Source organism: Panicum virgatum, chromosome 5N, assembly GCF_016808335.1.
Source record: "Panicum virgatum strain AP13 chromosome 5N, P.virgatum_v5, whole genome shotgun sequence".
NCBI classification, from domain to species: Eukaryota; Viridiplantae; Streptophyta; class Magnoliopsida; order Poales; family Poaceae; genus Panicum; species Panicum virgatum.
The window spans coordinates 26,768,297-26,910,733 of record NC_053149.1 but is presented as its reverse complement, the minus strand read 5'-3'; the positions used below and the strand labels follow the sequence as shown (position 1 = coordinate 26,910,733).

The following is a 142,437-nucleotide window of genomic DNA, read 5'->3' as shown; positions in this document are numbered from 1 at the left end:
ACCGGTGGGACCGGCGCGTCAGCGTCGTTTGGGAAAGGGATGGTGCGGCCGCGGGGGAAACGGGTGCTGTGTCGCTGGCAAGCAGGCCCGGGTTGCTGTGCGTGGGTGAAAGGACGCTGGCGCTGAGGGAGCGCGTCTGCGCGGGCCTCACTCGCTGGCACGCGGGCCCAGGCAAGAACGGCGCTGCGCATCTGCCGCGATGGAGCACAAAGAGTGGCTGCCAGGTGGGATCCCGGGGAAAAGGGAGTCGCGGGCCGGGCGGAAAGAAAACAGGTCGGCTGGGGTTGGGCTGCTGGGCTGGTTTCTCTGTTCTTTTTCTTTCTCCTTTTCTTTTTCTTTTGTTTTTCAAACTAACACAACTCTATTTGAATTCAAATAAAATTTGAATTCAAACCCTAAGCACTCAACCAAATAAAACTTACGCACCAGCATGAATGCACAAACAAGTTTAAACCTAGAAAAATTTTAATTACTTGTGAAAGAAAATTAGATTAAATGCAAGGCTAAGCGAATAAACCTTAGAAATTTAAATAAAGCCAATTAAATTTATTATTAAATGCTGAAATTTAAATTAGGGTCTTACACCCAAGTATGAGGTCGACTCCGAGGTCGCCCTCCATATCCATTACCACAAAGTCGGCAAGGATGAAGGAGTCTCGTACTCGTACAAAAACGTGTTCGGCTATCCCTTCGGGATACCGAATGGTTGAATCTTCAAGCTGTACGAGCATAGTTGTTGGGGAAAGAGCAGAATATTGAAGTGCTTCATATATTACCTTGGGCATTATATTCACGCTTGCCCCCAGATCGCATAGGCATCGCTCGAAGTGTTTGATGTAGATCGAGCAGCTGATCATGGGGACCCCTGGATCCACTTGCACCGCTGCCACCATGCCATCCCAAACATCATTCCTTGGGGGATAGTACCTACCTGCATTGTTATTGCGTGGTGGCCTCCGGGACGAGTTATCCCGTTCGGTAGACACCATGCTGACATTTTCAATGGGAGACTCGGGTTGCTCCGGGATCTTCTCGCTCTCAACATCAGGTAATGAAGCAGCAATTTGTGCAAGCTGGGTTTCGATCATTTTGTTGAAACTTAACTGGTTTTTAAGAGTTGAAGACAAAGTTTCAAGTTTGACATTTAAACTTTCCAGGGATTTGTCATTGGCCAAAAGCTTTTTATTTATATTTTCGTTGATTTTAACTTGGCCAAGAACAAGTTCTCTCAAGGGAGGTTGGTTTGAATTGAAATTTGAATTATAAGAAGGGTTGTAGTTATTACCTCCCTGAAAAGGTGGACGTGGCTGGTTCCACCCCTGGTCTCCTTGTTGTGGACGGTACTCGTTGTTTTTGTTGTTGAGGTAGGCGCAATCTTCACGGGTTTCGGGGCAATCGTTCCCTGAATGTACATCATTACCGCAGACTTCGCACGTGAAGTGCGAACCCATGGCGTAAACGGGAGCATGGATTGGTTGTTTGCTCCCTTCCTCCATCTTCTTGATTAGGAGATCCAGCTTCACGGCAATCATATCCATCTCTTTGACGGTATGCATGCCTTTGGTGCAGGGTTGGAGTCGTTCATCACTCCACCCCTGATTGGAGACCATATTCTCGACCAATGCTTTGGATTTGGCTATGGATAGGTCGAGGAAGGCTCCTCCAGCAGCGGCATCAATGTTGGTTCGAGATGTCATTGTGAGCCCGTTGTAGAAGCCTTGCAGGATGAGCCACTCGTCCATGCCATGATGAGGACAGGCCAGGATGTATTCCTGGAGCCTCTCCCAAGCTTCTGGGATGGATTCCATCCCTGTCTGCTGGAAACTTGAAATTCTCCCGCGCAGGGCATTTGTGTTGCCCAGCGGAAAGAATTTTGCGAGGAACGCCTTGGAGCATTTGGCCCAGGTGTCGATGTCCTTTTCTTTATAAAACCACTATTTCACCTTCCCCAAGAGGGAGAAGGCAAATAGACGAAGCTTGACAACGTCGACGGTGACACCTCGTATGACAACAGTGTCGCAGAGCTCCAGAAAATTCTGCAAATGTGCTTTTGCGTCCTCGTTCGGCTTGCCACAGAATGGGCTAGCCTGCACCATGTTTATGAGGCTTGATTTGAGCTCGAAGTTCACGTCCCCGACATTGATGTTGGGGCCAGTGGCCACATTGTTGGTGGAGGGGATGGAGAACTCACGGAGAGTCTTTTCAGCCATAGCCTCAAGAACGAGTGGTGCTTACGAAATGGGTTTCTGTGCCGGGAGGATAGCGAGAGGAGGAACGACACGAGGTCGTACCCTTCTCACGAGCCTTTCTGGATTGTCTATGTAGTTTTCCGGCAGGGAGAAACTGGTCATACACTACCCCTGTCTTCTTTCAAATCAAAAATAAAAGAAGACATAAAGTGACATTAGCCTGAAAGAGTAAAGACTATATCCTGAGTACAAGGTCTAAGTTAATATCAGCACAATATCTTTGTTCACATGCCGTCCCCAGCAACGACTCCAGAAATTCTTGTTGACATTTCTTAGCGCAATCACTAGGAAAGTTAATCCTTAGCAACAGTGCCAGAAATTCATGTTGGCAGTCCTTAGTGCAATCACTAGAAATGAGGATGCCGAACCCATCCTAGCAACTGCACCCAAGGGGTGCCACTCTCGTGGTATAATCTCGTGGTATAATCAATACGATTACAGATGGATCCGCAAGCGCACGGATATACCATTGTAGCATTTCACCTGGAGAGTAAGGGTATCGTCATTTATTTGTGTCCCAAAGGACGGCAGTGGCAAAGGTATTGTACTCAACATTAACCATGACATTGTGCCTCAAGCAATAGGCAATACTCTAACAGGGGTAAGTATATATAAAGAATAAGCAAGGGTAATGCGACACAGCACACATCCACACTCCAAGAGGAAGGAATAAAGGAGAGAAACTATAAAACAAAGAACTACTCTATCCTACGTCGAGTTAGCTGGAGATTAGGCTAGGTTAGTTGTCCTAGTGCTTCTATCCAAAGCTGGGGTTATGTTAGATCATAGTTAGGACTGCAGGTGCCAGGAAAATGGGATAGCGGGGAGAAGGTCCCGCACCGGAGTACATCCAGTCCCGTTACCTCTTTGCATGAACTCCTACACAGAACCTGAACGTCGAGGAGTACACTAAACGCAACACCGCTGTTACACCGGACGGACAGGGCAGTCACCACCTGCCGTCTACCCCAGTGACACCGTGGAGCACGGTCATATCCGAAGGATCCCGCATACTCGAGCACCACGCTCGTGTATGAAGTCACTACTCTAGTGCCCCCAGGTCTCCCACCCTTCGGATGGACGAGTAAAACACTAGAGCAAGCCCGAAAGCACAACAAACCTCTATCCGTACCCGGATCATCTGGCCTAACCAAGACCGTAGCATAACTTATGAACGATCTAAGCATGGATTGATAAACTATCAAGATAGTAAAGCAACCATGGCAGAACTCTATATTATGAATAGAAGTCTGACAAGGCGGATACAAAGCCATACCAGGAGCCGAGGATTGCTCAACGACCCCGAGGACAACTTGCTCGCTAAAGAGAACTAGCCTAGCTCCACTACCTAGCTAAGAGAGCAAGAGAGAGGAGAGCCTTCTTGGAGAGAATGGAATGAAGTGTGTGTGTGTGTGTGTGTGTGTGTGTGTGTGTGTGTGTGTGTGTGTGTGTGTGTGTGTGTGTGTGTGTGTGTGTGTGTGTGAGGGGTGAGAGGGGGCCCTATTAATACAAGTGGAGGTCGGTTCCCACCAAATGCACGTATGGAAGGTAATCAGGAGACTTGGAGCCGACTCCTCCTTGAAATGCACCTGGACAGGAGGCCAGCTAGGTTCGGCCGAACCAGGGGGTCGTGCGGCCCCACTTGGCCGCCTCTCGTCCTTATCCTTCTCTGGCAGGCTGACATGTGGGCTCTGATATCTTTCCTTGTATGCATTATGCGTGGCGCGCCCATTTGCTCTGCCAGATGGACCCTCTTTGTAAGTGGGTGATGCCGGACGCGATATTCTGCGTAGTTGTATGGCGTCTGCTGTGTGTTTTCATCTTATTCCGCTCCTGCTCATCTGAAATGTACAAAACTCGAAAACAACTGTGGAGCGAGGTTAGTGATACAAATATGTGAGTAAGGCATGTGGTTTTCCTTTAATATTGAGTATAGTTGACGGGTGAAAATAGCACTTAAGCACCGTCAACAGGAGCTTACAAGCTGGTTAAGCAGTGTCGAACCCATGAGAGTCCAACCCTTTCCTATGTGAGGGGCCTTTCCTTTTATAGTCCAAGGTGGGGCCCCCATTATAGATATCTAGCGTTGTGTCATCGCACCGTCGGGGTGCGATTCGTCCTTGTCAGCTGTCGGGACCCACTCGGTCGGTCGGGAGTGGGCTGGCTCGATTCTGATGATCTTCTGAGTAGGGGATGATCCTGGCAGCGCGACCACTCACGTTCCTTACCCGCAGGGCTACCTTACGTAGCTCCTGCCACCGGACGACACGCCCGGTGAGGGGTGTCTTACCGAGGACTGGCCGGGGGCGTCCGGTCACGTTCGCTGGCATAATGAGATGGTGCGCAGAGGCAACCATCATTACAGCGGGGACGAGGTAGCGTCTCTGGACGCCTCCTCCCATTGTGTCGCGGGGCCCGCACGAGCGGCGCTGTCCCCTTGTCAGGGAGTGCAGCTGCCCAAGCCCTCGCCCGCAAGATAAGGGAAGCTGGTGTCCCGAGGCCTGCACGAGGCTTGTCTTGGCCAGCACGCCTGTCAGGAGGCGCAGCATTCTTGGAGCGCACATCCCAGATCGCCGGCATGGCTCTAACCCGGTGCGCTAGGTCGGGGGGCTGCCACGTGTCCCAGGAGGTCCACCCCCGGGCTCGTTCGCTTAGCGGTGAAGGCCCAGTAAGTTTATTGGGCCTCCCTTTACACGAGTCGGGCCCGTCAGGGACCCCGGGTTTACTCCCCCGCCAGAGGCCCCCGAGCGGCTCTGCGAATTTGGTAATTGTGGAGCTGCTGGATCCAGTCTTGATGACCCCTGACCTGGGCGTCCCATCTAACTGCCCGCACCCTCAGCTTTCGGCACGTGCCAGTAATGGCGTGACGGGGTAAGGCCCGTCTTGATGGCCGTCTGAAGAGCCGTGGAATCTCGAGGCCGGTCGTCGCATCTTATCGCCGGACTGCGGACGCCTCATTTTCCCCCGCTCGGGACCACCTCCCATTGGTGGGTCGTGCGGCGATCGTGCCCCGAGTGGCGCGGCGGTTGCTGGGCACGCTGGCGCCGTCTCGTCGTCATTCAAGAGGGGGTTTGAGTAGGTGATGGCTTTTGGTGTGCCCCGTTTCGGTTGGCCCTCTGACCGCTGGGGCCATCAGTGCCCACGTTTGTCTATAAATAGGGGTATTGTGGACACATGGTTCCATACAAGTAGACGGATCATGGAAATCCCTTTAGTAGTCTTCTTCCACACACCCCACACCCGTCCTCCAGATGAGAGTGGGCATGGCTCTTTTTTCCGGTGCTAGAAGAATGCTTGCGAACGGCGGGGGATCTTCCTCAGGCATTAACTCACCAGCGAGTTCATCACGCCAACCGCTGCCCAACGCCGAGGAGTCCGAGGGCTCGCTGCTGGAGTTAGGCAAGCCAGGCCACTGGTCGGCCTGCTCCCTTGCCAATCAGCGAGGGGGGCTCCCAGCTTCTGGTGGCCTCCTTGGACTCCTCTCGGCTCCGGCCCAGAGACTTGGTGGTCTTGCGGACCTTTCCTGCCATGGGGGTCGCCCTTCTGCGTCCTTCTTGCAGCTGCCGCTCCCCCGAGATCTCGGGTGGGCACCTCACGCGTCGTCGACGCGGAGCCGCGGATCCGCTGCCTCGTCTTCCAGCTACAGCTGGAAGGCTGCACAGCTCAGTGCTATGCTTCGTGGCAGCGGGAGACGGTCATGGGCTCCTCTCTCATCAGGCAGGGTGGTCTTGCAGCCAGGATGGGTCTCCACGCCTCCCTCCGGAGGCGGGCGGTTAGAGTGGCACGACTGGAAGGCGTCGTGGCCAATGGAAGGAGATTATGGCCCGTCTTCCAGTACTTGAGGAAGATACCCAGAAACAGGCGCCGGCGGGGGTTTTTGGGCTAACCTCAGCTCCATTAAACTCCCCGTCGTCGGCATCGTCTGCTTCCACCTCCGCCAAGGGGTTTTCTGGCGTGGCTGGTGCTGGAAGAAGGCTTGCGAGGTGCTACAAGAAGTCTTGCGATGTTCTTTGGCCATGTCCTCCAGCTTGCCAGGTAGCAGCCGCTGCCTTAGCCTCTTTTTGTTGCTCCCTTAGTGGGAGTAAATTGATTTGATCCATTGTATCTGTTGTTTCCCCGAGTCGAAGGCAGCTAGTTTTTGTTTGATGTAACGGCTTTGAGCCGATTGTTGTAAGGAGATGTTTGATGAAATAAAGTTAGCCCCGGGGCATTTTTATTTGTTAGTTTTCCACACTGTTTTTTCATTTTCATGTCTCAACGATGAATGACTCCACTGCGATCGGTGGCGATCGGAGGAGGTGAACCCTGCCACTTGACCTAGATGGTCCGGAATGGCGGGTTCGGTGAGCTCGATAACGGGTACGCCCATTTAAGGACAATCCGAGTGAAGTCCGGCCCTGCCGCGGACGATCGGGTCGACGGAGCCCCATTGGGAGCACTCCACTGCCCTACAGCCCGCATCCCTGTCAGATACCCGAGCCATCAGCCAGCTCGGGGGGGGCCTAGTTGGCCTTCCCCACGGAGGGGATTCCGTGGAATGCTAGAGGCCGGACCGGACAAGAAAATTTGAGGCGACCCGACTGCAGCCGGGGCAGGTCGGGCTTGGGCCGCTTGGTGCTCGTCTCAGTTTTTCGTCCATGGCTCCTTGAGTCAAGGCGGCACGGAGCCCTCAACGGACTGGCCGTGAGGGTCTCGGTGCGGAAGTTGGCTTTGCTGCCAAACGTGACCGACAAGTCGATGTTGCCGACCGGGTACGCCTTCATGCCCGGCAGGATGCCGTAGAAGGGGAAGAGGGATTCCAGCAAGCAGGCTCGCGGGATTCCCATGGCTTCCAAGGTGTCAACGTAGAGGATGTTGAGGTTGCTGCCCCCATCCATCAGTACCTTGGACAGACGCATGTTGCTGACGACGGGGACGATGACGAGAGGGTAGCTTCCAGGTCGAGGAATGCTGACCGGATGGTCATCCTGATCGAAAATGATGGGCGTGGACACCCACTTCAACTTTCTAGGAATGGAACTTGCGGCAGCACATACCTCGCGGAGCATTCGTCCTCCAGGCCGCCGATGATCACCAAGCACCGATCCACGTCCGAGAACTCTCCTTCCGCCAGCTTCCCTTTGTCCTGGTCGGCGTCGGGCCGCTTGTCGCGGCTGTCGCCGTCGGTCTTGGCTATCCTACGGAGAAGGCGCTTCATCATATCACAATCTTTGAACTCGTGGTTCACCAGATAGCCATGGTTGGTGCACGGCTTTTCCAGGAGCTGGTTGAAGTGGTCGTTTCTCGGCGGACGCTTGTGTTGGTGCTCGGTCGCAGCGACCTCACCGGCAGCGGGAGGTCGACGGTTCTTCTTGTTCTTCCTGTCCTCGCGTCTCGAGGAAGGCTTGTCGCGGTCACGCCACTTTTCTTTCACCGTGTGCTGATCGTGTTCAAAGACGGCCCCGACCGCCTCCTTGCCGGAGGCGTGGTTGGTGGCGATCTCCAGGAGCTCGTGCGTGGTGCGTCGCTTTTGGCACCCCAGCTTGTGAACAAGGGTCTTGCAGTGCGTTCCGCTGAGGAATGCGCCGATGACGTCGGCGTCGGTGATGCCCGGCAGTGAGTTGCACTGCTTGGACAAGCGCCGGATGTAGTCACGCAAGGACTCGCCGGGCTCCTGCTTGCAGTTCTTGTGGTCCGAGGAGTTGCCAGGGTGTACGTACGTGCCTTGAAAGTTGCCGATAAACACTTTTCAGAGATCCACCCAGCTGCCAATGGACTCGGCGGGCAAGAAATCCAGCCAGGCACGGACGTTCTCTCCCAAGCATATGGGGAGGTACTGGATAATGAAGTGGTCGTCGCTTGCTCCTCTGGCCCGGCATGCGAGCCGGTAGTCCTCTAGCCGCATGCCGGGGTTCGCGTCCCCAGTGTACTTCACGACGTTCGCCGGCGGTTGGAAACGTTGAGGGAAAGGCGCCCCCCGGATCGCTCTGGAGAAAGCGTTTGGACCGGTGGGGTCCCGGCTCGGGCTCCGGTTGCGATCCTCATCACACGCCGGAGCGGCGAACGCTCCGAGTTGGGCGCGTATGCCCACGCGTCTTCTGCTCGTGCGGCTGCGCGGCTGACATCGGCGTGGTGCCTCGCCTGCTGCCGGCCTCAGATCACGCTGTGCGCGTCGTAGTTGGGACCGACGCGGTCGTGAATCGGTGGCCTTGGTGGGAGAGGAGCGGATGCCGCCGCTGGGGCTGGCGCGCCGCCCACGTCGGCCTGTCGCGCAGGTGGGATGCGCTGCACTTCGGATGGCTCACGCCCACCGTGACTCGCGCCGCCAGAGGGACACGAGGAAGTTGCCTGCCGGCGGTGTAGCAAGGAGCTCTCCGTCTACTGGACGGCGGCAAGCTCCACCAAATTTCTCACCTGGCGGTGAAGGTCCCTTTGGGCCGGATCCTCCGGCTCTGGCAGCATCTGCAGGAGGATCGCGGCCGCTGCAATGTTCTGGCCCGCACGAAACTCCTGCGGGAGTTGCATGCGGGCGTCGTTGATGATGTCGCGGTTGACCCCGCGCGCGCTGGCACATGGAGCCCGCGGGGTTTATCCTTTTTGACCCGAAGGGGGCCCGCGGAGGCTGTTCCACGGGCGGAGGCGTCTGTTGGCGATTGAGGAGGTCTTCGCCGTGAGCCCGCGCGTTGACGAGCGCGTGCTCACGGTGGTCCGCTGGGGTGTGTGTCTGCTCGGACGGCACCACCTCCGGCGGCGGGTCGCCGTCGGCCATGGCGCACATGCGCGGCGGCGCAGATGTCCCACCCCCCCTAGGCGACTATCCCCCGTGCTGGTGGAATCACTCAAGGGATCCTCGAAGCATAGAAGGTCGTGGACTGAGTCTGGGTAGCTCTCTGTCATGCCCACAAACTGTGATGCGGGCTGGAACCCTTGAGCGGCCTTGCGCACCTCCCGAGCGTAGATGCTCGCGGTGTTACGTAGGCCGAACGGTAGTCGCTCTGAGAAAGAGTGGGGCGTTGGGAGCGGAGGCCCGCCCGCGAGCTGCCGAGAGACGTTGGCTAGAGAGAAGAGGACCAAGTTGACGTCCTCGGCGGCGGGTTTGGAAGCCATCTTGAGTGCGATGCGGCGGAGCACCGCACGGGTTGGCTGTGATGGCCTGTGCTTCTTGATGCGCCAGCGAACTGATCGCCGATGCCTCATATTGCGAGGCTTGGGAGGAGGAGCGGGCCACCGAGCTGGTCGGTGACGAACTCCAGACCTCCGAACTGGAAGGTCTAGGAAGGCGCGAATGGTGGAGGCGCCCATAATCTGTCGCGGGGGATCGCGGGGAACTCCAAGGAGCCGAAGCGGATCGTCTCGCCGCGGCTCGCCGCCGGAGCGGTGAATGGGGTGATCGAAACCATCCGATCGCTGAAGCAGTGAACGCACAAAGCGCTCCCCCACGGACGGCGCAAAAACTGTCGCTGCGGGAAATGGGCGACTACTAAACTAATCGATTGCTCGTTGGTTGTGCGCTTGATCGGATATGGTCTAGCACGCAAGGACTCGGGATTTAGACTGGTTCAGGCCGAAAATGCCCTACGTCCAGTATGGGGGGTGGTGTTCTCGCTCTATTGCTCTTGAGCCCGAGTGCTCAAAGTGTCGAACCCGTGAGAGCCCAACCCTTTCCTACGTGGGGGGCCTTTCCTTTTATAGTCCAAGGTGGGGCCCCCATTACAGATATCTAGCGCTGTGTCATCGCACCGTCGGGGTGCGATTCGTCCTTGTCAGTCATCAGGACCCACTCGGTCGGTCGGGAGTGGGCTGGCTCGATTCTGGTGATCTTCTGAGCAGGGGATGATCCTAGCGATCTTCTTGGGCGGCACGTTCCCCCGGTGCTGTCCCATCCTGGCTCAGTCGGGGCGGCGCGACCACTCGGAGGTCCCCTCCGGTCTTGTCCGCCGGAGCCTATGTTCCTTATCCGCGAGGTTACCTTATGTAGCTCCTGCTACCGGACGGCACACCCGGTGAGGGGTGTCTTACCGAGGACTGGCCGGGGGCGTCCGGTCACGTTCGCTGGCGTAATGAGATGGTGTGCAGAGGCAACCATCATTACAGCGGGGAGGAGGCAGCGTCTGTGGACGCCTCCTCCCGTTGTGTCGCGGGGCCCGCGCGAGCGGCGCTGTTCCCTTGTCAGGGAGTGCAGCTGCCCAAGCCGTCGCCGCAAGATAAGGGAAGCTGGCGTCTCGGGGCCTGCACGAGGCTTGTCTTGGCCGTCACGCCTGTCATGAGGCGCGGCGTTCTTGGAGCGCACGTCCCGGATCGTCGGCATGGCTCTGACCCGGGGCGCTAGGTCGGGGGGCTGCCACGTGTCCCAGGAGCCCCCGGGCTCGTTCGCTTAGCGGTGAAGGCTGCTCTCCGCGCCGGTTAGCGGGCTATCCCGTTCTAGGCCCAGTAAGTTTATTGGGCCTCCCTTTACACGAGCCAGGCCCATCAGGGACCCCGGGTTTACTCCCCCGTCAGGGACGGTTCTGAATTTTGGAAACTCTGTATGGAAAGGGAGACATAAACCACATTTTCTCCCAATGGCAGTCTGGGTGTGGTGCTGGGTTAGGGATAGTTTGGGGTGGAGTGGTAACCCACAGGGGTTGACGACTTTACGGAGAAGATGCTGACGGGCCTGGGGAAAATAGGAGAACAAGTTTATTATCTTTTTGGATGGATTCGGATCGGATACGGATGAAATCAGATCCGAATGTCACGTTTTAGCACATTTTAATCCGGATACGAATATGAATGCGGATCTCATCGGATACGAATACCAAACGGATAGTTCGAATCCGAATTCGAATCCGGATACCTTCTTGATTTGAAACATAGAGCTATCACGAGTATCAATTTATTTTGTCAATAATTTTATATTAGATCAAAATTATTAAACAAGTTGGGAGTAAAGGATTAGAAGATAGCTAATAAAAAAGAATATAATTATCTATGTATAGCTTTTATATTAAATATATAATACTAATTTTAAAGGTAAAATAAATAAATATTTAAATACTTAATAATTAAGATATATAAAAAAAGATTTTATCATTAAATAAATAATTAATTTGACACTTAAAAATTAATTTTAATCATGAAATAAATATATTAAATAGTTAAAGTTAATTTTTATATCATTACTACTTTTAATAAATATATTATTAGTTATCTAGCTTTCTAAATAATTTAAATAGTGTACATCGTTAATTAATTAGGTATAAAGATAAGTTTAAGATTGTCTCACTAGTCACTTTTTTTTTGCGAATACGGACGGATACGGATGTGATCGGATATTCCTCGAATACGGATATGGAATCGGATAGAGAAAAGTTCTCAAAATCGGATTCGGATACATCCATATGACATCCATATTAAAATTAAATACGAATATAGATATTCATATTTACATTTTAAACGGATACGAATACGGATTATTCAGATGTTCAGCCATCCGAATCCATCTTTAATTATCTTTGTGGAGTGGCATGGTCACTCTAGAAAACCCGCAATGATTGGGTATTTAATAACGCTCTTATTTCTTCCCCTATGGCTATTATTTACAAAACGGTTGGTTTCTTACATACTGGCGAAAGATGTAGAGGGACGAGGACCAGGTTTCGTTGGAGGGGATATTGCTCAAGCTACGAGAAGGAACAAGCGGGAGAAGAAGACGTGGATGTGTGTGTTCTGCGCGGTACCTGTGTTCTTTCTGTGCGCGCGGCGTCTTTTCTTTCTTTTGGTGCCTCAGACCTAGTTGTTGGTAGTGGAGTGCGATTTTTCCTCTTTTCATACTTTTGATGGCCTTCGTGCCTTAAACTTCATATAAGCTGCGGCTCCGTTTTTTCTTTATCCTGATGGCATGTGTGCCTAAAACTTCATATAAGCTGCTGCCATGTGTGGTGGCAAAACTGTTTATCTGGCTTTCAGTAAAAGTCGAGCCCGTTGGGCCTGTGGTCTAAAAAAATACGGACTTATTGCTATAACTTTCAGTACTTTTGACATGTTAATTAATAATAGGTCTACATGGATTTTATTTGACATTTATGAAAAATTTTTCTTATTTTAGATTTATTAATCTTTTATTTGAAGGTTGTACAACTTGTTTCACGAGCTCTATTTTTTTTTGTGAGATTCATTGTGCTCTAAAATATCTCTAGGAATTTGTTTCTAAATTCTCTGGAGGTGTTTGAGTTTTTCCTCATTGAAATTAAAAAATTGCTACCACAGGAATCCTTTTTTTTTGGGGGGGGTGGGGGGGGGGGGGGGGGGGGGGAGGGTGTGGGGATTCGGATTCCATTAAGGCCCCGTGATATCACTGATCACAAGGTTCTCAATGCCTAGAGGTATGCCTTCCCAAAACTGATCGGCATCCCGAGAACACATACAACTTTGCGCCGCCAACGCGTGCGCCATCTTATTACATTCTCTAGGACAAGAACTTAAAACACAAGAAGTGAGTGACATGTTCATCCTCATGTTGGTGCTAGAGCAAAAGAATTTGTCTCCAGCGCCGACCCTGCACATGCCTTTTTTAGCTGCCTTTCTGATTCCCGCCTGGCAAGCTAAAAGCTCCGCATGAAGTGCATCCTAAAATGCTTACTGTGCCAAAACTAAAAAGGGTGAATGTTGGATTGTCCAAACCAAAAGGTAATCCAATTTTTTTACACTAAAGAGCTTTAAAGTACTAGAGATAGGTTTAATTGGACAAACTGAAGAATTGAGAGACCAAATAGACTTATTCCAAAATCCAAAGTAATATAAAGATTGATCTATTCCATATTCTGTATATAAAGAACATTTCATTTTTCTCTTTACCAGCTTATATAAGTTTCTAAAGACACTCCCAACTTGTTAACTTCAACTTTCCCAAAGCTCTGTGAAGCCACGGTCAAATAACAAATCCAACATGGAAGATGGAATGAGTCACAAGACATTGATCATGATAAGGAGATTAGTCACTTTCCAAGATACAAATAATGACAGTTCTGATCGTTCACTATTGTCATTCAGAACCACCTTTGTTCCCTTACCCCACCAAACCCAGTAGCGGACCCACATGACGAAACTGTCAGACATGGGTTCAGTTCACTGCAGTGCAAGACAAGGTTCAAGCATTGCCAACACAACGAAAGATGTCACACTATCAGAATGGTAATCGCATAAGAATTGAAAATTACTTATACACCTGAGACATCCATAGGTTACACATGATGTGACAAGTAAATTGAGCATCATCCTGTCTTGCCTCTATGAGCAAAGATTATCCCTGACTGGCCAATGATTCGATCAGAAGCTGGTAGCCCTCAGGCACCCTGCTCTGAGTTTTTACACATGCAGCTAGGGGAGGCACATCGGCCTTTACATCTAAGAAAGTAGCAACCTTGAGCAGCAAATGGAAGTCGGAGATCCGCTTCACAAATGTCAGATGCTTTGTGCGGTCCAGGTGGCTTCTCAGCGCACTCATTCCTACAGTACTGCCACGGTTCTCTATAGGAAAGCCTACTGAGAGTGGACCCTGCACACACCATGTGAACTAAGGTTAGAACATTATAATATGTGAAACAAAAATTTGTAAGCAGCTACCACGCAGAGTGCAGTGAACCCATTTCCTCCCTGTCCTGTGTCAAATTGCTACACCCCAACATAGAACAGTACGATATTATATCCACTGATGGTAGAAGATTTTAATATATCAAGAGCATCATCAGTCGTATTTATGGGATCTCAATTATTTTTTGAAGGAAAAACTGTGGGGGAGATCCCCACAGTATCAAAAAACCTTTGACCATGAGTTTATTAAAATCATAATCAAGAATCACTCCCAAATTTAAATCAACCTGCAATGAAGCAGATAACAATAAATCAATAGAACTCAAAGGAACCAACACTACTACCATGCACCTTAGCACTCTTGCAATCATTCAGCTTCAGTGCACGAACTAGGACCAATCAACAATTTCTGCTGGATTTAAAGCTAAGCATCCCTTGAAAAGAAACACATGCAGTCTAACATAATTTTAACATCTAAATATATGTGATTTATTTAACATAATTTTTGTAGTTGACCATGCCATATATGTAGGAACTGTTATGTCCTGAGCATGAGCAGGTGCTCGATTGGAATATACAGCAATCAGCAAATCCTGTTTCCAGCTTGATTGAAGCACCAGAGTTATTCAAGACTTCAGGTTTGTTAGCATGTAAAAAAAAATACAAATTATCTACCTTACCAAGTTTAATATGATTTTCTAACCCCAAAGTTCAATATAATTTGTCATCTTAAACCATGCCAAGTAGAGAAAACCAAATACTCTGAGTATTCTAGAACTAATCTGAGAAAACCAAACGAAAATAAATATAAAGGAGCAACCGAGCAGCCAAACATCACATTTATGTCATAACTGCAACCTATGGATGACCTTTTCCATTTCTTTGCACCGAAAGTAGAGAATCATGCATTGGATAAAAAGTTGGAATTTTTAGAACCTGAGATCCCTTATGATGAAGATTCCGATAATTTCTTCTAAAGTTAGATCCATAGAATATTTGAGGAAAAGCAATTTTAGAGCCCTATATTATCCCTGAAGATGAAGATTCCAATAATTCTTTTAAAGGTTAGATCCATAGAATATCTAGGTAAAAGCAAAGGTACATAGTCATAAATGTCAATTTCCTTTTCTTCTACAAGTTCATTTCAAATATTCTGGCAGACCCACTAATCTCAAGAATTTTACCATTACAATAATTCTTTTAAATGTAGATCCATAGAATATTTGGGTAAAAGCAAAAGTAGATAGTCATAAATGTCAATTTCTTCTTCTGCAAGTTTGTTTCAAATATTCTGGCAGACCCACTAATCTCAAAATCGGTACTAGAGGAAGTACATGTCAAAAACAATTATCTTATTGACAGTTAATTGATACACTCCCGGACCTTCTGCCTCAGGACACCAATATTTTTCAACAAAAGCACCCCAAATTCAAGTAAATCACAGATTTTTATGACCTATAGATTCCAATATTATGCCCTGTGTTACCGGGACACGGGTGCAGGTGTCGGAATCCGACTCGGGTGCGGGTGTCCGATTCGGCAAATCCTAAAAAACAGGATTCGGGGATTCGTCCATACAAATTAAATAAGGGGAAAGAGAAATAGAGCATGCGATGGGCTGCCCTGCTCTTTGGCCCATGTTGACATCCAGCCCACCACGTCCTTACCTAAGCCCAATCCCGCCAGCCCAACTCGTCCGCTGGCCCAACTCCTCCCCCACTCCCTCACCCAGTCACCCCCCTCCCGGTGCTCTGTTCCCATCCCGGCTCTGCTCTATTCCCATCCCCTCCCTCTCCCGAACTCCAACCCTAGCGGCGGCTGTGCGGACGGCCGGCGAGGCAGTGACGGAAGCTCGGCTTGGGGGGCGGCCCGGCGGACAGCGGGCGGACGGCAAGCACGGCGCGGCTCCGACGCTCAGCTCGCAGGTGCCTGGTGCGAGGCGGCAGCCGGCGGGGGAGCGGGCGGTGTCTGCGGCTCGGAGAGCGCAACTGCAGAGCGCCGGGCGGACGACGGGTGGACGGCGGCTGCACCAGACACGGCTGCGGCGTGTCCGATACGAGTCGAATCGAATCCGACGCGAATCAACGCGCTGATATGCGTCGACGCGCCAAAAAAATTTCGGACGCGCGTGTCCAGGTAACACAGATTATGTCTCATACAACTTCTATGCAGTATGGCAGACCGCTCTCAACAGAATGAATGTTCCTTACAGGGCCAGTGTTTTTACACTTACGGGTCCTAAGGCCCACATATGTGCTATATCGTCTTATAAAGAAAAATGCCAAAGCTTTTGTTTAAAAGTAACAATATGGTGTAATGGAACTACAAATCTATGTATAACCAACCCCAATCCATGCATCATACCTACTCTAAGCACATCTTCATGTCAACAACGCAGGTAAGTCCTTACATCTCTCTCTAGTCATCTAGATGTGATTCACAGAGAAGCATGGATTATTGATCGACTGCTCCCTAGCACAAACACATAGATCCTTTTTTATGTTTTACAATTGAAATGTTTGATTTTTCAACCCAGCTATGATGCCTTTCATAATGCATATTGTACTGACAATTTTAAATAAACGAATAGCTCATGAACTAGCCAGCTGCAACTGAAGCAGCAACCCTTCCTGTCAACATAAAAAGTCCTGATGCTGCCTTTAAATTATAATATTTATGGCAAATTAATTATATTTGCTTACAATTGTGCCCAATTAAAGTATGACTTGGTTCACTACAAAGGTCAGTATTGCTACTAACTGAACAACATTGGATCAAAATAAGCTATAGATACATTCAGACAAGACAAAGAGATAAAACGCAGTACTGCCTAATTATACTAGATTCCTATATATCAAATTTATATATCCCCAACCATCCTTCTTATTTATAAATTTCAAACTACAAAATGAATAGCAGAAGTGAGTAAAGAAGTATACCTGGTGATCAGAGATCTTGACAGGGACAAGGAAGAAGTCATTGTCCACCTCCATAGTATCCTTACCCCCTGCAACCACCTCCTTCCGCATCTTGGACAAGCGGGGATCATCGGTGTCCCCAACCTCAGTTTCCAGTACCCCATCCTTGAAGAGCTTTACACAGATCTCACTCATCTGGAAGGCCTCAAAGTGCACATCTCCAGTACCGTCATCCCCCACCTCCAATTTCACTATGGCGGTGATCCACTCCGGGATCCCACCCTCGGCCTGCAGCTGGGCGGCCTGCACAACCTCCCTATTGGACATGGTGTACTCGCCTGTCTCGCTGGCCTTCCTCCCCACGGCCTGCGTGAACACGAGGCCGACCCGGCGCATCCCGAGCCCCTCGGCGATGGCGTCGACGCGGGCCTCCTCGTCGGGATCCCTCATGAGGTGGACCACGTCCTCGGCGCCCTGCTGCGGCGGCTCGTAGATGAAGTCCACGAAGACCTCCTTGGTCTCTGCGTCGACGCGGCCGTAGAGGAAGCCCGCCCGCTTGACGGCGAACGCGAGGGACTCGGCGACGTAGAGCTGGAACGCGTTGGCGGCGTCGCGGTCGAAGGAGGCGGCGGCGCAGAGCGCGTTCTCCTGGCGGGTGACGCGGATCTGGCGCGCGATGAGGTCGTCCATGGTCATCTTCTTGCCGAAGGAGCCGGCGGCGGAGAGCGCCTTGGGCGGCGGCGGGCGGGCGGAGCGCGCGTCGGGCGGGTAGGCGAGGTAGATGAAGGCTCCGTTGGCGAGGCGGAGCGAGGTGAGCGTGGCGGCCGGGTTGGCGAGGAGGGGGACGGCGGCGGAGGGGCTGGGGAGGAGGAGGGCCGGGTCGAGGGAGAGGCGCTGGAGCGGGACGGGCACGGTGAGGTGCGACTCGATGAGGCGCTGCAGGTCAGCGACGGTGGCGGAAGCCTGGTCCGGGACCGTGATGCGATCCGTGCCGTCGCGGCTGCGGATGCGGAGGATCATCGCGGCGGTGGCGGCGGCGGCGTTGCTGCTCGCGCTTAGCTTCGGCGATGGGTTTTGCGGGGATTCGGGGTTGCGCTGGTGCGATTTATAGGCCGAGCCGGGGTGGGCAGCGGAATCTGTGCGCGAGGAGGAAACGGAGCAGGGTGTAGGGAGGAGGAAGCCGAGACGGCGGGGGGATGGATAGCCGGAGATGGAGCGGGATGGGTTCGGAGGGGAGATTCCGGAAGGCTTGGGCGGGTGGTTGCGTGCTACCCGGAGCCGGAGGTACTACACCTGGCCTCTACCAACTGTAAGCCTGTGTTTAATTTGTGAAAAATGTTGGATTTGGTTCCTGTAACACTTTTGTTGTTAATTAGTAATTAATATCTAAATATAGACTAATTTAAAAGATTCATTTCGTCATTTATAGTTGAACTGTGTAATTAATTAATTTTTTTCAACTGTATTTAATACTCCATGTATATGTCCGAATGTGACGGATACTGTAGGAAAAATTTTGGGAACTAAACAGTGCCTAAGAGCATCTCTGAGAGTGCTCAAAATAATCTCCTAAAAATTAGTTTAGGGATAAATGAGAAAAAGATAGCTCCAACAGTGCTCAAAATTGGTTGCTATTTATTCGTTTTGCCCAATCTTGGTGGCAACCGAGGTCAAATTTCCACCGCTGTCTCGCGCTCTCAATATCATATCTCCGTCTATTTTTTTCCTTTATGTAGCCTATCAGCATCTCAGCCCTCTCCGCTCTCACACCAAGCTGACGCCCCATCTCGCCGGCGGCCGGCGGCCATTCCCGGCAGGCATCGCTCCCGGACAGCCTGCTAGAGACCCAAGGTACATGGCTCATGCGTAAGCATCACAGGAGCCAGGAGAGGAAATTTATTTCCCCAAATGCATCTAGCTCTTGTGCAAGTCTGGCACCAAGGACCCGATAGAGATGTAGCTCGAGGAGTCAGGGTCACTCGGTCGGAAAGAAAAACGCCGAGATGCACTTGAGTAGGCAGGGATGGTTGGTATGGTAGACCCATGTTGTATGATAAGTCGGCAATAAAAGTTTTGCGAACAAATTTTTGGGAACTGTTGGCTTGGGTGGTTTTTTTTACCTCCCAATAGTTTTTGGCGTAGTCCCAAAATCAATTTTTTTTGGACTCTAATTTTTGGGTACTCTTGGAGATGCTCTAAAGAGATTCAGGGATTGCTCGGGCAAATCTAGGTGAATGGACGCAAAATTTCAACAAAATTCTTGGCAGGTCGAAGGGATTAGGACGTTTCAACTTTCAAACATGCTAGGGTTTTAAGATTTTTCCTCAATTTTTTGAGAAAAATAAATTAGGTTTTTAAATGAAGTGGTAATTTGAAACGATGTAAGACCTTATTTAGATGCGAAAACTTTGGGTGTAAAGTACTGTAGCACTTTCGTTTGTATTTAGTAATTATTATCCCGCCATGGGTTAACTAGGCTCAAAAGATTCGTCTCGCAAATTATAGTCAAACTGTGTAATTAGTTATTTTATTTAGCTACATTTAATACTTCATGCATGCGTTTAAAGATTCGATGTGATGAGGAATCTTATAAAATTTTGGAATTTTGAGTGCATCTAAATAAGGCCGAAAACAAATTAAATACAACAAAACGGATCAAGGGAGGTGCCAGGTTCGAGTTATCAATTTTGTAAAGGTAATCGTATTTTTTTAGATATATTATAAAATTTAACCGGCAATATTCTTTTCGTGATATGCGACGTGGGCTTAACGGTGATTCTGTCAATCTCGAGATCTATCGCCTCGTTCTTTCAAAGATGCTCATTTTGCTTCATTCTTTCAAAGAATCAAAAATGCTCATAGAGGTAGATTGCATGTTTGTATTATTAGAGGTGAGTGTATCTATGTATACGTGAGCGTTTGCGTCTATACTATTTTGTTGTAAGAAAATACCTCAATGCAGACACTGCACCAAACTAAGAAAAAAGCAAACAGAAATAGTGGTAATAATAAAAATGAGTTATATGTGTAGGCGAGACAACGCAAAATGTTCATCCATATCCTCATTTGTTTTTACACACTACATTATGAGCTATCTCAAAGAGAGTTTTGAAAAATTCTCATATTTTCTTTCCACATATTTTATAGTATGTAGATGATCACTCATTTACATTCAGCCAAAGGGTGCTAGCTCAGCTGGTCTAGCTACTCTGGTGGCACCCTCCAGGTCCCGATTCAATCGTTATAGCATGGAACTTCGAGACCAGAGAAAGAGATCATTGTTAAGCAACTCCCTTTTCACTCCTAAGAAAATGGATTCTCTAAATATAACAAAAGATGAATCCAAATGATTCTCAAATTCTTGTTCCTTAGCTTTTTATTTTCTATTTGAATTGTGATGAAGGGATGCGGTGATAGTTTATGATGGCATCACTCATCTAGCCAACAATTGTGCCAAAAAAAGATCTTTCTTGTTGTTGCATATTGTGATAATGGTGAAAGTGTTCAAGAGGAATTGCTAAATGGCGAGGGACTTAGTACATGACCAGCTCTGTTTGGATACATTGGATAACTTTTATCTCTACCTTTTAGCTATAAATTAGCCTTCATGGATCCAAACTGATGGGCTAATTTTGGGCTAAAGTGAATTATCCTCCCCAAATTCTTAGGCCCTCCGAGTGCTAATGGAGTTAATTTACATAGGCCACACCTAATCATGGGAATAGAAGAAAGAGAGTAGGCATTAGCCCATGGATCCAAACAACTCACCTTTGACTAATCTTTAGCATACTAATTCAAGGCTAAACATTAGCCTTTAAAGTTAGCCCTGATCTAATGTTCCAAACGGAGCCTTGAACCTGTTTAGGTCTAACACCCAACCTGCCTAAATCTTTTTGGCTAGGTCACTTTTGGCCTATTCACTAATCAATGGCCATCGTTTGAATTTTCTTTCCCCTTCTCTAAGAAAGGATCTTTGCAACGAGGTGTACCTTTCCCCGAGCTCAAACCACCAAAGGAAAGACCGTTAAGTGGCAAGTGAGGATTGAAGATAAATAAAAATCGACATAGCGAAGGTCAATGCCTTGGCTTGATTCAGCAAAGTCTTTCCGACCAGAGGACCTATATACCCAATCCTGGAAGAGGTGTTACATCTCTTTTAACAGCTTGCAACTCATTGTCCACTGGGACTAATAATATTTCAGCATCCTCAAAATTGAAAAATGAACTACCGTTTTTAAATCCTACTAATGAGAGGGAGGAAGAACACGCAGGGGCGTAGCCAGGAATTCCAAATGAGAGGGCCAAGCCCCCATTTGGGTGGGTGGGGGGGGGCTAAAAATCTAATTAGAGGAATGTCGGGTGCCACAATTAGGGACACCCTAATTGGAGTACTAAAACCACTTTCGAAAACACAAACACATGTTAAGGCAACTGGGCCCACAAAGGCCCCCGGCCTCCTTCCAAATCTGGAAGAGAGGAAAGGACTCAAAGAAGCCCAGCATGTGGCCCATTCGCACCCCTCTCAGGCCCACCGAACAATCTCCGCCCCGCTCGAGGGTAGCGGATCTACCCTCGGGCGGGTCACTCATCTCCGCCTCGCTCGAGGGCTCCCCTCGGGACCCTCGACCGCGCAATCGCATTTCTGCCTCGCTCGAGGACAGCGGACCTGCCCTCGAGCGGGTGGCCAGTCTCCGCCTCGCTCGAGGACAGCGGACCTGCCCTCGAGCGGGTGGCCAGTCTCCGCCTCGCTCGAGGACAGCGGACCTGCCCTCGAGCGGGTGGCCAGTCTCCGCCTCGCTCGAGGACATCTCTCGGCACGAGGGACAAGTGGCCCCGCCGCCCAACCAACCGCCGTACAAAGGCATTAAAGGCCAGCTACTCCGCCACGGCTCAAAGGACGGGCGGCATCAGACTGCCACTCCCGCAGTGGATGTGACCGGCGTCCCGTCCACTGACCCCGGTCACCGCTCTGCCACCCCAGCCGCTATAGCAGCACTGTGGAGCATTCAACGCGGTACAAGACAAGTTGGCGCCGCCCCCGTTACTGTCACGCCGACATCAACCATCCGAACACACCTCCCCCTGGGGAAGGGGTCTGGCAATGTCACGTGCCCTTCCGAGAGGGGCACTCCGCATGCGCGGGCGGGACCCCGGACCTCCCTCTTGTGGGGTCCGGGACTTCCACGCGCCCCCGGACCTTCTAGTGCGCACGCTCGCACCCCGACCAGGGGGTGCGGGACCGTCCCACGCCATTACAACCGCTGGGACTCTGCAGGACGGCCGCCGCCATCTCCACGAGACCAAGGACGGAGCCAGGATGACGGCGACGTGCGTCGCCTTCCCACAGTACACTTCCTACAGTGTTCGACCACTGTACCCGCGATTCAGGGGAAAACGACGACTTCCGCACCCCTACACTCATGTACGCCGCCCCTCCTTACAACTATAAAAGGAGAGGGTGGGCTTCCTTTTGGGCAGGCTGATCGACTCCCTCCAATCAAAGGTTGGAAGTAAGTTCTCTGAACTCCCCCTCAGAGGACTCTCTGCACTACTGAGCACTCATCTCAACCAACTCCACCTCTAGCAGAGACTTGGGAGCTTCTCTCCCTCTCTCGCCTCGCTTGTATCCCCTACTACGAGCACTTCGGGTGCAAGATAATACAGTGCCCTCGCACACCCCCTTTGCTGGACGTACGGCCCCGCGGCCGGAACCAAGATAAAATCGTGCGTTACTGTGTTGCCTCTTGCATCATCATCTGGGACGAGGAAACACGCAGCATTTACTAGTTGGGATTCAGGCCCCACGGGTCGGAACGCCGACAGTTCGCGCCCCAGGTAGGGGCGGCTGCGTGACTTTTTCTCTCTTTTTCCCACCTGATCTCCAGGAATGGCGAGCAGATCGAACCCATACCCTATGGGTGTTTCGGATCCGTTTCCAGCGGGACGCGCGATCTCGTTCGGGAGTCTCGAGTTCAGGACAACCGGCAACGGTTACCTCATGCAGCTCCTCTCCTCCGAACGCAACCTCATCACTCCGACTTCGCCAGCTCGGCGCAACAGGCGCTCGGGTCAGCGTTCGCGACAAGCACGCGCGGAGCGGCGTCGTGCGGCACGCCACAGCTCCCCCACGTGGGTCGAGGCTGGCGTGTCGCAACTCAGCATCACGACCAATGGGGCAACCGTTTCGCCATCGCGTGCCTCGGCGTCATCTGCGCCGGCACCATCACCTGCGGCAACACTAGTGCCTCCCAGGGGGGACTCGACTTCGGCGTCGCCCTTCCCCTTCGGGATGCGCAACGCTGCCGCCCACGCCTCGTCAACCGTCGCTGACTTCATCGAGCGTGGGGATCTGCCGGGTCATCATCTTCGGTCGATTCGCAGCCCCATCGCGTCATCTCCTGACGAATCCTACCCCGAGACGGCGAGCTCGATCGCCGACGACATCGACTTCTTCATGACCAACTTCGTAGCCGAGGAGGCCGAGGACTACTCCGGGGCCCACGACCCCGACGCTCTCCGTGCGTTCCAGCTGGCGACGGCCTATTGCCTCACCTGCTCCGAAGACTCCAGCGAGGGGGATTTCGATCCTTCCCGGGAGTGCTTCATGGTGGACCTTGCGGACGAGCAAAATGACAACGCCCCAGGCAACGACGGGGAAGCCGGGGCGGACGCGCGAGCAAAGCAACCAGCGAACCCGCCTGCAGCGCCTTCCTCGTCAAGCTCGGCGGCGCGACAGGCCCAGCTGGCGCAGCTCAAAGAGCTTCAAGCCAAGCTCGACGAGCAGCGTCAACAAACCCAGGAGCTACGCGCCGCACTCGAGCAGCAGAGTGTCGTGCCTGGTGCACACGCCCAGGCGGCGGGACGTGTTGCCCGGGAGCGCATCCTGGCCGACGACAACGTCGACAAATCTCCGGAACTGAAGACGGCGGGCGAGAAGCTCATCGCTGCGGCTTACCTACTCCAAGCTATGCCCGAGCCATCGACACCTTCGGGCCGCAACCTGCGCCGCGAGGCACAGGAGCTCTTCGAGCAAGCTGTCGTGCAGCAGGCCGAGAGTTCTGCGTCTCGCATGCGCTCGAAGGCCCCGGAGCAGTGTGATGGGACTGCGCACCAGGACCGTGAGGTCTCCGTGCACACACCCCCAGCGGCGAAGGGCAAAGCAGCCGTAGCACCCGGCGCGAGGGCACCCTCGGAGCACGAGCGCATCGGGAGAGTTCCCGTAAGGGAGCGAATCCGTGACACTCGCGGGCACACTGGCGACGGCGACGCCCGCAACGTCATCAATGGCAGGAGGTACACCCCCTCGACGGGGTGGACGCTTCGACCCCGAGCACGACAGGGGTGAGTCACCAGAGCCTCCGGGCACCCGGGTGTTCAGCCGGGAGATTCGAACCGCGCCTTTTCCCCCGCGCTTCCGACAACCCAACACCCTCGTCAAATACTCGGGCGAGACTGATCCTGCAGTCTGGCTTAACGACTACTGCCTAGCATGCCAGCTAGACGGCGCGATGGAGGACGCGGCCATCATCCGTAACCTTCCTCTCCATCTTGCTAACGCCACACGAACGTGGCTCGAGCACCTGCCTGCGGATCAGATCCACAACTGGGTCGATTTGGTCCACATCTTCGTGGGCAATTTCCAGGGCACGTATGTTCGCCCTGGGAACTCTTGGGACCTCAAAGGGTGTCGCCAAAAGCCCCGCGAGTCCCTGCGTGACTACGTGCGACGCTTCTCCAAGCAGTGCACCGAGCTCCCCAGCGTCACCCACGTCAAGGTCATTAACGCTTTCCTCGAGGGTACGACGTGCAGGAACTTGGTGCATGAGCTTGCGAGAAGCCGACCCGTTAACACCAATGAGTTGTTCGACGCTGCCACCAACTACGCCGCCGGCGAGGAAGCGGTTGGTGCCATCTTCGACGACAAATCGAGCAAGCACAAAGACGATGCGCCCGCGGAGGGCGCCAGCGTCAAACCCAATGCCCCCGCCAAGAAACTGAAGCGGGGGAAGAAGGGAAAGAAGCCGGTCCCAGCAAGCCAGCGCGGGTCGAGACAGGCAGAGGACTCCGAGGAGGCCTTTGCAGCTGTCCCAGACTGCAAGGGACCTCGAGGCCCCCCTCGAGGCGGTGGTGGCCAGTTCGACGACATGCTTAAGAAGCCGTGTCCTTACCACAAGGGCCCGGTCAACCATACCCTCGAGCAGTGCGAGATGCTCAAGAAATACTACAACCGCGTCGCGCATCGCGACGAGGACAAGAAGAAGGATGCTGGCGACAAAGGTGGAGATGACGAGTTCCCCCCAGTGGAGAACGCCTTCTTCATCTTTGGAGGAACAACGACGAATATGACTTCTCGGCAGCGCAAGCGTGAGCGCCGCGAAGTCTTTTCCGTTACCAAAGCCACGCCATCCTACCTCGACTGGTCGAAGGATACCATCGCCTTTGGCCGCGAGGACCACCCCGACTACGTCCCGCATCCGGGACGGTATCCGCTCGTTGTCGATCCCATCATCGGCAACACTCGCTTCTCCAAGGTGCTCATGGACGGAGGCAGCAGCCTCAACATCATGTACGCCCCTACCTTGGAGCTCATGGGGATCGGACTGGACAAGCTTCGCCCCAGCAAGTCGCCATTCCATGGCGTTGCGCCGGGGAAGCGAGTCCAACCCCTCGGCCAGATCGATCTGTCTGTATGCTTCGGCACAGCCGCCAACTTCCGCAAGGAGGTTCTTACTTTCGAGGTGGTGGGATTTCGAGGGTCCTATCATGCCATCCTTGGTCGTCCTTGCTACGCCAAGTTTATGGCTGTCCCCAACTACACCTACCTCAAGCTCAAAATGCCGGGTCCGAAGGGCGTCATCACCATCGGCTCTTCGTTCGAGCACGCCTACGAGTGCGACGTCGAGTGCGTTGAGCGTGCGGAAGCTCAAGCGGAGGACGAGGCCCTCGCAGCCACCCTCGACAAAATGGCGAGCGAGGCCTTAGACTCCACGCACCGACACGCCGGGAGCTTCGAGCCCGCCGAGGGTATCAAGAAAGTACCCCTCGACCCAAGCCACTCCGACGACAAGGTGTTGCAGATCAGCGCCACCCTCGACGACAAATAGGAAGTGGTGCTCGTCGATTTCCTCCGCGCCAACGCAGATATCTTTGCGTGGAGCCCCTCGAACATGCCTGGCATACCGAGGGAGGTCGCCGAGCACTCTCTTGATGTCCGACCCAACTCCAAGCCGGTGAAGCAGCGCCTAAGACGCTTCGACGAGCTCAAGCGCCGGGCGATCGGCGAGGAGTTGCAGAAACTTCTGGCGGCCGGATTCATCAAAGAGGTATTCCATCCCGAGTGGCTAGCTAATCCAGTATTAGTGAAGAAAAAGAGTGGAAACTGGAGGATGTGTGTGGACTACACTAGTCTAAATAAGACATGTCCGAAGGTTCCCTTTCCCTTGCCACGAATTGATCAGATTGTAGATACTACTGCGGGATGTGAGCTCTTATCCTTTCTTGATGCTTACTCCGGTTACCACCAAATCAAGATGAAAGAGTCCGACCAGCTCGCGACTTCTTTTATCACACCTTTTGGCATGTACTGCTACGTTACGATGCCCTTTGGCCTCAGAAACGCCGGAGCTACCTATCAACGGTGTATGCTCCACGTTTTCGGAGACCATCTCGGGCGGAGCGTAGAGGCATATATCGATGACATCGTTGTAAAATCCAGGAAGGCGGACGACCTGGTTTCCGATCTCAGGATCGCATTCGATTGCCTACGGGCCAAAGGGGTAAAACTTAACCCCGAGAAGTGCGTATTCGGGGTGCCTCGAGGCATGCTTTTGGGTTTCATTGTCTCCCAGCGGGGCATCGAACCCAACCCTGACAAAGTCTCGGCCATCACTCGGATGGGACCGATCCGAGATTTGAAGGGGGTACAGAGGGTCATGGGATGCCTAGCGTCCCTTAGCCGTTTCATCTCGCGTCTCGGCGAGAAAGGCTTACCCCTGTATCGACTCTTGAGGAAAACCAAGCACTTCACGTGGACCCCCGAAGCTCAAGAAGCCCTCGAAAGGCTGAAGGCATCGCTCACTCATGCTCCCATTCTTACGCCACCTACGGACGGCGAGCCCCTCTATCTGTACGTAGCTGCGACGACCCAAGTGGTCAGCGCGGTGATCGTGGTTGAAAGACAAGAGGAGGGTCAGGCTCTGCCCGTCCAGCGGCCGGTGTACTATATCAGCGAGGTGTTGTCCGAAACCAAGACACGCTATCCGCAGATTCAGAAGCTGCTCTACGCAGTAGTGCTAGCTCGACGCAAGTTGCGCCACTACTTCGAGGCTCACCCCGTCACCGTTGTCTCGTCTTTCCCCTTGGGAGAGATAGCCCGCAACCGGGAAGCCGAGGGTAGAATTGCCAAATGGTCTGTGGAGCTGATGGGAGAGACCCTCGCCTACACCCCCCGCAGAGCGATCAAGTCCCAAATCTTGGCTGACTTCGTGGCTGAGTGGACGGACACTCAGCTACCCCCATCACAAATCCAGGGCGAATGCTGGATTATGTACTTCGACGGGTCGGTGATGAAAACTGGCGCCGGTGCCGGCATCCTATTCATCTCACCCCTCGGAGAACACATACGGTACGTGATCCGCTTGCATTTACCTGCTTCGAACAATATGGCGGAGTATGAGGCCCTCCTCGGCGGCCTCCGCATCGCCATCGAGCTCAGCGTCAAACACCTCGACGCGCGCGGTGACTCTCAGCTTGTCGTCGACCAAGTAATGAAAGAGTCCAGCTGTCACGACCCGAAGATGGAGGCATACTGCAACGTGGTGCGCCACCTCGAAGACAAATTCGACGGTCTCGAGCTCAATCATGTCCCACGCAAGTACAACGAGGATGCCGACGAACTGGCCTAGATAGCCTCGGGGCGGACCACTGTCCCCCCGAATATCTTCGCCCGCGACATCGCCAAGCCCTCCGCCGAATTCAAGGACCCGCCGGAGCCGGGCCCCTCGTCCACCGGGTCCCCCGGCGGGAACCCCCCGGTGGACGGGGTCGAGCCCATGGACGTTGACTTTGGGACCACCTCCGCGGACGAGGCCGAAGCAATGGAAGTCGACGAGGCCCCCACCTCGCGAGACTGGCGCGTCCAGTACCTTGACTGGATGATTCGAGGGATCTTACCCTCGAACCGTGCTCAGGCACGGCGCCTCGCCAGGAGGGCCAAGTCCTTCGCTCTAATCGACAATGAGCTACACAAGCGCAGTCCCTCGGGCGTCTTGCAGCGATGCATCCCCCTCCCCGAGGGCAAGGAGCTGATCCGCGACATCCACGCTGGCATCTGCGGCCATCACGCCGCGCCACGTACCCTCGTGGGCAACGCGTTTCGGCAAGGATTTTACTGGCCCACCGCGGTCGCCGACGCCACCGACGTCGTGCGGACCTGCGAGGGTTGCCAGTTCTATGCTCGAAAAACACATCTTCCGGCCCATGCTCTGCAGACCATCCCCATCACGTGGCCGTTCGCCGTGTGGGGGCTGGACCTCGTCGGTCCGCTGAAAAAGGCGCCCGGGGGCTTCACCCACTTGCTGGTGGCGGTCGACAAGTTCTCCAAATGGATCGAGGCTCGACCCATCGGCAAGATCAAATCCGAGCAAGCAGTCCAATTCTTCACCGACATCGTCTTCAGGTTCGGGGTCCCGAACTCGATCATCACCGACAACGGCACCCAGTTCACAGGCAAGAAGTTCTTGGCGTTCTGTGACAGCTTCCACATACGTGTGGACTGGTCGGCTGTGGCACACCCATAGACGAACGGGCAAGTGGAGCGTGCCAACGGCATGATCCTCCAAGGACTAAAGCCAAGAATCTTCAACAAGCTGAACAAGTTCGGCCGGAGGTGGCTCACGGAGCTACCCTCGGTCATCTGGAGCCTGAGGACGACCCCGAGCAGAGCCACGGGCTTTTCTCCGTTCTTCCTGGTCTATGGTGCCGAGGCTATCCTCCCCACTGACTTGGAGTACGGATCGCCGAGGCTCAAGGCATATCAAGAGCAACGAAACCAGCGAGCTCGCGAAGACTCGCTGGACCAAGTGGACGAGGCTCGAGACATGGCGCTCCTCCACTCTGCACGCTACCAGTAGTCCTTGCGAAGGTATCAAGCGCAGAGGGTCCGGCGCCGAGACCTCAACGAAGGGGACTTGGTGCTAAGGCTTCGACAAGACAACAGGGGCCGCCACAAGCTCTCACCTCCATGGGAAGGACCGTACATAATCGCCAAGGTGCTCAAGCCCGGCACGTACAAGCTGGCCAACGAAAAAGGCGAAGTCCTCACCAACGCTTGGAATATACAACAGCTACGTCGCTTTTATCCTTAGCATTTCAAGCTATTTGTATATTGTTCGTACTCGCATTTTCAATTTCCCGAAATAATAAGGAAGTACGCTTTACTTATTGCTTTTTTGGGAACATTCCCGACCCTCGAGGGCTCGGGCACGCACGAACATCGAGGTACGCTCGGCTTTACCCTCGGCAAAACCGAGCCTCCCTCGGGGGCTACTACGGGAGGAACCCCCGAACGTCCCCAAAAAGTCGCCAATGTTTTTTCGAAATATCTCCGTCTCGACCCTAAGCTTCTCGTATCCTTGGAAAAAACGGACGCAAGGCATAAGCAACTACGGTACGGGGCTGGCCGAGTCGTGGGGCCGCCTACGCCTCCGGGATACGGCACCCCCCTCACCACCCTACGCCTACGTTGCTTATGAACGCGAACTTCCTTGCAGATGTTTATCTAAGTCGCATACGAAGAACACGGAAGTAAAGTAAAGAAACACAGGCTCGAACACACAAGGCCTCGACGGGCCACACATTCAAATTACGAAAACAAATCTCTTATATTCATAAAGTGCGATTACAAGGCGCGACTATGATAAACACTAATCTATTTACAATGGGCTTCAAGGCCCAACTTTCCTACAGGCATCCATCCCCCCCTGCGGGTCTTCAGGGGCGTCGAATTTAGCGATGGGAGGGATGTCTGCCTCGAGCTTCTCGGCGAGGACGGTGGCGAATTCCTCTACGGCTGTGTCAGCTTCATCCATGATGACCGACGCGGCGTCCGCATCCGAATCATCGGGAACGACGTACCCCGACGACACCCTCTGGAGATCCATGAGGTAATGCGTCGAGGCCACGGCGAGAGCCCGCAGGACACCGAGGCGGAAGGTACTCTTGGCGTGTTCGGCAATCCGGCCGCCTAGCGCGCGCAGGCGGCTGATCACCGAACTGCCCGAGACGGCGCCCTCCCCCTCGAGCTCTTGACACACGCTCACGGCGGTCTGCTCCAGCTCAGCAAACTCCATCTGTGCCGCCGTGAGCGCGGTGTGGACCGCTTCCTTCGCCGCGGTCTCATCCGCCACCTTTTGCCTCAGCTCTGAGCAAAGGAAATCAACATTAGCCACGAAAGAAAGCAAAACGACGGAAAATCGAAGGTACTCACCCGCCATGTTCTTTTGCGCCTCCTCCCTCTGGGTACGGGCGGCCTCCTCGAGCGAGGACATGGAGGCTTCCTTTTCCTTAAGGCTAGCCCCCATGTTCTGGAGGGCCACCTCCCTCTCTTCAAGGGCCACACCCTGTTCCTGGAGGGTCCCGGCGAGCGCAACCACGGCCACCTCTTTGTGGAGGAGCTCGGCTTTCTGCTGCTCAAGAGTGGCGCCGAGGCGTTGCAGCTCGGCGCTCTACGCCTCCGCCTCCCGAGCTCTCTCCTCGAGCGCCGTCCGAAGGCGCTGCAGCTCGGCAGCTTGTGCCTCGGCCTCCTGGGCCTTCTCCTCCGCTGCAGCCCTCTGGACGTCCCACTCACCAGCAACCCGCGCCAGCTCCTCCTCCAGCGCCCGCTGACGCGCTCCCAGATCGGCCATTTTGGTGTTGGCGCCGATGTTTTTGAGCACCAGCTCGGCGTTGTGTTGCCCGAGCTGGCTCATCTAGGAGTACAGCCAGTTCATCTCGACGCTCTTTTGGCGCGAGATTTCCCTCAGCTGCTGCAAAGGGGGAGGGCATGGGTGAGGACGCGTAAAAGCTAAAACCGAATCCGAGCAATTTTCGGGGGGGAAATATTTACCTGGCTGACCTGGTAATCCGCGTTCTGATGAAGCTGATAAGCGCGGTTGAGGGCCTGCAAGATCTCGCGCCCAACGCCCATCTGCTTGTTCCAGGCCTCCTCCTCCTCCTCCTGCTCCTTGCGAAGGAACTCTGAGGGGACACCGGACGGGACGATAACCCCGAGGTGGCTCCCCTCCGACGCCCCCGCTTCGAGCATGCCCGCGCTGGCCGACGCGAACTCGGCAATATGTGCGGCGGCGCTCGCCGCAGCAGCGGGGTCGATATCCATCGAGTCCCCGTACTCCTCGCTGCTGTCTGGCAGCTCCACCACCGCCGTTGCGCCCCCCTGCGCCGTGGGCACGGGCACTATCGCGGCGGTACCCTCGTCTCGGGCCTCGGTGGGCTCCGAGATGGGGGCTCCTTCTACCGCTGGCGCCTCTTGCGCCATTTCTTCTGCGAGACCCTCGCCCTCGGCCCTCGAAGGCTCGAAGACGGGGGTCTCCTCCGCAGTTTGGCCGGCAGGGTGCTCCTGCGCGCCCCCGCCAGTTTCTCCTCCTATGTCCGGCCGGGCGGCAATATCTGCGTCGCCCTGACCGGCCTCAACATCAATGACCGCTTGGGCGGCGCCACCAGCACCGCCCTGGCCGGTCTCCTCGGCGTCGGCCGCTTGAGCAGCCGCCTCGCCGCCACGGTGGCCGGCGTCACTCTGACCAGCGTCACCCTTCTTCTCCCGGGCTTGCTGCGCCGCCTGGGCCCCTCGGGCCACTGCCTCCCGTAGCCTAGCGGCCGCCGCCTCGAGATCCAAGGCGGGCGGGGGCGGCGGCGCCGTGTGCGGAGTGCTGCGAGCCCCGGTCTTGAGAGCCTTGGCCGGGGCAAGCCGCACTGCATCCTTGGGAACGGCCCCGGGGCTGGAAGTCAAGAGGCACGAGTTGAGCGGGATCGAGAAATTTACCAAATACATAACAAAAAACGAAATCCAAAATGCTTACCCAGATCGAGCACTCATGCTCCTCTTCCTCGTGGCGCTCTTTCGAGCCTGGGGCATCGAGCTGTCCCTCGACGACTGCCCCGAGGGCGCCCACCTCGTGTCAGCCCGATGGCTCGAGGCTGCCAACACGGACGACTCCTCTCCCGCCGCGGCCTCGTGGCCGCGGATCAGCACCTGGGGCGCAGGCGACCCCTCGCCGGCCGCCGGCGAGGATGACCCCCGTACCGCACCCTCGAGGGTGGGATTCGCCGATGACCCCGCTACGGCCCCCGGCTCCTCTGGCGCCACGGTTGCTCCCTCTTCCTCGTCCCACAGGTAGAACGGTAGGGGGCTCGCGCCCTCCCCGTCCCCCCTCGGCACGCGGTCCTCGGCATCCGAGGCCTCCTCCGAGTCCTCCTCCTCGTCCTCCTCCGAGGACTCAGGTGTGGCGGGTCGCGGTTTCCCCTCCGCCCGAGTGAGCTGGCGCGCCTTGTCGTGCGCCGCCTTCCTTTTCCTCTTCCTCTCGGCCTTGGCCTCCACCGCGTCCTTCCGCCTCTTCATCTTCTCCGCGTGGAGGCGATTGATCAGGCGCTGTTCTGAGACCGGAGGCCTCGAGGTGCCGCATCTCAAACCCTGTACAATACACACAGATGGGGTCAGGAAAGGGGAACTACACGATGCACGACGAGTTCGAAGCCAAAACTCACCAGCGAAATATACCCCGGCTCAGGGCGCATCTTGATCCTCCAAAGATCCGCGGGATCTTGGGGAAACTCCGCCACCGCATGCTTCGCCCTTCGGGCGGCGTTGGTACGGGAGAGAAGCTTGCTCGACGTCCTCGAGCCCTCGACCTTGCTCCCGGGGATGAGCCGGTAAATCGGCAGGGCCCTCTCCACAAGAGGGATCACCCTCTGCCGGTGAAAGTTCGCGATGACGTCCGCCGCTGTCAATGCCTTCCTCGCCAAACACGCCAGCGCATCGGTGAGGCCCTCGAGCCTGGCTTGTTGGGCTGGGGGCGACACCCCCCAGTCCCACTTCGCCGGACGCTCCCGAAGAACCTTGTTAGTAAACGCCGGGAGCGCGCCGCTGAAGTTTCGAAGGTAGAACCACCCTCGCCTCCACCCGGAGTTGTTTGTCGTCATCTTGCTTGTGATGTAAAGGTTCTGCCGGTTCGGGCGGACGTGGAGCGTCAAGCCACCGGCGCGCGCGAACCGCCTTGGCTGGTTTCGCGCGTTCTCGACGAAGAGCTCGCCGCGGAACAGGTGGATCCAGAGATCCCAGTGGACGTCGATGCCGAGGTACCCTTCGCAGACGGCGACGAAGACCGCCGCCTGCGAGATGGAGTTGGGGCTGAAATTGTGCAGCTCCACTCCGTAGTACTCGCACAGCGCCCTCATAAACTTGCTGGCGGGGACGCCGAAGCCCCGTTCGTGGAGGCGCACGAAGCTCACAACATAGCCCTGCGGGGGCTCCGGCTCAGACTCGTCCGAGCGCGGGGAAATCCACGCCGGCGCCCCCGCGTCGGGGTTCCGCGGCAGCAGCCGATCGGCGACCAGCTGCTCCAGCACCGCGACGGTGGCGGAGGACTTCCCCCATGGCAAGGGCTCCTGGATATCCGACATCTCCGAGACTCGAGGGGGGGATGGAAAAAGGAAGGCTCCGAAATGGCTAAGTCTCTTCCTCTCTCTTTCTCTTTCTCCTTTCTCCTTCTCGCTCTAGGCTATGGGTTCAGGAGGCGACGGAGGCGGAGAAGGCGAAACAGGATGAAGGCAAATGGCCAGGTGAACCCAAAACATCCCCTTCTTCTCCATATATATGTACCATGGGGGGCGCACCCACAGCCACAGCCCAAATCTACCGCATTCAATGCGGTAGATTTTGCTATCACTGACGGGTGGGCCCCACGACCGCGGAGTTCCCCACGCGCGCACGCGGCGATAAATGCGGCACGGTAACCGGCGGGCGCGACGTGACTGTTGTGTTATCCCATCCGTCAGCCGCCGCCCACGCCGCTCCGTCTGCCCGAGGCCGACGCCTGAAAAGGCGCGCCCACGCCGCACCGCACGAATTGGGCCACGTTCGCCCACCACCAGCGGAAGACCCGCGCGCACGACTTGCGACTCTGCGTCATTTCAAACCAAGATGGAATATTCCTTCAGGGGTCTCTTTACCCTCGAAGGAATCGCATTTCGAGGCCTTACTGATCAAGGGATCGAAGCCTGGCCCTTCAGGGGGTTCGACAGGCGCCCCAGATCACCGGGGTCAGGGACTGCAGGGATGTGCCATACAAGCTACCCTCGAATGCGGAGTTCGAGACATCCTACGCAGTGTTCAAGGCCAGTCGAGGGTGCCTAGAAGGGGGATCCCATCGAGGGAGAGCGTCGAGCCCTCGGACCCTATCGAATGGGTCCGAGCCCCGCCTAGTGAACCCTCGCAAGCGCTTTATGAGACGTGTCTATGGACCACGAGCCAACCCCTATCGAATGGGGCACGGACGTCCACTTGAACAACCCGCTAATAGCTCGCTGAAGCAGCCATAGCTCGCGGCCCGGGCATGGTGTAAGGATCGATGGACCAAGAGGGGGGGTGAATTGGGCCTTTTTCAAAATTCTAAGATAGATAAAACAACCTTAACCTATGCAATGCTAGTAAGGCTCAATTCACCAACCGGCTAAACAAAGCTAACTACACAAGCTAACAAAGATAAGAAACTAAGCAAGGTAGAGCTAAGCTATGATCTCTAAGGTCAAGCACATGAAAGAAAGCATGAAAGTAAGTGCTTGAAATGAAAGAGAGTGCAAGAGACAACCGGATTTTTCCCGTGGTGTCGATGTGTTGGCACACACCCCTAATCCACGTTGTGACACTCACTAAGAGTCTTGTCACCTCCCATGTCACCGAGACTTGGGCGCTCACTAAGAGTCTCCGTTCACCATCCCGGCGTGGTGGAGCTCAAGCCACGTACAATCTTCTTCTCCGGGCTCCCACAATCCTTGGCAAGCTCCGCGAGAAACACTTCGATCACCAAGATCGTCTAGGTGCTGCCAAACACCAAGAGTAACAAGCTCCTAAGCCTTCACTTGACCTACACTCAGTTGGCCCTAGCTCAAGCACACTTGCTACACTTGCAAAGGATGAGTTCTTCAAAGTTGAAACACAAACTAAGCACTAGATCTTCTCACTTTTGCTCAAAGCTCTTTCTCTTCTTCTCAAGGGTGGCCTCAGGTTTTCAAGATGTCAAAGGCAACTAAAATGAACCAGGGGGTACCCTTATATAGAGTGGAGGAGGTCACATAGCCGTTGGAGGTTTTCTGCAGAAAAACCGTGACCACCGGAAGAACCGACGGTATAGAAAATATAGGCATCGGTTCAACCGGTCTCTCTGTGTCAAAGAAGTAGCCGTTGAAGTTCTGACACAGTATCTACGCTTGCGTCATTACACCGGTGCATGCTCCGTAGGGGCATCGGTTCAACCGGTGCTGAAGAGGTTCGCTAATCAACTCAAACAAGCGTTCTGGAACAAAGTACATCCAATGCACCGGTGCTTTGATTCTGAACCGTCGGTTCAACCGGTGCTGAAGAGAAGTTGGAGTCCACCAAACATGCTCTCTGGAACAAAGGACTTTCATTGCACCGGTGCTTTGATTCTGAACCGTCGGTTCAACCGGTGCTTAACTTGATTTCTGCCTTCATCCAGAGAAGATGGACCGACAGGGCATCGGTCCTTCCGCCATGCATCGGATGCTCCGATGCTAGAGCACCGGTTCAACCGGTGCTGTTGATTTTCTTTGTTTTCAGCTGTTTTGACTTGGATTCGAATGTGACTTTGATTGTTTCTTCTTCCAAGAGTTGTGCTGACTTCTATTGACCATCTTTTGCTGTTTTTGAGTGAGTGTGTAATATTTCTAGGGCCAACTTAAGTTTGATCAAGCTACTAACTCATGAACCCCTCTTAATAGTGCGATCACTACAAAACTATAAAACCTATACTAACCTAAGTGTCCTTCTCAACCTTGTGACACTTAGGACTAGAAAGATCCTTAGCCTTGACAAAAGTAAGTTAAAAGCCGAGATCGCCTTTTTGAATAACCGAAATTGAGGGGCCTCTTTTGACATATGACCAAATGAGCGATAATGATTTATTAAGCTGCACAAACTCATTAGTCACAATAATGGTTGTCATTAATCACCGAAACATACCTTGAGGGCCTAGATGCTTACAATCTCCCCCTTTTTAGTGATTGATGACAACACAAACATAAATAACGAGAGAGCGAGAAAGATACAACAGGATAAACACGAGAAAACTCGAAAGCAGGACCAAAGAGCTCAACGGCTCAAACGAAATCCATAGATATGTCTCAAAGAACGGCAAACTCAAGCGACAAATGTACATATCCATGAATTAACACCAAATGTGATACAAAGAATAAAAAAAACTGAAAACTGATAACTATGAGCTCTCTCTCTAGCTCTACCCTCCCCCTAACTCTCTACCCTCCCCCCTAACACCTCTCCCCCTTTGGCAACAAGGCACCAAAAAGGAAGGCGATCTAATCCTGAGCTGGAGAAGGCGGGGTCTTCCGGCTGGGTCTGGTGGAGAAACGAGCGGCGGAGTCGTCGACGTCGTCGTCCGTCCAGTCGTCGTCGACCGAAGAAGACTTCTGCTCGACCGGAGTCGTCGGAGCAGCAGAAGTAGCTGGTGTAGCGGTAGAAGCTGGCGCGGCGACGATCGTGGAGTCCCTCGGAGGAGCAGACGTGACGGGAGTCAGGTCTGGCTGAGTGGGGCTCACGACGGACGGACGGAGCACCTCGTGCTGAGAAGGAGAGTCGAACGTGAGTGACTGAGCCGAGGGGTGCTGGAGCTGGTGTAGGATCTGCTGCTGTCTATGAAACTCTGCACGCTGCTCGGCAGTCCAAACACTAGGCTGAGGAGCAGGAGCCGGAGCAGCAGTAGGAACAGGACTGGCAAACAACCCGGTCTGAAGAAGTGGTGATATCGGGAAAGATGACAAGGGTGTCTGCATAAATCCACCAGCAGGTGGAGGAGGAGCAGTGGGGTCGAACTGGAGCTGCTGGGGTGTAGGGAGCTAAGGCTCAGGCAGTCCAGTGTGACGATACAGCTGACCGAAGCATCCCGAAAAGAATGTGAACATCTGCTGCTGAATCTGGGACTGCTGCTGTAGCTGTAGCCTCATGGCCTCCTGCTGCTGTCGAATCCCCTCAAGCACTAGAGTCTGGGCCTCCTGCTGGCGAGCCTGCTCGGCTTGCATACTCAGCTGAGCTGCAGCAAACCGATCCTGCTGATCTGATAGCCGAGTAAGAATGGCAGCAAGAGCATCAGGCTGGGTAACCTGAGCAGTGGTGACTGGAGGAGCAGGGGCTCGTGCTGCACCAGAGGATCCTGCCTCATCATCATGAGCTCCTCGAGGGACTGTAACAGTGGGAATGAAGTCCTCGTCATCCTCCGAGTCCTCTGAGTCAGTGATCAGGTAGTGTGGGAGCTGAGCCTCTGCTGCTGCTAGTGAAGCGTCCTCGGCTGCTGTCGGATCGTCTGCAATTCTGCCCTCAGCCAAGACACGCTCATCAAGAAACCGCTGTGCTCGGCGCTGGCCTCTCGAGCCACGACGACCGTCTCGAGGAGTAGCTGGTGAGTAAAAACTGAACTGTGTCCTCGAGTGCTCCAGCTCATCCATATGCTCATTCTGACTTAGCTGAGCCAGAATCCAACAGATCCAATGAGCAAACGGATGACGACGGTGAACTGTCATGCCATCCAGAATCACATCCTCTAGCTCGTAGACAAAGAAGTCGACTAGGTCAAAGTCACGACCTGTCATGATATAAAGTAGAAGCCACTGCTGCAGAGCTGTAATCCCCTCATTGTATCCAATCCGAAATAACAGACTCTTCCTCAAAGCTAGATGGATAGAGTGTGCCATGGGAGTCAGCCTGTCCGGAGTCCTCGGTGTGCCAGGCAGGAAGGGCTGCTGGAAAAGAACACTGATCTCCTCGTCAGATGGTACGTGAGACTCATGAGGACGTCGAGGAGGTACCGTGCTGCCATAAGCCTGATAGTGTAAGAAGTGTGGCTCCTCAGCAATCTGAACTCCAAGAAAGGTAGCCAGTCATGCTCGGGTCAAACGATAGTGCCTCTCCTGGAACATGAAGTCAATAAATTGCCGGTCCTCCTCAATGAATAGAGTGGCGTAGAAGACACGAACCCACTCTCGAATGTACCTGGACCTCTCACTGAGTAGAGTAGGCAATCCAACATATCTCTCAAAGAGAGGAAGCACTGGAGTCCCACCTGCTGCTACACGCATAGCTACCCAGTGGAGCATCTTGTGCTCACTAATCTTGATGTCCAACTGGCAGTAGGTGTGGTAAAAAGACTCCTGAAGCAGAGTGTAAAAGCGATGATCAACTCCAACATCCCTCTGCTCGGGAAACCACTGCTCCGGGGTCACATAACGCAGTCTCTTGACCCTAGGTCCTGGAATACCCCTGAGATCGAACAACTCAACCTCGGGCAGCTCCTCACCACTGTCCTGACCCCCTGACTGTGTCTGACTGATGGTGTGCTGCTGCGGTGCATGACCTGCTCCCCTCTGTGTGCCACCACCTCGAGTCCGTGGACGTGAGCGGGACTCTGGTGTGGCCTGAGCCGTCTGAGTATGTCCTGAGCGTCGTAACTACTGTTGTGGCTCCCCCTGAGCCTGAGGATCCCTGATCCTACGCGAGCCCTGCCTGTCAGCTGCGTCTGCCACTGCCTCAGCCTGCTCTCGCTCGCGGTCCCCACGGGTGCGCTTCTTCTTCTTCTGCACAACCATCTTGCTCTTGCCCTTCTTGTCACCAGCCATCTGACAGAGAGCCAAAACATGGATTCGATTTGAGCTTATGACAAGAAATCTAGTGGATTAACCTTTAAAAGAACAAACTAATATAGATCATATCGAGTCAAAGGCCAAGATGTGTGAGTGAGAGGCAAGGGTCATATGTGAACATGTGTGTCAAGGATGAGAAAGCTAAGATACAACACATGCTTAAGAGTGTGTAGGCATACCCTTGCAAAACAGGGACGAAAATGACGAAAACGGCCTAAGTGGCAATTCCTCGAACACTTGGCGTGCACTCAGACAAAGGGTGGAAGGAACTTCAAATTTGGCTTGTAAGCTTGTGCAAGGGAGAAGGAGTGGAGCAGTACTGTGGAGAAGGCTTGCTGGCGCTTGGAGAGAGGCCGACGGCGGTGGTGAGCGGTGGCGCGTGGGCGGCGGCGGAGCGGCGTACGGGCGCGGGGTGCAGGGCGGCGGTTTCGCGAGAAGGAAGAAAAACAGGGAGACTGACGCGTGGGGCCCGTGGAGGGGTTAAGTGAAAACAAAACGGGCGGGCCCGCCAACCCTAAGCACCGGAAGATCCGATGGTGCTGAGAAAATTGCGTCGGAGTAAACATCGGTGTAATGTTGACCAGATCTGAAAGAGAGGAAAACGTGGTCAAAAGGGCACCGGAAGAACCGTTACTTGGTCATCGGAACATCCGATGGGTGTCGGTGCAACAGCAGGAGTAAGGTCCAGAGACACTGCACGGGCCAAAACTCTACACAGTAGCACCGGTTGAACCGATGATTGACCGTCGGTTCATCCGCCAACCATCGGAAGCACCGGTGAACACCGGTGTAATGGTCGGAGGTTGTTCCAGAGGCTATGCAGAAACCGTGCCACGAAGACTTAAGCACCGGTTGAACCGATGAGGAGAAAAACAAAGCGTCGGTTTAACCGGTGGTTAAGGAAATTTTCTGCTGAACTATAAACTCTACTTCTGATCCAAAAACTCAAAGCCAAAGCCATAAACACTCAGTTTTGGACCATTTTCGAGAGACAACCTCACCCCTCAAACACTCAAACTAAATGCTCGCAAGCTTTTATATTAACATAGGCAAAATAAGATCCAAGCGAGGTTTAAACACAAAAACCAAATGTATGAGCCACTTTGCCTATGAACTTAGAGATTGAAACTTTAAGTTCGATAGGACGTGACTCAATAGGCATGAAAGCACAACATTGATCTTATCACTCTTGTGGAGATGATATATCATATTTAGCATGAATATCTTTCTCGAAGTGTGATTTGCTCCCTTGTGATGCTACTAACGTGATGCAATGCCAATGCAAAGCGTGAAATTAAATATGGATGCATTCTATATTGACAAGCACATGCATTGCAAAATTTAAATCTATCTTGTCAAGTTTGAACCCTCGTCAAGCTTCTTCATGATGAACCATTCTTCATGCCATGAGCGAAACCAAGACCACCGGCTCATGCAAGACCCATGTTCATCACTATCTTGACAAGGTTAGACAAGCCCCTAGCACATGTACATGTGAAATGCATCTATATGACAAGGCAATTATATGACGTTAGAAGCATCTAGAACGTTAAGCTCACTCCTTAGCCTAACAAAAGTACTCTCGTCTAGAGGTTTTGTGAAAATATCCGCCAATTGCTCCTCGGATCTCACACCTTGAAGAGATATATCTCCTTTGGCTTCGTGATCACGCAAGAAGTGATGGCCAATATCAATGTGCTTTGTGCGAGAGTGTTGAACCGGATTTTTGGCAATTTTTACGGCACTTTCATTGTCACAAAGGAGCGGGATCCTATCTAGTTTCACACCAAAGTCCAAAAGGGTTTGCTTCATATATAGGATTTGGGCACAACATGCACCGGCCGCTATATATTCCGCTTCCGCGGTGGACAAAGCCACGGAATTTTGCTTCTTACTCGACCAAGAAACTAGAGAACGCCCAAGCAAGTGGCAACCCCCGGAGGTACTCTTGCGATCGACACGGCTTCCGGCAAAATTCGAATCCGAGTATCCCAAGAGATCTAAGCTAGCGCCTTTGGGGTACCACAAGCCTATGCTTGGGGTGTGCTTGAGATACCGAAGGATCCTATTCACAGCCGAGAGGTGTGATTCCTTTGGGTTTGCTTGAAAGCGGGCACACAAGCACACACTAAACATTATATCGGGCCTAGATGCGGTAAGGTAAAGCAAAGACCCTATCATAGAACGATAGAGGGATTGATCAACCGATTTACCGTCCACATCCAAGTCGAGATGCCCATTGGTTGCCATGGGTGTCTTGATTGGCTTGCACTCATCCATCTTGAACTTCTTCAAGATATCTTTAGTATATTTTTCTTGATGGATGAATGTCCCTTCCTTCATTTGTTTGACTTGAAAACCAAGGAAGAAGGTCAATTCGCCAATCATGGACATCTCGAATTCCCTAGACATCATGGTAGCAAACTCATGGCTTAGTGAATCATTAGTTGAGCCAAAGATAATATCGTCAACATAAATTTGACAAATGAAAAGATCCCCGTTGACGTCTTTTGTGAACAACGTGGTGTCCACCCTCCCGATCTTGAAGCCTTGCATGATTAGGAAGTCACGAAGCCTCTCATACCAAGCCCTTGGAGCTTGTTTGAGCCCATAGAGTGCCTTGTGCAACCTATAAACATGGTTAGGATTCCTCGGATCTTCAAACCCGGGAGGTTGCTCAACATAAACAAGTTCGTTAATAACGCCATTTAAGAAAGCACTTTTCACATCCATTTGATACAACTTAATGTTATGATGTGAAGAGTAAGCAAGAAGAATGCGGATAGCTTCAAGTCTTGCGACCGGAGCAAAGGTTTCACCAAAATTCAAACCTTCGACTTGAGAAAACCCTTTTGCCACAAGTCTTGCTTTGTTGCGTATCACCACCCCATGTTCATCTTGCTTGTTTCGAAAGACCCACTTGGTGCCGATGATGTTCTTGTCTTTCGGAGGAGCTTCGAGGACCCAAACTTCATTGCGGGTGAAGTTGTTCAATTCTTCTTGCATGGCCATCACCCAATCCGAGTCCTCAAGTGCTTCCTCTATGCTAGTGGGTTCAATACAAGAAACAAACGAGTGATGTTCACAAAATGAAGCATGCTTAGAGCGAGTTCTTACTCCCTTTGAAGGACTACCAATGATTTGACCAATTGGATGATTCTTGGAGATGCGACCATGCTTCACTAGCGGTATTTGCGTGGATGCTTGTTGGGGTGGATCTTGTGTGACTTGTGCTTGTTGTGGAACACTTTGCTCTTCTTGTTCTTGGACTTGGGGTGTTGGTGTTGGCACATCTTCTTGAGATAGTGGATCATCTTTTTCTTGATCTTCATCCACTTGGGGCGCCGTGGAGGTGCTTGGTGTAGATGAGGAAGGTCCTCCCCCTTGATCATTGCCTTCATACACCTCTTCCGGCTTGATATCCCCAATGGACATCTTCTTTAAAGCTTCATCAATCTCCTCATCACCTACATTTTCATAGCCAACAACCTCCTCTTGGGAGCCATTAGATTCATCAAACTCCACATCACATGTTTCTTCAACTAACCCGGAGGTTTGATTGAATACTCTATATGCTTTGGAGTTTGATGCATAACCAAGAAAGAAACCTTCATCACATCTACTCTCAAACTTACCGAGCCTTTTCTTCTTATAGATGAAGCATTTGCAACCAAAGACTCGAAAGTAGGATATATTTGGTTTCTTTCCGGTGATGAGCTCATATGGAGTTTTCTTGAGGAGTCGGTGAGGATACACTCGTTTGGATGCATGACACGCCGTGTTGATTGCTTCCGCCCAAAATTTCTCGGACGTGCCATAATCATCCAACATTGTTCTTGCTAGGGTGATGAGTGTCTTGTTCTTTCTTTCCACCACCCCATTTTGTTGAGGCGTGTAGGTGGCGGAGAACTCATGCTTGATGCCCTCTTCATCGCACCATTCTTCAATCTTCATGTTCTTGAACTCGGTGTCGTTGTCACTCTGGATCTTCACAATTGGGGAGTTGTACTCCCTTTGAGCTCTTCTTGCAAATGTCTTGAAGAGTTCCGGAGTTTCACCCTTATCGCCTAGAAACATGACCCAAGTGTAACGTGAAAAATCATCAACAATTACTAGGCAATAGAGGTTACCACCAATGCTCTTGTATGTAGTTGGACCAAAGAGATCCATGTGAAGTAGCTCGAGCGGCTTGGAGGTTGACAACATCGTCTTGATGGGATGATGTGTTGCAACTTGCTTCCCGGCTTGACATGCTTTGCATAACTTGTTCTTGTCAAAAGTGACGTCCTTCAAGCCGGTGATCATCCCTCTCTTGTGGGCTTTCTTGAGGTTGCTCATGCCAATATGAGCAATTCTTCTTTGCCAAAGCCACCCAAGAGAAGACTTGGTGAAGAGGCATGTCATGGTGCTTGTTTGCTTTGAAGAGAAGTCCACTAAATAGATGTTGCCATGCCTAAACCCCGTGAATACCATTGACTTGTCTTCTTCAAGAGTTACTACAACACAATTCTTGTCAAAGGTACACGTTAGTCCAAGATCACACAATTAAGCAATAGAAATGAGATTAAAACTAAGTGCTTCTACAAACAAGACATTAGAGATGGATAAATCTTTAGAGATTGCTATTCTACCCAAACCTAAGACTTTCCCCCTTGAGTTATCACCATAGGTGACATGTTCATGATCGCCGGGGTCTTCAAGAGAGGTGAACATGCTATCATTGCCGGTCATGTGTTGAGAGCAACCGCTATCAAGTACCCAATGTTTTCCACCGGCTTTGTAGTTCACCTACACACATGAGAATTCACTTTTGAATTTTAGGAACCCAAACAAGCTTTGGGCCTTGCACATGTGTGACAAGAGCTTTTGGAACCCAAAGTTGCTTGGGGAGCTTTTTCTTTGACTCCTTAGTGAGTTTGCCAATGAACTTGGCCTTCACCTTGCCCTTCACTTTACTCAAGCGAAAATGGTTATTTTGAAACATTGAAGAGTAATTCTTGGGTAAATTAGGAAGAGGACGTGATGGTAAAGTGCACTCCCTAGTGTGGTGCCCGGTGACTTGGCAATGTTGGCAATATGATCCAACTTCCTTGATGAAACTAATCTTGATCTCCGGAGAAGGAGTAGTGCCTTGATTTGGCTCCGGAAATGAACCAAGACCTCTCTTGCCATAGTCACGTGCATTGTTGAAGAGAATTTCCTTGTGGATGTATTCTCCTCTTGAGAGCTTCTCCACACTACTCTTGAGGCTTCCCACTTGATCCATCAATTCCTTTTCCCTAGAAGGTACAAGCTTGGGCAAAGCATTAGTGGCATTTGCATTAATGAGTAGGTCATCACATGAAGTAGAAGCATTGACCTTCTCAATAGTTTCATGAGCAAAGTTCTCAAGACTTGGGTCAATTGCTTCATAGGCAAATTCAAGTTCTTGATATTTGTGAGCCAACTCCCTATGCTCTTGTTTAAGCTTTTTGTGGCTCTCTTCAACTTGCTTAGCAAGTACAAGTGACTCATTGTGCTTTTTGAGCAAGTCATTGTACTTGCCAAGCAAGTCGGAGTGGGCAAGCTCTAACTTGGCATGAGTGCTCTCAAGAATCTTGACTTTGCCCTTTTCCCTCTTGATGACGGATGTGTACTCATTAATGAGATTAGTGAATTCATAAGGATCAAGCTCTTCATCACTTTCATCTTCACTATCTACCTCACATACCTTGGTGTTACCTTTTGCCATAAGGCACATTGGAGGTGGAGGTAGTGATGGTTCTTCATTTGTGAGGGCGATGGTGACTATGTCTTCTTCATCACTTGAATCTTCGCTTGATGAGACATCGGTCACCCATTCTTGTTTTTCCACCAAGGCGATGGTGACTATGTCTTCTTCATCACTTGAATCTTCGTTTGATGAGACATCGGTCACCCATTCTTGTTTTTCCACCAAGAAGCTTCTCTTGGTGTTCCCTTTCTTCTTTGGGAAGAGCTTGGTCTTCTTGTCATGGCTCTTCTTCTTCCCAAGCTTCTTGTTCTTGTTCTTCTTCTCATCTTCTTCATCATCACTTGAATCATGGCGATGTTTGCCTTTGTTGTCCTTCTTTCTTTTGTCCGGCTTGGGCAATCGGGAGAGATGTGGCCTTTTTCTCCACAATTATAGCAAGTTTTGTTCTTGACATCTCCCCATGGCCGGAACATTCTTCTTTTGGGGTCAAAGTTGAAACCCTTCTTGTTGATCTTGTCATTCAAGCGTGTGAACTTCCTCATCATGAGAGAAAGTTCTCCATCATCTTCTTCATCGGATGAGCTCTCATGATGATCCTCTTCTTCATTGCTTGAGCTTGATTCTTGCTTGACCATCTTGAGCTTGCGGGATTTGTTAGCCTTGGTTTTGAGAGCAATTGATTTGCTTGTTGTTGGCTCTTCGGACATACCAAGGATACCCATTTCATGAGCGCGAATTTCGCCCACAAGCTCTCCCACTTCCATTGCATCAAGATTCTCTTTTTGAAGCATAGCATTGATAATGTTGTACTTGGGCTTCGGAAGGAGCATGAGAATCTTGCGGTTGATGGAGGCACTGTCAATTTTAGAAACTTCAAGAGCATTAATGTCCTTGACAATGACATTCAAGCGAGAATACATATCATTGCAATTTTCATGAGCAAGCATCTTAAAATAATCATACTTTGCTCTAAACAAGTGATATTTTTGCTCACGAACATTAGTGGAGCCATCATGAATTTCAATGAGCTCCTTCCAAATATCACTTGCTAAGTCCATGCCATTAACTCTAGCAAAGACTTCCTCACTAATGACTTCGAAAATTGCATTTCTAGCCTTGGCATTCCATTTTAATTGTTCGGTGGTGGGAGTTCCGGTGAACCCAGTCTTAGTGGCCAACCACACTTCGGGGGCAATCGCATCAAGATATGCGGCCATGCGAACTTTCCAATAAGCAAAGTTCTTGCCCTCGAAGTGAGGCGGCGAACCACCCATCTTGGCCATAGCTCTAGGCGGTGAAGCCTAATGATCCAAATGAGCAACGAGGCTTTGATACCAATTGTAAGGATCGATGGACCAAGAGGGGGGTGAATTGGGCCTTTTTCAAAATTCTAAGATAGATAAAACAATCTTAACCTATGCAATGCTAGTAAGGCTCAATTCACCAACCGGCTAAACAAAGCTAACTACACAAGCTAACAAAGATAAGAAACTAAGCAAGGTAGAGCTAAGCTATGATCTCTAAGGTCAAGCACATGAAAGAAAGCATGAAAGTAAGTGCTTGAAATGAAAGAGAGTGCAAGAGACAACCGGATTTTTCCCGTGGTGTCGATGTGTTGGCACACACCCCTAATCCACGTTGTGACACTCACTAAGAGTCTTGTCACCTCCCATGTCACCGAGACTTGGGCGCTCACTAAGAGTCTCCGTTCACCATCCCGGCGTGGTGGAGCTCAAGCCACGTACAATCTTTTTCTCCGGGCTCCCACAATCCTTGGCAAGCTCCGCGAGAAACACTTCGATCACCAAGATCGTCTAGGTGCTGCCAAACACCAAGAGTAACAAGCTCCTAAGCCTTCACTTGACCTACACTCAGTTGGCCCTAGCTCAAGCACACTTGCTACACTTGCAAAGGATGAGTTCTTCAAAGTTGAAACACAAACTAAGCACTAGATCTTCTCACTTTTGCTCAAAGCTCTTTCTCTTCTTCTCAAGGGTGGCCTCAGGTTTTCAAGATGTCAAAAGCAACTGAAATGAACCAGGGGTACCCTTATATAGAGTGGAGGAGGTCACATAGCCGTTGGAGGTTTTCTGCAGAAAAACCGTGACCACCGGAAGAACCGACGGTATAGAAAATATAGGCATCGGTTCAACCGGTCTCTCTGTGTCAAAGAAGTAGCCGTTGAAGTTCTGACACAGTATCTACGCTTGCGTCATTACACCGGTGCATGCTCCGTAGGGGCATCGGTTCAACCGGTGCTGAAGAGGTTCGCTAATCAACTCAAACAAGCGTTCTGGAACAAAGTACATCCAATGCACCGGTGCTTTGATTCTGAACCGTCGGTTCAACCGGTGCTGAAGAGAAGTTGGAGTCCACCAAACATGCTCTCTGGAACAAAGGACTTTCATTGCACCGGTGCTTTGATTCTGAACCATCGGTTCAACCGGTGCTTAACTTGATTTCTGCCTTCATCCAGAGAAGATGGACCGACAGGGCATCGGTCCTTCCGCCATGCATCGGATGCTCCGATGCTAGAGCACCGGTTCAACCGGTGCTGTTGATTTTCTTTGTTTTCAGCTGTTTTGACTTGGATTCGAATGTGACTTTGATTGTTTCTTCTTCCAAGAGTTGTGTTGACTTCTATTGACCATCTTTTGCTGTTTTTGAGTGAGTGTGTAATATTTCTAGGGCCAACTTAAGTTTGATCAAGCTACTAACTCATGAACCCCTCTTAATAGTGCGATCACTACAAAATTATAAAACCTATACTAACCTAAGTGTCCTTCTCAACCTTGTGACACTTAGGACTAGAAAGATCCTTAGCCTTGACAAAAGTAAGTTAAAAGCCGAGATCGCCTTTTTGAATAACCGAAATTGAGGGGCCTCTTTTGACATATGACCAAATGAGCGATAATGATTTATTAAGCTGCACAAACTCATTAGTCACAATAATGGTTGTCATTAATCACCGAAACATACCTTTAGGGCCTAGATGCTTACACATGGGTAGCATGGTGCGCTTCACCCCTCCTCCCTGCGGAAGGGCGACGAGGGTCGTAATTAAAGTCGACGGTTTCCCCTGAACGCCTTCACACGGGCCTAGGCTCGGGGGCTCCTCGCACACCACGGTTCAAAACCACACCCTCGAATAAATCGACAACCATCACTTATGAAGCTCCACGCGTAAACCGAACCCACCGCTATTAGCGTACGCCCCCCTAACGGCTAAAGCTGAACGCCAGATCACCGTACCAGCACTAAGAGTGCCGAGGCCGGCTGAAAAAGTGCCGATGCCGGCTGAAAAAGACGCTGGACGGCCATCCCAGTAGAGCTACCCAGCGGGACAACGTTTATAGCCCTTGGACGAGCACAAACTCTCCTCCAAGGCCTCGGGGGCTACACCCGCGGGTGCGCTGACGCGCCCCCGCGAAGGTGACTTCATACATATTCGAGGGTCGTGACTCTCTATACACCCCTATACCCTCGGTAATCCTCCCCGCAGAGGAGAAAGGGGACTTTATTGCTCAAATGCAAGTAAAGATTACAAAGGATCACCGGCGCGAAGCCATCGAAAGATACAAACACATTGCCACCTACGTGGCAATTTTCCCTGTCTTGGGGAGGAGCGAGCGACGAAGAAAGGCACCAAGCCCCTAGCTGACGCAGCGGCGGGGCTGCTAGGGATGCGAGAAGCGGCCCCAGGCCTCACAGGTCTAGCGGGACGCTCTCCTCGCAAGCCTTCTTCTAGCGTCTCCTCCACCGAAGACCGCGCGGGGGGTCAAGCTGGCGGACAGCGCCCTCCGCACCGTCTCCCCGAGAGCAACCTTGTCGCCGGGGGGGACGATGCAAAAAACAGCCGCCGGACCTGGCGCCAGCGCCCTGGTCAGGCGTCTCCATCCCCCTTCAGGCTAGGGGACATCGCAGGAGCAGGACCCCACGGGCCCAATGCTCTTCCGCTGATCCCACTGAAGCTGAGGGATGGTGCGCACGCCCACTCCGGTCTTCCCCAACCGCTCGCAAGCATTCTTCTAGCGCCAAAAGCTTAAAAAAGCCAGGCCACCCCATCTGGGGGCCGGTCGCAAAAAGGCAAAGGAAACATTACAAGATTTAGGCAATGCTGGAAGAAAGAGTCGGAAGGCTGGAGAAGAAGGGAAATCCCACGACCCCTATTTATAGCTGTGCCAGGCACAAAGCTTCGAGCTTTCCGAAGAGCGGAGGCTCGTATAGCCCGTGACAAAGCGGCGCTCCACGAGCAAAGAATGTCCTCGGTCCCTGCGCCGAGACACGACCGAACGAAATAAAGCGGAGCTGAGCCCCCGGATGCTAAGCGGTGCAGCATCGGCCCTGGCCGGATGCCCTCGAACGGCGCGCCGTAAAGCAACCAGGAACGCTGGGGCCAAGGCCCTACGTACGGGACAGCACGACGGGAGCACCAGCTGCCAAGCAGCGGGTGCCACCGTCGCCCTGGCCCCCCTCAGTGCGCGGACACGTCTTGTCCTTCAAACAAACAAACAAAGAGGCGCGCGCCTCGAAGTACACCCCCCACGGGCGTACTATCCCGACTGGCGTGTTGTCGCACCCGCCGGGCCCGCGCTCAGGCGCGCCCAGCAGGTGCGCGACTTTGACTAAACACGTCGAGAGAGAAACCGCCGAATTACCCTTTGGACGAATCCCATGACTCGACCAAAGCCTCGGGGGCTACTGTCGGGTGCCACAATTAGGGACACCCTAATTGGAGTACTAAAACCACTTTCGAAAACACAAACACATGTTAAGGCAACTGGGCCCACAAAGGCCCCCGGCCTCCTTCCAAATCTGGAAGAGAGGAAAGGACTCAAAGAAGCCCAGCATGTGGCCCATTCGCACCCCTCTCAGGCCCACCGAACAATCTCCGCCCCGCTCGAGGGTAGCGGATCTACCCTCGGGCGGGTCACTCATCTCCGCCTCGCTCGAGGGCTCCCCTCGGGACCCTCGACCGCGCAATCGCATTTCCGCCTCGCTCGAGGACAGCGGACCTGCCCTCGAGCGGGTGGCCAGTCTCCGCCTCGCTCGAGGACAGCGGACCTGCCCTCGAGCGGGTGGCCAGTCTCCGCCTCGCTCGAGGACATCTCTCGGCACAAGGGACAAGTGGCCCCGCCGCCCAACCAACCGCCGTACAAAGGCATTAAAGGCCAGCTACTCCGCCACGGCTCAAAGGACGGGCGGCGTCAGACTGCCACTCCCGCAGTGGATGTGACCGGCGTCCCGTCCACTGACCCCGGCCACCGCTCTGCCACCCCAGCCGCTATAGCAGCACTGTGGAGCATTCAACGCGGTACAAGACAAGTTGGCGCCGCCCCCGTTACTGTCACGCCGACATCAACCATCCGAACACACCTCCCCCTGGGGAAGGGGTCTGGCGATGTCACGTGCCCTTCCGAGAGGGGCACTCCGCATGCGCGGGCGGGACCCCGGACCTCCCTCTTGTGGGGTCCGGGACTTCCACGCGCCCCCGGACCTTCTAGTGCGCACGCTCGCACCCCGACCAGGGGGTCCGGGACCGTCCCACGCCATTACAACCGCTGGGACTCTGCAGGACGGCCATCTCCACGAGACCAAGGACGGAGCCAGGATGACGGCGACGTGCATCGCCTTCCCACAGTACACTTCCTACAGTGTTCGACCACTGTACCCGCGATTCAGGGGAAAACGACGACTTCCGCACCCCTACACTCATGTACGCCGCCCCTCCTTACAACTATAAAAGGAGAGGGTGGGCTTCCTTTTGGGCAGGCTGATCGACTCCCTCCAATCAAAGGTTGGAAGTAAGTTCTCTGAACTCCCCCTCAGAGGACTCTCTGCACTACTGAGCACTCATCTCAACCAACTCCACCTCTAGCAGAGACTTAGGAGCTTCTCTCCCTCTCTCGCCTCGCTTGTATCCCCTACTACGAGCACTTCGGGTGCAAGATAATACAGTGCCCTCGCACACCCCCTTTGCTGGACGTACGGCCCCGCGGCCGGAACCAGGATAAAATCGTTTGTTACTGTGTTGCCTCTTGCATCATCATCTGGGACGAGGAAACACGCAGCATTTACTAGTTGGGATTCAGGCCCCACGGGTCGGAACGCCGACAAGGAATAATATAGGGTAATTTTGTATTTGATTAGAGATTCTAAGTGAAATTATGGGAGCATTAGGGGGACCAGGCCCCTGCCGCGCCCCTGAGAACACCAAAATCATTAGTTAACGCGTGTTCGTTGCTTGCCCATGGCAACGAATGGAGATGTGGCACTTCCTACTCCAATTGTTTACTCTCCAAGAGATGGAAGCAAAGGAAAAGCATTATCTTTCTTATTGTCGGGTATCAATATCATGGATATCCAAGAGTAGGTGGGAAAAGGCGCCATGTGTTCTAGCCAAAATGGTAATCAGAACATTAGGCTCGCCTCGCCCAACCCCGGAGACGAAGAGTCCACCTCGTCCGATCTCAAGGGACAGGATCGGCTCCACCAGACCCTGTGCGTGGGCCCGAATGCATCCGACCCCACGGGGAGAACTCCGCCTTGCCCCACCCCTAAAGGAGAGGAGAGGTCTCACCCGGCCCAGAGAGCGGGGGCCCAGGGGCGCTCATGCCGGCCGCTGACCTTCGAGGACGCGAGAGACCGGGTGGAGGACATGCTCTGATAAGGGAACAGTGGAGCACACCCCCTGCAGGTCTACAAAGGTGACAGGCTGTAGAGGAGGGACGTGCGCCGCCCGACAAGCGGAGCCAGCGCACCTCGCGACACGGACCGTGTGACAGAGAAGACCCGCCCGCGGAGGAGGTGGGTGGCGATGACAGGGCCGACAGGACCCACAAGCAATAGGGGAACAACGCGGACATGCCAAGCGGGGCCTCGCATATAGGGAGGATGCAGCGGGATCATAGGAGATCTTCTCCCCTCCTCAAGGAACTCTCACGAATCTCTCTCTCTCTCTCTCTCTCTCTCTCTCTTCTGTAGGCCGACCCCTCTCCCTTCTCCCCTCAAGGCTCTCTCTCTCTTCTGTAGGCCAACCCCTCCCTTCGCATATAAAAGGGAGAGGAGGGCTCTCGGTTCGCGGTCGAGACTCTCGATTCCGATCAAATCACACTCTTTTTGCAGCCGTAGTAGCGAACTCTTCCACTCCACACCAGAGACTTGGGATCCGGCTCCCTCTATCGACAGTTTATAACCCCCCTATTGCAAACACACACAAGATACGAGAGCAGTCGCAAACTAGACGTAGGGACATTCTGCCCGAACCAGTCTAACCCTTGTGTCTTCTTGCATACCATCCAGACCAGACGTGCAAAGCACGAGATTTACTAGAAGGTGGCTCAGAAGACCAACACTTCTCATCTCTTTGCTCTCATTGCGGTGACATGCCCACTATTTGGAACCAGATAAGAGATATTAGAGTTGGGATTTTTGAGGCTAGGGTTAGTGATAGTAGTATGGGAGATGGAGGTCCGAATTTAGAGGGATGGCTGCGATCGGCAGTTGGGCGGGTGGAGGTAGGCTGTGGATGGCGAAGCCAAACGGCTCTAGCCACCGCCAACCAGTTGATGATGGATATCTGGTGGGTTGTAGCAGTGGCGGGGCGCGGAAGAGGATTGGTTCGGAAGGGTGGGGTTGAGGAGGTAAGATGGATGAGGAAAGATGAGAGGAGCACGGAGAACAATAAGAAGATTATTCGGTCGTTGCTAACCGGTATTGACCAGCAATGATATAGTGATTTTTTTTTGGAAAGGGGAAACTTTATTGATTTCAAGGTGATACATCAACTCAAAATGTTCCCGGTCTCTGCCGCAACTGCACACAATCTAAAAAGAGTTTTAATATAACCAGATACACTAGTGACCGTCAATCCTATGACTAGGCCACCACCCATGAGCCTGGGCAAAAAAAATCCTTGGCCACCTGCGCCAAGAAATGAGATGCCGCTACAAGGTAGACTAGCAATGATATAGTGATGGGTAGCGAGGTTAATGAGTTTTTGTAGTAGATCAACCACAAGATGAACAACCTTATAGTCTCTTCATCCACAAATGATGTGCGCATAAGGATCTGGCACTGAGATCAAGAAGCTCATAATCTCCATCGTCAGTCATGCAAACCATTACTTTGTAACATTTTGTTTCCCTGGCCTACACAATATCTTGTGTGCGCACTAGACCTCCTATGATTCTAGGGGTTATGAACTCACTACAGCGAATGTATGCTTATGACATCTCGTCACCACCATGGCACTCGGTCTTGGTCAGAGCAGTCATATCCTTGTCGTCCTTTTTTTTGCAAAAAGGGAAGATATATTAAAAAGGTGCACAGTACATCCCCTTTTACAACCAGGCCCTTACAGAAAGGAGAAATTACAAAGAGCACCCTAATCCTACTGTTCTTCTCCTTCCTTGGATCCGTCCCGCCCAGTTGAGCACCTCGGTCACCAAGAACCTCGACCACTCCGTCAGAAGACCTCAACGCATGATAAAGCCGCAAGATCCTCCACCCCAGAGCTCCCACCAAGATGGATGTAAGACACTGAACGCAAATCGGCAATCTTGCAAACGAAGTAGAGGAGATCCAACCTCCCGGCCAAGGCCGCCCCAGCCGGCCAGAGGTAAAGCTAGCGCCGCAACTTCCAGATGGGAGCCATGACGCAGCAGTAGATCCGACGCCGGCGACAAGGCCACCGACCCGGAAGAAGAAGCCCACGGGGGAGCATAAGCAGCCCTTCCCCAACGCAAAGAGGAAGACCACAGACCTCAACAAGCCGCCGGAGAAGACCACACCATCGATTTGTCGAGGTAGCAAAAGGATCACCACATCGCCATCTCCATCGGCGCCGGTGAAGAGGGCCTCAAGCCGCGGCAGATCTGCTGCATCCTCCGCCACCGGGGTGGAGCCAGCAGCAAGAACCACCCGGCCAGGCAAAACCCTCCGCCTTATTCGCTGGCAAACAGCCACCAGCAGCAGCCATCCACGGCACCTACAGCTCCGCCGCCGGGACCCCGACGGCAAGCAAACCCTATCCGTAGGCAAGCTCCTATTCCTACCTAAGATATATACATCCGCGCGTCGATTCCGCTGCTCCCGTTCCTCTCCTCCGCCGGAGCGGACGCCGGAGAAGAAAGGGAGCGGCGGAATCGCCGCCGGAAACGATGGTCGCCTCGCGGTCGCCCTCTCCACTGCTCTCTACTGTAGAAGGGGAAAAGAAGACCCGGAGAACCGGCATATATATCCTTGTCGTCCTTTCATTGCGTGCGACTTCAAATTGCAGGTGGGACGGGTTGCGGACAGCCACATGACCAGCACGCATGCCGCAAATTAATTAAGTGGGTTCATGACTGTCCGCAAATTAAGTAAGCAGGTTGCTAGCAACTCATGGACATTGCAGGTAAACCCGCGCATAACCCACAAGCATTCTTAGGTAGCTTTTTTCTTCACAACGATTCACTTGTACGTATTGTCAAGGTTAAAGAAAGGTTGTCACAAAAAAATATAGAAAAAATCGTAAAAGAAATACAGGAAAAAACATCAAAACAAAGCAAGCTAATACCAGTGTCAGTTGTCACATGTCATCAGCATCTGCTGAACAAAACTATTATCTATTCTCGTTGTACAAACACAGGTCAAAAGAGACCGGCGACAAGAAAATCATCAATCCAGGAGCAGGCTGATTGATGATTCTTCTTCCTAAACAGGGACATCAAAGAAGTGCAGACTGGTACCAGTGTCATCAAACAAAACCAGACAAATACCAGCAGTGACATCAAACAAGAGCAGAGAATTTGTTGGTTCTTCCTATAACGTGTTTGAGAGAGAGCTGGACAGTATGAGGGCAACGGTCACCTTCTATCATTTTGCATCTGTAAACACTAACACCATTAGGTTTCAATATTCCATGTAATGAAATCTCAAAGCACAGCAATAGAAAATTACATGTTAGTTTTATGTTGAACAATGGGAAACAACATCTAAACACTAACACCATCTGTCAATAAGATAGATGCCATCTGCCCCAATCTCCTCCATCTGCCAAATCCACCATGAGGCCGCTGAAAAAAATTCATCATGATTTTTACCTCATGATTTAGGTAACTTACACTACTACAAAAAATGATTTATTGCGACTTTTTTCACCTCTAAGGCGGGCATAAAAAATAACCGTCTATGTTTGCTCAGCATTAACAGAGACGGGTATTTCTTATTAATTGAGGCGGTTACAAAAACCACATCGCAAAATTGATTAATAGAGACAATCACCTATAAAATGACCGCCTCTGCTAATACTCCTATTTTCAGAGGCGCTCCTCTTATAAAAGACCGCCACAGTTAATGGAGCGAGCCCATTAAAAACCCATATACCCAAGCCAAACCCTAGCCACCCAATCTCTCTTTCTCTCTCCCTCCAATCTCTCTTTCTCTCCCCCCTCTCTCTCTCCCCCCAGATTCACCGCCACTCTCCCTCCACTATCCCTCCATCCCTCCACTCCCTACAAGCCCAGTAGTCCACATGCGGCGGACGTGGCGGATGGGGCGGCTGCGGAGAGGCGGCAAGCGGCCCGACGGGCGGGAGCGGCGCACGAAGCGGCGGGCAGCGCGTGGAGCGACGGCAAGCGGCCCGCGGGCCGATCCGGCGGCGGTGAGCGGCCCGCGGGTGGATCCGGCGGCGGTGGGTGCGGCGCGGCCGTGGTTTTTTTAAATTTTTTTTTATTTGATTAACTGAGGCGGTCACCAAAATCGCCTCAGAAAATACTTCATTTCCTGTGACCTTTACTCTGAGGTGTTTCGCTTGCCCGCCTCAAAAAATCAAATTTGCCCGCCCCAGTAAAGATTATTGTAGTAGTGTTATTGACTGAAACATAAACATTCATGAGAATTTTTAGTAGGAGCACGACTGCTTACACAAGGACTGATATTCCAAATCCAATTACAATTACATGATTACTTGAGCAAGCATGCTAAATGAAGTGTACAAGCCAGCAGCCTGCCCGCTAACTGAATGCAGTGTGCTACCTGCAATATGAAGCCTAAACTCTAAACATGCGCAGGAAATTATAGCTACACGAGTAATAAACAAGTCTGGACCAATATCTGGTTGCTTCTACATGTGAAAAACAAAAACCATTGACGAAGTTAGTAACATAACACTTAAATATAAACAGTCAGAAACATTTTTCTCATAGTCCACGACATTATTAGTCTACAAGCCTAAATTTTCATAGGCAAATCATACCAAAATCCAGGTAGTCATAAAACAAACTTTTGCTACTGCAAGATATCCAAAACCTTGGCTTGGCAAAATAATCTGAAATTCAAATGCCTTAGCTAGATTTTTTTTCGCAAAAAAGCACGTCTAAGAAGTTCAGCCGTGGGCCAATCATTTCCGTGGGGATCTAGATGAGCAGATCCAGCAATCATCTTTGGGGAAGAGGGAGGATAGACAACCTGCGTCAGTTAGTCAGGTGCCAACGAGCAGCGGCAGAGACAACCTGCATGATGCGGACGATGCCGATGAGCTAGGGCGGAGACGACCTGCACGACGCGGCCGATGTTGTGGGAGCAGCGAATAGGGGTAAAAGTAACTCCAATAGGACTGTTAAATTTGGATTCTAAATATCCATTTAGAAGTCTATTTCTAAATTTTACTCATTCAAATATGAGTCTCCACTCTAACCGACTGAGTAAATTGGGCTTTTATTTTTACAACTGACAACTGGGACGCACCTGTCATTCTCCCCTCGAGCCACACTCATCTGCGCATCGCTAATTCGCTATACTACCCTGCGCCGCCGCGCCCGTCGGCTCCTGCCCGCCCCATTGCCGCCGTCCGGTGCCGACGACACCATGCCTGGAGCTTGCCCTGCCCCCGCCGGCGCCGACTCACGGACGCCTCCCGACCACCGCCGACGTCGCCGCCGGGGACATCATCGTCGTGCCGCTGCCCGGTGAGTGAGTCAGCTCGCCTCCCGACCACCGCCGACGTCGCCGCCGGGGACATCATCGTCGTGCCGCTGCCCGGTGAGTGAGTCAGCTCGCTTGCCTTCGCCCCTTCCATTGAAACTGAACAACTAGCACGTTTTCTTGGATCTGGTTTTTGGCAAAAAAATTGCTCAGGTAGCAGTACAACCAGTACTGCTGGGTGATCACGGACCTGAAGCGGCAAGCCGAATTCACACGATGATCTCAGGTTTTTATATTTGGACAGGGGACTCCCAGCTTTTACAAGGGCCCGGCCATGTTTCAGTTCAGACATGAAAAAGGGGACAAGAAAGGGGCGAGAGATGCAGCACATTCACATTATGGAGTACGATTTACCATTGCTGTGCAGTTTCTTACAATCCAAATAGTACATCATTCCAGTAAAAACTGAAGCTAACAGCTCTAATTTGTGCTTTATTTGCTTTAGATTAGATAGGTTTACTTAACTGAAGCTAACAGCACATTTGGTTATCTTCTGCTTAGGAATCATATGGATCAGACCTTAGTTAATGCACTGTTTCTTTCATTATTCAGAAGATGTTGTTTTCTGCTTTAGTTAATGCACCTTTTTTACTTCATGATTGCATCACAATGGACAATACAGAAACATTCAGAGGCCTTTAAGTTTGTAGACAATGCTATCAGCTCTGAATGGTCAAGTGAAATTTGAAACGGGACCAATCAGCAGTCATGTGTGAAGCGACAGTACTGTGACACTTTTATATGTGTCATGAAGAACTTGTTGGTAGTCAACTCAATAGCTTTCCCCTGTTTGCTCGATTTCCTGTTGCTCAACTGAAATTGACATGCTTTACTTGTCGCAGGGGCCTCTTCAGAAGATCTGGGACCTGAACAATGAGATAGCCTCCTCAGAAGTCAAGATAGCATCCAAGATGTAGTGGTTTAGTAGCTTGACTGTAATATGTAGCTAGATAGACTCACTATGTCGAGGTTTTAGTCATAAATGAAATGTGTCTGTCAGATTATAAGTGGAAGCATTTCCAACAAGCAGAAAATTGTATCTGTCAAAGATATTTCCAAATAAATATAGGATTATCAGTCATAAATGAAATGTATCTATTTGAACTCGATTTTTTTATTTGTACTCATGCTCAATTTAAGCTGTGACCGATGACCTTTATGCAGGTTAGAATGATCCATCAGTTTGATTCTGAGGCAGTGAGGCCATTGCTAATTCTGAATATGTGAGCATAGCTTTGCAATGCTGCATAAGCTCTGAAAAATGGCATGAGAAGTTACTGCTACGTAAGAGTCAGTTCAGCATCTGAACTGATAATCCATGATTTTAGTTCAGAGATAACTTCAGAACTGATAATCTATGATTTTTTTAAACTGCCTGGTCGGAACAAAACTGAACAAAATTCGCAGAATACATGATTCACAGAACTGAACATGATTCACAGAACTGAACACGATTCACACAAAATTACATTAGCTTGGGTAATTGGTGCATGGTACTGGCAACATATGATTATCCTCACATTACATAAAAATTAAACCCAGCCTTAGAACATGACCAGAGTCTTGATGAGCTAAAAATTAAACTAGACAATCCTGCATCTACAGCGAAGCACATCAGGTTGACGATTCCCTTCCTCCTCCAGGGCGCCTACTTGGATCTCTGCCTTCCACTGCACACCAAAAGGAAAAATCAAAAACTGATAATCCCAACAAGCTTTTGTTAATTTTAAATCAAAAACAATAATGTACAGGGTCATCTGATTCTAGACTATTTCAGAACTTGCAGGCATTACAGGCAAAATCATTCAAATCATTCTCAGGCAATCATTCTCAAGCAAGACCAATAATGTACAGGGTCATCTGATTCAAATCATTGATGCAAGCCAAACAATTAGCATTGTTTTTCCTCTAAACATGGCAATACTAAACAAGAAGCAAAAGAATGCTGCTACTGCTAAAAGAGGTTATGTGCCCTCTCATGAAATTGTAAAGTCTGTGACAGAACCAAAAGAGGTTACCTTTTCTCATTTAACCAAAAGAGGTCCATCAGGTCCTCTTTTGGTCATGATCATGCAGGTAACAGAGTTCAGACAGAGGAGCAGAATAAGCTCATCAAGCAAACTGAATGTCTCCCAGCAAATATTTCACCATCCCTTACTGCCTACTAATCGAAAACAACGTTGCTCAACACCTCATCCTCAACCAAAAGTAAGGAGAGACATCCAGAAAAATATTTCAGGGCTCAAGCTACATGCTACCAACAAACAAGAATATACTGCGCAGACAATTCATTTATCTACTGCACCTTAATATCTCAGTCAGCTAGTGGTTACAGTTCATTATGCTTGCATAGGCAATTCAGTTATCTACCGCACCTGCACCACAGAAAAATTCAGTGATAAATACAGTGATTAATAGACACTTGGCCGCAAATCATTGATGCAAGCCAAACAATTAACATTGTTTTTCCTCTAAACATGGCAATACTAAACAAGAAGCAAAAGAACCGCAGGAGGAGCAAACAAAGGAGAACCGCACTTGCCAGCTTCAAACAAAGGAGAACCGCAGGAGGAGCAAAAGCTCACCTTGGGGATCCTGACGACTACCCGCCGCCAAATGACGTCGCGGAGCTGCGGCGTCGGCCTGGAGGACGCGCACCGCGGCCGCCTCCCCGCGCCCGCGGCCGGCAAGAAGCAGGCGCCGGCGGCTCCGGCGGCGGATCCGGGGAGGAGGCGAACCGGAGGCGGGCGGGCTGGCGGCGGCGGCTAGGGAGGCCGCCGGCGACGGCTAGGCCCTGGCGCTGGGATCGGGCACCGCTCTGCTGGAAGTTGGAAAAAAAATTAGTGGGGCCACAGTTGGCAGTCCAAATAGGGAGCCACCAAATTGGAATGGAAGAGAAATTTGAAAGGCCTACTAAAATAACAGTATATTTGGAAGCTCTGCTAGAGATTAATTTTTTTGCTCTAAGATGACATGTGCAGCCTGCAGCGCCAGCGTGGAGGGAGTGGTGATGCAGGGGCGATGCGGCCGGAGCTTGGAGGCAGCAAGCAGGTGGCCGGAGTGAGAGCAGCGGGAGAGCGTGCGCTCTGGGAGTTCATGCATGCGCTCTTGGGAGGATGGGCGGGTGGTGGAGCTGCGACGGTGGTGGGCGGCGGCCGACAATAGCTGTGTTTTTTTCCTGGTCAGCCAACTAATAAATAGTACTGTTCTCTCGTACTAAATTAGCATTAGTCAGTCAACAGTATTATTTTTTTCATAACAAATCAGCACCAGTATTTTCCAGTAAACTTTGCAATATAGACAATTGTGAGCTGCAAATAATTTGCAGAACAAGAATTTTGCGAGAGGCGGGTTTGCAGGCTCGTATAACAACGCGCCCCGTCTGCAACTTGAGTGCGACTCCATACCCTCCTCCTCTACGTGCTTCTCCATGCTTTTGCCGTCTGCTTCCATCGTTATGGTACTGGAATATATGAGCGAGCAATGGAGAATGAGGAAGCGAGATATATATATTGGATAGTAGAAAGACGGCATTATCAAATCTCGACGGTGTTCCATATGAAATCCTTTCTTCACTGCTACCAGGCGATAGGCGATCTCCATAGCCGCACTCGTATCCTAGACGTTGTTTTGAAACGGACGGATCAGATTGCGCAAGGATGCTCCAACCGACGTTACACTCACACCCCGTGAGAACACGAGCAGTTGTCGAGCACCCCGCGACTCCCGAGCGGAGCTTGACTCTTCAATCCCCTTCCCCGCGCACGCTTTCTCGGACCATCCGCCGCCGCCGACGCCGCCCTCGTGCCCTCACCGTGCCACTCCCGCCGGCGTCAGCCTCCTCTCCTCCCTCTCTGCCGCGCGTCGCATCGCGCAGCTGCCGTCGTCCTGGCGGAGCGCGGGGGCGGCTCCGGCCCGATCAGAGGCGCCCGGTGAGGCGGCGCGGGGCCGACCGTGGGGGAGGCGCACGGCGGTGGGGCGGCCCGTGTAGAGGATGATCTACACGGCGATTGACACCTTCTATCTGACGGACGAGCAGCTGCGGGACTCGCCGTCGCGGAAGGATGGGATCAGCGAGGCCACCGAGACCGCGCTCCGCGTCTACGGATGCGGCCTCATCCAGGAGTGCGGCATCCTCCTCAGGCTGTATCCTTTTGCATACAGTCCCTCTTGCTAATCCAGCCTCCGCCCTATGTCCAAATCCACTCGTTAGGGCCTTCGGGGTTTCCTCGAGGATCCTAGGGTTTCTAGGGTTTGGTAATTAGTTTCCGTTGAATGCTCTATCTTTCAGTGTGATTTATAGGTCATTTGTTTTCTTCTAGAAATAATTTCCTCGATTTTTCTTGGGATTAGGTTAGTTTGTCTGGTAGATTTGTGGCTTCTATAGTGTTATTAATCAATGAGGTGTTTCCATTTAAGATTCTAGCAGCTTTGCTTGATTAAGCTGGATAGTTAGTGATAACTTGTGATTGGATGAATTTAGTTGCCTCTGGATTTCTTTCTGCTGCGCTGATGTCATATAAATTGTATAATTGGTTTGTTCTGAATTTTCTTTGATATTGCTATGTACCAAATCTTCAATTTTCACATTTTTTCAGGTTAGGATGATCCGCATCTATTTGCTATTTTGTCTCATGATTTATCCTTGGTAATGAAATACCATACTCGGTTGATACAATGATACCTGTAGCGAATAGTGTGTTGCTACACTATTACTCTGCTTTTTGGTGTTACCACATCTAGATTATCTGTTTGTTAACCATAAAAATACGAAATAAGAAAAGAATCATGGAGAATATAAGAGCTGATGCCATCTTCTATTTGATTTTGAACTACAGAAAGCAGTACAGATGAGCATCTGCTATAAATGATGTACTGAAGTACAAAACTTTGTTTCCATTGCGGACAATTTGATACTATCAAAATGATTGGCATAACAATTCCTAACAATACTCACTGTTTGAATATTATATACAATTATTATTTTCATAAAGAATATATAACTCTGCTGGAGTTTTTAAATATTTGCTATGTACCGTGAACAAAGGTGGACCTCATGCTATTTTGTTTTTCTGTGTATTTAAAATTTATTTGTTTTTTGGATTCCTTGACTAACCTAAGACCACAAGCAGTGATGGCCACAGCACAAGTATTGTTTCATCGCTTTTACTGCAAGAAATCATTTGTTCGATTTAGTGCAAAGGTAATATCTTTGTCCTCAGTTCCTGTTGTTGAACCATTTTTATTTTTTAATTTTTTCTGAGTTTAACTAACAGACCTGTTTGCTTGTGGTCGCAGAGAGTTGCTGCTAGCTGTGTTTGGCTGGCAGGGAAGTTGGAGGAGAGCCCTAGAAAATCGAAGCATATTATATTTGTATTCCATAGAATGGAATGTAGGAGAGAAAACTTGCCAATTGAATATTTAGATGTCTTCTCAAAGGTATATTTTGTTCAGCTCAACATAATTTTGATTTCTTTTCTTTTGAAACCTCCCTGCACTTTTAGGCTTGATATATATGGCATCAATTTAGAATCACTGTTTTTTTTTCTTTCTCATTCTTATTGATTGTATCCTAATATGTTGTTGGTGTACTTCTTTTTGAAGAATCCGATGATTATACTAACTGACTGGTTGACACTAACCTTTACTGCAGAAATACTCAGAACTGAGGCATGATCTGATAAGGACAGAACGGCATCTGTTGAAGGAGATGGGTTTTATTTGCCATGTCGAACACCCCCATAAGTTCATATCGAACTACCTTGTAACGCTTGAAGCCCCTGAGCTGACTCAAGAGGCATGGAACCTTGCCAATGATAGGTAATTCTGATCCCAAATAGTCAATTTTGCTGTAATTATAAATATTTTTGAACTCATGGATGACAATGCAATCTACTTATTCAGTTTTTGAGGGATACACAGGAAGTAGTTTTATATGTTTCACTTTATTTGTTTTTGACTTTGTTACGCTACCTGATCATGAATTTTGAGAAATTTATTGAGAAACTTCTTTCACCAATTTCCTTCCGCGTTAGCCCAAACCCCTTCCCCCTCAAACACACAATCAATTTATTAGGCAATGTGTGTTTTTGGGCAAGCCACTATTCTATGGAACTCTCTTCAGTTTGTGGGCAGCAGTTCCAGTTCCATAACTTGTGGGAGTGCATTTCTATCCTATTATGAACTAAATTGTTGTCATCAAGTTGTTGTAATCCATATTAACATATATTTTCTACACGTAGATGATTGCTGTGCTGAGTGTTGGCAACCCCTTTACTTTTTATCCTTTTGGGGGATGCAAGCAGTAGAAAGAAGAGAGCATTACAAATACATAAACGAAAGCAACGAGGCATCTTCTTCTTTAATGAAAAGAATGATACAGCTCTTCTGCGTGTTCGAAAAAGAACAACTATGTATGCAAAAGATAAAGGGGGTAAATAGGGGAAACATGGATAGCCCAAACCAGCAAGTGATGGGCCTTTTCAATAGGATATACTGAACAACTATACATCTCAGAATATTGAGCTCTGAGAGCGAGGTTTGCAAGAAAGAAAGAAAAAGTACAACACAAAGAGCTTTGTCCCAACGTCAACACAACATACCACACCATTGCGACTTGTTTGGGGATTTTCAATTCATTTTGCCCATGGCGCATTTTTTCTAATGGGGCATTCAGAATCTCTTTGGACTTTGAATATAAAGTCTCACACTAGATCCTGTGCATCAACCATCCTGTCAGATGGCTTCTTGTATTTTCCTTTTTGTTCATTTGGATTTGCACTTTTATTAACATATTCTATATTTTTTTTTGGTACATCAGCTTGAGGACAACTCTGTGTGTGCGATTCAAGAGTGAAGTAGTAGCATGCGGAGTTGTGTATGCTGCAGCTAGGAGACGCGGTATTGCCCTTCCTGAGGATCCTCCGTGGTGGACTGTCTTCGATGCTGATGAAGCTGGAATCCAAGAAGTTTGCCGGGTTCTTGCTCACCTCTACAGCCTCCCCAAGTCAGAGTACATACCAGTATATAAAGACAATGATTCCTTTACTGTTAGAAGGACACCAGAGCCGCAGGTTTCAAAGGTTAATACATAGTTTGACTAAAAACCATTGGAGGATTCATGGAGTTTACCTTTTTAAGAATGACTACTGAATTTACGCTCACTTATTTTCAGGAAAGTCCTGCAAGTGCTGTTGCTAGTGATAAGGGAACCCCTGTACCCTCAAGTTCTAGCCAGGAAAAGGATTCGGTGACAAAGGCTGCACCAGACAAGGTCAAGGAAAAAAGTGACGATGAAGGTAAGGCATTGTCTGCTGAACTCAATGGAAAACAAGATGCAGCGGCGAAGTTGAAGAATGAGAAATCGGAGTCGGGTGTTGACCGGAGTCGGGAAAGAGAAAGAGAGAGATCAAAAGGCCGGGACCGTGATGGCAGGGGTAGGGATTCTGATCGTGATAGCAGGGGCCGTGACTCGGATTGTGAAAGGGACAGGAGACGACGTTCTAGGGAAAGAAGTTCAGGTATGGCAGCAAATAAACCAACCTGGTTTTTAGTTATCTGGTTTGAAGCATGCTATGAGACACTCAGATTTGCTGTATCTCCAATGCAGGACATTCAGACAAGGAGAGGTCAAGGCACCACTCGTCACGAGGTATGGTATATTTGCACAGCAGCCTTCATATATAGCCCCGAACTATTTTTACTCATGATTTATGTTTCTCATTTTACTTTCGTGTACCTTTTAGACCGTGGTGACTACTATAGTTCCCACTCATCTCGTGAAAAGGATCGGCACAGACACCATTGATCAATCTGAGGATCCCTGTCCACAAAGATTCGCTGCAAGGAGACCAACAGAAGAACGAAGCAGGAGAATATGTAGTGCGGGTGCCATACTGCCATCTCATCATTGCACATGGCAATGGCTTTCCCTTACCTCTATTATTTTGGCACCTGGATTCTGTAACATGCAAGGTAATCAATATTTGCTGGGGACTTGAATTTGTAGAAACGGAACCAAGGAGAAGTCGAGGCGCGGACCACGGGCATTAATTACCTCTTTGAACTGTCACGTAACGGGAGTATGGAACCTGTCGTGCTGCTTATCCTGTGTGAATTGTAATGCGCGTACTCGTACATAGCTTGCGGATGTTAGAAAAGATATACGGTAATGCTATAGATCTGACGTCTGAAGTTTTAAATTTTTTAAAAATTGGACGCTCAGATATATATTGCAATAGTTAAGCATTTAATATTGCAACTATTGTTTTCTGTGTCAAAGTAAAAATGTTATATGAAGCATAGTGTTTATGTTGTGGAAATTTTCTATCCTAGAGTTGAACTATGTAGTCATTGTTTATGCATTAGTTTTCACGCTGATGTTTCACTAAGTAAATTTTAACATTTTGTCAGAGTCCGATGTATAGGATGTTCGGGCGCTAGCAGCGCTGAAATATCCTCTATGTATTGTGAACCATAATAATGCATAACGTATTCTTTCTTGCAAGCACATTGCTGGGTACGGCAGCTCGGATACGCAGCAGCACACGGACAACGTAAATTTATACGTTGTTGCGTGGAATTTGCATAGTACTGTAGCAGTATTTCAATTTCAAAGCTCTTAATAAATCTTTCTACGGGGAGTGGTGACACGTACCAAACCCTTTTTCGAGGGGTGGCCGTGTGGCATCGAATCTCGGGGGGGCATAAACCGATGCGCCCCATGCCGATAGCGGATGGACGTGTGGCAGCGCCGCGCCTCTGTCTCACCACCCTCCATCCCTCTTCCCGACTCGGCGACTCCCCAACCGCAGCCCACAAACCGAGCGGAGAGGAGCCCCGAAACAAGCGCCAACGGAATTGGGATCGCAACACATCCCACCCCACACCGCCACTCCCCATCTCCATTCCCCTCCACCGCCCTCGCTCCGTCCCGCCTGCCCGTCCGGATCCGCGCGGCCTCGGATCGATCTCTTCTCTCGTCGGTAAGTGATCCCTGCTCGGATGGAATCGCCCGTCCGTTCGTTTCATGTCTTTCGCGTTTCCGTTGCTGTGGAGTACTCCCTAATCGCCGAATCAAGTTTGTTTCCCCCCAATATGGTTTTGCGGGCTCCCGCTGGATCCTCCAGAACGCGTTGCGCCCGCTCCTGCTGCCCTTTGCCGCGCTGTTTGGACCCCCAGTGCCGTGCGCCCAAGATCAATGATCCCAGCTAGGCTGCCAGGAAATTCGGAGTTTATCGCGTCTAGTTTGTAATTTTACTTATTTATTTATCATCCTTGCTTTTTGATTGATTGGATGCCTCAGGCCTATGGATTTGAATAATGCTGTTTTAGCAAGACAATTCTTACCTCCTTTGCTGTACCGCGTGATAACATTGCTTTAATTCATATACGTCTCGTTTTGTTAGGATAAGAAACATTCTTGTAAAATTGGACCCAGGGCTCTGTATTTTACTGTCTCAGAAGTATGATCTTCCTAGTAAATTCCTGGATGAAGTTAAGTGCATTATTTACAAGTTTCCTCAATGAAATTTGCAACTTGACATTCAGCGAAGCTGTTAAGATCATGAGAAGCCAAAATCCATCATTTGTTTCCACGTGCCTTCTAAGAACACTTCAATTGCTACTTCGACAATTTGTGATGTTATTACCAGCTAACAGTGTTGCAATTATGCCGAGCCATAGATTGAACTATCAGTTACTGCCTTAAGCTAAATCATGACCTGAAAGCTTAATTCCTTTCAAGTTCATAACCATCTTCTTTGCAGGTTACCAAAATGGATAAACTCAATGGTTCTGCTCGTCTTATGATTGTTTCAGATCTTGACCATACAATGGTGTGTATGTCTTTCAGCTCATATGCGTGATTCATCCTGACCTATCTGTATGTGTTGTCGATGTTGATTTTTTGTTTTTTTTGGTACGGCTGAAACTTGCAGGTTGATCACCATGATGAGGAGAACTTGTCCTTGCTTAGGTTTGCTGCCCTGTGGGAGTCCGTTTACTGTCAGGATTCTCTACTTGTCTTTTCAACTGGACGGTCGCCTACTCTCTATAAGGAATTGAGGAAAGAGAAGCCTATGCTGACCCCAGACATCACTATCATGTCTGTGGGCACTGAGATAACATATGGCGAGGCAATGGTTCCTGATGATGGTTGGGAAGAATATCTGAATAATAAGTGGGACAGAAATATTGTGGTACAGGAAACTGCGAGCTTTTCTGAACTGAAGCTTCAGGTTTGTTATGCTGCATGCATTATTTCTCTTTAACTCCTTTTTGGTTGTAAACTAATAATGCCTTGTTATTGTACATTTGCATGGATACAGCCAGAGACAGAACAGCGTCCACACAAGGTCAGCTTTTTGGTTGACAAGAAGAGTGCCCAGGAAGTGATAAAATCTCTTGCCGAGAAGTTGGAGAAACATGGGGTGAGGGGCCATGCATCATACACCCTCCGTTTTTATTTACATGTCGTATTAGGTTCCCTAAGTCAAACTTGACTAATTTTAACCAGATCTATAGAAAAATATAGTAACAACTATACTATCCAACATATGCACTATTAGCATATATTTCATGGTGGATTCCATGAAACAAATTTGTTTTTTGTTAATATTATTATTTTTTCTATAAGTTTGGTCGAAGTTTGCTAAGTTTGACTTAGGACAAACCTAATATGACATGTAAATAAAAACAGAGGGAGTATGTCATTATGTTTCTGTTTTGGCACGTGTGCTCTGAGTCCACATTATTATTGACTGCTTTGTTTTTTTTTTCCTAAACAGTTAGATGCGAAAATTATATACAGCGGTGGCCAGGACCTTGATATATTGCCTCAAGGGGCTGGAAAGGGCCAGGCACTAGCATATCTGCTTAAGAAGCTAAGCTCATGTGGAAAGCCACCGAACAATACTCTTGTTTGTGGTGACTCTGGTAATGATGCAGAATTATTCAGTATCCCTGGTGTACATGGTGTCATGGTAAGTATATAATATATTGCAATAATTATATAACGAAGTTCATGCCTGAATGAATGAGTGAATTGAAACTCCTTTTTTTTTTCTTCAAATGTTCAGGTCAGCAATGCCCAAGAGGAACTGCTTCAGTGGTACCAAGAAAATGCAAAGGATAACCCTAAGATAATTCATGCAAGTGAGAGATGTGCAGCTGGTATTATACAAGCCATTGGGCACTTCAAGCTAGGACCTAATGTTTCTCCTAGAGATGTGGATTTTCCATATGCGAAGGATGCCTCTTTTAAACCTACAGATGCTGTAGTGAAGTTCTATGTTCTCTATGAGAAATGGCGCAGGGCTGAAGTTCCAAAGTCTGACTCAGTTATACAGTACTTCAAAAATATTACTGTAAGTACACAGGTTCCCTGTTTGATTTTGTTTATTAACTCTAGCTCACCTTGTCAGTGCATGTATATGATTTAGCTTGTGTATGTTAGAGCGTGATTCTTCAACTTGCATCTAAATTAATTCCTTCTTATTTGTCGTGTATGTTAGCATGCAAATGGAGTCATCATCCATCCTGCTGGGCTTGAGTGCTCTATCCATGCATCCATTGATGCATTGGGATCATGTTATGGTGACAAACAAGGGAAAAAGTACCGAGCATGGGTGGACAGACTTTTTATCACACAGACTGGTTCAGATAGCTGGTTGGTGAGATTTGACTTGTGGGAGTCAGAAGGTGAGTCTTGAATATTAACTTCTTGTGCAATTGCATACTGTTTTTTCAAGTTGTAATCATATCCCTCAACTTTCACCTCTACTCAATCATGGGTTTTCTTTGTGACTTGTAAATTGCATTGCTTATATCTTCATGACATTTCACAAGACAATCTCTTTATTGGATATGTAAAGTTGTGATGCCAGAAATAGTTTATTAAAATGATAACACATTCATATAGAACTTTTCAACAATACATACCATGTTAGACCCTTCTTTTTTTGTTCACTAGTCATATCCTTATATGTTTTGTAAATACTAACTAGCTCATCCAGATGGGAAAGTACAAACAAAATACAAAATGCAGATACCTGTATGATTTTTGCTTCTAATATGCAGGCATAAGATATGCTTTAATAGTTTATTGAGTTTTTCATACTAATATATTTTTAATTCACTAAATAATTCCTTACCGAATAGGTAAACACAAATCTTAGCTGATGGAAACGTTTGTAGATTCAGGAAATCCTAAGCATTCATTAGTCATATCCTTTATCAAATATAAATGTTAAATAGCTCATACAAGTACATGGTTAAATAGCTCATACAAGAAACCTCGGCATATTTGTTTACATGATGTGGATAGGGTGAATAACATGTTATATGTTATGGCGGGTTACTGAAAAGGGTATTGGATTTGACCATTAAATTACCTGCTATGGATGGTCTGTTGGTTTAAAATGCATGTGTTAAAGAAATGATGATAATGATTTTGGTGCTTTTTATTCTTCTCTAGTTTATTCGAAGAGAATTTCCACTTAATAGTTTGGTTCTTATGTGGCATTGAGGATTAGTTACTAATATGCCACATGATTTATGTATTCCTCGTGTCGCTGACAAGGTGGGTCTGGACTCACATGTCAGTGATGCAATCTATACAAGGGATGAGGTGAGCAATCAGTGTCATACAATGAACTTAGAAGTAAAATGAACATTATTTCATCTAGTCCTACAAGTATTCTATGTTTCTTCATAGAAGAGGTCTGTAAATTAGCAGGAATAACAGATAATAGTTTATAAAGCAGTTTAATTTGCTGCCCAATTTGATTTTTGAGTCATAGGCAAGGGATGTGTTCCTAACTTCCCATGGCAAAAGCTGAGGAGGTGCATGCGGTAGCCCAGCTTGACAATTGGGTCAGCTGAGAATGTGAAATAAATCCATTGATTTGCAAGACATAAACAAAACTGTGCTCCAACCTCTTGAATGTCCTCAGCCTCTACCTGTACCTTCATTACATATGTAGTATAACTGTTATGTTTTTTGTTCATGTGCATGTGCTTATGTGATGTATCAATTTTGAGTTAATTGAGATGTGCCTTGTTCTCGTTCAATGTAGGACAGAATACAATGTGTGGGATGTGACTTTCAACTGTACTCCTAGCTATTTTCCTTTGTCTATAATTTAAAAGCTTTTCACAATTACCCATTTCATTCTCTTTTTTGGTAATTGATTTTGACTTGAATCTTTCATACTTTCAGGCGATGTGCGAGTGTGCTCTCTGTCAAGTCTTGCCTTGAGTCTAAAGGTATGCCAGCTTTGCTTTGCTAAAATATCTTCTGTACGCATGCTTACATTTTGCAACAGATATGAAGCTCATACAACTATTATTTTTCTTCCGCCAGACTGAATCCCCTGAGGGCTTTGTGGTAACATACATCCACAAGACATGGCTGAACGGTTACTCTTCAGGGGTTGAGCAGGCATCTAAGCTTTAGACTGATTTGCTGCTTCTCCGCCCATGCAAATGGAATTTTCTTGAGGATAGAATAATGTATCTGCTTATCTGAGAAAGATCTTCTTTTCACGTTTATAATGTTAACTTCTTAACCGCACTGGAGGATGTCCAGGGAGAGGATATGGTGCCCTACTTGTTTGGTATGTAAGATAAATGCTCCATCTCATGACTTCCATGAGAAGCCGAAGTGATTCATCTTTGGTATATATAAGCACACGCTAATCTTGTTATCACTATTCATGCTAGTGCTCTTGATCGCTGTCACACTAATCTTGATGAATAATGAAGTGCTATTTTAGCAATTTACATTCTACAGCCAAAATTTCATGGCTATCATCTGTGAATGAAGTATTTTGAAGTTTGAACTATACATTGTCCAGTAGAAACCTAAGGGTGACAACAATCTGAGTCAAATACAGCTTTCGAGCTCTTTTCAATTCCAATGCACATTGATCCCATACAAAAACAGAAACTTAGGCCTAGAGATGTAAATAGTATGGACATTTCCCGACCCTATTCGAATTTGATCCCGTTTGAAAGAGTTCTTATCTGTTCGTATCATTTCAGATATTCAATATCCGTAACCGATCCGTATTCGGATACTAAAAAATTTATCAGATACTAGAAGTTACATTTTTATGATATGATATCCATTAGAATCTTATCCAGCAAAAGCTAACATTATCCGTATCCAATCTGTTTCGAACAAAAATATGAAAACAAATATGATATCAGTAATATTCATCCGTATTCAATTCCTTTACATCCCTACCTAGGTCCACAATTTCACTGAGAAACCATCTATTCACCAGAGTTATTTTAATGATTCTTCTGCCCCAAGGTACGACCAGAACTGAGCCAGCCACGGCAAAGATAGAAAGATCCCAAAGTTCAAAGCCGGTTTTAACATGGTACCTGGGAGACGACCAGAGGCGCACTTGCTGCAAAACGAAGTACGAACACAGCACACAGGCTACACGTATGCAGAGGTCACCAGACAGCACAAATGCACAATCCAGAGAGACGCTCACAGCCGTCATCACCTCATCCGCAAATGGCAAGTCTGCAGAGTCAGAGTTATAACCTTCGTTCTGAACTTCAACCGGGTGAGGTGATGACAGCAAGGTTGCACTATGCCACCATATATATGGAAACGAAACTGATCCATTTCTTAAGCGAGCTGCTTCTATTTCATAAAGATACACCATCAGAGTACTGCTCTCCCAAAGTTTCTTGAACCTAAACAGCCTCAAATGGAAATTCCCTCAAGCTACAATACAGCCCGATGCTAAGCTTTAGCACTGGATAGACAACAACTGCTGACATATGTCAAGCTTAGCAGATGCAGAAGCTGCACGTGATTACAAGGCATTGACCAATCATATGGTTCCAGTGATTGCATCGGCACAAAAACTACACAGCCATCAGGCATCTTTACCCTTCTATGCCTGATGTGCTTGAATATCCTGAAGCTCCATAGGGGAGCCTCAAAAGTCCAAGAGAAGCTGCGGCAATACACGCTCTAGATGGGTGGGTTCGATAACAGTAGCGCCCTCTGCTTCAGCAATAAAAGCAGAACGTTGAATAGCCTCTGCAAGAGAAATTTCAGAGTTAAAACTACAGAAATGGGAAGCAGAAAATTGAATAGCCTCCGCAAGAGAAATTTCAGAGTTAAAACTACAGAAATGGAATTGCTGCTGCTAGTTGCTAGCATGAGGTTATGCAGCATTTTTCAGAGGTGCAAACCTGTAACGAATATGCGCAGAAGTTCACAGCTGACTTTAAGCACACTTGCATTGGCTGTCAGGTGAACATAGCATGTTAGTGGATCATGAATAAATTCACAATAAGGCTGCAGCAAATAATTTCTACTGTATATTATCAAGATGGACCACAAGGGTGAAAACAATTGAGTCAAATACAGCTTTCGTGCTCTTTCCAGTGCCAATGCTTGATCCCTTACAAAAACAGAAATCCAGTTCCACCTTTTTCATTAAGAAACCATCTGTTCACCTAATTTTTTTTGTCTTAGTACTCTTATCCCAAGCTACTGCTAGGTAGCCACTAAATCATACATAACCAAGACAGAAAGATCCCAATGTTTAAAACCAGATTTAATATTGTACCTGGAAATCTTTCACCGTCTAGTTCCAAATCTAGACAAAAACCAGAAGCTAAATAAAATAGAACACTAAAAAGGCATCAGTACATAACCTATATATCATTAGTTTGCTCAGACAGCCTCGAATACTTGCAGTACATAAGTGCGATTATACAAGTCAATTCATGACTAACAAGGTCAAATTGTATTAGCCATTTCATATTTCTATCGCCGAATAAGATGATATTACTTCTTTAGCAATGAAAGCTTACATTCATGAAGCGAAGCCATCTACTTGAACAGAAAACAGGTGCTAAGCTCAAAAGAATTTTTGGGTGCCAGGTGACCAAGACACATGTTTACTGCTATAACTACTGATCTGTAATCAATGACTATCTCATCAAAACTATTAAGTGCCGTTGCTATACTGAAACCTGCTAGAAATGGATCTGCGCTCAGCCCCCTTGAATAATATCAACCAGAAATTTCGTCTGGTAGTCATTTGTTACTGATTTTTTGTCATATGTTACTTGTTGCCAATGCTACAATAGATATTCCCTCCATTTCAATGTAGGGTACATTTTTGTTCATTAGGACAAAGAATTTGACCAACAATTACTCAATTAATATATCATTTATGTTATACAAAATCATATTATTAAGAATGTGCTTTTCAACAAGAATTTAATAACATCAATTTTGCATCAGAAAAACTGCTTACTAATAGAGTAATTATTGGTCAAGGGTTGTCCTAAAGAAACAAAATATGCACTACATTTTGAAATGGAGTATGCAATATGCACATCCCTATGTAAAGGAAGTAGAGGACAAATTAGATGGTGAAACAATGGCCAGGTTTCCATGCACCAAAAATCAAAGCATGCCCTCACTAGAAGCTATTTCCAGTGCTAATGCTTGATCTCAGAAAAAAGAAACCCGTTCCACCTTTTTCATTAAGAAAACCACCTGCTCTGCAAAGTTTAAATCCGGTTCCACTTTTTTCATTAAGAAGAAAACCACCTGCACCAAACTTTTATCTTAGTGATACTTTACCCCAAGTTACTACCAAAACTAAGCCACTAAAGCCAGCTGTAACAGAGGCAGAAATATCCCAAAGTTAAAAGCCAGTTTTAACATGGTACCTAGGAAACTTTCACTGTCCAGTTTCAGTCTAAACAAAAACCAGACGATATATACAAAAAAAAACTAATGAGGCATCAATACACCACCTCTGAGTTAGTGGTTTTCCCAGACAGCCTTGAAAACTTGAGGCATGCAAGTGTGGTTATACAGGTCAATTTGTGAGGAGAAAGGTCAAATTGTTTTAGCCACTTCATAAAGCTATTGCCAATTAAGATTATACTACATCTGCTGTAGCACCAAAGTTACACTCAGAAAGACTAGAAGCCATCTGCTTGAAAAAAAAAATAGGCACTAAGCTGCAAAAAATTGTGTGCTAGGCTGCTAGGTGATCAACATAAGTGTTTATTGTTACAACTATAGTAATAGGAGCGCATAAAAGACTAACTCATGAATATCTGATCAATCCTATTAAGTGGCTGCTTGTCATCATACTGAAACTAACAAAAAAATTGGATATGTGCAGCCCCCCTGAAATAGTTTCAGAAAGAACTTTTAACTGGATTTTCTCTAGTGGACACATATTACTAATATTGCTTTGTAGTGTTAACACTGACTGTAAGAGGGTGGGACTGGGGAAACATTATGGGTTTCTGTGCAAACTGATCCCGTTTGACTGCACCAAAGACCAACACAAACACTTTCTAGAACCTATTTCATACTGTTTTCCTAGTGTTTAACAAGTGTCCTCATCAAGCATGTAACAAATCTTTGCCTGGTAGTAAAAGAAACAAGAAAAATAAAAGACTCACTTACCAGTTGTACTCCGGTTTCTTCTCGAGGTCTCAGGAGCCGGCTGCAAATTAGATTAGAAAATAATGCACACTGGTCAGTAGAAGAGGGGAAGGGGAGGTCAAGAAAATTTCGTAACATCTAGATTTGGGCTGGACCGATGAATCACCTCGACATCGATGTTCTCATTGCCACCGCTGCTCTTCTCTGCCCGCCGCCTCCACACCAGCTTAAAGATGGCATGAATCAGGTCCTGTTCAAATCCCTCAAAAATAGGTTACAGCTCCCAGCAGAACCTGAACTCCGGCCAAAAGAAAATTTGGGGGGAGGGTATGTTGTGGTCCGGGTCAGATGGACTTACTGGATCAAATGTCTCGGCAGTGCGCGAGTTGCTCATCGCCGCATCTTCGTCCATGGTGGCTAGCAGCTTCGCCGCGACTGCATGGAATACGGAAGAAGAAATTAAAGGTATGCAAATAATTAGAGTTTTATAATTACATATTTAATTAGACATAAAAATGCAACATGTCCACAGGCATGTAGTCATGATTCACATAAATTATATCGATGGCAATTACACACATAAGTAGGAGGTCTGACACATACACATATATAGGAAGTCCATACATATATATAACCACGATTAACCTATAATTGCAAATCAGTCACAAATATAATTATGAGGTCTAGATATGTTATATGAGACTTCACATGGATGCTGGTAGATAAATGCCTCTCTTCTTCAATTAATCTGAATATATTAAAAGCCTGGTCCTTTTGTCCATCTAAATTAAAAACAAATGCTCGTCATAATCTGAAAATACATAACCAGCATTTGCAATGCACACATGAATGATGTATGCCAATACAAGTTTTGATCAACAATTTTTAACTTTGCTGGTGTAGAATCCATTTTATAACATAGCAAGTGTATCATCAACTTTAGAGAAGGAACAAGGCAAAATCTCAAGAGAGGGAGGTGGACAAGGTACTTCACCTCCCTGAAGTCCCTACATCAATACGTTTTACCCTAACCCTAGATGAGTCAGGGTTGGACCCAGCATAGAACATGGGTGTACACATGTACACCCGATAATTCTTGCAAACAAAATCGAAATTAGTAGATAATATATTGTAACTGGATTCAGATCCGAATACAATAGTTTTGTTAGGGTTTGGGGTGCTCCGTCTCGCATAGCAGAAGGAAAGAGAAGGGGCGGGCAAACTTGGAGGATGCGCTCATCGCCGGCAAAGGGCTGGGCGAAGACAGGACAAATGGCGCCGCCGCTCGCCCAGTCGTCGCCGCTGGGGAACGAAACAAGCGAGGAGAGAGTGAAGGGAAAGCTTTAAGAAACAGAGCGGGAGGGCTGTCAATGGGCCGAGCTCGAGCGAGCCTGCCACAGCATCCCGAGCCGAGGTGCCGAGCTCGAGTGATCCTGCCACAGGATCCCGAGCCGAGGTTGATGTAAAACGTTAGGGTCTGTTTTGTTTAGAATGGAGTATTTTTTATAGAAAATTCAAATAAATAGACTTTTTTGGAAAGATTTCTGGTTTAGGTACGAATGCCCTGCGCTCCGAAGATAAGACGACAGGGGGCGGATAGCTTATTTCTGAGCTACCCATCCCATCGGCTTGAAGATGGACGGTGGCCGGGACCCACCGTCGTTTACCGCGCCCCGTCGCAGCAAAAGCCAGAGCCACTCCGGGGCGACGCCCCGGGGTTGACCAGGGCTACCCCGAGCCAGAAGGACCCGCGGGACGACCTCAGAGGTCACCATGTGGCCACCCTCGCGCCACCCCAGACCCCCTCTGGGGCGCCCCGGGGGCACGAGGACCGATCGGATTGCCCCCTCTGTTAGCCTAAACGGCCGTTTAATCCGTTTAAACATCGTTTAAACACTAAACAGAGGTCACCCGTTTCGTTTAGGTCCTAAACGGTGAATTAAACGGTTGGACCATTTAAATCTGTTTAAACCGTTAAAATCCATCTAAATTGTCTAAACAGAGTCGAGTTAATCATGATTAAATGAGCTAAATGATCATTTAATTCATAATTTAGTCAATTCGAGGATTACAACTATCACAATCAATATCGAACCAAGTAACACCGTAAGTATATGTAATGTTGTGGAATTTAGATTTCTTCCAAAAAGATTATTTGGCAGAATAATTACTTTTACATGTGTAAATATATAGACTTTCTAGTATATTTGACATTTACGTACATAAATATGCATATTTTAATGTTACTATGCCAAACCGTTTAGGCCGTTTAACTCCATTTAAACACTGTTTAACTCCACCATTTAAATGACCTAAACGCTAAACAAAGGGTGACCGACTGTGTACCGTATAATGTTTTGGAAAACATTGACTGCCCCGGAACACTCTGGGATGAGAAGACCTACCAGTCAATGTCTATGGCCACCCGGACAGCCCGGGACTCCCCGAGGTCACCTCAGGACGCCTCTGACACTGGCGGGACCCCAGAAGCCTGCTATGCAGGCCTAACAAGATGTCTGCCCGCCTGACAGGGACAAGACAACCTGGAAGACGGCGCCTACCATGCAAAGGGGGCGTTCACACTAGTTAGAAAGGTCCCAAGACATGTAAAGGGACGGGCTCTTTCGGTACCCAAATTGATACAGACATTCCGGGCTTGGGCTCCCAACTCGGGATCGTTAAGCAACCAATCACAACACACACAGAACGTAGGGTATTACACCTCCGGCCGGCCTGAACCTGTCTAAAAACAACCGTCTCCACACGCTTCCTTAGGGGAGATCCTTGCGCAGTTTATACCGCTAGCCAAATCTCTAAACGGGGGTTCCCTCGAATCCCTGCTTGCGGTAATCACCCACCGTCGGATTTCCTTGTGGAATTCAAGTGAGAGTGGTGCAAGAGACAAGATTTGTGCTAGTGAGCTGACATTCCCATACTTGAGCATTAGATTTTTCGTCAAGCTTGTGAATTCAAGTTTGTTACTCTTAGAGCCTTGTGCTCCTAGACGGCTAGGCATGCTCGTGAGTGCTCAGCAATATTTGTGAGCTCCACAGGAAGTTTGTACTCGCCATTCCTCTCGGAGGAACCCACAGTAAGTGACCTTGGGCTTGAGTACTAGTCTCGGCCTTGGGTGAGGAGCATAGGGGTTCTTGAGCACCGTCTCTTGAACTCTTACTCAACGAAGACGTACCTATGGGTGTGAACTTCAGAAAACAAATTGTTGTCTCTTTTGTGTCACCTTTACTTGAGGTTTTGGTTATTTGCTTATGAGACTAACCTTCTAGGGTTTGAGGCCGATCTACGCATACACAAGCTTCTAGCAAGAACCTACTGGTGAGAAACAAATCCAAGGAACCCCTGGTACTTGTAAGTTTACTAGATCTAAATTTCCTTTTGGGGTACCTAGTAGTTTTCCGTTCGAGCATTCATACGTGGACACTTCAGACCATATCTCCGAAAAGTCCGGAGTATCCCGACATATACCAAGAGTATCCAGACCTCTTGTGTACTGACTGTTTTGAAAGTGTTTTTAATTTTCAGATTAGTCTATTCACCCCTCTCTAGGCATCTTAAGATCCTCTCAAACACCCATTTTGCTAGAAACTGGAGTGATTTAAAAATTAGCTAGAACTGCAAAGGAGTTATTAGAATTTAAAGATTTACCTTCGAGGTTCTACTTGGATTTCAGAGCCTAAGCCATGTCAGGCACCTTCAGGATGTCCAGCTCCTGCTCTTGGACTCTTTTGTTGTGTGTCCTCTACTAACCCTCCTCTGGAACTTCAGCCATCTTCTTTTCCACCTCCTTCCTCTCCGGTTCAACATCTTCTTTTTCCTTTTTCTTCCCACTTGGTTGTTCCCAGATTGGAGAATCTTGTTTTTCCTCATCAACAATTTCTTCATGTAGTGATAAATTACCATCCTCTTGGCTGGACCAGCTCACCTGAGGAGCTTCCTAAGTGCCCACCACCGTGCTAGGCAACTCCCCTATTTCCAAATTTGCCTCCTAAACATTAAGTTTTGTCTTAGTCTCCCCATTAGTTAGCTTCTTCAATTGAGATCCCTGATAATTGTCCTTATGCACCAAGGTTCTAACAGTTGGCCCTAAGCTAATGCTTTTTTTTGCTTCTACAACAGCCAAAGAATCATATTTGTATGATAACAGATTGGACCCATATTCATTGATTACAACAGACTTGTTATCTTGTAACTTCATTATCCATAAATTATTGATCTCCATATCCTGAAAGGAACCAAAATTCCGGTGTTGCCTTCCCAGTGAGATAATATCATCGAAGCTAAATCCTTGATCCTCACTGTCTTCCTCATCATCCTCCACTGCCTTGACATCATGCTTCCCTTCACCTGTATTTGAGTTTTCAACCTCCCTTGATAGTTGTTTATTCTTCGCAACCTGATTGCTAGTAGAAGTCACCCCTAACACTCCCTTACTACATGAGAGACAATCTCGACAACCTCCTCCTTTCCTAAATTTCCAAAAGGGGCAGCAACTAAAACACTCTGGACATTATCCTGAGATCTTTTTTCCTATGAGATCCCTCATTTTCAGATTGGTTCCTAGTCCGAGCATTCGCATCCCCACCCTGCTGAAATCCCTTAGGGCCCTTTTTGTTTTCTTGGGAGAGGGAAAGTCATCACTAGTTCTATTAGTGGTCCTAGTCCAAGTGGTATCAGCAGCGTTTGTCATCCCCTTCACATGAACTTCTCTCTGAAACATGAAATCAAAGAAGTGCATGTGCATCACCCCTTCAACAACAGCAGGGACCTTGGTGATGTCTCTACATCCAATTTGACTCTCACAAACTCCCATCTTTTTAGGTTATTTTTATCAACCTCCATTGGCACACCAACATGAGAAGCCACATAGCAAACCCTCTTTTCAGATCTTTTCTCTAGTGGAATCCCAAAAATCCTAAACCTTACTCATTCAATAGCTCCTTTTGAGCTAGCATTAGAATTCCATTTTTCCACCTTCAGCCAAGCATCTTCAACAATTCTTATCTGCATTCCAGTAAAAAAAGGACAACTCCTCAACTTTTCTAGCTATTGAGAATCTCATCTAAAAATTGTTCCTAGCCATTTTCTTTGCATACCACCTCCAAGTTGATGAAGGGCCAGCTTGCGTTTTTAATTCCATTTCCAACTATCTTTCTGTCACCATCACTCAAGTTACAGTGATTAGAGCACAATTAGCCATATCCTTGCTCTCCTCATTCTGATCACTGCTAGGAATCTAGTGGAACCCCTGCGGCTAATCCACAATAAAGGAGCAACATGGTCCCAAGGCATGCAGGCAGAGCAAACTCTAGATATGTGACCTTCCTTCTTGCATCTGGAGCACACAATTGGGGTCAGATAATCCTCTGGCCTACACCCCACTTCACCACATCTGAAATAGAAGTTTTGCTTAGTCTTACTTTCCTCAGGTTTTTTACTCTCTTCAGGCTTACCTAGGGGTTCACTCTTCTCATTCTTGTCGAATGAGTCTTCTACATTGTGCCCTCGATTATCATACAGATCTGAGGCCCCTTGGTGAGAAAAATCATTCTTCACCTCCTTCCCCAATTGCTCATGTGTCTATTTTGATTCAAATTCTCTCTTGGGTCAACTGGGAGGGCATCTGATTCTGCTATTGATTGAAGTTTGACTGTTGTTGCCTGCCTCCATCCCATTGATTTCTCAGGTTGTTGAAATGTTGTCCACCATGGGCGCGCCTCTTCTGTCCTCCTGACCTCTATACGGAAAGCTCGCACCACTCTCATGCGGAGCATTCATCCCTCCACCAACACCGCCAAATCTACCTCCACTATACGCGACACCTAGTGACCCCCAGCCATACTTCTACCCGCCATACGAGCCCGAGGATTTTATCTGAGAACTTGGGCGAAGGACCTAGTATCACCACCAGTGTTTTCCTAAACGGCCCATCTAAATGGGTTTAAATGGTAAATGACACCTGATCGCACAGTTTAGGGGGTAATCAGGCCACTAAATAGTTGACCCGTGTAGACGGTCATAGACGGTAAAAAATGGGGTAGTCGGCCTAAACGGAACGGGTCCTGGGCGGTCATGGACGGCGTTCAGCCCGTTTTTTGACCGATTTTTGCGATAGAGCGGGGGGGGGGGGGAGGGGGGTGAAACCAAAATCTGAGCGGGAGGATTGGGTGTGCAATTGCGTTGGTATATATATCGCCAAAGGGCTAGGGTTAGAAAAAATTTCCCATTCGCGCCTCTGCTCCAACGAGCGATGGCACGACCGCCTCTGCTCCTCCCCCAGGCGCGAGCTCAACTCGCCCCTGCTCTTCTTCCTCTCCCAGTCGCGGCGTGCCCCTGCTCCCCTCTGTTGTGACGAGATCCAGGGCTCGGCGCGCCCTTGCTCCGCTTCCTCTCCCAGGCGCGGCGCGACCTGCTCCTCGCCTCCCTTCTGCTCCGACAAGATCTAAGGGTCGGTGCGCCCCTGCTCCTCTTCCTCTCCCAGGCACGACACACCCTGCTCCGGCCGCCGTGCCCCTGCCCTGCTCCGGCCGCCGGGCCTCTGCCATGCTCCGACCTGCCTCGACGTGCAAATGCTCTGCAGGCGACTGCAGTGCCCCTGCTCTGCCCGCCCCTGTTCAGGTATGGTTCATCTATTTCCTCTGTTTCCCCTGCACAATCATTCATGTCTGTCCATTTAGTCATGAGTTTGTCCATGTTTCTGCTATGTCCTAAAATTTTGCTACGAGCTTACTTTGCTAGCTTCATCTACTGTCAATTGTATTTGTCTATTCAAGTATTGAGTAATGATAGAACTGAGCTTCCAGTAAACAATAGGTTTGAATCAAATATTGTTCTTTTTCTTTACAGAATGTCGTCTGGTGCATCTAATCCTTCTGCTGCTAGCGTGGAAAAACTAGTGTCCCTTAAGAGAAATTCAGAGGACATAGGATGGGAATATGGAGTTCTAGTTGATCCTAATGATTTGAAAGTGATCCAATGCAAGCTATGTCCTAAAGTTGTCAAGGCGGGCATTTATAGGTTGAAGTTGCATATTGCTCAAAAGAGAGGACAGGTGACACTATGCCTGAATGCCACACCTGAAGACATAGCAAGGTTCAAGCAAGCTATTGAGGATTCTAGCAAGGCTTAAAAGGCAAGGTTGTTGGAACAGTAGGAGGTTAGAGATAGTGTAGTAATTGATGTTCCATCAGACAAGGAAGATGAGACAAGGCTGCATGAAATTGGAAGTGCATCACAAGCAACAGTTGGTCCTATAGACAAGTTCACAAAGCTGCTTGATGCTAGTTCTCTAGGCAAGAAAATTCAACCCAAAACCAGCAAACATATAATGAAGGAGAGGCTTCATAAACTGAAGAGATACATTGCAAGGTGGTTGTATGTGAAGGTATGTGATGGCAATTTTAGTTTGCCATACATATATTCAGTTCAAGGTTACTAGCATAAGTTCAGGTTTCTAATCTTGTTTTCTCTAATTTCAGGTATACCTTTTAATGCCATCAATAATGAAGAATTTGACCAGATGCTTGAAGCTGCTGGACGCTATGGGCCTGGTGCAAAGAAGCCTTACCAACATGAGCTGCGAGAGAAGTTGTTGCATGAAGAAGTCAGTAATACAAAGGAGATATTGAAGTTGCAAGAAAATGAGTGGGCCAAGAATGGCTACTCCATTATGACTGATGCGTGGACGAATCAGAAAAGACGGAGTATAATGAATCTATGTGTGAATTGCAGCATTGGTACAAGTTTTCTTGAATCAAAGGAGGCCTCATCTGAATCCCATACTGGTGAACTAATATTTTAGTATGTAAACAGCTGCATTGAGAAAGTTGGTGCACAAAATGTAGTCCAAGTGGTCACTGACAATGCCTCCAATAATATGGCAACAAAGGACATGTTGTATGTGTTGAAGCCAAACATCTTTTGGAGCTCTTGTGTTACTCACACCATCAACCTCATGCTTGAAGGTATGGGAAAGATGAAGAAGTTCAAGAGCATAGTTGATCAAGCAAAAGCTCTTACTGTCTTCATTTATGCACACCATAAGACACTCTCTTTGATGAGAAAGTTTACAAAGAGAAACATCATTAGGCCAGGTGTGACCCAATTTGCTTCCAATTTTCTCACTTTACAAAGTTGTATGAGAAGAAGGACAAGCTAAGGATGATGTCTCAAAGTGAGGAATGGGAGAAAATAAACCAAGTTAAGAAGACTGCCAAAGGTGTGCAAGCCACAACCACATTGGTGAGGCCTAATTTTTGGAATGGTGTTTCACTTTGTTTGAGGGTATTTGAGCCATTGGTCAAAGTACTTCGCATGGTAGATGGGGATATCAAGCCATCAATGGCTTTTCTATATGGAGAGATCTTAAAGGCTAAGAAAGAAATCATAGTGGCTGTAGGAAATGTGGACAGATTTGGGACTTTGTACCATTCCATTATTGCAATCATTGATGCAAAGATGAAGGATAGGCTAGACTGTGCATTGCACAAGGCTGCATACTTCTTAAATCCCTACTATAGCTACAATGATCCATCTATATTTGAATCTGAGGAGGTCATGGATGGGTTCATTTCAGCTGTTGAAACTTTTTTATCATGGTGACTGAGAAACAAAGTCAGGTGTTGAATGAAGATGTGCACAGGTTTAAAGATCAAGTTGGCCACTTTTCCCAGAAAGTTGCTCTAGCTGGTTGTAATGACTTTGAATTTAGTCCAGGTATGCAGTCCAATAGTTTACTGCCTTACATTCACATTTATTTAAGTATTTTTAGATCTATAATAAACTAATAATGTTATGCCTAATCACTTTTCTATTATTGTACAGCAAAATGGTGGGGAAATTATGGAACACAGGTTCCAACTTTACAAAAAATGGCCATAAGAATCTTGTACTTGACTTCCAGTGCATCTGGCTGTGAAAGGAATTGGAGTTGCTTTGAAGGGGTAACACACACACACACTACAAATCTGAAATCACAGTATACTTTGATTCATTTCTATGTTCAGTTCTTCACTTCTCAGTTTGATTTTATTTTTTTATATAGATTCATACAAGTAAAAGAAACAGGCTGACATGTGAGAGGTTGAATCAGCTTGTCTTTGTTCGGTTCAATAATCTACATGCAATCAAGAAAAAAAGGCACAACAAAACAAGAAGATGGATCCCCTTTTAGCAACTGATGCAACATGTGCTCAAGCTCAAGGTTGGATTGTGGAAGGTGATGATGAAAAAGGCTCCGATGTTGAGCCTGTCATAGGGCTGACATGGAAGCTTATTGCAGAAACTTGTGGTGCTGAAGAAGTTAATAAACTTCGTAGAAGTGCAAGACTGAATCAAACAAGAGATATTGAAGATGATGTCCATGATGAACCCGAGGAAGAAGAGCAAATTGATGAAGAAGAAATTGAGTTTGAGTCCGACCAAGAGAATGTGGTCATGACAGGCTATGGGGAAGAGGAAGTGGAGGATGATGACTGAATTGGCTCTCTGCTTCTTGAGCCTCTGTTTATCTTCATGAGAACAATATTGTTATGTTGCTTTTCCTATTTGTGCTTGTGTGAACTACCAAATGTGTTTTTAATTTCATTGGCATGTGTGCTTGTGGCTGTGTAAGAACTAAGATCTGAGGACCTTGTTTATGTTTAATTGTGTTAATTTCTGTTGCCATGTTTATGTGTGCTTGTGGCTGTTTCCGTTGCCATGTTAATTTCTGAAAATCTGGAACATTTTTGAATTTTTTATCCTAAACACTTGTGTTTGTTGCATGTTCTTTGTTACTAGCACTGATTTTATATTTTGTCGGCACATGTTCAGAGAGGGAGCATCAAGCAAGAAAGAAAAGGTCTACAATAGGTGTGCAAAATTCTCTTTCTTACCAGTACTTTATGTATTTTATACTTGAAATACTTGAAAAAATGTGCTACAGTACAATCACCATTTAGCCCGTCTAAACACGGTTTAAATCGGTCTAAACCGATTAAATAGTAAACTTCGGGTCACTGCCTAGCCTCCGTTTAGCGTTTACGTTTTAATTGATCACCACCTAAGGTCGACCACCATCCAACCTCTGAACCACGGAGGGGAACAGAAGCAGCAGAAATTCTCCCAACCCTTGTAGGGACCCTGATTTCTGCGCAAACACCCACCAAACTGCTTCTAGACCAGAGATGATTGAACGATTCTCCAAGAGCAGGATCCTCCCCCCTCGATTTAGAACACGAAGGATTCACCAATCTTGGACAGGAAGCCCCAGAGAGCACAAAGGGCTCTTTGCGTCACTCAGCCTAGGTTTGAGGGATCCGCCCCCAATCTGTGTCGAGATCAAGGGCGGGGGGAGGAAGTGGAGGTGAGCACGGGATCTCAGCCCCTTTGTCAACTGTAGGTCCCTCCCCACCAAAATGTTGTCCTCCCACTGACCGACATGGCCTAGAAGTCGGAGGTGTAAGGGTCGAACCCTGTACACCCAATCCACCATGGATCGGTGCGGTGTGGGGTCCAACTGCCAGGGCAGTCGAGCCACATGGGGACGACGACCCAACGCGTGAGACCCCCTCCTTGTCGCAATGTGCGGGGTGTCGTTTAGTCGTCGGCAAGCACACCGGCGTTGGGCTCTCATATGGGGCTAGTCGCACCATCGTACATGGTAGTAAACAACACCTCCTTCCTAACCAATAAAATAAAACTCATATCACAACAAACTTGCAACATGGGCAAGAGGCCGATCTTGGTGTTGGGTGCGACTACTTGTTGCTTTTTGTGGCATCATATGCTTGCTGCAGCTTTAGCCCCCATCCGATCAGCAGAGAGGTCCTATCTTGGAAGAATAAATCAGATAGTAGCAGCGCAACAACAACACAAATGTGGTGAATAATTAACCCTAGAGGTATATGACTTTATAGGTGCAGTGATAGATGGTAAGGAGAGATATGCTTTTGGAAAGACTTCCTGCGGCAATAGCACATTGATTGATTGATAGGATATCTTAATTTATTTAGTATCGAAAGAATTTACACTACTCCATTAATTGCGCATGAGGAAACAAATATATATGAATCAATTTTCTCCATTAATTGCGTGTGTGGTACACCGGGTGGGTATGTAGAAGGTTTTCATGGAAAAAGTTTTTGGGTGGAAATATTTTCCTTCTATCAAAAAATGGGACTCCACCCATTTCGTCAAACCTTTAGACATGACAAGTGAGGTCTCCATAAGGAGTACGGTGGGTCTAATCTTGGTGAGAAAGTGATTTCAACTTTTTGTAGTATAGAAAGGACCAAAACCATAGCCCCATCTAAACTCCCAAAATCCTTCAAATTTAAATTATATATTAAATTTGACAAAACATCAAGCACGAAAATCTCTCCGGACTATTTTTTTTTGAAAATTATCTCTCCGGACTAATACAAGCTTCAAACTCCAAAATGGGCTGAAAGCTCTCCCTCTCCAGCCGGCCCAAAGTCCTTCTGATTTTCTCACATCTATTTTCCTAGTCTCCAGTTGGGCCAAACAAACTGCGCCAACCTGCCCGGTGCTGTTTCCCGGCAATAATAATGGAAAAATCTAACCGCCGACCCGTCGCGGTATAATACAACTGCGCGGCCCGCATGGCCTGTTAAAAGTATTACGGCCTGATTACGGCCCACATCCATCCTCTCAATTGGACCACCATCTGCATGTTCTCCACTATAATACAGTAGGCTCCAGAGCCTATTAAACATAAAAAGTTCTAGACTAAAAAATATTTTATCTCCTCCATACGATCTCTGTTTCGACAACCGATTGGACCGTTGTGTTCTAGACGACAAGACGAAGAAAACTAGACCCCACTTATATATATTTTGACGATGTTTTGTACTAATAGTAACTTATGTGTAAATTTAAATTCGAAGATTATTGAAGAAGTTGCTACAATATACATATATAAGTTGCTAGAATGTATACAGTGGTAACTTATGTGCATCGCCACGCCCAGCGCCTCCATACAACCTCACATGACCCTCAACGTCCCTCCAACGACCCTTCATTCCTTATAGCCTTCCATTTTGAGATCAATCTCATATCTACAAGTTGTCTTGATTTGACCTGAACTCACTCTTGTGGCCCGTACTTTTTTTATGTGACAATTTATGTAACGACTTGTTTTCTTTCTCTGGCAATTTATGTGTAAAACAACTTTTGTTTTGTGTCAACTTTATCTGTATGAGTATATGCTAGATTTTGTTTATAGTAACTTAAATTTTATATGTGTGGCAACTCATATGTATAATAGATTATACTTTGTGACAACTTTCTTCTATAATAATTTATAAATATTTCTTACAACAACTTATATGTGATACCTTTTGTTTTTGTGGCAACTTATGTGTGTAACAAATAGCAACTTGCTAACAGTGCAAAACGTCTTTAAAATATATGCAAATGGGATCTAGTTTTGTTCGTCTCATTATGTAGAACACAACGGTGCAATCGGTATTCAAAACGGATATCTTATGAAGGAGATAAAATCTTTTTTTGAATAAGCTGCATGTTAAAAAATAAAATCTAGATGGTTCCCTCACATATTGTTGCTTGAAAACGACATTCATTAGTACAAATAGAAGACGTGCGCTAAATCTAAAAGGGAGGGGAGGGGTCGCGCACTGTCGTATAGCGCGATAGGTCGCTCGTTATCCCTGTCCAATAATAATCGCAGTCGCTCGTCAGTTGCTGCGGCATGTTCATATGCTGATGTGCTGCTCGTCATTTTGCGGCATACTGTTGAATCCCGCGTGCGCTAGTGTTTAGGACGGGCCTTCTGAAAAGGTTGCTAGCGCTGTCTGCTGATGCTTGCCACTCCGATCAGTAGCTTCTTTCCTTTATTTTTTCATTTCCTTCTCTTTTTTTTTTGTTTCTTCCTTGTTCTTGTTTCCATTCCTAGTCTTCATGTATTCATTCTCTTCTTCTTAGTTAGTATCTTTTCAGTTCTTTATTCTTCCTTTAACCCTTAATTTAATTTGGTTTTCCTTGCCCCATGTAATGCTATTTTTTTACTTTTATTCTCTCATTTCTTATTCCATTCCTTTTTATCCTTTCTTTCTTCATGTATCCCCTTAATTTATTTTTTGTTTATTTTTTTTCCTTATTTGGTATACTTATGTATTTACCTTTTCATGGATTATAATATTTATTTTGTACCCGCAAAGCAATTGTTACAAGGGATAAATCTATTATTCCACATAATATGAATTTTTGTTCTACATCAGGGTTCTTAATTTAGGTAGAAAAACGGACCTCACCAATAAAACCGAAATATTGAGAATATCAGGATTTTTATTTTTATTTTTTATTTTTTTACTTTTTAATTTATTTTTAGTGAAACAAATATTAAAAAATTGATTTCGGCCGGTAAAAATAAAATTGGACCCTACCGATAAAACCGAAATATGGGGTATGTCGCAAAATTTTGGCCGATATTGTGAACCCCGTTCTACATGGTATCTATATTTTTCACTTGTTCAGAACACTTGTTTCACAAAATATAAAAAAAGACTTAGGGGTATGATGGCCCCACCGTGTTTGATTAAAAGGAAGCGACACCGGCTCCTAGTCGTGATAAAAAAACCCCTAAACCCGAGCTGCGCCATTTAGGGGAATTTTTGTTTTTTATGGAACTATTTGGAATCTCAGCTGATGTGTTCCTTGTCAATTGTAGGTCAAATTGACTAGCATGCTGCGAATCTCACAGACAAGACATGTACTGGAGATAAGCAGAGCTCTCAGGGCTTAGGGCTTAGCGTGTCGTGCTCCGCAAGATTCACTGCTCCGAATTTTGCGGTAACAGTGGGGAACTTTCGGTCTACACCAAGATCTAAGGCCAACTGAGGTTGTTGCTGCCCACATTTGAGCGTGGTATCTATATATATGCCCAAGTTTAAACCTAAGTGAGAGGTGGGTGGAGAAAGGTACGAGGAGAATTAGATGACTCCTTGGAGAATTATAAATAACCTAGAGTATGTTGTATTTGACTAAAATTTTGAATGCTTGGGTACCTTTATATTTCACGACCGAGGGGGTATAAATTTAGTCAACGTTATATGAGTTTGACTTAGTGTAAAATAACAACTTTTTACGTTATGAAACTGAAGGAATAAATTTTTCAAGAAAAAACTGAAGGAATAGGTCTCGCTCTTCAGAGAAGTAGTATTACTCTATCTTACTTGCAGTGTACCTACTCCATGTCAGCTGAAGTGAAGTTGAGGAAAGTGCAGGGATCAACAGCACAACTTTGCTGTATATAACTCTGCTGTATATATGCAGAATAACTCTGCTGTATATATACCTAAAACGGAAAAGGTGATCCATTATATTTGAGAACAGAATATCAGATTACTGCTGTATAATTCCAGGTTCCCGCAAGAAACGAAGAAAAAGAAGCAGAGAGTAGAGGCGTACATGCTGCCGAAATCAGGTAAGAGTTAAGAACAGAAGGGCGATTAAACTGAGCCTTCCGTTGCATCAATCGGTCGTTGGGCTCGCCAGCTAGTAGCCATGAGCAATGCAAGCCTCCCAGAAGAGCCTGTCGCTGTCGGCGTCACCGTCGGCGGCAGCACCATCGTCTTCGGGCGGCGCCGGGCGCGCGGCTTCGGCGCCCACCACCACGACGCTGGCGCTCTCCACCATCCAGCACTGCCAGGACATGAGCCTCCTCTCATCGAGCTCGACGGAGTGGTCCTCGCCGCCGCTGCACGACTCGGCGTCGCCATCGTCGGCGTAGACGGCGGCAACCGCTGCTGCCTGCTGGTCGTCGTCGCACTCCGAGTCGCCGGTGACCTCTTGTGGCAGGAAAGCCCACGCTGGCGCCGCCGCCGCTGCCGGCGACGGTGACGACCCGCCGCCGCAGGAGGGCTCCGAGCTGCGCAGCTGGCTTACTGCGCGGTCCATGGGCGAGCCGAGGGACAGTGGGAGGGGGAGGGGTGGTGACCGGGGAGGCCGAGGGGCCCCAGGGGAACTTGAAGGGCCACCCGGTCGCGGCCCGGCAGTGTGGGCGGGGTAGCCGGGCAGGTACATATGCTCAAGAAAGATGTTTTTTTTTTCTTTGGAAGGTGAGAAAGAAAGTTGAGGCAGGCGCGGTTGCTGCCGGAGTGGTGGTGACTGGTGAGGGTGACGGGTCAAAGATTATTTCGGAGGCCGCGCGCGCCTAAAGTCTCGCGTCCCGTTCAGATGCCCGGCCCGTCCAGAAGAAGATACTACTACAGGTACCCGTGATCAATCATCAATGTAAACATGGCCACGGAATTGGATTAATAATTAGCTAATCGATCTGGATGGAGATGGGTGAATTAGCATTCCCAGTTCTTAGCTTGCACATGTACTTGCAAATGGAAACTATATATTACAGCATGAGATAAGGTTGACTTGGAAAATAACCTTTTTCTATATCGACGGACGTCTAGTGGATTTTATGAACATCTAATCTAATCGTTCATAGTGTCATCAGGAGAGGGTTGATGGATCAAGAACCGGCTAATTGGTTAAGTGGTTGATTGGTCAACAGGATTTTGGCCGTTAGGCTGTCCGCACCGGGTAAGCTAAAGCACCCGGGACGCCGACCTGCAGGATGCAATAGCGTACCGAGTTGCTGTAGCAGGTACGCTATGCGCGTCCGCAAGCGTAGTGAACGAGCCGGGGTCTGCCATATTTGGGGATGTGCAGGAAGTCCACTACGTGTCCTTGGGCCCCACCGTGCAACCGCCGCTGCCATCCGTCCCCGTCGTGGCCCCGCCCAGCGCACGGCATCGCTCTGACGGCTCCGCCGCACCGTCCACGACCGCCGCTGAGAGAGACAGAGGAGGTGGAGGGTGGGGGCGGCACGGGGAGGAAGGAGAGCCGCGCGGCGGCCGGCTTGGGGAGGCCGCGACGCTCCTCATCCTTGCCGCAGTAGCTGCCGCGCGGGTGCTGGGCGCCGCCGCGCGCGCGGCCCTGCGTCCTCGAGCTCCGGTTGCACGCCTGCCACGCGCTCGCCTGCCATGGTCCCGCACCGGGGAGGGAGGAGATGCGTGACCGAAGCTCGGCAGGCCGGAGCTCGGGAGGAGCGTCGCGGGCAGGGGAGAGTCGGGGAGGGAGAAGGGGGGAGGACGACGGCCATGGCGGGCAGGAGGAGCAGGCATTCGCCGGCCGCCGCGCAGGCCGCGCGCCGCCGTCTTGGGGAGGGAAGAGGAGGGAGCTCGGTTGGAGCAGGGCGCTGCGAGGAAGGGTGCGCCGGCCAGGGACGGGAAGGGAGGACGGGGGCGCTACCGCGCACGCCCGCCACCATCGCCGTCGCACCACCACGCGCGCTCACCGCCGCCGCCGACACGCGCCGCCCGCAAGCCGCCTGCGCAAGCTCGCCGCCATCGCGTGCGCTCGCCACCCCCTGCGCGCGCTCGCTGCCTCCGCCGCGGAGAGGAACGGATGGGGCGGAGTGCCGGCGGCGCCTGGATTCGGCGTGGGTGCCGCCCGAGCCCCCACCGCGCAGGGGATGGGGGCGGAGGGAGCAGGGGAGACCGATCCCGCCGGCAGATGGCCCACCGCCACCTGCTCCTCCTCGCCGTCTCCTCGCCTGTGCTGGCCACCGCCGCTCGCCCCACGGGCCGGCCGCGCGCCGCCGCCGCTCGCCTCGCGGGCCGGCCGCCGCAGCCGCGCGCCTCCGCCGGCCGTCCTCAGCTCCCCGCGCGGGGGGCGCAGGGGAGTGGGTGCGCGCAGGGAGAGAGGGGGGAGGGGAAGGGGGATGGGGATGGGGAGGGAGAGAGAAGGTGAGGCTGACATATGGGGTTCGCAGTTGGGTAGTTGGGATAGAGGATGAAATATGGAGTATGACGGGTGCAGGAAAACTATATATAGATAAGAGAATCTCGATGACCAGAACGTAATATTCTTTTTAAAAGATGAATTTAGAATATGACGAGTGTAGATAGTCTTAAAGATACGGGAGTAGAATAGGAGAAGTGCCTGCCGCATCGATAGCGAGGTCCAAGACGGAGCAGGCACACGATTTTGACCTGCTGCACGTTTTCTTTACTATTTCTTCTTTGCAAAACCTGCTGCACGTTTTCTATTCGCCAAACCAACCAACATTCTAGAAGGAACGGAACTGACTTAGCCCATCGCACCAGTACACGTGTAGCATCACTTCATTTATTATTTCTAATGCTCTCCATTCTAGTCATGACACAAAGATAGGGGTCTGATTATATTAATGGTGTCGTCAATCATACGATCACTTTTCATTTAAGAAGCACACGGCGGTACAGACCGTCTGTACTGTATGCTCATGGCTGTGTTGGTTAGGGGGTGTAAAAGTTTTTATGTAAATTTTTCGTCTCCTTGACTACTAATTAGAGATATTAGATGAAGTCTAATTATGAAATAATCTTCACAATTATGGTACTGTAGCATGTGCTGTAGCTAATAAGTTCTTTGACCGCATGATTAGAGAATGATTTGTGGGTGGTTATTGTAGCATCACTGTAGCCAATCATGGTGGAACTTGGCTAATTAGATTCGTCTCGAAAAATTATAACCATCCGTGAAAAAGTTTTGCAAATAAATTTCGTTTAGTACTCCATGCATACATTCGTTTTTTTTGTAAAGTTTTACCAAACACGTCCCATAATGTAGAAAATTTCAGTTTATAATGAAAAAACTACTAACCAAAAGGGTGTGTTTAGTTGGTGAAAAAGTTTGAATTTTAGTACTGTAGCATATTTCATTGTTACTTGACAAATAATGTCCAATTATAGACTAATTAGATTTAAAAAATTCAGCTCGTGTTAATCAGTTAGACTGTGTAATTAATTATTTTTTCAACTGCATTTAATGTTTCATGTATGTGTCCGAAGATTCGATGTGATGGATATTGTGCAAAAATTTTTGGGAACTAAACGGGCCCTTATGGTTACAGCTCTATAACACTGTGTTCACTTGGATTGTCAGCCAACCAGCTAGCAGTACTGTTCTCTCATATTAAATTAGCACCAACCACCATCTACCAACCAGTCAGCAGTACTGTTCTCTCATAATAAATCAGCATCAGCCATTAGCCACAGCCAAGCGAACACAGCGAAATAACTCATTTCCCAAATTGTGGTGAAAAGCACATAATTCCTGAGGTTCAAAAAATTAGAGTTCAAAAGGAAAAAAAATTATAGTGTAGGTCTTGTCACATGCACAAAGTAGCTGCTAGTAATATTGAGTCATCAACAAAAGTTTCAGTTAATTTTGATAAAATTTTATAATATGAACGCTAGGTTTTATTTGTTAATCTAGTCTTACCATGAGCCCACATGTAGTTCTAGGCTCACTGTTTTGCCTGTCATACTAAGCCATCTCAAACAAATCTAAATCAAATTTTATAATATGAACGTGGGTTTTATTTGTAGGTCCGGCTCTTGACGTGGAGTCCACATATAGGTCTAGCCATATTACTTTGCACATAGTAGCCGCCAGTCATATTGAGTCATCTCCAACAAATTTCAGTCAATTTTGATAAAATTTTACGGTGTGAACGTGAGGTTTTATTTTAGGGCCCACGTGTAGGTTTAGCCACACTGATTTGCACAGAGTTGCTGCCAGTCATACTAAGTCATCTCTAACAAATTTCAATCAATTTCAATAAAATTTTATAGTGTGAACTTGAGGTTTTTATTTTCAGAATCTGGCTCTCAATGCGGGATCCACATTCATATATAATCGTACTATTTTGCATAAAATATCTATTTCAACCCATCTCAACCCGCATTTACATAAAATCCACTCCACCACGCTCTATTATCTAATACAACCCATGTTGGCTTAGCCAAATACACTCCATGTTAAAACACACTTCATAAAATCTATTTCAACCTAACCCCTTAGCAGGGCTATACAGACCAAGCGAGGGTGGACATGTGTATGTGTGAATAACCATCTGTAGCGTACGCATCATAAAATACTTAATCAGCGGGAATCACTCCCAAGTGCCAAGTCTACCACGTGCTTTGTTTATTACCCTTGTGGCCTTTCTTTTTTGCTTTCGGAACATGGGCATGACGCGGACGGCTTTGTGGCCGGTCCACATCTAATCTACGGAGGCAAGATGAGCACGCAGGGGAACCAATGGTCCATCTTCTAGAAGCTTTCAGAAATAGGTCATACTCCCCTCCGTTTCAAATCGTAAGTTATTCTATCTTCTAAAAGCATTTAGAGATGAATCATACCCTCCATCCATCCAAATCGTAAGTTATTCTAACTTTTTGGAGAGTCAAAATATTTTAAATTTGACTAAGTTTATACAATAAATTACTAATATTTATGATACCAAATAAGTATTATTAGAATTTTTATTAAATATAATTTCATAACATATTTATTCGGTACCATTAATCTTTGTACACTAGGTATGAAGAAAGATAGAGGAACCATTCCCTGACAACATGCCAGAAATCATGTTGGGTATTTTAGCAATAGTTAATAAATCCTCAAGCGCACGAATACTGTTGGAACTTTCACATCAAAGTATTCCAAAGGTATTAGATTCAAGGGAACATGTGTGCACTAACTTCTGTTCTAGTCGGTCCAAGGACACACCAAGATAGGTGAGAGGATTCCTAAGATAGCAATATAGGTGAGTTAAAGGTCATCTCTCGGGCAAAATACTCGCTTCGGGCACCAGTTTACACCTAGTCAGCCAGGCGACTCCGACCAACAGCGCTATGCTATATCTGAACATGGAGGATTACAAAAGACTGATATGACTGTCACCACCTGCTGCCTACCTCTAACAAACCGTAGGATATAAGGCAAACGAAGGATAGCCCTTAGCCTAGACACCACGTCTACGCTATTGATTACTACTGCAGTCTAACTACATTTGATATCCCGTAGTAGACTACAACACTTCGTATAAATATGGAGCAATAAATCAAAAGAACTGATCTCACTCAAATATAAGTACTACTAGCATAGACTATACAAAGTATTATACTATTAGAAGGAACTATGAATTCTTTCTTAACTCTGAAGAATGTAGCAGCATCCATAGAAGTACAAGCTCGGGAAAGAGTGCAGACACCCCAATACTTCTCCCGAAGTACCCCCTCGCTCTCTCCCTACTCTAGGCACTAACTAGTAAGTAGGCAGCACCTTGCCTTTGCAATGCAGCTCTAAACTCTACTTGAGGGGTGTTCTTCACTCTTGGTAGTGTGTCAAAATGGAGCCCCTCCCAGCATCCCCTCATATTTATAGATGGGTACCATGGTGTCTTCGGCCAATATTTGGGGTGGAAGCACTTGGAACCGCCATTAGGGAGCAATGAGGGAGCTACACGTGATAAAGGTAAGTCGGTGGAGCTCATCCTGGTTCGGCTGACCTAGACAAGGCTCCAACCGACCTTACCTTTGGCCAGGAGACTGACAGGTGGGCCCCTTACCCCTATCCATGTGCATGGTAGGTTTTCGTGTCGGTTTTGGCGTGGTTTGTGGGCCCTTCGGTCCATGTGACGCTGAATGGCGCGAGCTAATTGGCTGGAGTGGTGTTGCCTTGGATTGAGAGTATGTTTCTTTGCTCTTTTAGGTGTGTTTTATGCCTTAATATACCTGCATACAAGAATTCACCAATACTTGTAGAAATGGTTAGAATAAACCCTAACACTAATATTGATGCTCATCTTTACCCTAACACTAATATTGATGCTCATCTTTATGTATTTATGCAGGATTTGATGACCTAAAATTGGTGCTTAAGCATTGTCAATAGTGTGCGACCTCTCCATAGTATAAAACTGATATATTAGTCCATGCTCATGGTCAAGAGCGCCCTAGACTATAGCATGACAACTTAATTGTGAATATGTGCTTTAATTTAGTTATTTAATTGATCCGGATCTGTTTATTTGTTGTTTATATAGGTGTACCTAACTCTTGGTCGATTGCTTTGAACTTTGAACTGTGGAGCTGTCATGTCCAGGATAAAAGCTGTGCATTGCTGGTAGGCTTTTAGTCATCGTAAGCCTCTTTTTCGTGATATTGTTGTTTATTATTCAATTATGGCATTGCTATAGTATGAAACTTGACGCTGGCAAACATATAGTTATGTATTTATTTTTATTTGAAAGACCGGGTGTGATCCACCTTCAAACACTTGTTCAAGATTAGGCCTAACACCAATCAAGGTCTGAATTAACGAACACAAATACTATACGAGATCAAAATCGTTGCGGCAAGTAAGTCCGGGTCAAGTTCTAAATAAAAAATAACCTTCTTTTTATTAACAAGGAATGGAAATTCTACATGTTTCTTCTATAACACTGATGAGATTACTTCTGGTTTAAACTTTAATCTCGGAATGTGGGGTTGCCAAAGCCAGATCAGTCATAATCAGTCATGTACAGAGATTGCTTTGATATAATACAGCAGTTCTTAAATCAGTGCCAGAAAGGGTTTGCTTCTTCAACACAAGTCTACTCCGCAAGGAGATTACTAATAGGCAGATCACATATGAAGGAACGGGCAAATCTTAAGCTCATCAGAGGAAGAACTTGCAGAAAGAATGAAGGAAATCCCATCCAAGATGTTCAACATGTTACATTTGATGACAGAATACCAGTACAACAAAGGGTTCAACATAATTAACCAGCAAAAGCGGATACTTTTAAATACCATTTTGTGCTGTATGATTGTAACATCAAATCTCTTTACTCTTCAGGTGAATCCAGCTAATACATGATGCAACTCATATTCCATATAGGTAAAGCCAGGTGTACTAGTTTCTGGCATCTCTATTTTGATTGTTCGTTGCCACAACTAATGATTATATTTGTAAGCATATCCAAAGATCTAGATCTTCAGCAGCCTCTCTGTTACGTCGCTTAAAATACCAGACACCTGCAAAGGCAAATTCTAGTGAGAATAAGGTCATGGCATCCAGAAGGAACTGGCTATTAACTGTGGTTCCTATTGGCATCAACATTGATGTATTCTTTCTTATTTTGCATTATCAGTAGTGTAATACAATAAATTACCAAACAGAATGTAACTCCACAGTACACTTTATTATTAAGTAGTAAAGGACTCAATGTCATAGCAAATTTGCAAGGGAAAACTAGTGCTAGTCATTGACTATGATACTGAAGTACTATCCTGCACCAGGTCATGTTAGTGACAAATATGTTTTTGATGATGGCAACAAAATATGTTGGAGAAAGAAAGTTAACAACTTTTTGCATTAGTTGATTATTAGAGGCATTGTGTGCCATAGACAAAGCATCTGATTTTCCTCGTATCAGCTATCGTTCTTGCTGATTTCACTTCTTGAACCCAAAATAATTATGTGGAAGAAAGTGTAGATAATCAATACAATATATTTATACACTCGGAAGCATGCAAGTGGAGTGATTATCTTTCGTTAATCCAATGCACTAGACGAATATATACCCACCTAATGCACAAAGGAAAAAGGTAATGACTAGTGAGCGAGCATGATCTGCTAGTCCGCTCATATTAGGTATAGGTAGCATGCATGGAGAGTCAAATTCTTTGCTTGTGTCCTACCACTTAGCATGTAATGTGACCAGTAGTGATGTTTGAGTTGATTTCAGTTACTTCTCACTTGTTACAATTTTCTTTATTATTTTGTAATTTTCTGGATCATTTCATAGTATCACACTATTTGTATTTTGGTATTTTCATATCATGTCCTTTTCAAAAAAATATTCGTTCACAGAACTTTACTTATGCACTGGAGAAATTCTTTAGTGGCTCCGCACGCCCAACTCTAAAATTTATCGGACTTAAGTTGGCATGGTAGCATAAAAATAATGAATTGATGCATTATGCATGTTGGCAATCAGATACAGCAAGACATGCATATTACATTAATGGTACTGGTACAGCGGTACTGGCAGTTAGATCTCTAGATCTATGTACATGAACACATAGTTATTTGTCTAAGTGTAGCATACAATTTGATATAGTATAGTAACCAAATATCGTTGCATCAGGATGAAAGGCGTGCACAACTTAGGGTATAATACAGGTACATGAATGAAACATATTTAGTCCAAGTGCAGCATATAATGGTGATCATGGCAAAACAAATATAGGATATTTAAAAATCGAGCGCTTATTAAAAATTACAACTGCTGCATCCGGGGAACTTTGTTATGGCTGTGTCAATTTTTTTTCTAAATAACTGAAATAGCATTGTTTTGACTATTACCTGCAAGAGGCAACTAGGAACTGCAATACAGCTTTGAAAAATGATGTCGACCTTTTCCACGAGCTTGTGAGAAACTGGTGTGATAAAATGAATGCAGTCTTCTGAAATTTCTACATCTTTAATAAACCCTGAAAACCCAACTCAGCATAAGTAACAGAAAAATAATCTCTGGATATCAACATGCCACCAATGATACCTAAAATAAGCTAAAATTAGACATACCCAGTCCAATGCAGCAAGGAGTGGAACTTTCAATTGATAAAGGAGGAGATGCACTGGTTGAAAGACCAACAATTGTACCATTCAAGAAGCGATGCGCATCAGTACTAGAAACCTGAAGCACATACATGGATTTATATATCAACAACTTAATACAGAATCCTAAAATTAGAAGTTTCCTAGAGCAATGGTCGATATCAGAATAATTGTATCTCAGCAGAAGAATGGACAACAGACATATAACCATATTGTTTTGTGCTTCTAGGATTATCCAGAGCTATAGGTACATTAGCCATACACTTCCTTTTGACAGGTTATAGACATTGTATGCTAGTAGTTAGCTACCATATAAGTTATATTATCCAGAATAAAAAGGAATGCATAATACGTTCTATCTGTCCTTTTGGTATCACCCCGTTTCAGAAGCATTCATGTATGTGCCTACGTTTTAGGATTCTTATGCATGCGGCACTAATGAAAAACGAGAATGTGAGGTCAGCTTTGTCACATGTTCTAACATATTGTTGGTACATGATACAGTGAAGTGCTGAATTTAGCAAAGGGATAGCTAAAGGATCTCTACATCATACAGAACCAAAGTTCGATAATAATCTGAATGAAGGTAGAAAGGTAGAAAATCTCACCTGGCAGTGTAGATCAATAACATGTATTTTAGACAGACGAAGTTGAAACGGATGTATAGAGGCAAAGCCTTGAATTAAATCATTCAAACAGAAGACATTGAAGTCTCTTGGTAAGCACTGCCTGAAGTAAGCGATCAGCCTGAGTTCACGAATAATCCTTGCCTCTTTCTTTACCAACAAACTGCATTTAGAAGCTACAATTAGTAAAATTAAAAAGTCAAAGAACATATTGATTATATAACCAAAGACTTACTGGCGAGGAGAATTATGCGCTGCATGAATTTCAAATAAATTAACTGGTGGAGATTCATCAAATTCATTCATCCAAAACGTTCCACATGGTAAATTTTTACGCTCTACCGTGGTAGATACCCGAATAACATGAGTTGGAGACACATATTTCAACATCTCCGGTAGCACATGAAGCCCAGGACCTAAATGGTACATAGAACAGGGCAATGCATTTTGAAGAAAAAAATGAGATTCAATAAAGCAGATTTCATCATTAAGCAACATCCCCCACTAGTACCAAGAACAAGAATGACGTGAGCAAGGAGTAATGAAACCTCACCTTTTATCCATCCTGAAGTATTGATAACAAGTGGTATAGCTGATTTCATGGGATTATCAACCTCATGAAAGCGATAAAACTCTTTCAGGAAATAGTCATAAAGGTCAAATATGTAGGTCAAGAGAAGTTTCGGGTTTCTTTTTGCACAGACATAGCCCAAAAAGAAGCACCTAGAATATTTGCATCAGATCTTAATTAGACAGCTTCTAGAAGAACACTGATTCATTTGCTGCTACATGATAGAAACAGGAACTATTGTGCAGGCACAAAAATGCAATGATGTATTTTGAGTGTGAAAAACCTTAATCCCTGGATAAAATAAATCTGCACTTCTTCAGTTACTAATTACTATTGGACACCTTAAGACTCTGAACATATTTGAAATTAGCAGAAAACAGGAGCTTTTATATTTTTAGTATCCACAATATTTTCAGAAATAGAAAATGAACCATTAAATCATAGGATGGTGAAGAAGGAACTCAACAAATGAATTAACTTAGTCATATGGGACAATTCATCATCTTTTTTAGGGCAGTGTGACAATTCATCTTCAGTTAACTCTAGATAGCATCGGGCATTCAGAAGTCATAATGATCATACCACAAATCCTTACCTCTTTGGATTGCGCAGATACAGAATTGTCAAATCTGCAATCATACAAAGGTAACAAAATATCTAATCAATTACAACAAATCAAGAAGAGGAATGTTATTGAAGAGAAGTTTCAATATGACACCTTTAGTCTGTTCCTCAAGTACATGAAGTGACACAAACCCTGGAGTGAATTCAGGCTGACCAACATCAATATCCAGGTATCCAGCATTTCTGTACCTGTGTGTGGAATAATCACAAGAGCTAAAATGAAGAAAAGAATCTAGTAATAAATTCATAGTGCACATGCCATGTTCTATAGTGGAAGCAACTAGCTTAACATTGTGACAATTGACAATGAAAGAAGATTACCATCTTGTTAGTAATTTAATACTAGACTGAGCAAATGAAAAAAGGGGAAAAAAAGTTATCTTTGCTGTAACAGTTATCTTTTTGTTTTAACACCCCACTCCTCACTAAGAAGATAAGACCTTCTACTCTTTTGCAAGTATAAACAGACCCAACTAGTTCTGGGCATAATAAACACTTCACTCAGACCAACTTACAAATACTACAACAAAGACCCTAAAATCAAACAAAAACCAAGTCAGGATAGACTTTCTAGAAACCAACAACAATGCAACATCGCTAGAACTAAAATAAACCAAACAAATAAAATTGTCACGTTTCTGTTGTTCCAAGAATCACTAAACAATTAGAGTTACATGACTACTTTACGACAATTCTAATAGATCAGGTTTGGGATCAGAGCCATATCAAAATTTCTGCTACCTAGCTGTTTTCCAGCTTAAGTCTGTTTTGAGATTAATATCATCAATCAATATTACCTAAACTGTATTTGAAACATGTGCAATCAACTTCAGACTTAGTTTGACAATCATATCTAAGAAACTAGTAGCATAAGACTAACTAAAGTTAATGTGATGCTGCCTTTGGCTATGCAAGTATGCCAACTATAATTACGCTAACATTTCATTCAGCTACAAACACCAATGCTTCTAATTTGTCCCCCTTCAAAGAAGGATAGTTGAATCAGATTTCTGAGATCAGTAAGTATGCTTAGATTTTCTCCTATATTTTTTTACTGAAAAAATAGCGTATAGGTTATGAACTAAATTCTAAGATATGCATAAAAAATATTTAAGATACTAGTGTACTAAGTAAAAAAGGAAACGGAGTCAACAATATACTAAAAACTTATTTTCTTTTTCAGAATTTTTAATATATAGATACTGTTCTAAATTTCAATGGTCATTTTTCCCCCTAAATATAGGTTCAGTTAATCAAAGTCCGAGCTAGGCTCTTACCTAAATAGTATTTCATTTGATCACCATATAAATAATGAAACATGAATTTGAGCTAGAAGATATTATAGAAGAAAGTAAAATTCGAATTTTGAAAGCAGGGGCCGCACACCAACCGTATCTCATAGGTCCTAAATTACCCAAGCTATGATAAGAGAACACGTACACCATTATTCAGTACTACATCTCCAGCAGAGGAAAAGAATGCTGCTCTATCGCAGAATCTATTGCAATTAACCAGAAACCATGGCACGAAGCACAAATTTGTATCTGTATCAGCCATAACGTCCGGAAGTTGGACGAGAGCACGAAGGAGCACCCGCCGATTCCGAGCAAAACGAACTCCAAAGCGTTGGTCGCCGGCATTCGTCTCACCACAGGGGAGGAGCAGGGGCGCTTGCTTAGCTTACCTTACGATGAGGGTGTTGAGCAGGAGGCGGGAGAAGGCGGACTTGCCGCTTTTACCCGGGCCGCACACCGCGACGATGGGCGGCGGCCAGGTGCAGGAATCGTACGCCACCGCCTGCGCGGCCTCCTCCCATTCCCGCTCCCTCTGCGCCGCTTCCTCTTCAAGTCCGGCAGCGGCGCCGCCGCCGCCGCAGCAGCGGCCTCCCGTATCCATCGATCTCGCCCTCTGGCCTCTTCGCCGGGGACTCTCGAGGAGTGCTTAAAAAGCCGAGGGTCATGCGGGTTGCGACGAGGTGGTGCCGTTGTTTCGGCTCTGCTGTACGGCGGGGGTGGGACTGTACGAGGTGGAGACGGCGAGCTCCGCGTGTAGTGTAAGGGAGAACAGCGGGGCCCACGAGTCAGTGAGCCGGATAAATGTTACTGTGTGTCGGCGACGTGGGACGGTGGGTGCGGGACAAATGTCACGGATCGGAGATCTCCCTATTAATCGTCGGCAGTCAAATTATTGGGTACGCCTGCTAAGAGCAGGTATTATAACAGGTTAAAAAAAGCTAAATATTGAGGTAGAGGAGAGAGAAGCGGTCTGCACGCTTACAGTCGATTTGAGCACAAGAACCAAGAAATTTTGTGAGAAAAACAAATAGAGCCTTAGAGCAAGTATTATGATTGGTGTGAAACCGGCTGAGTCCGACGCTGAAGGAGGAGAGAGAAGCAGGTGAGCGGCTGGCGAGACGCCCGCTTCCGGCCGGCGAAAAGACTCGCTGGGTCATTGCAGCGTATTAAATGGCCACTACCACGCGATGATCTGGCAGTTTTGCAGTTGGCAGCGCTGAGACTCGGCGATATTATAAAACTTGCTCTTATATTAATAGTGAAGAGCTGACTACTATATGAGTGGGCTGAGAGGTAGTCTGTAAAGATTCTTACAGCCAGCAGCTGGCTGAATTATTAACGTTGCTCGGTTGAACCCACCCCAAATCCGCCCCTACCCATATTTCAAGAGCCCTAACTACCACCCGCCTCAACCCACCCGACGGCCCAATGCCTCAACCCGCCCCAACCCGAAGTCACGACGGAAGATGATATGCGACTTACGCGCCGATATACTACCATAGCACCCCAACCCATCCCAACCCGTCTATGTCGTCAACCCAACCCGTCTCAACACGTTTCATAGTGTCACCCGTTTCCGCCCATCCAATAGTACCCATACTAAAATCTACCCAAAAAAATCCGTCAAGCCCCACCCCATTAGCAGGAGTTCAGGTGGGGGCGGGTTTTAAACGAGCCCGCTAATCCACTCCGGAAAACAGGTGTTATGGTCTATGCGGCTAGCTGTAATATTCTTGTGGCCCAATATTGAACAGTCTACTGAAACCCGTGAACAAGAGAATGGAACCCACAAGACCCGCAAAAGAAAACCCTAGCGGTGGCCGTACGCCCGCCCGCCCGCACGGTAATCCCCGCTGCAGCCATGCGCGTGGCCGCCGGCCCAACGCATCTCTACCCGGCCGCTGGCGCCGCAGCTCCGCCCGCTAGCACCGCAACTCTGTGTGGCGGAACCACCCAATTCAAATAGGCCAAAGTGCGCTAACCATTGTTGCTAGGCAACGCTGATCCAACTCGCACTTCTGACCGTGATTCCTCGAGTAAAGTACCGATTAAAGCCACACTAACCGGGATCATAACACTCTACCCGCCCACCGGCGTCGCATCTACGCCCGCCCACACCGCATCTCCGACCGCCCATGCCGCATGTCTGCTGCCGCCGCTGACTACTGGCCTTCGCCGGCATGCGCACCGCGGGCAACTTCTCCGTGGACACAGGCTTCGCGGAGTGTCCGTCACGCCCGTGCAGTTCCCTACGCTACACACCCTAGGTGTCTCCTTCGCCCGTACCGACCTCTTCGTGGCGGGCGGGGTGAACCCGCCGCATCTCCGCCCTACGCCGCCACTGCTCCAGCGGCACTAGATGGAGGTGGCAGACGGAGCCGACCTGTTCGACTGCCATTCCTCCATGGTGGTGCTGGAGGACGAGAGGGATGGGGAGGAGGAGGGCTCTGACCGGGACCCCTTCGATGAATTGGATCTTGCAATTCAACCGGGTGGTGGTGGATTGGATCAGGGATCGCAAACAGGAGGGCGAGTTCACCTAACTCAAATTCCACTTCAGCCAACTCGACCTCACCAAGAAGTGTAAGCAATAACGCTCCCTTCTCCAAATATTGCCATTAGTTTGGTCAGTTTTGGCTCCTTTCTTTCTAAAAAAGGAGCCATTATTGCCTTTATTTTCTATGTAGTAGAGCAGCATTTAGTTAACACCCTAGATAGAGATAGAGCCATTAGATAATACTTACTTGGAGTACATATATGTTATCTGAACTGATGAATTCCTAGCTTGTTTGAGCAGCAAATATATCAATTTATAGAGTCATCTTAAAAGTAATTATCTGACCTTAAAAGTAATTATCTTGAAAGGTACAAATGAAGGGAAATTGACCAATTCTTGGAGTCATATATATGCAGTGCGCAGTGCAGCAAAGTTGCAAAAGTAGACATCACAATTCACAATTGCAACAGCAGAATCAAGCAATAGAGGAATTAACTTGTCTTTCAAGAAATTCAGCAGTACCTGACCACTGTTCTAATTTCAACTCCGTCCCATGGCATTACATTTCCTATGATATGCTTGCCTTAAGTAAATAAGTTATTACCACAGTGCAAGCTTAGCATTAGATATACCACTGTACCAGCCAGGCCTTGCAGTTGCATCATCCTCCACTCCATGGTCTGTCTAGTGATCTATCTATATATATGAGCTAATTCATCGATTCAAAGCTTCACAAAATAAACCCTGATCTGAAGATGCACTTCTGTTGGGCTATGACCCTGTCCGATGTGCACTTTGTGTTAATTAGTATTCACCCAATATTGTCTATCTCTAGTTATGCAAGAAATCAGATATCAACTCTACCATATGAGGCTGTGCCAAGAGAGTGGGTTAGTCAAGAAAGAGCAGCAAACAGGACTACATGATCCTTCAACTGCAGCATCAAGGAGCATGTCAAGAATACAATCATTATTGAGACTGAAGTCCCCAGTATGGAAGCAGATCGTGATATCCTCGTTACTGAAGAGGCGGCTAATGTCACCGAGGATGGGCCATTATAGAGCAGAGCACTTGAGGTCCCCTTCTACAATCAGGGATGAATCAGTACCACTTGATGATGCAGAAATATTGACTTCTCGTGTCCTTGGACAAGGTTAGATTTGACTTCACCATCTTTACCAGCTGCATTATTTCAAGTTAATATGTTAAATTCACCATCCTTTTTCTAAGTATGTTAGCTTCATGTTGTCCTGATTAGTACTTGAATATCTAGTGTCTAGATGCACCTATATCAACTAGAAAGCGCAAACTTAGATCTGTTGTTTGGAAAGAGTTTGAGGAAATTTATCAAGGAAACTTAATTGTGCAAGCTAAATGCATTCACTGCTTGGATATATTTGCTGCTAATCGAGAGAATGGTAGAAGCGCTTGTCATAGGCACTTGGCAATGTGCAAGGAGAGACTTAAAATGAATCAAATAGTTGAGAATTTGAGGATAGATGCTTTGTCTCCCGATGCACACGTGCGTTGAAAAACTAGAAGTTTGACCAGGAAGTATCACGTGAAGCAATGGTTAATTTTATAGTATTGCATGAGTTACCTTTCAGTTTAGTTGAGCATGCACCATTTCAGAGATTCATTGCTATTTTAAACCCATGGTTTACCATAGTTTCTAGAACTACGGTTGTCGAGGATGTTGTAAAGTCATATGAGAATCGAAGGTCAGCACTTAGGGAGACTATCAGAGACTCGGATTCAAGGGTTTGTCAACAAGATGGTTGGTTATTTGAGACAAATCTTTCGGAAAGACACATGCTTCTTGGAAATGGAGGTATGCTTCACTGTGACACCTCTGGTGTCTGTACACTAAAAGTCAGTCAACTTAATTCATTTAATCAAAAGAGGGGAATTTAGGAATTAAAATGAGAAGGAAAAGTCAAATTAAATTCAAATCACCCTTTTTGGATATTGTATGAGAGGGCAAGAATATTTAAAATACATTCAAATCATATTTGAAAACATGCACAAAAACAATATTGGGCTGAAACTAGTATCTTAAATGATATGTGCCTAATTCATGTTTCAGCCAAATCCACTCAAAAATCAAATAAAAACCAAAGCCCTTTACTGTAAGTTTGTAATTATGAAATAGTTCAAAATGTGAATTTCAAATAAAAATTTTCCTAAAATAAAAGTTGTAGATCTTGAAAAGTTACACAAGTTTGGTATTCAATACTTTTTCATTTGAGGCCAGGAAATAGGAGAAAAGTTTTTATTACAAAGAGATCCCTAGGAAAATCAGAAATTGCAAAAAGGCCCCGGTGCCCCGTTTTCGCGCCGCCACCCCTCTCCGGCGTTGTACGCCGCCGGTGGACCTCGTCCACGGCACGTACTCGGCCAAGTGGACCCGAGGGCCTCTGCGCAGGCCACCAGGCATGCCCCCTGGCCTTTCCTCGCGCGGACACGCGGCCCAGACGCCGTGAACGGATGCCACGCCGCCCGCGCAGTTGTCCAGCGCCGCCACCTCGCCGGCCGGCCGCGCCACCCCCGGTCTCGCACTCCCCCAAGCCTCACTTCCTTCCCTGCTAAGGCTGTTGGCCTATAAAGACCCCAGCGAGGCTCTCGCGTGTGCCTTCGCCTCCTTTCCCTACTCCGCCTCCTCCTCCATCGCCGGCGACGCTCTGCGCCACGCCGACGAGCCCCCTCCGTCCCTGCATTGCCCGGGATGAGCATCTGCATGCCTTCCTCGACCTCCAGTGGAGCTGCCAAGCCCCGCCGTGCCGGCTCGAGCTCGCCAGACTTGGACGCGAACCTCCACCGCCTCTGCTCCGCCGTGGAGCCACCTCCTCCGACCACCTCTGGCCCAACCCCGACCACCCTAGGTTCGCCATCGAGCCCTGAACCTTTCCCCCCACCTCTCTCTCGCCGCCGGCGACGGACCTCGCTGGAATCGCTTGGATTCCGTGCGAGTACACGGGTCCAGGGACCTATTCATAATATAAAAACTTGATTATAGGGTTTAAACCGTAAATATTACATGAATTCAAGAACAAGAATCCAGTGAACTTTGAAACTGTGTAGAAATTCGTAAAAAAATCGGAAAAATGTAAATCCAAATGTTTTGGAATCATTGCAGTGAAATCTACAAGTTTTGTTACATGAAAATCTTTAGAATCTGTCCACATTTTAATCTAGGCAAAAGATTAGAATAAATAGCCCATAAATGTTCTAGTAGTTTGGTTCGGTGGCTAGATCTGATTTTTGGTTATGTTGAACTTAGTATTGTTAGAAACATCTAGTAAAAAGATGAACTCAGTTTGAAATCATTTACTTGCTCAAATGCTCAAGATTCCTAGATCTACTTGTTAACTTCATGTATTAATGCTGGTAAAAAATAGACCTGGGTTAGTCCTGAAATTTTTCCTGGATGAACATGTTACTGAACTCTTTCTGATTTTCAAGTTTGAGAAATTTTAGACCTAGTTGGCTATATATTCTGTTTAATGCTTGTTTGATGAACTTAATTCATGGTATATAGTTCCTATGTTTAGAAAAAATCTAGATTTAATTCTGGAACTTTGTTTTAGTCATGTAGCCATGCCGGCAAAGTTTGGCCTCAATTTACTAAGTATTTCTATAGTTATAAATCATGCTTGTGATATCATGTCTAGATTTGTTATTTTTGTTCTGAATACAAGTTCATATCTGGTTATGATTTATGAACCTGTGCTTGGATAGTATGAGCACTCTCTGTAGTAAATTTGTTATTTTTGTTCTGAATACAAGTTCATATCTGGTTATGATTTTTGAACCTGTGCTTGGATAGTATGAGCACTCTCTGTACTAAAATTTTGACATGTAGTACTGGTCATCTTGAATCTCGAATAAATATGTAGGTTTATATATAGTTTAATGCATAAGTAATTGATCTGGTAGAAGTAAGGCTTGATAATTTTACTGAGACATATTTATGCTATTCCTAGAATCTGGTAAAAAATTGAAGTCCATAACCCAGGTAGAACTCCTTGTGTAAATTAAGTTTGTTGCTAGCATGTTAGTTTTATTAATTTTATAACTCCTGTTTTTTGAGTAGATAAAATCTGGAAAACTTACCGTACTGAGTATGTCATGCATAAATGTTGCTGTAATTTTTGTAGCCCTACAAACCATATCTAATAACCTGTGCAAATTCGTGAAGTTTCTAGGTTAATATGATTAAATGATTTTTCATGGTTAGATGTCTTGCTGTTAAAAGCTAAAAATTTTACAGTAGATGCTAGTCTATCTGATCTATTCTACATAAATCTTTCAGCACCAGTTCATGAGTAGTTTTTCTGTTATGAAATTGTGAACTTATGCTTATGATTTAAGTGTAGGAAATTAAACACACCCCCCACACACTCATTCATGAAGTAAAATAATTATAAGAGCTACTCCATAAATGACTGCCCATGAAATGAAATCACAAGATTATTACTGAATTAACATTTTGTTGAACTACAACTTTATCGTGAAGGAAAGAAATATCATCTCATGTTGTAATAATGAATCTTTGCATTGCATATAGAATCGGTTAATCTCGCTGATGGTGATTACGAGTTTGTTCCGGACTCTCTTGCTGCAACGGACGTTAATATTTTAACTGTACTAACTTGAACCAAGACTTGGGCCAAGCCCCAGAGGACTCTCAGTGTGACAGTGCCTAAGAAGGCAAGCCCCGGTGCATAACCCATTATTTTTCGCATTATATTCATCTAACTATTCGTATATGTTGTAATAATTTTAGTTGTTCATTTATATTTTCTTAGGCGTTGATCGAAAACCTTAGATGCATGGTCCCTAGGTACCTATGTTTGTTATCCGGATTTTTTCTCGACTAGGTGCCCCGCTAACTAGGAACGGTAGAAGTCGAGAGGTTTCCTGTCTTTCGCGAGAATATAGGAATTGACTGACTTTACCTTCCGCTGAAATATAAGGACAACGGGCGGGGTTGTGTAGTTTGTAGGATCAAGAACACCGACTAGAGGGGGGTGAATAGGTGGTTTAAAATCTAAAGCCAACAACACTAGATAGATTTAATTAGTAACAAAGGAAAGCCCTATGTCATGCTATTACTATCTCTAGATGGGTTTGCAACCTAGGGTGACAAGATACACATCAAGCTCTAGTAAAGTAAATTGCTCAAAGTAAAAACAAGAATTAAAGTGAGCAAGAGAAGTAACCAAGCTTGACACAAGAATTTATCCCGTGGTGTCGATGACTTGCCGGTCACCCCTAATCCACATTGAGGTGGATTTCAAGAATCAACCGCTCCTCTATCAAGAATCTCTTGATCTTGAGCCGGCTTGAATCAAGGAACCGCTCCACACCTCGATTCCACTAGAGTTGCTCTTCACCACTCCGGTGAGGTGAACACAAGACCTCTCACAACCGAAATCGGGGCTCCTCAACAATCTCCTTGGAGGTGCTCCACGAAATCCTCTTCTCCAAGCCGTCTAGGGAGCGGCAACTCTCAAGAGTAACAAGTTGATGACGCTTGCTTGAAGTTTCCCTAATTCCACAAAGCTCAAACTCTTGATGCAATGCACTAGGAAGCTCTCACACCCTCAAGAATGCAATCGCTAAGCAAGAGTGTGTGTGAGAGGGATGCCTTAGCTCTATAGTGTCAAGTATGCAGTCCAAATGGCCAAAAGAGACACCCAATGGCCGGGCATTAGGTATATATAGACATTCCTTCAAAAACTAGCCGTTACACTCTTTTCTGCGAAGTCGCGGACTATCCGCGTTTCAAAAACCGGACCGTCCGCTGTTATAAACCAGTGAGTCAGAGTGCATTTAATGCGTGTCAGAACTAGCCGTTACAGCCCCTGCGGACCGTCCGCGCCACAGGGGCGGACCGTCCGCAGTTATGTGTTCCACACCACCAAAGACGAACATCGTCTCTGGAACAATTTGAAAAAGCCCGGAGGACCGTCCGCGCCCAAGGGGCGGACCGTCCGCCGTTCATCCTTGAAATCCACCAGAGACAACAATGTCTCTGGTACAAACTGTCAAATAGCCGGCGGACTGTTTGCTCCCCAGGGACGGACTGTCCGCCGCACAGAACATAAGCCCAACCAGAGAAAACACCCTCTCTGGTACAAATTGAGTTAGAGCTGCGGACTGTCCGCCCACCTGGGCCGGACTGTCCGCCAGTCACACCTAAATTCCACCAGAGCCAAACATGCTCTCTGGAACGATTGCGGACCGTCCGCGCTCCAGGGAGCGGACTGTCCGCGCTTGTGCAGTCAGCTCTCAAACTTGTTCTTTTTCAAAACTAGTCAAATCGTCTTTAGCCCTCATGCATGCACCAAGACATTTTGAGCAGAATGGCACTAAAGACCCGTCAAGCACGAGTACACAACCCCTCTTGATAGTACGGCTATCTATCCAACATATCCGGTCACTTTTCATCCACTAAACACCTTGTGACCGGTAAAATACAAAATCCCTATTTTATACCTTTGCCTTGAGCCCTAGCTTTGCTCATCATCTCCAAAACTCCACACGTTCACAACCAAATCTCTTTCATCCGTGGATCAACCTATACTCATTATCTCAAATGAAATCGTTAATCCACAAACCGTTGTCATTAATTACCAAAACTCAAATTAGGGGCCTAGATGCTTTCAATCTCCCCCATTTTGGTAATTGATGACAACACTAAATTTTGGAGTGATAAAAGTGTTCAAGTCAACTTTATACACTAGGCATAAGGTGGACTTGGAATTAAACTTTGGAAGAACTTACTCATTTTTGTTGAAAAAATTTCAGAATATGGTATGAATAAATTCACCAAGTTCGATGAGTAGAGAGAACTCCCCCTTGATAAGTGCATATAAATTTACATGAATACCAAGAGCACATATATATATTTGAGAATTTTGATGGAGTTTTCCCTACAAGTGGAAATCGAGGCATACAAGATACAAGATATATATGATATGAATTTTAGCTTGGTTAGCACAACCTCACAACCACAAGATGAACATAAATAGATAAGAGTAACACACACCAACATAGTTCATCACACATTACAAACCAAATGTTCAAATCCAAACACAAGTCTCAAACCGAGTTCATGCAAGACACAAATAAACACGAGTAGCAAGCGGAAGTCGAAAGCGAATGATCTCCATGAGAAGTCCATGAGCTCCCCCTAGATCCAAGCACTCAAAAGCTCCTTCTCCCCCCTTTGGCATCAATTTCCAAGAAAGTCAATCCATCGGTGGTGGAGGAGGTGGTGGTGGGTAGAACGGCTGGTGCGGGTAGAACTCTGGAGGCGGCACTGAAGCCGGAAAGATTGAGTAGAAGTGGCTGCTCTAGGTGCTCTTGCCTCTGCTCAAGCTGGTCAAGCTGCTCAATAGAGGGCAAATCTTCAAAGCGTGAGTCAAGAGCTGCTATGTCTGAGTGTAAACTCTGCTGAACCCCCTGCATCTGAGCCATCATGGGCTGGAACATCTGCTGCTGCATGTTCTGGAAGTTGAGGTTCATCTGATTCTGCATCTGATCAGCCAACCCCGCAATCTGAGAGGACATGCTCTCCTGCATGGATGCAAAGTAAGGGTCAAAATAGCCAGCTGGAGGAGCCCACTGCTGCTGTACTGGAGGATGCGGTGGTGGCATGGCATGCTGAGCTGCAGCTGCTCCCATGTGAGCATCATCATCACTATCATCATCCTGCCCCTGTGCTTCAGCATCCATATCATCTCCAGGGAAAGGAGTCAAAGGCCTCAAAAGAAAAGTATTGTCATTCTTGAGTGGCCTGAAAGGAGTATGCTTGCTTTCACATATCCCTCTGAAGTTAGACTTGACCTTGATGATGGACATAATGTATGGAGCAAAATACAATTTCATCTCCATGTTAAGCATTAAATCTGCAAGCTGATCCATAATAAGAGCAATGACATTTATTCTATTTCCGTTCATGATATGAGATATCACATTCCAATATAGCCCCCTAATCTTGTCCTTGTTGCCACTTTTAGGCAGGAATGTGACTCTGACAATCTTATTAATCACTGCAGGATGATGCCTTAAACCCTGAGTGCCCCCAAAGATTCTAGAAATTCCAAGATGTGCAGGCTCATAGTACATGGGGTAGTCATTCTCATCTAGAGGGTTTTCTAACACAACATTCACACTTTGCTCACTAGTGATGAAATCATAATCCAACTGATTAGCCTCAGCAAACTGTGCAAATGTAGCATAGTAGGTTCTCTTGCCAGTTGTCCACCAAAATATTTCCTCAACCATGTTGATCTCTAGGGTGGCATAGAACTGACGTATCACAGTTTCATTCCAATCACACCTATACTGCAGAAAATTTGCTAACCCCATTTGCTGAAATCTATCCACTAGATCAGACACGACTTGTTGTCTCATATAGCCTATGTCAATGGTTTGATGTTTGAATACATTCTTCTTAACTAGATGACCAAAGTAAACATCTTTTTGTACCTCAGTTTTGAAGAAGAGGATGTTGGTGTCATGAGGCAAGCTGAACTGAATCACTGCTCTAGCATTTGCATAGCTCTCTGCAGTCCACTGTCGGCTAAGAAGATCTAGCCCCATCAAATCTGTAACATCATCCTCAACTCCCTCAATCTCTTCCTCTGAAGATTCATCACCAACATATCCCACTGAAGATGCAGCAGCCATCTCACTGAGATTTGGAGCATAGTCTACATTATCAGAGTCATCACTGTCTCTTTGTCTTTTGGAAGTCATAGCCTTCTTGATTTTGGAAGCAGTGGCCTTGAGGATCTTCCGGGGTATCCTGAGATCAAGATTTAACCATAAGAACAATTACTAAAGCACTAGAACCAATCCATAATGATACAAGTCAATTCAGCAGGCATCTGAAAAATCTAACACTGGCGGACCGTCCGCACTTCTAAATGTGGACTGTCCGCAGTTCATGAACTACCACGGCGTACCGTCCGCGTCCAGCAGGCGGACTGTCCGCGACCCATCTGTTCTGCACAGGAACACAAAATCGCCCCCAACTTTGATTCACCCATATTTTAAGTTTCGATTCAAATCCACCAACCAAATTTTAACTATAGCATCTCCTCATCACTAGGAACAAGATCCCCCAAATATTTTCAAGAAACCATGGTCCAAAAACAGATCGGAGCATCTAACCCTAACTTTTTCCAATAAAGAAATCCAAGAACAAGAGTTAGGGATTCGTCAAAATACCGAGAGGACATGATACACAATCTTGAGAAGAGTCCAGAGATGTTCTCGGACCGTCCGGGAATCACGTCAAAAAGCCTTGACCTTGTCGTCTCCCCCACGTGCTTGAGAGAGAAAGAGAGAGAGAGCTTTTTGGATGATGTGTGCGGTTTGGTGGGGGATTGTGAGAGGGATTCCCATTATAAGTCAAGTCTGGCCGACCCCACCTTTCTGTCCAGTCGTGGACTATCCGCGGAACCCTGGCGGACCGTCCGCATATGTGTTTTTACACTGACATCCGACTAACACTGCCTCTGGCAAATTCTGCCCAACATAGGCGGACCGTCCGCAGTCCTTTGGCGTACTGTCCGCAGTGTATTTTTGCGGTTGAGAACTACTCTGCAGAGCCTCTGGTGAACAAGTCTCATGAACGGCGGACTGTCCGCCCCTTACCCGCGGACCGTCCGCGGTCCTTTGGCGGACTGTCCGCAGTGTATTTTTGCGGTTGAGAACTTCTCTGCAGAGCCTCTGGTGAACAAGTCTCATGAACGGCGGACTGTCTGCCCCTTACCCGCGGACCGTCCGCTATACCAAATTTCAGACAGCCCAGAATTTTGCCAACTTTCTCAATTTCAATTTCAATTTGGGATCATTGCTCATATAAAAATCCAAAAATCTCAAATCCTGCATGAAAACCTTCAAAAGACTCATATGAGCAAGTTACAAGAAGAATTCAAAAATAAATCGAGTAAAATCATGAAAACTCAAAAATGGCTCAAAAATACCTCAAAAAATCAGAAAAATGAAACAAAGAGTGCATGAAAGAACCATATGCCACATGTGCTAGTTTTCAAGCCACATTTGAGAAGTCAATGATATTTAACTCATTTCTTAACTTGCAAAACCGAGATTCATCCAAAGGCTTGGTAAATATATCGGCTAATTGATCATCCGTGCCAATACCATCAATCTTGATATCATCTTTGTTCACATGATCTCTAAGAAAATGATGGCGGATATCAATATGCTTGGTTCTTGAATGTTGAACCGGATTAGTAGCAATCTTCACGGCACTTTTATTATCACACAACAAGAGAATTTCATCAAATTTCACACCATAGTCAAGAAGAGTTTGCTTCATCCATAACAATTGTGCACAACAACTTCCGGCCGAAATATATTCTGCTTCGGCGGTTGAAAGAGCCACAGAATTTTGCTTCTTTGATGACCAAGATACAAGAGATCTTCTAAGAAATTGACAACCACCGGAGGTGCTTTTCCTATCAACCTTGCACCCCGCATAATCCGAATCCGAGAATCCAACCAAATCAAAATGAGCACCCTTGGGATACCATAAACCAATTTTAGGAGAATATTTCAAGTATCTCAAGATCCTTTTGACGGCGGTCAAATGACATTCTCTAGGTGCGGCTTAAAATTGTGCACACATGCAAACACTAAACATGATGTCGGGCCTAGATGCGGTCAAATAAAGCAAACTACCAATCATAGAACGGTAAAGTTTTTGGTCAACCGGGTTACCTCCGTCATCTAGGTCGAGATGCCCATTGGTGGCCATAGGAGTCTTGATTGGTTTTGCATCTTCCATACCAAATTTCTTCAAGATATCCTTCACATATTTTGATTGACACACAAAGGTGCCTTCCTTGAGTTGCTTGATTTGAAGTCCAAGAAAGAAACTCAATTCACCAATCATGGACATCTCAAATTCCCTAGACATCATTTCACCTAATTCCTCACAAAAACTTGGGTTAATTGAACCAAAGATAATATCATCAACATAAATTTGACAAACAAACAAATCCTTACCAATTGCTTTAGTGAACAAAGTAGTATCAACCTTACCAATTTTGAAGCCCTTAGAGATAAGAAAGTCCCTCAATCTTTCATACCAAGCTCGTGGAGCTTGCTTAAGACTATAAAGAGCTTTAGAGAGCTTGTATACATGATTTGGCTTCTTGGGATCTTCAAAACCGGGAGGTTGCTCAACAAAAACAAGTTCACTAATCTTGCCATTCAAGAAAGCATTTTTCACATCCATTTGAAAAAGTTCTATGTTGTGAGAGCAAGCATAAGCTAATAAAATTCTAATAGCTTCTAATCTAGCAACTGGAGCGAAAGTTTCACCGAAAACCAAACCTTCGACTTGAGTGAAGCCTTGAGCTACCAATCTTGCCTTGTTTCTCACAACCATTCCATCTTCATTTTGCTTGTTTCTAAAGACCCATTTAGTGCCAATAACTTTATAATTCTAGGGTCTCTCAACTAGATCCCAAACTTGATTCCGGGTGAAATTATTTAATTCTTCATGCATAGCATTCACCCAATCCGGATCTCTCAATGCTTCATCTATACGGTTAGGTTCAAGAAAAGATAGAAAAGAATAATGTTCGCAAAATGAAGCAATGCGAGATCGAGTTTGGACACCCTTACTAATGACACCCATGATTTGATCCACCGGGTGATCCTTTGCAAGAATATGATGAATTCTTTGAGGAACAATGGGTTCTTGAGTTAATGAAGAAGGTGCACTAGATGAACCAACTTGATCTTGTACTTGAGAATCATCATTACTTGAATCTTGTACAATTGGTTGTGCTTGATCATTTGAGATAGAAGTTGAAGGATTAACTCTAATAGAGATAGAAGGACCATCTTCATCTTCATCTTCTTCTCTTGGTCTAACATCACCAATTGACATGTTTTTCATTGCATTTCTCAAACCATCACTTCTCACATCATCAATATTTTCTTGTTCATTATGAGACCCATTGGTTTCATCAAACTCAACATCATATGCTTCTTCAACAATGCCATGTGTTTTGTTGTTGACCGATAAGTCTTGCTACAAGATGAATATCCAAGAAGAAAACCCTCATCACATTTGCTTTGAAATTTTGATAACCGAGTTCCCTTCTTGAGAATATAGCATTTGCAACCAAACACTCTAAAATATGATATATTTGGCTTCCTTCCAATGAGCAACTCATATGGGGTCTTGTTATGAAATCTATGGCAATACAATCTATTAGAGGCATGACAAGCCGTGTTGATTGCTTCGGCCCAAAAGCTATCCGAAACATTGTACTCAGAGAGCATTGATCTTGCCATATCAATCAAGGTTCTATTTTTCCTCTCATGAAGACCATTTATTTCCGGAGTGTACTTGGTTGAGAATTCATGCTTGATTCCTTTCTCATCACACCATTCTTCAACTCTTGTGTTTCTAAACTTACTTCCATTGTCACTCCTCACTTTCTTCACCTTGAGCTCAAATTCATTTTCGGCCCTTGTCAAGAATTTCTTGAATGTGTCATATGTATCGGCCTTATCATGAAAAAAGAAAACCCATGTATATCTTGAGTAATCATCCACTACCACAAGACAATATCAATTCCCACCAATACTTCTATATGTTGTAGGACCAAATAAATCCATATGCAATAATTCCAATGGTCTCTCGGTTGACATGACACGCTTAGTGGGATGAGAATTTGCAACTTGCTTTCCGGCTTGAGAAGCACTACATAACTTATCTTTTTTAAACTTCACATTCTTCAAGCCAACTACTAAATCATGCTTCAAAAGTCGGTTGAGTTGCTTCATTCCAACATGACCAAGCCTTCTATGCCATAACCAACCCAAAGATGATTGAGTGAACAAGCAAGTAGACAAGTTTGCCTCTTTAGTAGCAAAATCCACAAGATATACATCCTCATGTCTAAATCCCGTAAAGATGTGATCTTTTCCATACAAGCTAGTCACTACCTCATCATCTTTAGTGAAACTACACTTATATCCAAAATCACAAAGTTGAGTGACTGCTAAGAGATTAAACTTAAGAGAATCAACCAACAATACTTTTGAAAGAGAATGATCACTTGAGATAGGAATTGTACCAACTCCTTTGACTTTGCCCCGGCTATTGTCACCAAAGATGATGTCACTATAGCCACCCACATTCTCATCTAGAGAGGAAAACATCATTGGATCTCCGGTCATGTGTTGAGTGCATCCACTATCAAGCACCCAATGTCTTCTTCTGGACTTGTAATTCACCTACAAAAGGAAGTAACTCTTTTAGGTACCCAAACTTTCTTGGGTCCTTGAACGTTAGTGACCACGTTATTGACTAAGACTTTTGGCACCCAAATGGCATTCTTTTTAGCACCATTTATAGGTATCCCAACAAATTTTGCACTAACATTGCCATTTGAATTTTTCATAACAATGTAACTTGAATCAAAGGATATGACTTTCTTGTTGGTGCAACTCTTCTCAACATGACCAATCTTCTTGCATTTTTCACAATATGGCTTACCACTACTCTTCACAAAAGTAGTTTTGGTTTGCACAAAAGCCTTCTTCCCTTTCTTAGGAATATATCCAAACCCTTGCTTGTTCAAGGTGAACTTTTGGCTTGCCCAACAATGATTAAACTTGGCTCTACTATCATAGCACTTTCTCAAATCATTAGTCAAGCAAGTAATCTCTTTCTTTAACAAATCATTTTCCATAATGAGAGATTCATTGCAAGATGGGTTATCAATTTTGGTGCAAAAATAACTAGTAGAGCTAGAGCCACAAGATTTATCATCAATTAAATCACAACTAACACCAATGCTCAATGTTGCTTTTCTTTCATGATTAAGCAAGGTATTGTGAGCTTCCTCAAGATTCTTATGAATTTCTTTGAGATTCTCATGAGAAGTCTTTAGCTCCTTATAGGAATCTTGAAGAGAAGTAAACTTCAACTTCAAGTCCTTTAACTTAGCCTTTTCCTTTGTCATGAATTAATCGGCATCATTGAGCATTTCAACAAGATCATCATATGAAAGTTCATCAAGTTCACCATCTTGTACCTTTGCACTACCCTTTGCCATAAGACAATGTGGTGTAGAGAAGAGTGATGGAGCCTCCTTGATGGCGATCCCGGCAACTCCCTTGGATAGCTTGTCATCATCATCATCATCGGAGCTTGCATCAGAATCCCATTCAACAAAATAAGCTTGGCCATTCTTCTTCTTCTTGATGAACTTCTTCTTCTTCTTTTCATCATTTTTCTTGTTTGGACAATTGACAATGATATGACCTACTTCACCACATTGGAAGCAAGTCTTGTCCACAAAAGGATTTTTTCTTGATGATTGACCTCTCTTGCCAAAGTTCTTCTTGCTCATCATTCTATTGAATCTCTTGACAAAGAGAGCCATCTCCTCATCCGATTTTTCTTCTTGGCATCCACTTTCTTCTTCATTTTTGCTATCTTGAGCTTTGAATGCCACACTTTTCTTTTTCACATCAATTTCTCCACCATAAGCTTCATCTTGAGATTTCTTGAACATGTCGTGTGTGAGAATTTCTCCCAATATTTGTGTGGGAGTTGCGGTCTTCATATTTGACCTTACAAGTAAAGTCACAATTGTGTCATATCTTTCCGGAAGACATCTAAGAAACTTGTGGTTGAAATCCCCATCCGGTACCTCAAATCCAAGTCCCTTGTGGTCATTCACAATGTCATTTAGCCGGTTGAACATCTCGGCTATACTCTCATCCTTCTTCATGGTAAATTCACTAAAATTGCCCTTAAGCAAATATAACTTGGCCTCCTTCACACTTGATGTGCCCTCATGAATTTCCATGAGCTTCTTCCATATGTCATTTGCATTTGTGAGGCTCTTGACTCTATTAAATTCAGTCACATCAAGAGCACTAAAGAGCACATTAACCCCTTGATCATTTAGTATCTCATTTTCCTCATCTAGGGGTGACAATTTCGTTGAGTACAAAATGACATATCCATCACTTACTATTCTCCATAGCTTTCTACTCATTGCTTTGAGATGAGGCGACATCCTAGTCTTCCAATAATCATAATTGTTCTCATCAAAGAACGGTGGCTTCTCAACATGAATTCCATTATCACTAGTCATTGTTCTACTCCAAGATGGTTAAATCCGCAATTAATGGAGTACTTAGCTCTGGTACTACTTGTAGGATCAAGAACACCGACTAGAGGGGGGGTGAATAGGCAGTTTAAAATCTAAAGCCAACAACACTAGAGAAATTTAATTAGTAACAAAGGAAAGCCCTATGTCATGCTATTACTATCTCTAGATGGGTTTGCAACCTAGGGTGACAAGATACAAATCAAGCTCTAGTAAAGTAAATTGCTCAAAGTAAAAACAAGAATTAAAGTGAGCAAGAGAAATAACCAAGCTTGACACAAGAATTTATCCCGTGGTGTCGATGACTTGCCGGTCACCCCTAATCCACGTTGAGGTGGATTCCAAGAATCAACCGCTCCTCTATCAAGAATCTCTTGATCTTGAGCCGGCTTGAATCAAGGAACCGCTCCACACCTCGATTCCACTAGAGTTGCTCTTCACCACTCCGGTGAGGTGAGCACAAGACCTCTCACAACCGAAATCGGGGCTCCTCAACAATCTCCTTGGAGGTGCTCCACGAAATCCTCTTCTCCAAGCCGTCTAGGGAGCGGCAACTCCCAAGAGTAACAAGTTGATGACGCTTGCTTGAAGTTTCCCTAATGCCACAAAGCTCAAACTCTTGATGCAATGCACTAGGAAGCTCTCACACCCTCAAGAATGCAATCTCTAAGCAAGTGTGTGTGTGAGAGGGATGCCTTAGCTCTATAGTGTCAAGTATGCAGTCCAAATGGCCAAAAGAGACACCCAATGGCAGGGCATTAGGTATATATAGACATCCCTTCAAAAACTAGCCGTTACACTCTTTTCTGCGAAGTCGCGGACCGTCCGCGTTTCAAAAACCGGACCGTCTGCCATTATAAACCAGTGAGTCAGAGTGCATTTAATGCGTGTCAGAACTTGCCGTTACAGCCCCTGCGGACCGTCTGCGCCACAGGGGCGGACCGTCCGCAGTTATGTGTTCCACACCACCAGAGACGAACATCGTCTCTGGAACAATTTGAAAAAGCCCAGAGGACCGTCCGCGCCCAAGGGGTGGACCGTCCGCCGTTCATCCTTGAAATCCACCAGAGACAACAATGTCTCTGGTACAAACTGTCAAATAGCCGGTGGACCGTCCGCTCCCCAGGGGCGGACCGTCCGCCGCACAGAACATAAGCCCAACCAGAGAAAACACCCTCTCTAGTACAAATTAAGTTAGAGCTGCGGACTGTCCGCCCACCTGGGCCGGACTGTCCGCCAGTCACACCTAAATTCCACCAGAGCCAAACATGCTCTCTGGAACGATTGCGGACCGTCCGCGCTCCAGGGAGCGGACTATCCGCGCTTGTGCAGTCAGCTCTCAAACTTGTTCTTTTTCAAAACTAGTCAAAGCGTCGTTAGCCCTGATGCATGCACCTAGATATTTTGAGCAGAATGTCACTAAAGACCCGTCAAGCACGAGTACACAACCCCTCTTGATAGTACGACTATCTATCCAACAAATCCGGTCACTTTTCATCCACTAAACACCTTGTGACCGGTAAAATACAAAACCCCTATTTTATACCTTTGGCTTGAGCCCGAGCTTTGCTCATCATCTCCAAAACTCCACATGTTCACAACCAAATCTCTTTCATCCGTGGATCAACCTATACTCATTATCTCAAATGAAATCGTTAATCCACAAACCGTTGTCATTAATTACCAAAACTCAAATTAGGGGCCTAGATGCTTTCATAGTTGTGATACCCCGTTGTTGTAGTCGAAACTGGTTAAGGTCGCGGTGTGTGGCTCATTTCGTTAAGCGTTTGAAAGAACTAGCCACATGCCGAGAAATATGATAATCGGTAAGCTTGAGTACCTGATCGGACCAGCACATGGAACGTTGGTACCCTCTTGTAGAAGTAGGGTTTAATTTTTGTCGCGACGTACGGGTGCAGAGTGGTCGGACTCTGTATTCGGGGAGGGTACCCCGTGTCCATGGACTGGAGAAGAAAGAGGAACAATAGCGTGGGCGAAAGCGATGTCGATCCCCATATGTGTGCGTTAGGTTCCCCTGGCCAGGTTGAAATTCGATTCGGAATCGTCCGCCTCTCACGGCATGGGACTGCTTAACAATTTCGGTCACATAGAGTAACAAGTGGAACCTGATGATGATAATACTGCTGGATAATTAAATAGTTGCTCTGCCATGTTTGTGTAGAGTTAGATGCAAACTTAGAATAGTTAATTTAACTAGAAGATGGCAAAGTTAAAATTTGAAAATAAGGATCAACTTTTAGAGGTGTTTTTGGCAAAACAAACCCCACGAACCAAAAATACTTGCATGTCTAGTTATTGGACTATGGTTTATCCGGTGACGAATAAGTCTTGCTGAGTATTAGTATACTCAGCCTTACTTGTGACACTGTTTTTTAGGTACTAACTTTGAGGATATGATTGCGAGTCTGACTTGGCCGTGTACTTTTGCCTCCGGGCTGGTCTGTTGAGTGGGATAGTCCTTTAGCTGGTGCTGACCATCCTCCCACTGAGTGACATGTTTCGTACGGGCTTTATCGATGCGTCACATGTTTTCGCTAGATGTCTTTTACTGCTTCCGCTGAGACAATGACACTTGAATAATTTGTGTAGTTTGGAACTCCGTAGTACTTCGCTACTTTGAACATGGTTTTGTAATAAATTTACCTTTCCGCTGCAAATTCTGATATGTATGAGAGGATCTGTGTTGTAATCTCTGGGCTCACCTTCGTGTCTGTGCGATCCTGAAAGAGCGTGAATTTTATGGAGGCTTCACTCGAGGAACTATCAGTGTGTGCCGAATTGGGCTAGGGTTGCCTAGCAACGAAGATCAGTGCATCCGGGCCCAGTTTTTTGGATGGTTCCGCCACATTCACATGCGTTGTGGAGCTCATGTTTTAACCTCATTGTCAAAGATAATTGATTCTGCTACTACTCACATTAGAGAGAGTGTTAAGGATATTTAGAGTTCTCAAGCATGTAAGCAGAGATTTGAGGAGATAATTGTACAAGTTGGTATATCATGTAACAAAAGACCACCCCTTGATATCCCGACCCGTTGGAATTCTATTTATCTTATGCTTGAGTGTTAAGTACAGTATAGGACAGCTTTTGAAGTTTTGGATTCACAACATCTCAGTTATGTGAACATGCCTTCTGCCGATGAATGGAAAATGGCAGATCTTCTCAACCTCTTTCCTAATACTAAAATGATTTGACTGCCTGGCTGAGGCGCTGAGCGGAGACGAGTGGTGGTTCCTGCAGCCTGGCCCCACGCGCTCCTCTCGAGCCGTCGATGCCAGTGCGTACGTGGCAGCGATCCATGTGCCCTTTCGCCTTCCTCGCTCGTGCTGGTGTGCCAACCTCCCCAGCTCCACTATTGAGGCGGTGCGTACGTGGTGGATGCGTGGACGGTGGACGGCAACAGCAAGCCGCTAGCAGTTCATAGGGATGACGATGATGTGTAATTTTTTTTGCGTGATTCAAAACCTACATTTATTAGAACTAATTCCGATTTTAAAACAAAACGTGTCTCATTTTGCTCTGCTTTTGTGTTTGTTTGTACGAAAATTAATTATATTTGTCAGTCCCTCCAAAAAAAATTTCTCAGCACATTTTCTACTACTACTTAAAAAGAATGAAGTGGTCAAATGTGTCTGCCATGGATGTCTGCCGTCAACACGATTTACCTCCACCTCCCCGCCTCTCCGTCTAACCGCTAGCCTCTCTCCAGAACCGCACGCCCTCCACCTCACGACCCGCCGCCGCACGTTCGCTCCTCTCCGCGCAACCGCTCGCGCTCGGTACTCCACTACACGCCCGGCCATCACACGTTCGCCCCGCCTCCACCCCACCTCCAGCACATCCACGTGCTCGGCACCGGTGCCGCATGCGCGCTCGACGGCGCGACCCGGCCGCCGCACACTCGCCCCGCTTCCTCCTGCGGATCGACGCGCTCAGCTGGGCCGGCGCCCAGGGCCGGCTCATAGTTTTCAAGGCCCCCGGGCGAGCCAGACATTATGGGCGTTTTAGACCAACTATTTTTCATTTAAGACGGTAATTAAAAAGAATATAGAAATTCTAACAATATATATAATTCATGAAGAATAATATCAATATTACAAACTAAAATGGTAGAAACATGAAACTATTATACAAACTAAAATAGTAGAAACATGAAACTATTATAATGATGATGTGAATTATGATTACCTCAATAAGAACCAAACTCCAATAATTCCATGTATAATAAACCTTCAATTCTTCTTAAAGAAATGTCTACGAGCATTTCTTGATGCAAAATCATTAAGGACAACATCAAGATCAATATTATCCAAGATCTCCGCCTCAATGGAGCACAAAGCCAAGCCATTCATTCTATCCTGTAGCATTGTTGACCTCAAACAATTTCTCAATATCTTCAATTTGGAGAAACTCCTTTCAGCTGAGGCTATAGTTAAGAGGATCTAATAGGCAATAGAGACATTTGGATAGTAATCTACATCTGTGACAAATTGAAGAATCTCTGTCGCTGACATCAACTTATCTGACAAAGTGAGCTGTAGTACTTTCAACTCAGAGAAAAAATCATTTAGATCAACATCAGATGAGTTATCATGAGTAAATGCATATGCAAAAATAGTGCAACACTTTCGTAAATCGTTATCATCTAAGGACTTCAGATTTTCTGAGTTGAATAAGAAACCAAACACCTTTTCAAATGTCTTCAGCTGCTCAAATCCACTAGTCAACGAAGCAATTACAGCATCAACAATGACTAGAAAGTACTCAACTTTGAAAGATTCCAGAGCTGATCGTTGTAGTTCTTCATCTTGATCATTTATTTCATCAAATTGCTTGTTCCTTTTTCCTTGATGCTTTGTAGGAAATTTTGGCTCTATATCCATATCAGATGCAATAGTTTTGGCAATCTCAATACTAGAATCAAAGCCTTCATTTCTGTACTTCTGGAAATATGATATGAGCCCTTCAATTTGTTTGAGAGTAGCATCTAGGCACACATCTTAGATTGCAACTTTTTGCTCACCATATTTACAGAAAATAAAATATCATGCCAAATAACCATACCAACAATGACTTCGAAATTCCCAAGTGCACTAAACAAAGATTGAGCATCACTTACTGCTGCTGGGTCACGATCATCAGTTGCAGACTTCTCCAATTCCTTCAGAGCTTTCCTTATTTGTGGAGTTTGATACCTAATCGGTTGCATACTCTTGACTCTCCCAACAAGTATTAGATAAGGGTTTGACAGTGAGCTTTGGAACATTGTCAAGCAATATCTTCCACCTTTTGGTAGAACGTGCAAACAATACATATATCCGCTGTATAATTCCAAAGGATGAAAGAGCTTGTCTGCAGGATTTTGCCATATCGGAAAGAGTGAGGTCCAGAATATGACATGCACATGACATATATAATGCTTTGGGGGTTAATTTCCAGTAAACAATTTTGGCCACAGACGGCCGCCGCCACATCATCGCCACCGCCTCCAGCCCTCCATCGCCGCCCTCTCCCCTTCCCTCTCATCTCAGATGGGCTTCGGGCGACCCGAACTCTGCTATAGGGCCGGGTTATCTCGGGCTGGCCCGGCACGAAACTGGCCCGCGGGCCCGTGCCTGGGCTGTGGGGAGAGCCCGTGGGCTAGCACGGCACGACCCGCTGGGATATAGGGCCGGGCCTAGCCCGGCCCAATAAATAGCGGACCAGGGCGGGCCCGGGCGGCCCGAATGGCCATCTATATCCCTAACTCCCTGAGGTGCAGCGTGGGCGGTGGGCGTCAGGGCGTGCGCCTGGGCGTGCTGTGTGCAGCGTGCTATCGCGTCGGTCGGCGGGCAGGCGTCACCGCGTCAGGCGAGCGCGCGGACTCCGGCGCCCGGCGCCCGGCCCGTGAACTCGCGAGTCATGATCGCGGGCGGCGGAATGGAAGACCAAAAGTCTTTTGTGTGCGGGCCTGGCTAGCGTGTGTGCTTGCTCTATTTTCTGAGTTGGGCTTTGGGTCAAGTATTAACTACTGCATACTTGAACTTGGACCCCCTATTCCATGGGCCCGAGCCGTCGCCCTGCCTGCCTCCTCTATGAGCCGGGCCTGCCGGCGCTGCGCCTTCAAATACACCGGCGTCTCCTCGGTCCCTGCAGCTCCACGCCTACGTGCGACGCCCCATCGCGGTGGCCAACGACCCCTCCCACCTTCGTTAGTCTGCCGTGCGACACCGGCACCTCACTCCGATCCGCACATTCCCTTTGTCCTCTATCTCCGCCTACGCCGCCACCCCTTCACTCCCCATCCTCAGCATCCATCCGCGCCGCCCCTCCCCTCCTTGCTGCTGCAGCTGGTGTGCTCAGGGCGTCGTCTCACCCCTGCGCCACCAGCGGGCCTTTCTCCTCCACCATCGTCGCTCAGGCCCACCGCCCACTTGCATCCCACTCTCCTCAGCGGCACCCGCTCTCCGACCCCAGCATTGCCCGTCGTCATGCCCCAGGCCGGCGTCTGGATCCTCCTCGACTGCAGCAGATCGGAGTCGCCCGCGCAGTAAAGAAGCCACAGCTAATTAAGATAGCCGGCGTGGCGTACTTGGATGTGCCCGGGGGGCGCCAAGGCCATCTGCACCATCCAGTACTTCAATTTTCCATCTGCATCTGATTCACCAGGTGTTTTTGTTTTTGTCCAACCAATATTCTCAAGGTTGCAAATGTATAAACAACTAGTTATTTGAGTAGCGATGTTCAACTATTTTTCTGATAGTGTTTCGTCCTGAGACTTCATTTTGACCATTCTTTTCTTATGTTTTTTATTACTGAATGTCCTCTTCCATCTTAAAATTGCATAGCTCTGGATATACTTTTTCATGTTTTGAATGCTTTAGAATTCAAATTAGTTTTGTAGTATATCATCCCATGTTCTGTAAATAAATTACAACAAAAGAATACTACTCAAAGTTATATTAGGACAACCTCTGCCTATGTAGCACGGATACGGATATGTGTATCGGTATCGGAAGGATACGAATACGCGAATACATCGATTTTCTAAAAAATCCAATACGTGGATACGTTTTACTATTTTTTTAAATAAAAAACCCGAATTTATTAATTGGGCCCAATAGTACATTCAGTCCAGCCCATAAAATAAAACCTAAACAGCCAAATCCATCTCATCCCCGTTCTCCTACGCTGCCACACATACTCACTACCGCCCCCCTCCCGCACCCCACGCATGGTCGCCGCCGCACATGCTCTGTTGTCTACTCTCCCTCTCCGCCTCTCCATCAGAGCTCCACCGCTCCTGCTCTTCCTCGTCCCCGCCACCGGCTCCCCGTAGGCTAGATCCAGGCTCCGCCTCTCCATCGGAGCTCCGCCGCTCCTGCTATTCCTCATCCCCGCCGCCGGCTCCTTGTAGACTAGATCCAGGGCTCCGCGCCTCCGCCGCTGCCGGCTCCCCGCCTCCCCGTTGGCCAGATCCAGGAGGCGGGTGACGAGGGAGAGCCGGCTGCGCGCTAGGGTGCCGGCGGGTGGCTCGAGCGGTGGCTCGCGAGGGCGACGACTTGGGCTTGCAGCGCTTAAGGGCGACGGTGGGCGCGGTGGCCGGCGGCACACTGAAAGGACCTTGGATGTCGTCTAGGCGGGGGGGGGGGGGGTGAATAGGCGTTCTAAAATTTCTGCAAAATTCAATACTTAAAAGCACTGTCAGCACACAGACCGGTCAGGCAGATCGGTGAGACCGGCCAAATACTTAACCGTAGAAAGCAAGCAACAGGCAACCAATCAGACCGGTTGGGCAGACCGGTGCTAAGCAGAACCTGCCCGAAATCAGAGTTTCTCCCCTCTTTTGCTCTAGCACAAATGTAACTTAGTGTACTGTCTTTGTAGATGATGTCAAGTATATTTCTAGTCCCTGCACACACAAAAACAACACCACCAAGTAGATCGAAGCGGAAGCACAAAGTAATAGCTAGAGAGATGAGTAGTGAGGCAAACCACAAAGGAGACACAAGGATTTGTTTCCCGAAATTCAGATTCACCAACGTGAATCCTACGTCTCCGTTGAGGAACTCGTTGGGCTTGAGTCTCTTGCAACTCAATCCCTTGAGTTGGGTCTTTTTCAACCACTTCCTCCTTTTCACTATATTGATCCTTTCCACCAAGGGGCCAAGATCATGCCCACACAAACTTGCCGCTGCTCACCACACGGTCGGGAGCTAGCCGGTGACACCTAGCCGTCTAGGAGGCAAACCTCCAAGAGTAACAAATGCAAAGATGAAACTTTGACGGAACCAAGAGTGCTCAATCTATGGTTGCTCTCAGCTGCTTGAAATAGAGCTCTCACAATGGTCACTTTGCTCACACACACTCAGTCTCTCAACCCAATCCAAAGATATGAAATCTTCTTAGCACAACTCACAAAGAGTGTTGGGGAGAGCTAGCTGGTCATGAAATAGGCTCAAGAAGCTCAGAAGAATGCCAAAAACCAGCAGCCCCCAAAGGAGAGGGCTGAGGGGTATAAATACCCCACATCCAAAAACTAGCCGTTGCTCTATCAGTAAAGACCGGTCAGACCGGTCACACCGGTTGGTTCAAATTAACTAGCCGTTGGACCCTGACCGGTCAGACCGGCCCCCTGACTAGTCAGACCGATCAGAGCCAGAGAACCCCAAACCCAGGTTTAGGTGCTCCACTTGGTCCACCAAGTTGACACTTGATCATCCAAGTAGCACAAAGTTAGTTCTCAAGGATTTTCTCTCAGTATTCTCACATGGATCATCCATGAGTACTTTTGACCGAGTCAAATAATCAATGTTGCATCCCTCTTGATAGTACGACATACCAATACTCAAGATTAAATATAAAATACTTTTCATCCACTTGAGTCCTGAATCACTTCATATTTGCCATTCTTTGATTTTCTCGAACTTGGGATTCCAACATTGCATGATCTTCTCTTTTGAGCAAATCCATACTTGAGCTAGTGACTTAGAGTCCCAATAACTTTGCAATTTTATCTTTGGATCCTCAAGTCACTCTAATATGATATTTGATGCATTGCAATGCTTCTCCGAACAAAGTTTGGATATGATTCTTCGAACACCCCACGAATACTAGCACTTCACCTTAGCAATTCGCACACATGGTGAGTCATGACTCCACCAAAACTTGCTTAGTCCCTCGCACTAGTCATCTCGGTTGGTTTCTTCATCACTTACCCTTGCCATGTTGAGTTAAGCTTTGCATACCAACAATGGATTCCATATTCCATTCTCATGTCTTCATTTCTTTGTCTTGCTTTGTAATCATGAATGATAACCATATTTCACGCATTTCAAGCTTCCATAAATAAGACCAATATATCTTGCTCACAAGTGTATGTCTCCTTTTATTTTTTATCAACCCATGAAGCCTTGCAATAATATTTTCAACAATTTGTACCTCAAATGTGCCAAGCCATAAATAGAGACCATTTGATAATATCTCATGAATACTTGTCTCTTGCTTTCTTTCACACTATGCTTGATTTTCAATAGTAAGCTTCTCTTTTATTTGATTCTTTATCACATGAGCTAATGCCAATAATTAATTTGCAAACAAATCCCTGCTCATGACAACTTCAATGATATCGTTAGTCCTTTAATCATGTTGTCATTCAACTCACCAAAACTCATTAGGGCCTAGATGCACTTATAATCTCCCCCTTTTTGGTGATTGATGACAACCCTGATTAAAGCTTACAAATAAATCAAATAAAAACTTTTAAATTCTCAGATATATCATGAGCTCCCCCTAAATATGTGCTTTGAATTGAATTCAACAATTAAGGCCTAAAATGCCAATTTGTACATATTTAAGACGAATAAGAGCTCCCCCTATATCTCAGAATTCATGGGGTGCAAAGGAGTGCAAGTGTGTCTACAGAAGATACACGTGATGCATATGACACAAATATTCACTTAATTTCAAAAAAATAATAATTTTGGTTCTGGCAGGGCTAACAGGTCAGACCGGTCTACCAGACCGGTCAGACCGGTCTGTCCTGACAGACACCAAAAACAACAATTCATCGTACAAATGAGCATCACACTAGCACAAATTTACTTAAACAAATTTAAAAGGGTGCATAACACAGAGTAGCACACATTACAAGCCCCAAGTCCACAAACGAGATAAAGTACAAATTATTATAGTTTCAGAGTACAGAAATAATGACCGGTCAGACCGGTCTGGCTAAAACAGACACTCTGAACTGAGACTTTCTTCTACTCTTCTCCTTCTCTCCTGTGCCAAGCTTCAGCTTTAATCCATGTTCTTCTCCCTCTTTATCATCTATCACCATAAAGGCCCCGGGAGAAGTAGCTTGGCGCCAATTACTGCCCATTACACCCATTGCCAGTGGCATCCGAGGGAGTCTGATCACCCCAATCATGTATACCTATCCAGAGGTTTAAGGTCAGATAAGCATTTTCAGGTAGTGTTGTGGCCTCAAGTGAAGTGGTAGCTGTGTCAAATGAAGAATTTAAGCAAGTTGCAATGCTTGACATACCAGGTTGAGAACCAAAAATTGAAGCAGCTGTGGATTGAGCAAAGATCTCCGCTGCTGAAGGACGAGAGGCTTTTGGCTGTGTACCATATAGAGGTGCCATGGTGGATGTCCCTGGAGCTCCAAGAGTGTCAAAACCAAAGGCTGGAGGAGGAGGGAATGGAGCTGATCCAGAGACACCTGCTACTCCAAAAGATGTGAATGACCCAAAAACCCCTTCTCCAGGTGCAGGAGAGGATGTGGCACCGAAGTCTGGATAGAATATGTGATTATACTGCTCAAAATACCCAGCATCCTGATAGCCCTGCATCCTTGCATCAACTGAGGGAATCTCGACCTCAGGAGGTGAAGGAGAGATGGGTGAGCCAGGCGGCCGAAGGTTCATTGCATTGTGCATCATCTTGATTGAGTCTCTTTCTTTCTTACTAGCCCTCCATTGCCTCTGCTACTCAACCTCTATGTCTCTTTGGCTCTTGCACATCCCAACAAATAGATTGATGAGTTTCTTGATTGGGGATGAGGGCTTGTTCCTGCTGCTGTGCTGCCTCTGGCCCGACCGGTCAGACCGGTCGCCTGGACCGGTCAGACCGGTCCCAGTCTGTGTAGCTGGTGACTGCTGCTGTGGCTGCCCTTCCTCTTCTTCTCCTATTTCTCCCTCATTATCTGAATATCTGTGGGGTGAGGGCTCTCTTCTGTGCTTGGGCACCTTAGGACGGATGGGCTCATGCTTCACATCAGTTTGGAACTTGGTTTTTGTTGCCTTTTCAATCAACTCCATCAAGTAGGGCGCATAAGCACATATCTTTTGGGGATTTTCAGATATGTACTTGATTTCTTCCCAAATATAATCAGCCACACAAAAAACCTCTCCCCCAGGCCTCAATCTAGCAAGCAGGTTATTTGCATGAAGGGATATATCACTTGGATGTCCTCCCCTTTGAGATATGGTCTTCCTAAGCAACTGGTTCATGATGGAATAGTAAGTGTACATCCCGATTACCTTTCCTGCATTCCCTACTTCATTTCTTGGGTACATGAATCTCATTTCCTCATTTGGGAGCACTGGCTGAAGGTGGATCTTGGGCCTATTTCCATCATTTCTATCAAGCCCAAGTACCCGAATGAACTGAGTGAATTTGGCATTGTAGTGGTTCCCTTCAGTCATCCAGAAAATGGCTCTCTCATCACCTATGTATCCAAAATAGACAGTGACATAAAACTCAGCAATGACCTCTTTGTTCCAATTTTTCTGAAATCCCATGAGTGCCTTGATGTTCTTGTTCTCACATTCACTCATGATTTCCTGAAATAGAGGATCATTAGCCCTTTCCATACTGTTCCAATCCACCCATTGTGCATCAACCACAATCTTCCTATCTCTGATGATGACTGACTCATAGAAGTCCTGTTGTTCCTTGGTATGAAACCTAGAGTCAGTCGAGGTCCTCTCCAAAGAGTATGGATCAATCTTCCTCCATCTCTTAACCTCTCTAGTCATCCCACTGGATGAATAGTCAACACATCTGCCACACCCAAATCTGATGGGATCTCTAATGGTGGGAAAACTGAGCTCCTCCTATTGCCTCTCATCTTCCTCATCCTCCTCCTCATCTTCTCCTGCAGCCTCCTCATCCTCACTGCGGTTCTCCTGAACATATGCCTTGCCATGCCTTGGCTCAATCCTGAACTGTGAATCCTCCACATCATCCTCATAACTAGATGTGGTGCCACCACTGTCTCCAACAACATAATCTGCTGTCCTCTTTGGCCTTGGCCTTAGTGTCCTCTCACTGGTCACATTTGGGTGACTAGAACCACCCTCATCTGCATCTGCCATATGCACGTCACTAGATGAATCATAGCGGCACTTTGTTCTCCTCTCATATAGTTTAGGCATCTTGCTGATGTTCCTGAGTTCAAAAGATACTGATATAAGACCACAGGAACATATTGCGTTTGGATAGAATCAATTAAAAACAATATTGAAGCAATTGGGTCTGTTCTGGGCAGATCGGTCAGACCGGTCTGAGCAACCGGTCAGACTGGTTGCACCCAGAACAGAGCCAATGGCTCCAATAGCAATCTATCACCATGAAATGATCAGGACTAATTTTCATGAGATAAGGAACAATCCTAGGATAAGATATGTTGAACAAATTGCACAAAATCACGATTTAGGGTTCCACTGGGCAAACCGGTCAGACCGGTCGGTGCGACCGGTCGACCCAGTCCAACCCTAGATTGTGAATGTATCCAAAATACCCAACGAAATTGAAAGATCTTCTAGGAACAGGTTCTAGGATATTGCAGGAGATGTTTTACCAGAGGGATTTTGAATCTATAGCCTAGAAAAGTAGATCGAAGAGAAACAAGCCATAGAGTACCTTTAGAGCACGATTTTGAAGGAGATGAAGATGGACCGGCTTGGGAACACGGTCAGGCCGGTGATGAGATTCAAATCCCACAAAGGGATCTCCTTTTCCTTGGTGAAATCTCCAAATCGCCAATGGGGTCGCCAAGGGAGAGAAGAGGATGAAGGGGCGTCGGTGGAGAGATGAATGTGATAAGATTTTTACTGTTGGGCCCGTGAGGGGGTAAAAGAGTAACTGCCAGATATGACCGGTCAGATCGGTCGGGCAGACCGGTTAGACCGGTCGGCCCCTAGCAGCTAAGGATTGATGATCAAGGGATGTTTCTCCTAGAAGAATTTTAGGGATAACATTTTGGGCTATGAAACTTGATAGATATAGACCATTATTCCAAGGTTCCAAGCTTTTCTTGATACTTCCAAGAGAATAGAAGAGATAGATTTGGATTTTATGGACTTGAGTTAGTTGAACCACTCGTGACTAGCCAACAATCAATCCAGGAAAACTATAGTCACAAGTGGCTCAATTGGGTCACAAAGACCAAAAATCAAATTCTATCCTATACACTCACACTTCCTATCATGCTAGTGGAATTTTGAAAGATAACTACCCTATGTCACACAAGACACATAAATGCACATACTAGCAAGATGAAGTGGCCTAGATGCACAAAGGTAAAAACTTGAGTTATAGAGAACATACCTTTGCCATTTAGATAAGCATTGTGCAATATTTATCATTAGTTCCAACTTCCTTTGCTCTCAATAGATTTTGCAATTATTTCAACAAGAGAGTAGACAAGGTTAATTGTGCATGCCTCTAGTTTCACTTTAGTGATCCTTTTAGTGTGGAAGGGTTTGGATCAATAAAGACAAAACCTTATGATATAGGCTAAATTCCTTAATTATTAGTGCATATGTAAAGATATGTGGAAGGCACGTTTACATGCACTAACTTGGTCACTTTAGTCCAACTTAAGGAATTTAAACTATATTATGGAGAGTAGCTATGCAAGAATTAGTAACAAATCCAATAATAAATATAGGAAAGTTACCACATTTTCAATTTGGTCATAAGATAGCATGCTCCTTCTCGAGAGTCTTTCTATCTCTCTTTCATGAGACTACAAGTTCACTAGAAGAAAGTGTTAGTCTCAAGGATGACACAAGCTTGAGAATGAGCTCCCCTTTAATCAGTGCCTAAGATTTTGAATATCTTTGCTAGGAGGCACTTTATTCAATAAAGAATATGAGGAGACTCATTTACAAGTTTGGTCAAAGCACACAAATAATTTTCTAGCATTGAAATTTTGCTTATAAAACTTACTGTCACTTTTATGTTACCAAACCTGTGCTTTAAATGAGAGAGATCACCAAATAACAATCCATAGCACCATTTCTTACTTCAAAATGCTCAGGTGAACTGCCCTGGGCCAGACCGGTCAGACCGGTCTGGGTCCAGATCATCTAGTGTATGACCAGATCATCTGGACTTGCTCAGTACTGAAAACTACTGTATGCTCAGATCATTTGGGGTAACTCAGGATGATCCAACCCTGAGCAGAGAGATAGTGCTAAAGGAGTGTCTCTCTCGTAAGTCATCTCAAATGAGGCATTGCTTCTGAGATTTTATCTTATTGAATACAAATGATATGTCCTTTGTTTTCTGCATTTCATCACAAAACAAACTCTCTACTAGAGAGACGTTAAAAGCATCATATGGCACATAGGGATTTAATGACACAAAAAAGAACCTAAGTCACTTTCAAATGTATCACAACAAGAGTGGTGATACACTTTTGTTCATGAAGAACTGAAGGTGACTCTAGTGTGACAGTTAACATGAGATACCGAGATGCCATTGGAGTTGAGATAAACAAATTAGCTTCACACTTGGTTGTATCTTAAGTTATGTCATTGCTTGCCACAAACCAAGTCTCCAAAGCATCTCCATTGTCCTACAAGCTCAGCAAGTACCTTTTGGTACCCAAATCTTGTTGGGTCCGGTCAAGTTAGTCACAAGATGCTTAGGAACCCAAATGGCCCTTATACTAGTTCGAGGAGATTCAATCACTCTAGTAGCACAAGTACTTGTTTGGTCCTTCCTAAGCTTAGTGAAATCATAATGGACAAGATTTGAGTTGGTTGATTTACCTTTAGGACAATTCTTACCCAAATGTCCTTTTTCTCTACATGTGTAGCAAGTGCGATGTTTGGCTTTGCTTGACTCAGAATTGTCCTTGAAATTCTGCACTTGCTTCACTTTGGGCTTCACCCATGAGTTACAATCTTGATTGCGCTTATAGGAACGAGGCTGGGCATTCTGAGCACCAACCGGTCTGACCGGTCTAGGGTGACCGGTCTGACCGGTCGGGTTAGACCTGCCCTCACTTTGCTGAACAGGGCATGCTCCAATTTGGTGACCCTTTCCTTTACATCTGAAGCACATCCTAGTTCTTGCACGTTGCTTTTCTTTTCTTGAAAGGTTTGTCTTGTTTTTGGATTCCATACTTGATCTTTTGATTTGAACAAGACTTTCTTCTTTTTCTTGATCTTGTTTAGGAGCGAAGGTAGTGGAGTTTGAGCCCTTCTCAAACTTCTTCACCATGTTATCACGGTTATCTTCAGAAGGTTGCACTTGACCCTTGCTCTTCAACTTGATCATTTCAATTTTGAGCTCTTCGACCTCTCGCTTGAGTTCATCATTTTCTTCCGCGATGAGGTCATCACATGATTCTGCAACAACGTGCTCAACACAAGAATTTGTTGCTTGGAAGCAACATGGTTTATTGCAAGATAATGAAATTTGAACTTGTGAGCATGTGCATGGGTGTGTGGGAGGTTGATAGTGTGTTACCGAAGTTATTACAACCTCGTGAGCAACTTGTAGTGACACATGTGAGTCCATAAGCATCTCATAGGATTTTCAAGTTCCAAATGAGTTCCTTGTAGAGCCACAAGCTCACTAGTGAGCTTTTCAACTTGAGCTTTGAGCATTTGATTTTCTTTCTCCAATGATGCTACATTAATAGATGAATTAGTAGCATTAGCATAATCATTGGACAATTCATGATACCTCTGAGACAAAGAAGCTTGTTCTTGCTTGATCATTTCAAGATCTTGAGTTAAAGCCTTGATGACTCTAACTTGAAATTTATCTTCCTTGGCCATTTCCTTGATTTTGGCAAGCACTTGTTATCAACATCACTGGAAGATGCTAATATTTCTGAAGCTTGTGCTTGTCTTGATCGCCTTTGGGAGTATTTTTTGCTCTTCTTCTTCTGGTTCCTGGTCAGACCGGTCTGACCAGTCAGATGGACTGGTCTGACCGGTTCCAACTGGGAACCAGCAGACTCTGTAGGTTCTGCTCCTTGTTCTTCAGAAGAAGTCACAAGAGGGTGAGAGTGTGTTGCTGTTGTAGTACACTCGTCTAGTGACTCCTCTTCATCTTCTTGATCTTCATTGTCATCATCTTCTTCACATATTGACTCAATGAACTTTCAAAGATGATGGGCATCAAAATGTGTCTCTTTCAACTTATCATTCTTGTGTATAAGATCTGATAATTCTATGTCCATGTTCTTAAACAAGAGGTTAACTACACGGCGATTGTAGATTAAGCATTTCATCTCCTCATTTGACAATTTGAACAAATTGTCAAAGTCATTAGGGAGAATGCTTTCATCAACAATATGCTCAAAGGAAGGACCCATGGTCCTTAAGACATTAAGTACATGAGCTGACCAAGAAGAGTAGTTTGAGCCATCTAGTGATAGCGGCTCAAATGGTACCTCACAAGTAGTCAAAATCGCGATTCTCCAAGCAGTGAAGCTTCAATCCGGAGACTGAAGCTCTGATACCAATTGAAACGACCTTGGATGTCGCCAAGAGGGGGGTGAATAGGCGTTCTAATTTTTTTTGCAAAATTCAATACTTAAAAGCACTGACAGCACACAGACCGGTCAGACCAGCCAGGCAGACCGGTGAGACCGGTCAAATACTTAACCGCAGAAAACAACAGGCAACTGGTCAGACCGGTTGGGCCGGTCCTAAGTAGAACATGCCCGAAATCAGAGTTTCTCCCCTCTTTTGCTCTAGCACAAATGTAACTTGGTGTAGTGTCTTTGTAGATGATGTCAAGTATATTTCTAGTCTCTGCACACACAAAAACAACACCACCAAGTAGATCGAAGCAGAAGCACAAACTAATAGCTAGAGAGATGAGTAGTGAGGCAAACCACAAAGGAGACACAAGAATTTGTTTCCCGAAGTTCAGATTCACCAACGTGAATCCAAGTAGCACAAAGTTAGTTCTCAAGGGTTTTCTCTCAGGATTCTCACATGGGTCATCTATGAGCACTTTTGACCGAGTCAAATAATCAATGTTGCATCCCTCTTGATAGTACGGCATATCTATACTCAAGATTAAATATAAAACACTTTTCATCCACTTGAGTCTTGAATCACTTCATATTTGGCATTCTTTGATTTTCTCGAACTTGGGATTCCAACATTGCATGATCTTCTCTTTTGAGCAAATCCATACTTGAGCTAGTGACTTAGAGTCCCAATAACTTTGCAATTTTATCTTTGGATCCTCAAGTCACTCTAATATGATATTTGATGCATTTCAATGCTTCTCCCAACAAGGTATGTATATGATTCTTCGAACACTCCACGGATACTAGCACTTCACCTTAGCAATTCGCACACATGGTGAGTCGTCACTCCACCAAAGCTTGCTTAGTCCCTCGCACTAGTCATCTCGGTTGGTTTCTTCATCACTTACCCTTGCCATGTTTAGTTAAGCTTTGCATACCAACAATGGATTCCATATTCCATTTTCATGTCTTCATTTCTTTGTCTTGCTTTGTAATCATGAATGATAACCATATTTCACGCATTTTAAGCTTCCATAAATAAGACCAATATATCTTACTCACAAGTGTATGTCTCCTTTTATTTTTTATCAACCCATGAAGCCTTGCAATAATGTTTTCAACAATTTGTACCTCAAATGTGCCAATCCATAAATAGAGACCATTTGATAATATCTCATGAATACTTGTCTCTTGCTTTCTTTCACAATATGCTTGACTTTCAATAGTAAGCTTCTCTTTTATTTGATTCTTTATCACATGAGCTAATGCCAATAATTAATTTGCAAACAAATCCCTGCTCATGACAACTTCAATGATATCATTAGTCCTTTAATCATGTTGTCATTCAACTCACCAAAACCCATTAGGGCCTAGATGTACTTACACACGCGAGGGCAACGGATGCACGGCGGCCTCCAGTTCCACACAGCGACGGTCTTGACCTCCACAACACGGCGCGCGCGGCCGGCGAGCAGGGCCAGATCCACAAGACAGATACGTATCGGCTCGCGTATCCAATATTCACAAAAATAATAAAAATTCGGATACTTTGAGGATACGTATCCAAGGTGTATCCAACATGTATCCATATCCGATACATATAGGATACGCGATATGCTACCTTAGTGGCGTATCCGTGTTACGTAGACCTCTGCAAGATATCATTTGAAATTGTTGAAACTACGGCACACCATCAATGTCCTAGGACTTGGATATCACCAAAAGGATTAGGTTGCAAGTGTCTTTGACAAGATTTGTCACCTAGATAATGGGGCTACATGACACTGTTTGGCCCCCTTTGCTGGTGCAATAATCTTTTCGGTTTTCATTCATGATCCAGATTGACATAAAACTGTTGGAAATTTTCAATTTTCTTACTAGAAGAAGTATACATATCATCTCCCTCCGGTATGGAGGGTTGACGACATAATCCCTGGAGCTATAAAACTAGATATTCAACACCTGATGTGTTGAAAACTGTAAAAATAAATCCATATGTGATTTTGGGGGTGGCCTCTTTCCGACATGGCATATATATTACATGGATGTACATGTACATGTTACCTGGCAATGACTCAAAAGATAGTATTTGACTATTTGGGCTGTTTACCAGTGAGAGAGAAGAAACAAAGGAGTTTCTAGAAGATGTGGAACGTTACGGCCACGCTTTGCTCAAATCCCCGATGATTTTAGACATGGCAATGATCTCTAGCTCCAGTGAGCAGCACAGGTGGCAGGCCGTTGTCATTGACAAGGAGACAGAGATGATTAGCTAGGAGGTTTTTGGCATATATGTGCCAGCTCTGCTCCAGTGAGCAGGTAGCCTCCATGGTGGCCGTTGCATTGAAGAGGTTGCGAAGCTGACGATGTGATAGTTGTCAGTAGCGAAGTTGTGCACAACCACATGGCTGTATGCTAGCAAGAATAGCAGCTCCAGGTTTTTTTTTGGAAAACGGAACTTTTATTAATTTCAAAGCAATGTTAGCCTAAACGTTAAACAGTGAATGGTCGGTCACCCGCCGTTTAGCAAATAGTCGGAATACACGGTCATTTAAACAGCCTTTTAAACGGACAAAACAGTTTTATATGGCTTTACACGGCTAATCGGCCTACATGACTACCCATCGAGTAGCGTCTAGATGCCGTGTAAACATTGTAAACGACCGTGTAGACGAACAGTGTTTCAAAGTGATACATCAAAGATGATACATCATTTTGAAATTTTTCTGACATTTGCCAGAAAGACACACAGCCTAAAAAAGACTTAAAAAACCGGACAAGCTAGTGACAATCCATTCTAAGACTAGACCGCCACTCATGTGCCCGAGCGAAAAATTCCTTGGCCACCTGCTCCAAAAAAGGAGACACTACTACAAGTACGTCCTGTCAGGTAGGCGGCTAAAGGATAGCTCATGTGCGTAGCCAGTGTGTTGTAGAGTAGATCACCTGCAAAAAAGATGGTTGTTTGTTATAAACAAATCATAGAGTTTCTGCAGCGCCAAACAGACCAACAAAAGACTTGCGCGTTCACACAAACTTCATACTCTTTAGGTACACCAATCGTCCAATTTCCAAACATAGTTAAAATATCGCGGGGCTGTGGGAGGCCCCATGCCATACACATTGCTGGTGCCACTCAAGGTGGTGAGGCTGGGGGAGAAGAATGGCTTAGTCACTGCCACCTAAAAAACAATTCATCAAGAGTTTGTTTAGACTGCTATACGAATACTTTTGAGGATTTATAACTAGCTGGTTTAGTACCTCTAATGGTTAAGTGTCACACCCGGTTTTAACGACAAAACAGAATGCATACCTATATGTATGTCAGGATCAAGTTCCATACATATAGAGACATTATAAATAAATAATCAGTAACAGTATCACGAAAAGGAGAATTAAAACAACTAAAAGACAATCAGAGTTATACAACTTATCTTGGAAACAAAGGCTTCAAGCTTCACATGCAATCGACTAGGGGCTGCGTACGCCTAGAAATCAGCGACATCTTCAAAAGACTTCATACATCTTCTCCTTCTGAGTAGCAGTAAGCAAGGTTGAGTACACTTAGGTTGGTACTCAGCAAGGCCACAAGAAATAACCAGAGTATGATTTCAATCCATCTTTAATTTTATTAATCATGTGAGGGTCCAAGCCGCTCATAATCGTGAGCACGACTGATATATCAGTTTTCACTCTGCAGAGGTTATACACTTTCACCATAATTCGTGTAAAAGTTTCGAAGAACTTTGAACCCAACCACACTGTGCTAGCTAGGCACAATACCACACTTCCGAGGGGCCGTGATTGCATAGGGACGCTACGAGGCCTTTACAAAGCTTGCCTAACAAATGACAATATGCTAAGTTTTCAAATCAAAGCAGAGCATAAACCTCCCTAATGGTCAGTACCTTAGCAAAGGCTGCTACCCCAAGAGGACAGGGCTATACCCCATCGTTGCATCTCCTCTTGCCCTTTCGGTAAGACTGTCACAAGCTAGAGTCTCTAATTAATTAGCCAAGACCAGAGCCCATTTAATATTATAGTTGTACTGTTTTCTTGGGTGGTTCTCAATATTCCAATTAAACAAAGTATTCTTGTAAATAAGCATAGATAGAAGGATGATTAGGGTCACTTGCCTTTCTCCAACGAAAAGCTACTCTTACAGCTCTTCAGCTCTTTGCTCACTTGAAATTCTTGATTCTTCCAGCTTCAAACAATGATCCTTCTACTCGAAGCAAACATCGAGCAACCATACAAAGAAAACAATAAGAACAACTAAGAATAGTACACCAAACAAAAGAAAGACTTTAAAAGAATGCACTAAAGGATAGGACTCGCTGCTACGGTTACGACAGCGCAAGAAACGATGAAAACGGATCTAGGGTTGAAAGGAAACAACTATCGGAAGATTTGTGTTAGCAAAGAAACTATGAACTTCATTTGTATTAATTAAAAACTATATGTAAAGGACTTTTAAAAGAAATACATTATATTTGCATTTATAAATTGAAGTAATACTTAGTCAAATTCATATATAATTGTCTATGTAGAAATTACACTAATTAAACTATTAATTAGAGAACAGATACGTGAGAGAAACTAAACACGTAACTTTAACATTTGGTTGACCGGTATTGGGTCTTTTTGACCCGAGTTAGATGGGATCTGGGCCGTTGGATCTCAATCTAATCGCGGCCGGCGGGCGAGACAGCCGGGCGGCGGCCCAGGGTCGCCGACGGCGAGATCTGCGGTGTGGGCTCGCCGGACCTGGCCGAAAACGGCCGTTCGGGCTCCATTTTGGATGCGGGAAGGACGGGGAGCAAGAGCGCACGACGGAGAACGCGATTTGGGGCTTGGTTCGGGCTATGGCGAGTGGGAGAGAGCGCTCCGTGGCAGCGCACAGATCGCTAGCTCTGGCGAGCTATTGCGGCGGTGATATAGCACGAGAAAGAGGGGGCAAAGGCATGAGAGGATCCTCACCACGGCATAGATCTCCGGGGAGACTTGTTCGGCAAAGTGCGGCGGTGGAATGGCTAGACGGCGGCGGCTCCGAGCTCGACGAACTCCAATGGCGGTGTGACTAGGGTTTGTTGGGTAAGGGCGGCGGGACAGGTAAAAGAGGGTCCATGGGGGTCGGTCGCGGCCACTATATATGGGGGGCTGGGGTGCCTTGGCATGCGGGCCTATTGACGCTCACTAACGACCATTTTCAGGCGTCAACTTGATCAGAAAATCATGAGAGTTTGCATTTCTTACACGCATCCTTATCCAATAAAATCCCTAAACCACACTTTACCTTTTAGAATATGCAAGTTGTGTTTTCAATCTAATATGCAGGTTACAAGCACACTTTGGTCTGACATAAAATCACAAAAATTATAAGAGCACCGATTCAAGCTCAGATGGACCAAAATCGATGCAAGAACCAAATTCAAACAAGTCAAGACAGGCCAACCCCAACGTAGATCAGACAAGGAGGCCCAAATAGTCTGCCAGAAGAAGTTGGGGGCGGTTGGTGGCCCGGGCAGGCCGACCGACCTACCTAGTTGGCCGACCTGGCTCGTGGGCCCCACCGCCTCAACCAGGGCACGTGGCGTCTCCCCATTGGTCCCCTGCATCGGTTGTGAAGGCTTCACCCCGTGGCTCCCTACTATAAATACAAGGGGGGTGGAGAATAGGACACACACACACCACACACCTCTCATCTCCTCTCTTGCATTCCTTGCATAGTTTTTAGGCTTAGTGGAGTTTAGGAGAAGTCTAGGAGTCATTGAGTCGCCAGAGTTGCTCGAGAGTCTGGTATGGGTTCATCTCTAACTCTCTCTTGTAATATTCGGTCGGTTGTAATAGAATTAGACTATGGTTACCGATATCTGCTTGAAGTATATTTTGAGTTATCAAGTATATGCTTCTTGTCATGGTTGCGTTATTATTCAATGCTTGCACTGTATGATCGCCCTGTGCTGGAGATGGTTAGTCTTTTGTTCTTAGAACTCTATCAACTGCTCTAGTATTCGTATGATTGCTATAGTGTGATGTCTGTCCATCCGAAGGGTGGGGGCTCCGTGCGGGACACTAGAGTATCTCTTACTAGTGTAGACATGGTGTCAAGATTAGCTAAGAGTTGCTGGATGTCAACTATACCCACGGTTGGTAGAGGTAGCCAGCAGGTGGTGATAGCCCTGTTCGAGCCTTTTAGTAATCCTCCACGTTCGGTATAGGGGGTAGGAGGTACATAAAGTTTCCGGGGTGTACGGGCTCCTCCCGTTACTTCAATAGCGATCTCCCTGTTGTGTAGTTTAATCTCTGACGAGCTAACCAATGAGAAAGTGTAGATATAGCTAGCCTAGCACAGCTGACTCGAGCTCTGACGTTTACCTTGCTCCCGGCCTAAAGCATCTTTTATCTTTCTTTTATCTTTTATTTATCCAAGAGGGTAGTTTGTGTGTGTGTCATACTACCTCCTACCATGTTATTATCTTACCCATGTTTATGCATGAGAATATCCAATTTAGATATAGTCCACCAACTAATCTATATATCTTCTCACTCATAGCCTTCCCTGTGGAAATATAAATGACACCCCGGTATACTCCTGGGTAAAATACTACAGCGGTATTCCGTGTGCTTGCGGATTTATTCGTGGTTCATGAAATACTGCCACCCCAAATTGGCATCTGCGGGCATCATCGCTGGTGACGTTGGTAGGCACCAACAGGGCCCAGGCAAGGCGACAGCGGGGCGTGCGGTGGATGGACTCGGCTCGAGTCCGAGCCTGGCGTGGGGAAGGGGAAAGCCCCGATAGGTGGGGCCCGCCTGTTGGCGGCAGAGAGAGAAGAGGGAGAGGGTGGCACGGATCGGGCCGAAAAAAAGGGAGTTGGGCTGGGAAAACAAGAGAAAAGAAGGGAGTGGGCCGGCGCAGAGAGATGGGCCGCCTGATCTGGGCTGCGAGAAAGAAAAGAAAAAAAATGGGAGAGGGAGTTTGGGCCCAAAAGAGAAAGGAAGGGGAAAGAAAAGAGATTTTTGGATCAAAGAGGAAAACAAACAAATTCACTTGAATATAAATCCAAAAATTTAAATTCAACTGAAAGCAAACAAGAAACAATGAAAATCAGCATGAATGCAAGACAAACCGGACAACCACATTTAATCTAGAAAAAAAACCCATTATTTTTTATACTAAATTTCCTATAAAGAGAATAAAGGTTGGGGAAAATTTTAAAATTATGAGAAAATTTATTGCTTTAAACAATTAATGTATAATTATTTACAAAATTAAAATTTACAAAATTGAAGTAAAATATGTCAAATTTATGTATAATTGTCTTTGTAGAAATTACGCTAATTAAACAATTAATTAGAAAACAAACATGTGAGAGCATCTAAATCGTATATATATTTATAGGATTCATGTTGGACTAACAAATTAAATTATAAACACATTTCAGTTGATATTAATCAAGTTAACATTAATAATGAAAACAGGAGTAAACATCTGATTAGCTTTTAATTAGGAAAACTAGAGGAGAGAATATTAAATTTATATTAAATTTAAAACAAGGACTAAATGGTAGC

The 142,437-nt window shown here is 46.6% G+C and overlaps 8 protein-coding genes, 2 long non-coding RNA genes and 1 other non-coding gene across 14 annotated transcripts; 6 read left to right on the top strand and 5 right to left on the bottom strand.

Moving 5' to 3' along the window:
- Positions 1–1,740: 1,740 nt before the first annotated feature.
- LOC120677146 lies at positions 1,741–1,849 on the top strand. The gene has a single exon (XR_005676208.1). It is a non-coding gene; the product is annotated as a small nucleolar RNA R71 (small nucleolar RNA).
- Positions 1,850–13,338: 11,489 nt separating this feature from the next.
- LOC120673614 (NPL4-like protein) lies at positions 13,339–17,989 on the bottom strand. The gene is made up of 2 exons (XM_039954550.1): positions 16,739–17,989; positions 13,339–13,764 (listed from the first exon to the last, which is right to left on the bottom strand). Exons 1-2 carry the CDS (start codon positions 17,735–17,737, stop codon positions 13,510–13,512), a joined length of 1,254 nt encoding a protein of 417 aa, XP_039810484.1. The 5' UTR covers positions 17,738–17,989; the 3' UTR covers positions 13,339–13,509.
- Positions 17,990–24,506: 6,517 nt separating this feature from the next.
- Positions 24,507–29,475, top strand: LOC120675497. The gene has a single exon (XM_039956702.1). It carries the CDS (start codon positions 24,862–24,864, stop codon positions 25,819–25,821), a length of 960 nt encoding a protein of 319 aa, XP_039812636.1. The 5' UTR covers positions 24,507–24,861; the 3' UTR covers positions 25,822–29,475.
- Positions 29,476–31,806: 2,331 nt separating this feature from the next.
- Positions 31,807–57,445, top strand: LOC120674696. The gene is made up of 4 exons (XM_039955834.1): positions 31,807–31,889; positions 56,119–56,320; positions 56,581–56,679; positions 57,179–57,445. Exons 1-4 carry the CDS (start codon positions 31,807–31,809, stop codon positions 57,251–57,253), a joined length of 459 nt encoding a protein of 152 aa, XP_039811768.1. The 3' UTR covers positions 57,254–57,445.
- A 307-nt stretch (positions 57,446–57,752) lies between these two features.
- LOC120676717 lies at positions 57,753–59,406 on the bottom strand. Its single transcript, XR_005675967.1, has 2 exons — positions 58,922–59,406; positions 57,753–58,006 (listed from the first exon to the last, which is right to left on the bottom strand). It is a non-coding gene; the product is annotated as an uncharacterized LOC120676717 (long non-coding RNA).
- Positions 59,407–60,048: 642 nt separating this feature from the next.
- LOC120676287 (cyclin-L1-1-like) lies at positions 60,049–64,599 on the top strand. Its single transcript, XM_039957523.1, has 8 exons — positions 60,049–60,482; positions 61,458–61,539; positions 61,635–61,775; positions 61,990–62,156; positions 63,157–63,418; positions 63,511–63,856; positions 63,946–63,987; positions 64,082–64,599. The coding sequence occupies exons 1-8, from the start codon at positions 60,331–60,333 to the stop codon at positions 64,141–64,143; spliced, it is 1,254 nt and encodes a 417-aa protein (XP_039813457.1). The 5' UTR covers positions 60,049–60,330; the 3' UTR covers positions 64,144–64,599.
- A 444-nt stretch (positions 64,600–65,043) lies between these two features.
- On the top strand, positions 65,044–70,048 carry LOC120676286 (sucrose-phosphatase 1). 2 transcript variants are annotated; one of them, XM_039957522.1, is made up of 10 exons: positions 65,145–65,320; positions 65,436–65,585; positions 66,104–66,172; positions 66,275–66,574; positions 66,665–66,766; positions 67,124–67,318; positions 67,415–67,702; positions 67,850–68,036; positions 69,556–69,602; positions 69,700–70,048. In XM_039957522.1, exons 3-10 carry the CDS (start codon positions 66,113–66,115, stop codon positions 69,790–69,792), a joined length of 1,272 nt encoding a protein of 423 aa, XP_039813456.1. In that variant the 5' UTR covers positions 65,145–65,320; positions 65,436–65,585; positions 66,104–66,112; the 3' UTR covers positions 69,793–70,048. The 2 variants fall into 2 exon arrangements, with proteins under 2 accessions (XP_039813455.1, XP_039813456.1); XM_039957521.1 differs by lacking the exon at positions 65,436–65,585 and having other exon boundaries at positions 65,044–65,320.
- A 912-nt stretch (positions 70,049–70,960) lies between these two features.
- On the bottom strand, positions 70,961–74,487 carry LOC120676288 (protein MHF2 homolog). 3 transcript variants are annotated; one of them, XM_039957524.1, is made up of 5 exons: positions 74,147–74,343; positions 73,955–74,038; positions 73,810–73,849; positions 71,559–71,612; positions 70,961–71,403 (listed from the first exon to the last, which is right to left on the bottom strand). In XM_039957524.1, the coding sequence occupies exons 1-5, from the start codon at positions 74,198–74,200 to the stop codon at positions 71,300–71,302; spliced, it is 336 nt and encodes a 111-aa protein (XP_039813458.1). In that variant the 5' UTR covers positions 74,201–74,343; the 3' UTR covers positions 70,961–71,299. The 3 variants fall into 3 exon arrangements, with proteins under 3 accessions (XP_039813458.1, XP_039813460.1, XP_039813459.1); XM_039957526.1 differs by lacking the exon at positions 71,559–71,612 and having other exon boundaries at positions 74,147–74,455; XM_039957525.1 differs by lacking the exons at positions 70,961–71,403; positions 71,559–71,612 and adding an exon at positions 71,623–72,933 and having other exon boundaries at positions 74,147–74,487.
- Positions 74,488–82,390: 7,903 nt separating this feature from the next.
- On the top strand, positions 82,391–82,928 carry LOC120676139. Its single transcript, XR_005675692.1, has 3 exons — positions 82,391–82,518; positions 82,627–82,745; positions 82,847–82,928. It is a non-coding gene; the product is annotated as an uncharacterized LOC120676139 (long non-coding RNA).
- A 5,120-nt stretch (positions 82,929–88,048) lies between these two features.
- Positions 88,049–88,806, bottom strand: LOC120675525. The gene has a single exon (XM_039956726.1). The coding sequence runs from the start codon at positions 88,720–88,722 to the stop codon at positions 88,321–88,323; it is 402 nt and encodes a 133-aa protein (XP_039812660.1). The 5' UTR covers positions 88,723–88,806; the 3' UTR covers positions 88,049–88,320.
- Positions 88,807–95,306: 6,500 nt separating this feature from the next.
- LOC120675885 (polynucleotide 5'-hydroxyl-kinase NOL9-like) lies at positions 95,307–101,113 on the bottom strand. Its single transcript, XM_039957095.1, has 9 exons — positions 100,772–101,113; positions 99,182–99,276; positions 99,059–99,092; positions 98,446–98,615; positions 98,128–98,308; positions 97,875–98,055; positions 97,234–97,345; positions 97,012–97,139; positions 95,307–95,678 (listed from the first exon to the last, which is right to left on the bottom strand). Exons 1-9 carry the CDS (start codon positions 100,981–100,983, stop codon positions 95,631–95,633), a joined length of 1,161 nt encoding a protein of 386 aa, XP_039813029.1. The 5' UTR covers positions 100,984–101,113; the 3' UTR covers positions 95,307–95,630.
- Between the last annotated feature and the right edge of the window lie 41,324 nt (positions 101,114–142,437).

Coding starts and splice junctions, on each gene's coding strand:
- LOC120673614 (XM_039954550.1), bottom strand. CDS start 17,737: ATGATCCTCCGCATCCGCAGCCGCGACGGCACGGATCGCATCACGGTC. Junction 13,765..16,738: donor TCAAGATCTCTGATCACCAG/GTATACTTCTTT, acceptor TGGTGTGTGCAG/GGTCCACTCTCAGTAGGCTT.
- LOC120675497 (XM_039956702.1), top strand. CDS start 24,862: ATGCTTAAGAAGCCGTGTCCTTACCACAAGGGCCCGGTCAACCATACC.
- LOC120674696 (XM_039955834.1), top strand. CDS start 31,807: ATGCTCCTCTTCCTCGTGGCGCTCTTTCGAGCCTGGGGCATCGAGCTG. Junction 56,321..56,580: donor CATCGTCGTGCCGCTGCCCG/GTGAGTGAGTCA, acceptor ATATTTGGACAG/GGGACTCCCAGCTTTTACAA. Junction 56,680..57,178: donor CAGCACATTCACATTATGGA/GTACGATTTACC, acceptor TACTTGTCGCAG/GGGCCTCTTCAGAAGATCTG.
- LOC120676287 (XM_039957523.1), top strand. CDS start 60,331: ATGATCTACACGGCGATTGACACCTTCTATCTGACGGACGAGCAGCTG. Junction 61,776..61,989: donor ATTTAGATGTCTTCTCAAAG/GTATATTTTGTT, acceptor CCTTTACTGCAG/AAATACTCAGAACTGAGGCA. Junction 63,419..63,510: donor CAGAGCCGCAGGTTTCAAAG/GTTAATACATAG, acceptor ACTTATTTTCAG/GAAAGTCCTGCAAGTGCTGT.
- LOC120676286 (XM_039957521.1), top strand. CDS start 65,072: ATGGACGTGTGGCAGCGCCGCGCCTCTGTCTCACCACCCTCCATCCCT. Junction 67,319..67,414: donor CTGGTGTACATGGTGTCATG/GTAAGTATATAA, acceptor TCAAATGTTCAG/GTCAGCAATGCCCAAGAGGA. Junction 69,603..69,699: donor GTCTTGCCTTGAGTCTAAAG/GTATGCCAGCTT, acceptor TTCTTCCGCCAG/ACTGAATCCCCTGAGGGCTT.
- LOC120676288 (XM_039957524.1), bottom strand. CDS start 74,200: ATGGACGAAGATGCGGCGATGAGCAACTCGCGCACTGCCGAGACATTT. Junction 74,039..74,146: donor CTGCCGAGACATTTGATCCA/GTAAGTCCATCT, acceptor GGATTTGAACAG/GACCTGATTCATGCCATCTT. Junction 71,613..73,809: donor AAGAAACCGGAGTACAACTG/GTAAGTGAGTCT, acceptor TTCACCTGACAG/CCAATGCAAGTGTGCTTAAA.
- LOC120675525 (XM_039956726.1), bottom strand. CDS start 88,722: ATGGACCGCGCAGTAAGCCAGCTGCGCAGCTCGGAGCCCTCCTGCGGC.
- LOC120675885 (XM_039957095.1), bottom strand. CDS start 100,983: ATGGATACGGGAGGCCGCTGCTGCGGCGGCGGCGGCGCCGCTGCCGGA. Junction 98,309..98,445: donor TACTTCAGGATGGATAAAAG/GTGAGGTTTCAT, acceptor TGTACCATTTAG/GTCCTGGGCTTCATGTGCTA. Junction 95,679..97,011: donor TTCCTAGTTGCCTCTTGCAG/GTAATAGTCAAA, acceptor TTGCCTTTGCAG/GTGTCTGGTATTTTAAGCGA.